Source organism: Bos mutus, chromosome 28 (genome assembly GCF_027580195.1).
Source record: "Bos mutus isolate GX-2022 chromosome 28, NWIPB_WYAK_1.1, whole genome shotgun sequence".
Classification (NCBI taxonomy): domain Eukaryota; kingdom Metazoa; phylum Chordata; class Mammalia; order Artiodactyla; family Bovidae; genus Bos; species Bos mutus.
The window spans coordinates 38,207,625-38,351,803 of NC_091644.1; the positions used below are offsets into that span (position 1 = coordinate 38,207,625).

The following is a 144,179-nucleotide window of genomic DNA, read 5'->3' on the forward strand; positions in this document are numbered from 1 at the left end:
TTCACTTTGTCATAAATTTTCCAGGAATGAAACTGGATAAAAAGCAGAGACTTGCTGCATATGACAATAATTAAATCTATACTCAACAAGTATAAAAGAATGACTGTAGGCATAGATGATTTAGAAGGAAAAAAAAAACAGACTTAAACATGTCTAGAAATCATACTAAAGTTTGATAGCCTTGATCCATTGAGATACGGGATTATGTTATACACTTGAGAAAGAAAAAAACAAAATCCAGTAAGTACCCAAATTATGAAATGAATTGTATTTTCAAAATACAGGCTGGAAGTCCAAGGTCAAGGTGTCAGCAGGTTGGGTTGCTCCCAGAGCCTGTCTCCTTGGCTTGCAGATGACTGCCTTCTTGATGGGTCTTCACCTAGCTCTTCCTCCAGGGCATGGGTACTGCTGCTGCCCCTCTCTCCTTCCTTTAAGGATGACCTATAGGATTAGGGCCTCACTCTTATGATCTTATTTGACATTCAGTCAGTTCAGCTGCTCAGTCATGTCCCACTCTTTGCAAACCCATGGACTGCAGCATTCCAGACTTCCCTGTCCATCACCAACACTTGGAGACTGCTCAAACTCATGTCCATTGAGTCAGTGATGCCATCCAACCATCTCATCATCTGTCGTCCCCTTCTCCTCCTGCCTTCAATCTTTCCCAGCATCAGGGTCTTTTCCAGTGAGTCAGTTCCTTGCATCAGGTGGCCAAAGTTTTGGAGCTTCAGCTTCAGCGTCAGTCCTTCCAAAGAATAGTCAGGACTGACTTCCTTTAGGATTGACTGGTTTGATCTCCTTGCAGTCTAAGGGACTCTCAAGAGTCTTCTCCAACACCATAGTTCCAAAGCATCAATTCTTCGGCTCAGTTTTCTTTATGGTCCAACTCTCACATCCATACATGACTACTGGGAAAACTATAGCTTTGACTAGACGGACCTTTGTTGGCAAAGTAATGTCTCTGCTTTTTAATCATCTCCTTAAAGTTCCATTTCCAAACAAAGTACTGGGTTTTAGAACGTCAATATATAAATGAGGAGGTGTGCATGAACCAGCCCATAATAGATGGCCTGAAGAAGTCGGGCTGCAGTAAAATTGTCCACCCAGATGAAGATCCAGCAGTGGGGCAGGAAGGATCAGCTAGCAATATTTACATGCTGGGGCTCGGCCACAGCCCAAGCTTAGGATCAAGGGCACTCGGGAGGGAATTTCAGAGTCCGGCTCCTGCAAGTGTAAATAAGCATTCCTCTGAATCCTGGGGGCTTACTTGGAAATGTTTTTCAGTGTCTCCAGTTTGGGGAAAAGGAACTGAGAGCTCCCTCTGCCCCCGGATCCCTGTTGCCCAAAAAGCATGTGATGGAAAACCCCACCTGTGCCAGGGACAGCCTCAGGGTGAGCGAGCTCCCTTGGCTGTGATATACATTGTGGTTGATGCCTGCACTGATGGGGCTTCTCCTTGGCGATTGGTATGATCTGGAGGTTGGCACTGTTAAAGAGAGGTTTTCTTTGTGACCGGAAATTAGGGGGGAGTGAGAAATGACTGTAAATAAAGTGGTATTTGGCTGTTTTCAATTTTATTCGGCTCATGATATCATGGTCAAATGAAAACCTTGACATTTGGAGCAGGAAGCATGTGGTGAGCGGGGGTGGGTGGACTCCAAGCAGGACTGTGACACTGAGTTAAAGACCTCCAGGGTCTCACAGGAGAGAGGCACACAGAGGGGTCTTCAGAAATCAATCTGGTGACTTCCTCTTCCCCATAGAGTTCCCTCCTCCATAAATATCCTCCTCTGCTAGTTAATAAAAAGACAGGAACAGAGGCTCAGGGAGTGTGGAATGGACTCTATGGAGACAAATACCAGTGGCTGGGGCAGGCTTCTTATAGAGCAAAGCGATCTGTCCTTGTTCTGGAGCCCTGGGTTGTGATGTCAGATGGACCCAAGGCCTTGTCGTCTCTGAGGCCAGGCTGACCTGCTCAGGCAATGCTCTGAGCAATTCCGATGCTTTAGGAAAAGGCAAGGAACTTCCCCAAGTTGTTCCATATCTGGCCCGAAAAAGCAGTCACCCACAACTTGGATGCAGAAAATTTAGAATTTTTGGTACTTAATCTCCCTTCAGGCCAGCTGGCTCAGATGGTTAAGAATCTGCCTGCCGTCAAAGAGACCCAGGTTCAATCCCCAGGTCGGGAAGATGCCCTGGAGAAGGGAATGTCTACCCGCTCCAGTATTCTTTCCTGGAGAATTCCATGGACAGGAGAACCTGGCAGGCTACAAACAGTCCATGGGGTCACAAAGAGTTGGACAACGGAGTGACTAACACTTTTACTTTCACTTGGGCTTCCCCGGTGATGTTAGTGGTAAAGAACGCACCTGCCGATGCAGGAGACAGACTCAGGATCATTAAGTTAAAAGAGCTTTTAACATCACATGTATCGTGTAATAAAATCCTACTAGAATCCTGTTCTCTATTTGAAAATCTGGGGACTTCCTCTGCACTCTCAACATAAGGGGTCAGAGTTCAATTCCTGATTGGGGAGCTAGATCTCACATGCCTCAACTAAAGGTCCTACAGGCTGCAACGAAGATCAAAGGTCCCGAGTGCCATAACTAAAATTTGGCACAGCCAAATAAATATTTTAAAAAAGAAAAAAGGAAAAAAATCTGTGAAGTAAAAAGTGTGTAAGAGAGAAATTATAGAATGGTGCCGTTGCTGAGAGAATGGATTAGGGCCACCTGACCTGGGTTTAAACCCAGGCTGTGACACACTCTGGTGGCCTTGGACGAGTGAGGTAACCTGCCTGTGGGTGATGAGACCGGCTCCCTCCTGGCCATGTCGTGAGAAACACACACACAAGGGCCTGAGACAGTGACAGCCACTTGGGACAAAGAGAGCTTGTGAGTATGACTAAACAAAGGTTCTTTTGGAAACTTCACTGGGTGAGGGGAGAGGAAGAGGGAGGGGAGAGAGAGAGGGAGAGAGAGCAAGGCTGTTTACACCTACTTTGAAATGGTATCTAGCCATGGACAGGCAAACCGGTTCTGATGAAACATTGCTGTAAACACTATATGATGTTAAACATCTCTTTCCAAGTGTGGGCCTGTGGCATAGTTGACAGATAGCATGTTGTTTTCCTCTCTAAATAGAATATATTCTATTTGGTTGGCCAAAAATTCATTCAGGTTTCTCCATAAGATGCTCTGAAATACCCAAACTGAAACCTTTAGCCAACTCAAAACTTCCCTTGCTCTGAGACTCTGTTCTTGCTTAGTTGCTCAATCATATCTGACTCTTTGCAACCCTTTGGACTGTAGCCCACCAGGTTCCTCTGTCCAGGGATTCTCCAGGCAAGAATACGGGAGTGGATCGCCATTTTCCTCCTCCAGGGGACCTTTTCAACCCATGGATCAAACCCATGTCTTCTGTGTCTCCTGCATTGCAGGCAGAGTCTTCACCCGCTGAACCATAGGGGAAGACTCTACAGGTCTTGAAAAATCCAGGAAACACCTTTCCATGCCTCGGTTGTCTTGCCTTCCTCTTCCTCTCCATCTTGATCACCGTCCCAGGCTTAGAATAAACCAGTCACAAGCCCCAGCCCCTCCCAGTAAGACTTGCTAGTACCAGAAATCTGTCTTCTGCCCAGCAGTGGCCTTGAAATGTCTTGGATGTTGGGTGTTTGTGAAATTCTCTGGTGTGCATCTTACAAGGATACTTTGCAGAGTCGAAAAAGATGTACCCTTCTGTCTTAGGACACACAGGCTTGAGATGAAGGTAGGTGGGAGGGAGGGAGAAAGTATTGGCCAAAAAGTCAAGATTTTCTGTCACATCCTATGGAGAATCCAAACAAATTTTTTGGCCAACTCAATATAAGGAAGCAAGGGAAGGAAGGAAAAAAGTTGGGGAGAGAGAGGGAAAGAGAGGTGGAAAGAGAAGATACATTTTCAAAGTTTGCTGCTAGGGAAGAAGAAAAAGCAAGCAAGTGAGACTTTTCACGAAACAGATGTAAAAATACGAACATTCATAAGAACCAGGATAATTTTAATAGCAGACAAAGAGACATACAAGGATACTCAACACAGTAGGACAGCACATTGCAAACCTGGATTACAACAATGGGAAAACCAAATGAAAACTGAGGCAGGAAAAAAATGACGCAACAGAAATTATTTCCTGAGAGTCAGCAGAAGTCATCTTTGGGAGGTTGGGGGGAATTCCATTCTTTTTAGAGAACATAAAGAATTAACAGACTGATCTCAAAGAGATAACTGGTTCCACAATTGCCTTCCACCTGGAAGATCCATGCCCTGTGCTCAGGATGAAGTTCCACCATCCAAGAGCTGGGATGTGCCTAGAAGGCTCTCCTTTGCAGTTCCGGCTTCTATCGCCTTTCACCAAGCCATGTCCAAGAGCTTCCGGTGGATGCTTTGACCTCCAAGCATCTCCTACCCTGTCCTTCCCCAGTGCCGCTGGCCTCATCCGCCTCAATTAATGAGCTCTTCCCGGCCTCCGCCCTCACCTGTTCATCTACTGCCTCCATTTCTCACGTCCTGCCTGCCCCTCCCTTGGCGCAGGTTGATCTCTCCCATGCCTCCCTCCACTGCCCTCGGGACAAAGTTCAAACTCCTACTGCCACCCACAAGTCCATCCGTGGCTTCCCTACCTGCAGACCACCAGGTGTCCAGCCTCATCCTTAAGTTCCAAAAGCAACCCAGTTATATTTCTACCGCCGCACTCATCACATTTCACAGGAAGTATCTGTTCCTTATTCATCTCTCTCCCAAACTAGAAAATCTCTAGGAGTAACAACCATGTCTTATTCATGACTCAACCTCTGGGATCTATCACAGTCCACGGAAAAGGGTCAGTTCTCCGTCAATACTGCCTCATTGAACCATTCCTTCCTTACAACACTTTGTTGTGGGTCCCTCCGAATCAGTCCAACCCCCTTGCCTGAGTTTCAAGAACCTACAAAGGCTGATTAGAACCTGCCTTGGTCACTTTGTTTCTCCCTGCCCTGTGCCCGGGCCCAGGCCTGCTGTGCTGAGTACTTAAGCGTACTTGACACATGGTTTACCCACTCCTTTTCTGGCCATGCCCAAGGTACCCTCCCATATCCAGTGTCCTAATATAATTCTGATTCTCTTTCAAGTCCCAGCTCCAGCCCCAGTTGCTTTCAAAGCCTGTCCACCACCACACTCAGTCAGGGCCACAATCTTTCAATGTTTCTGGAACTTCTCCTGTGCACTTGTCTTAATTCTCTAGTTCAACTTAAACACCAGCCCCAAGCCGTGGATCGCAGGCCCTCAGCCCCCTCCCAGTGTCTTATACACAGATAGACCCTCTTGGTGAAAGCTGCTGAATGAAGGATGCTGGGTGGGGTGAGGTGAGTATGTTGGGTGTCCCCATTTGGGGTACTGAGCTGTGGATCCAGTTCTCTCACAGGCTGTTTTGAAGGAGTCCCTTGGACCTACAAGGGAGAGGTTAGGTCACCCGAGGCCTCTCCCAGATCCCCTGTCCTGCGTCCTTACTTCCTGCCATAGGACACAGAAGAGGGGATGGCCAGAGGTCCTGCCACAGCTCAACCAGGAGCAAAGCCCCCACATCCTTCATCCAGCATCCTGCTCCTCAGAACCACTCACCACACATGTCGAGAAACTCCAGCATCTGCTTAAACTGTAGGCAAACTCTTAACATCCACCAGAAAGTGTCCGAAATGAGAAGATTGTGTTTGGTTTCCTTTTTGCTGCAAACTTCCAGGCCACTCCACTTGGAATACCATCCAAGGCACTTGCAACCTTTACTATGTTTTTATCCAAATCTGCCTCTCATTAATCAGATACCATCCAAAGCCAGCCTGTACCTTTCACTCATTTAGAAAGCAATGGGAAATTCCTCACTAAATGCACAAATAAAGTAATTTATCCACTTGTGATGCTTGTACATTTCATCTTATGTGTTCTATGGATTTACTAGTCAGTGAGGAGCTGGGCACCCCAGAGCGACTTTACCACATCCTGGTTGGTGTCCCTGGGGGCGGGGGAGGGGCTGGCTTGAGCCAGTACCAAGGAATGCAGAGAGCTTGGCAAGAGAACAAACCTCCTTGGCCTCCAGACACACGGTGACATCACTGACCGACCCCTTCTTGGTGTTTCTCCTCCCTCAGTGGAGGTGATGTCAACAGCAGCCCTTCCCAGCCTGGAAGACAGGACTGGTTGTGTGGAAGGGTAAGGTAAGGTAAACTGAGGACAGGTAAATAAGACTTCTTGGCGTGAATTGAGGAAAGCTGGGTTTGCATAGCTTAGAGGAGAAGGAAGCAGGGTGGGCTTGTGGGGCGAGGACCCCAGGGCCTCGGGGCTACTTGGAAGGCAGTGGGCTCTCAGTTCTCGAACCTGGGCCTGAAATCATCCCCATTGTATACAGATCAGGGAGTGCTCCTCACCCTCCACCTTTGGGTGTTACAAAACTGGGGCATGGCCTTTGCTTAACCAGACAGAGGCCTGGGCTGTGACTCATTCTAACTCATCTGAGAAGCTGCAGCTCTTTCGCTCCAGCCCAGGCTGCCTGTCTCCCAGGTGCTGGCCTTCCTGTATCTATTGGGACAGCCTTAAAGCCAAGGGAGCTAAGAGAGCAAACTTGAGATTTTAAAACTCAGCAGTGAGGACTTTCCTGATCGTCCCATAGCTAAGACTCCAAGAGCCCAGCTCAGGGGGGCCTGGGTTCAATCCCTGATCAGGGAACTAGATCCCACGTGCCACAACTAAGACCCTGCACAGCCAAATAGATAAACAAGGTAATAAATATTAAAAAAAACAACAACAACTGGACCTCCTCAGAACGGGCTCTTCCTCCCCCACTGACCTCTCACACCCACAATCACCAACTGTAATCTTCCTGAAATGTCCAAGCTATTTGTCATCCCCTGGGAAAACCTTGTCCACAGAGCTCCTGGACTAGGGGCTAAATGATAGGAAATCAGAGAGATTAAAAGGGCCATATTCCTAATCTTACTTCCCTGCACAGAGACACAATGTCTACATATGTGTATGAATGGGATGCACAGACTCAGTTATTTATCATCATAATTGATAAGAGCAGAATCACTCCTGGAGGAAATGCCCCAGCTGGGATATCTTTCATCAGAAACACCTAATCTGGGGCCAGCTCTCTCTGCCCTGACCTTCAGCCCACTCTCTCCTCCACATCCCCCAAGATCTGTATTGTGTTTGGGTTCCCAGAGAAGGAAGAAATGCTTGCAACTGAATCTATGTGGTATCCTTCCAGAATTCTGCTGCCCTGGAGGAGGAAATGGCAACCCACTCCAGTGTTCTTGCCTGGGAGATCCCATGGACAGAGGAGCCTCATAGGCTACAGTCCATGGGGTTGCAATGCAAGAGTCAGATATGACTTAGCAACTAAACCACCACCACCATTTGAATGAGCAGGAAGCTCCAATGAATGCCATGAGGCCCTGGGTGCCACCCAGATACTCCTGTGAAGGTGACCACAGTGACGATGAAAAAGCGAAGTCACTCAGTCACGTTTGACTCTTTGCCACCCCGTGGACTGTAGCCTACCAGGCTGCTCTGTCCATGGGATTCCCCAGCAAGAATACTGGGATGGGTTGACATTTCCTTCTCCAGGGGATCTTCCCGACCCAGGGATTGAACCTGGGTCTCCCGCATTGCAGGCAGATGCTTTACTCTCTGAGCCACCAGGGAAGCCCCACAGTGATGGTGCTGTCACCCATTTGTCTAGCACCAACAGCCTGCAGGGCAGATTGGAGACTGGATGTATCGCCCACCCAAAGGCCTTACAGTCGAAACAGCCTTAGGTGTCCCTAGGGACATTTCCAACTCAGTTTACATCATAAGGGAAAATACATATCCCCAGACAACTGTCTTCTGTTCTTCTCTTCCTTTCTCCCTCTTTGATAATGGAAGATGTCGGTGGGGCTACTTGGGGACAAAGGCCACAGACCCCAAGTCTATCCCATGGGGCTGGGCTTGTCCATGAAACTGTGTCAGCTGGAGATCCCATTACAGACAGACCTCTCTTCACTTCCAGGCAAGGCATGCAATGGGCTCCAGCTTCTTCCTGGGTCCTTGGTGCTTCCATCTCCATCAGATCCAGGCTGAAGACAAGTTGAGTTTTTCCCTAAACAGCTTTGGGGAAACCCGTCCTTTCCCACTGGGAAACAGAAGCTGCATAGACCTGCCTGTCCACTAGGATCCTGCCCAGTGTCTGGCCTCCTGCAGGTTAAGCTAGACCCCTCCCAGCCTGGCCTAAGCCTGGGTGAGCTGGCCTTGGCTGACCAGCCTGGCCTCAGCCAGCCTCCTGGTTGGGCTTGGCCTCTGTCGAGGAGGCAGGGAGCCTGAGGAACCAGAAGGTTAAGCAACAGCTTCCCAAGGGCAAATTCCTGTCCAGTGTCTGGTATCTGGGTTCTGAGCCAAACATGGGCGGCTCTGTTTCTGCTGATCTCTGAGGGTGACTGCACGCTGCTTACTGCTTCTCTTGGCTTACCTGCATATGGCTTCCCAGAAGAGGAAGGGCAGTCAAGGGGCATGAGAGTTACCAGCCCAGACGTAGGTCTCATATGCAAATACTCCAACTCTCAGAAGATAGTAAGGCCTTTTAGAGCCAAGCCAGAGTCCTGTTAGCATTTCCTCTGGACCCAGCTTAGTCGTCTCGGCCAAGGCTTGTTTAATACCTCAAATGGGCAAGTGCTGGAATCAAGATTGCTGGGAGAAATATCAACAACATCAGATATGCAAATGATGGCATGCTAACCTCTTGATGTAGATGAAAGAAGAGAGTGAAAAAGCTGGCTTGAAATTCAACATTGAAAAAAACTAAGATCATGGCATCCAGTCCCATGACATGACATGACTTCATGTCAAATAGAAGGGGCAAACGTGGAAGCAGTGACAGATTTTATTTTCATGAGCTCCCAAATTGCTGTGGATGGTGACTTCAGCCATGAAATTAAAAGATGTTTGCTCCTTGGAAGCAAAGCTATAATAAACCTAGACAGTGTATTATAGACCAGAGATGTCACTTTGCTGACAAAGGTCCATATAGTCAAAGCTATGGTTTTTCCAGTAGTTATGTACAGATGTGAGAGTTGGACCATAAATAAAGCTGAGTGCCAAAGAACTGATACTTTCAAATTGTGGTGCTGGAGAAGACTCTTGAGAGTCCCTTGGACAGGAAGATCAAACCAGTCAATCCTAAAGGAAATCAATCCTGAATATTCATTGGAAAGACTGATGCTGAAGCTTAAGTGCCAATACTTTGGCCACCTGATGCAAAGAGATGACATTGGAAAAGACTCAGATGTTGGAAAGACTGAAGGGAAAAGGAGAAGAGAGCAGCAGAGGATGAGATGGTTAGATAGAATCACCGACTCAATGGACGTGAATTTGAGCAAACTCCGGGAGATAGTAAAGGATGAATAGGGAAGCCTGGCGTGCTGCATGAGGTCGCTAAGAGTCGGACACGACTTAGCGACTGAACAACAAAAATGGCCAGTGCTTGGCATCAGGATAGTCTAAGTGTCAGTGGGCCAAGGCATGGCTTAAGGTTTGAGGCCAGAACCTCTCATGAGCAGACAAGAGCCTTCTTTGTCATGGTGACAGCTTTGCTTAGTTTCACCCCTCATTTCTCAGATCACTCCCTGAGAGTTGGACCTAATTACTTTTGCACATGAGTTAGAAATGTATGAAAGAGAGTCTGAATTTCTCACCCCCTTCTCTAAGCAAAATCAATGGCAGAGGCTGCAGCGAGCTGCTGCGGTTCTCTCGTGGGCTAGGAAGTGAGAAGCTAAGGAAAACCTGTGCTAGCCCCAGGATTTACCTGGGATTCTAGAATCAGCCAGGGACAAACCCACCACAATGAGCAGCACATTAGGTTCCTTCTAGCCACGTTGTTTGAGGATGTGCACAGAGCCTGGCAAGATTGCAGACGTGGGGGATGAGGAAGGGAAGTGGCTTGTCTACGCTCTCGTGGTGACTCAGTAGCAGGACAATTTAAGAGAATCCAGGAGCTTTGACTAACCGGCTACTCAGCCATGACCCTGCCCTGTTGAAGGAAGTAGAAAGGACGGGAATTGGTCAGTCAACAGCACTCAGGTGCCAAGTCGTGAACACACTGTGGGGAGGAGACCGGCAACAGAAAATGACTGGAAGACACAAGGAATCCCTAAAAGTATGTGGGTTGAGAAGAGAGTGCCCGCATGCCCACGCATGTGAAGTAACCTCAGAAGACTTACAGAGGGGAGGCTGCAGAATAATATTGTCTGATGCTGAAGGCCACATGGAGCTGGGTACCCGTGGTTGATGGCGATGATGGGTTATGAGCACCCACGAGGAAGAGGGGAGGGAAAAGGAGTGATCGCAGGACAAGCTGGGTGACTTGGGGAGTCACTGGGCCGCCTCCAGCCCTAGCCCGGGGTGACTTAGCGAGAAAGTGCTGAGCTAGGTTCTGGAAGGGGAAGTCTGTCCAGGAGAAAGGCGGGACTTGGCCTGGCTGGGGCCCAGCGTGAATGAGGGGTGTGTGGGGACAGCGGGCAGACAGGCAGGCCTGGGGCACAGAGGTTGGGGTAGGGGTTACCAACAGACGTGGAAGAAAAGAAACAAAGAATGTCTGGCCAGCATCCTCATTATTTTTTGGTTTTATGGGAAACATGGTGAAACTCTTTCTTAAAAGTGGCCATTATAGAGGGTGGGGGTAGGAGAGAAACCACAGTGATTTCTTTCTTTCTTTTTTTTTTTTTCAGGATCGAAAAAATGTTCTCCGCAATCTAAACAAAGTTAGATTGGGAAATGCAGCATGGTACCATGGGGGCCTGGTTCGGCCATGACCCGCCTGCCCGCAGGCGCCGGCCTCAGATGCTCAGAGCGGCCTGGGGAGAGAGGGGACGCTTTGACTTTTCAAGATCTAAGAGTTATGGTTCCCTTTTGGCAAAATGCTTTTTGTCCTGTCATAACTTGAGTCCTTTGTGGTAGCACCGATTGTGGCCTCGGAAGCCCAGGTGAGTGCCTTACCTGCCTACCTGCCCCGGGATGGACTCCTCCGGAGATCCAGGGACGGCACTGATGCCCTTGCATTCAGTGCCCTTGGGGTGGGGGCTGCTGTGTGGCCTGAAAGGTGACTTCCCTGGGATGACAGGGCTTCTTGGGTGACACTAGTAGTAAAGAATTTGCCTGCAATGCAAGAGACATAAGAGACACAGGTTCAATCCCTGGGTTGGGAAGATCCGCTGGAGAAGGAAATGGCAACCCACTCCAGTACTCTTGCCTGAGAATCCCATGGACAGAGGAGCCTGGGGTCACAAAGAGTCGGACACAAGTGAAGTGACTTAGGAGGCACGCACTGGGGATACAGAGCTGTACATCATTAAAGAAACATAGGGATCCCAGAACGACGAGACTGAACTCTGCCTTCAAAACAGAACAGGAGGAAAATGGCTGCTAGGGACCTAGATGGCCTTGCTGAGTTGAATTCTTGGGTGATTTGATTCAATGAAGCCATTCATTTCAAAGCTGCCTCTTTTTTTTTTTTTTTTTTAAACAAAAAGGTAGGAGTCATTCAACCTTTTCCAGCAGATTGAAGTGATTTTTAAGTGAATACAGAAAGCAGCCCTACCCACACCATCCTCTGTCAGGAATGAAGCATCTGTGATGGAAAATACCTGCAGCCTGGGGAAAAAATTTACTGCAACAGCTCCATTGCATGTTGTGGGGTCATATTTTTATTGATGTGAAATTCTTGCTCTCTACTGTCCGATTTTTGTTAACTACTGAATCTAAATCTTGTTGGGTCTTGTGCTTGCAAACCCCTGTAATTAGCATGATATCCTAGATTGTTTTTAAATTGAAGTGGCCTGGTTTCTGTGTCTAACCTGTGCAATTAGAGGCCCCGGGGCTGAGATTGTATCTGGGGCTCTCCCTGGACCCCTCTCTTCCACGCCCTGGCTGGAGACTGAGCATCAAAATCTCCCATGGAAACCTGGATCCAGAGTTCAGGAACTGGGAGGCTGGCACAGGCAAGGGGGTGCGGGTGATGTCAAGCACCCTTCTCTGGGACTTGCAAGTTGCCACAGGGTGGGTAGCACATCTCCCTCACCCCACCCCCCCTCTGCTGGCTGTGCATGGTAGGGATGGGTTCCATTCTCAGTGGGAGGGCTTCGCTGTCTCACACAAGGCTGCCTACAGGGCTTGAACACTTCAAGTGTGGGGAGGAGATGCCCAGATTTGGATCCTGGCTTGGCCAGTCCTGGCGCGGATGTCCAGCCTCTCTGCTGGGTGAAGGCTGAATCCCGGCACCCGCCACCGCAGCTTTTTCCTCGAAGCCTAGATGAGACAATTAGGAAAACCAGAGCCTGGAGAATTCCAGGGACGGGAAGCCTGGTGGGCTGCCGTCTCTGGGTCGCACAGAGTCGGACACGACTGAAGCGACTTAGCAGCAGCAGCAGCAGCAGAGAGAGAAAGAGAACTTCCGCTGAATCCTAGCTTCTGTCTTCTCAATAGAGGAGAGCGTGGCAACGCACTCCAATATTCTTGCCTGGAGAATCTATAGACAGAGGAGCCCTACAGTTCACGGGGTCAAAGAGTCAGAGGTGACTAAAGCGTGACCATCTCACCAGAGGATCCCTCCCACCTACCCTACACCACCAAGCCAAATGGACCAATGACATGGGGCAGCTTCTTTTAAATCTCACCCCCAGGGCCTCTGACTGCACAGGTAAGACACAGAAACCAGGCCACTCCAATTTAAACAAGCCTTGCAGCTTCTTAAAGACCAGGGTCAAGTCCATATGAAGTCCTTCCGTTACTTACCTTCACATTGGTCTCAGTGGTTTATTTCAAATTCTAACCTATTCATTGATAGCTTTTCCTGAATGGTCTCCAAAAGCTCTCTGCAAAAGCGATTTACAGAGTGGCTGGCCAGTGTGCTGATCTGCACACTGAAGGAAGGATCATGTAGCTAAGGACTGCCAAACAGACAGAAGAGACATGTTATCACCGAGGCAAGAAGTGCGCAGTTAGCAGGGTTAAGGACCAGGATTTGGGGGCCACATAGCTGCTTGTAGCGAGAAGGTTCTTGCATGAAGAATCTTCTCAACTATCTTCCCTTGCCCACAGCTAAATAGTAGCTTCTACTTTAAATCCAGGTCACAGTCATTAGCTACCAGCATGGTCGGCACTACTCAACGAGTATGGATCAGTTTAAGATTTGCTTGAAAGTGAAAAGAGGAATTATTCAACAAATGGTGTTGGAACCATTGGCTAGCCATTTGGGAAAAAAAGTTTAGAACTTCCCTGCTGGTCCAGTGGTTAAGAGTCTGACCTCCCAATGCAGGGAGTACAGGTTTCACCCCTGGTCGAGGAACTAAGATCCTACATGCCACTCGTGTTGCCGAGAAATAAAGTAAATAAATAAATATAAACTTAAACTGATTCTTACCTTACTTGTCACTCCCAGTAAAGCATATGTGGATAAAAACTTCAAAGTTAAAATTTGAAACCACAATTTAAAAACTGTGGGTGCATTTATTGCTCATCCCTGTTTGGAGAAGTCCTTTTTAGCAAGGAAGCCATAGATTAAAAAATCATAAATTTCATACCATAAAAGAAAACATAATTTTGTGTGACAAAAAGTACCTTAAAAATGACAAAACAGAAAATATTTGCAACATTTGTATATGAGAAACATAATTTAATTTATTTAAATTACAAAGAGCTCACACAAATCAATAAAGAAAAAGCAGAATAACACAATAGAAAATAAGGCCAAGGATATGAATGGACAGTTAAAAAGTGATGCAAATGTCTGATAAAAAATTTCACTGGAAACTATAAGATACCATCTTTCACCTAAATGTCAGAAATTGTAAAGTTTTATTATAATTAGTGCCTGGGAAGAAGATATGTGGACAAGTAGGCATTTGCAAATATAAATTTAAGAACTGTCAACTGGTATTCATTTGCCCAATATTAAGATCCTTCTAAGAGCAATTGAGTAATATCAATCATGATTTTAATGTCTATAACCTTTGATCCAAGAACTTCACTGCCTGAATTTAGCCTACAGTTACATTGGCAAAATTATGCCATGGGGAAACTGTAGAAACAGTGTCAGATTTTATTTTGGGGGGCTCCAAAATAACTGCATATGGTGACTGCAGCCATGAAATTAAAAGATGCTTACTCCTTGGAAGAAAAGTTATGACCAACCTAGATAGCATATTGAAAAGCAGAAACATTACTTTGCCAACAAAGGTCCGTCTAGTCAAGGCTATGGTTTTTCCAGTGGTCATGTATGGATGTGAGAGTTGGACTGTGAAGAAGGCTGAGCACCGAAGAATTGATGCTTTTGAACTATGGTGTTGGAGAAGACTCTTGAGAGTCCCTTGGACTGCAAGGAGATCCAACCAGTCCATTCTGAAGGAGATCAGCTCTGGGATTTCTTCGGAAGGAATGATGCTAAAGCTGAAACTCCAGTACTTTGGCCACCTCATGTGAAGAGTTGACTCATTGGAAAAAACTCTGATGCTGGGAGGGATTGGGGGCAGGAGGAGAAGGGGACGACAGAGGATGAGATGGCTGGATGGCATCACTGACTCGATGGACGTGAGTCTGAGTGAACTCCGGGAGTTGGTGATGGACAAGGAGGCCTAGCGTGCTGCGATTCATGGGGTCGCAAAGAGTCAGACATGACTGAGCGACGGAACTGAATTGAACTGAACTGATACAGGACAAGGATGCCCATGACAGCGTGGTTTGGAACAGCAGAAAGCTGGAATCCATTTAAGGGTCTATCAATGAGACCGGCTAGAAAATGGAACTCTAAGAAACAGTTTTTGTGTCTTAAAAAAAAAAAATATTAACAGGGTCTTCAGGTCATGAGACCAAGGATATGTGAGTTTATTTTTTATTTTTGTCTGCACAGCATGTGGGATCTTAGTTCCCCAACCAAGGATCAAACCCATGCCCCCCGAATTAGTAGTGCAGAGTCTGAACTACTAGACCACCAGAGAAGTCCAAGAAGCAGTTTTTAAAAAGTTTGAAAGGCTATTGGTAGAGCTAGATACAGAGGACCTTTGATTTTTTAATAAGTAGGAAGGGAAAGCAAGGCTCTGGGCAAGGTATTTAGGAATATCTGTTTTCAAATTGTGTACCTTACTAGCCAAACCTTTTGAACGCATTCACTAACGTATTTGTTGATTGATTTATACATATGTGAACCGATCCAAAAATAGCATAAAAAAGTGAATTGAAGCAAAGCATAAGATTTAAAATTTTTTCGGCTACGCTGAATTGTTTTAAGGACCTTTCCACCTTACATGTATGCACTTATGCCACGTGAGTGACGTCAGTTCGTCACCTGTCAATTTTAAAATATATCTGCAAATTCTTTGACACACCTTCCATTGGTTTGCGTGATCTATGCCCTGTTCCCTTCAAATGGGGCAGACCTTTGCCCTTGTTTTGGCCACCAGGGTATGACAGAAATGACAATATTGGATTCTGAGTCTAGATGAGAAAACACTGGTGCCTGGTTTGTTTTTAGTTTTCTGGGATGCAAAACCAAGAAAAGGGAAAGGACTGGCCAACACTGATGTTGATGCTTATGCGGAGGTTTAGACTTTGTTTAGACAGCACTTCCGTGCTATGAATAGTAGCTGCAGAAGTGATGAACACAGCGCAGACAGACATGCTGTACTTGGAGAATTAGAATTAGAACCAGGAAAGGCTGGATAATATTTGCTCTTGCACAAGGAGTAAAATCATAGTCTTCCGTGTGATTAATCATTGTATGGACTTACATCATTGTCAGTATCCATTTATGCCATTTGTCAGACATAACTGGGACCTGATTTCTTTCCCCAGCTCTCCTCCCTTCTTCCCTCCCTTTCCATCTTCCCTCCCTTCTTTCTATCTCTTCTTCCTACCTTCTCTTAATATTTTTAACCCCCTGCTACGTGCCAGACTTTAAGATGAGTACCTCACATTTGATGTACACACCTATTATTTCCACATCTCTCTGATTTTTTACTGTAACCAGGGGTTTACTTAAAAGATGGCTTACCTTAGATTTCTTGCCATATATCTCTTTCTCTTTATAAGACTTCATATGTTCTACAGTAAGCGTAAATTCACGTTTTATTATGAGAAAGCTAAAATGAAGTCTTTCTAAATACCTGCCCAAAATATAGTTAACCAACAAGATGACTATTCACTCTTCAATCTCTGGTCCATTGAGATGATAGACAGGTGGCTGGCTAGCTGGCTGGCTGGATTGATGGATGGATGAAAGGATGATGGGTGGATGGATAGATAAGTGACAGATGAGTAGTTCCCCCACACTCACACTCGATGTAAGAGGAGGAAGGGAAGTAGTCAGGATAAAATAGTGGTTTCAGCACTATGTCTGATTGTCATAGTATTCACTTCAAACTGGACAGACTTGTCAAACCAATCTTCCAGAAGAAAACAAAAACTATCTCAACCTTGTCATTCAAATAAATGTCCATTTTGAGTATTGTCTGTTTTTAAAGAGCATGGAGCTCATTTGGACATTTTGCATAATGGCTAGCATACTATGGCTATCTAGGAGATATTATAGGCTAAATTGTGTCCCCCAACCCCTTCTCAAATTTATAAAGTCGTAACCTTGGAATGTGACTGTATTTGGAGATGATGTTTTAAAAGAGGTAATTTAGAATTCATCTGGGTGGGCCCTAATTCAATATAACTAGAAGAAGAAATTAAGACCCAGACCTATACAGAGGAAACCATGTGGACACAGAGTGGAGATGGCTGTCTACAAAGCAGGAAGAGAAGCTTCAGGAGGAACCAACTCTACTGACACCTTGATCTTAAACTTCTAGCCTCTAGAGCTGTGAGTAAATTTCTTCTGTTTAAGCTGCTTAGTCTGTGGTATTTTTTTTAATGACAGCCCTAACAAGCTAATACAGTAGATATTTCTTTTAAATCAACTTTGGTTCAGTTTGTCTAAAAACAAGGACAGAATCAGCAATATTTACATTCACATAGGTAGGTAACATGGTGTGGTATTTTACGCTTACCTGGTCTAGGCCTGGGTTCAATTTGTCCATCATTTACAACCAATGTGGCCTTGGACAAATGACCTAATCTTTGTGCACCTCTGTTCACATACATGTAAGCTAAGTTAATATAATAACAATTTAATAAGTTATATACAGAGTACATCATGCAAAGTGCCAGGCTGGGTGAATCACAAACTGGACTCAAGATTGCTGGGAGAAATATCAACAACCTCAGATATGCAGATAATACCACTCTAATGACAGAAAACGAAGAGGAACTAAAGAGCCTCTTAATGAGGATGAAAGAAGAGAGTGGAAAAGCTGGCTTAAAACTCAACATTAAAAAAACTAATCTCATGGTATGCGGTCCCATCACTTCATGACAAATAGACGGGGAAAAAGTGCAAACAGTGGCAGATTTTATTTTCTTGGGCTCCAAAATCACTGTAGACAGTGACTGCAGCCACGAAATTAAAAGATGCTTGCTCCTTGGAAGAAAACCTATGACAAACCTAGGCAGCATATTAAAAAGCAGAGACATCACTTTGCTGACAAAGATCCGTATAGTCAAAGCTGTGTCTTTTCCAGTAGTCATGTACAGATGTGAGATTTAGACCATAGAAAAGGCTGAGTGCCAAAGAATTGACGCTTTCAAATTGTGGTGCTGGAGAAGACTCTTGAGAGTCCCTTGGACAGCAAGATCAAATCAGTCAACTCTAAAGGAAATCAACCCTGAATATTCATTGGAAGGACTGATGCTGAAAGCTCCAATACTTTGGCTACCTGAAGCGAAGAGCTGACTCATAGGAAAAGACCCTGATGCTGGGAAAGATTAAGAGCAGGAGGAGAAGGTGATGACAGAAGATGAGACGGTTGGATGGCATCACCAACTCAATGGACATGAATTTGAGCAAACTCAGGGAGACAGTGAAGGACAGGGAATCCTGGCATGCTGCAGTCCACGGAGTCCCAAAGAGTCGGACGTGACTTAGCGACTAAACAACAACAACGTCACAAAATTGCTATGAAAATTAAATGAACTTGTGTTTTAAGCACTTTGAAGAGCACTTAACACATTGCATCTGATACATAATATGAAATAAAGAGGTTGGAGAGCATGATGAAATCAAGTTTATTAAATCCTTTTAAATTATAACATATTTTTAAAAATTCTAACTATAGAGGATTTTTAAAAACTGTATTTCTTTATTTGTTTTGGCTGTACCTGGTCTTAGTTACAGCATATGCGATCTAGTTCCCCGACCAGTGGTCAAACCTGGGCCCCCTGCATTGGGAGCACAGAGTCTTAGCAACTGGACCACCCGGGACGTTCCTACAGAAGCTTCTTGATACAGGGAGGAAATAGTTGTTAGCAGCATTCTGGGTTTTCAACTGCATGCTGAGTTTGGGTTTATGTTAGGATGAGCATCTAACATCAATGAACGTGCTCTGAGGCTAACAAGAGCAACTCCCAGTCATCTTAACAGCAGTGGTTGTGAATCATTTCCGGTATTTTAACATTTGCCAAAGATTGGAAAATGTCTGGTTTTCCCACCAACATTCATTGCAACGGGAACTATGAAAGAGAGAGTCGAACATGTGTGCTGAAAATGTTCGCAGGTGCTATTTGCACATTACTTGCTACAAAACTGCTGTAAACACGACTTCATTTCTATTGGTAAAACTTTAACTCAAGATAAACTTGCTGACTGCAAAGGGTATCACGAGACTGTGCTGTGCGTGATAGCTAATATAAACAGTGGGGGCAGCGGAGGCCTTCCAGGGTCCAGGGACCAGTGTGGATCTTTCTGGAAAGCCAGTCATTCACCATCTGCTCCAAGTCCCAAATTGCACTGGAGGAAAGAGGCCAAAGTGGAAAATCAGAAGCATCTCACAGTTGAATGTGACAGTGTTTGGTGACCAACTGCTCCCAACCCACTTTTGGGATGTATCATACTCATTCCAGCTTCTTCCAGGAAATCTTGAAGGACTGGCAATTGTCTTGATTACACTTTTGAACCAATAGAACATAAACAGAAACAGCTGGTCATGGACACACATCTCATTAACCAACTGAGAAAAAAAGAAAGTGTTTCCAGTCAGGCAATAGCGCCTGAGACAGATTTTTGATGATATTAATTATCTGTGATCAAACACCACCTTTGATATATTGGGTTTTACGAGCATAAAGATCACTGAAGGAATCTTGAAATATTTTCCTCTCGTGTCAGTTGCATCCACAGAGCTATTAAAATATTCACAATTTCAGTGCATTGAAGAAATATATTATCTGAATAGAAGCATTTGAATAACTAACCAGTCTCATACAGGGCTTCCCTGATAGCTCAGTCGGTAAAGAATCCACCTGCAATGCAGGAGACCCTCATTGGATTCCTGGGTCGGAAAGATCAGCTGGAGAAGGGATAGGCTACCCACTCTAGTATTCTTAGGCTTCCCTGGTGGCTCAGCTGGTAAAGAATCTGCCTGCAATGGGGGAGACCTGGGTTTGATCCCTGGGTTGGGAAGATCCTCTGGAGAAGGGAAAGGCTACCCGTTGCAGTATTCTGGCCTGAAGAATTCCATGGACTGTACAGACAGTAGCAGAGAGTTGGACACGACTGAGCAACTTTCACTTCACTTCAGCCTCATATAACTGACAGGGGTGGAATTTTACGTAGAACTGAGTCATTGCATCACCTCAATTATGCAGAAAATAGTTTAGAAACAAGGAATTTTTTTTTAATTAGAACAAAACTTGAAAAATATTTTTCTTATACATATATTTGCTCTTAGGAGAAATAATTCTTAGGCTCAGACTCAAAAAGTAAAGTTTATTGTACACACAGCCGTAATTGTGATCTTCTCACTTTCATGCCCAGCGCACTTTAGAAATAGAAAATTAGAAGTAGGGAGAGGCCTTGCTATAGACATACATGCTAATGAGAAGAAACTGCTCACACCCTAAAGGGGAAAGTAGAAAAGTAAAAAAGCAGACTGAAGAATTAAAAAAGGCCCAGGAATATGGAGACTTGTTGTGTGCCCACAAATATTCCTGTGTCTCTCAATTGCCTAAGCACATGATTTTATTATACAATAACATTAGAATTGGTTCTTATTATGATGACGTCAAGGGGTTTCCCAGGTGACTCAGTGGGTGAAGAATCCGTCTGCAATGCGGGAAACACAGGAGATGTGGGTTCAATCCCTGGGTGGGGAAGGTCCCCCGGAGGAGGGTATGGCAAACCACTCCAGTATTCTTGCCTGGAGAATCCCATGGGCAGAGGAGCCTGGTGGGCTACAGTCTGTGGGGTCGCAAAGAGTCAGACATGACAGCAACTGAGCACGCACACGTGCGTGATGACATCAAGACCATGGAAAGAACAAAAAGATGTTAAACAGTCTCCCAGACTTTTTCAGAAAACAAGAGAGGTTGAATTACAGTTTAGGAACTTTCTTACCCAAAATGTCTTTTCTTCTTTCCTTCCTCCCTCCCTTTCTTTTTTCTTCTCTTTTTCTTTCTTTTTTTTTTTTTTAGTGCTTCAGAGTACAAATTTTCAATGGCCTAGAACTCCATTCTCCAGAATGGCTACTTTCTCAAAGAAAGCCCAGATTTTATTACATATTATGTGATTAGTATTAGTTCATATCCTTTAAGAGTTATAGTTTTTTCCATTTCTGGACAGTTGAAATACTGTTAAAGATACTGCTACTCAAAAGAAGAAGAAACAAACCCAAGCAACAAAAAATACAGATAGTGGGCATACAGCAGAATGAATATTACGTTGCCAGGGCAGTAGGAGGAGAAAAGAGGGTTAAATAAACCAAACTTCACTGTTCCATTGATTTTTACTTTTAACCCCACTCAGACCATGAAATGTTTTCTTTCAACTGATGAAAGACTGAAAGAAAAACCCAAGTCTCCTTCTCATATGATATATAAGAACTGTTGACACGTTCATATTTTCCTGGGGGGAGAAAGTTCAACTATAGCTACTCCGACAGCAAGCCTTATCGATTGCACCCTCCTTTCTTCCACATACATTATAGATATGTTCACCAAAGCACACACCTTGTATGAGGAAAGGTGTCGTCTATGGAATGTGTAAAAACTGTAAGGGCTGTCCTCTACTTGAGAGCATTCTATAAGCAGAGCAATGGGTCAAAGGGCAACACTTTGCTATTGCTTGTCCACACCCCTATGAGGAAAGTGAGGCTTGAGGAATTTAAGCAAACTTTCTGAAAAGCAAGAAACTTGTAAACAACAGACTTGGGATTTGAACCAAGGGTGCTTAATAACCACTGGGCTGTGCTATCTCCCAGTGAGGTTTAAATGGTTATCTTGATCAATGACTCAAGACCTGGGATGTGCAGTAGAATCCCAGGGCACACTGTTGCTGTTTGCTGACTGGTACCCATTTTCCCTGAGTGACTCGGTGAAATCCACACATCAGGGCCTGGGAAAGGTTGTGGGAAGAATATACATCCCCAGAGGCTTCTGCATCAGAAAACCACCTGCTTAGATGCTTCTCTGTTCACCAAGAGGCTTTCTACAGCAGGGAGTAAAAGGTTTATAGTCGGGGGATTTCCCTGGCAATCCAGTGGTTAAGACTCTATGCTCCCGAGGAAGGGGGCATACTTTCAATCCTTGGTCAGGGAGCTAAGATCCCACCTGCAATGTGGACCAACCAAAAATTAAAAAAAAAAAAGTTTAGGCAGGCCCACCCTTTGCAGTGGGGGCACTCTGTAAACAAACTATACGTGCCCTTGTCAGTGGGTCTCAACCACAGGTCACCCTTCACGCAGCAGCAAGCCCCGGCTCCATCCAATGTAAGGAGCGAGGAAGCCCCTAGGGGTCAACTGTGCAGGGATTGGACTGAGGGAGCCCAGAGGCCCTGCTTCCTCTTTTTTGAGGTACTTAGAATATGCAACTGGAAAATAGAAATGTGTAAATTGGAGAGAGATGAGGAGAGAGAAAGGGAAAGGAGAGGGGATCGACTTTGGAAATTATCAGCCTGTCAAGCTAACATAAGGAGAAATACAGCAACCACTGATCAACTTATCAAGCAGTCAGTGCTGAAACAGGATGCTAAGAAATTCCTGAGCTCTACAACCATATAACAAGCCAAGCTTCACGGACCAACAGAACTTCCTTCTGAGACAGAACATCGGAAGACAAGATACCGTGAGATCAGGATGGGAACCTGTAGAGACTTTGCCTCCATGCTTTGTGGAGACTGAGCTGAGAAGCTGAGCCTGGGTCTTAGATGCTTGGGCAAGGCTTAGTTAGCTTGGGTAAATTTGCCCAAACTTTAGGAACATCTTGTTCTTCCCTAGTGGCTCCTATGGTAAAGAATCTGCCTGCAAGGCAGGAGACCTGGGCTCGATCCCTGGGTTGGGAAGATCCCCTGGAGGAGGGTTCGAAGGCTACCCACTCCAGTGTTCTTGCCTGGAGAATCCCATGGACAGAGGAGCCTGTCAGACTATGGTCCACAGGGTCACACAGAGTCGGACACAACTGAACCAACTTAGTACCACACATCCTGGGCTTGAAATAAAGACGCGATTGTATTCTATACAGAATTGTACAGAAAGTACGCACAAGCACAACCCCTTGTAGAGGTGTATGCATGTGACAATGTACGCCAGAAATTTGAACTAACTTATGTGTTTGGATATAACAACTCATGTTCCCATCTTTGAAAATTCCCAACTTGGAAGCTGGTACTTAGGGGACTTACTGTAAATATCTGTTCATTGACTGAGTCATTTATGTGTGAAAATAGAGTGTTTAGTCATAACTCTGCAACTCACTACTTAAAAGCCAAACATGGTGTCCACATTTTTGATTTGGCAGGAGGACATTTGTCATTTTAAAGGAAAGTACATGAATAACAGAACCTTAAAATTAATATTTCTGACATTAAAAGCAATACAGATTTGTTGCAGAAAATTCTTAAAATACTGCCAAATATAAATAACTGGAAAAAATCACCTGTAATCTTATAATCCTGCTGCTTAGATACAGTGAGTTAACACTTTGGTGTAGTTCTTTCTGATTTTTTTTTCTGTATAGGCATATATGTGTGTGTGTGTGTGTGTGTGTAGAGAGAGAGAGAGACATAATATATATTTAAAATTATAACTATGTGAAATATTTGATTGTGAATCTGCCTATCTCACTCAACAGATTGGGCATTTTCCTTTCTCAACAACCATTTCTAAACATGTGACTTTTAAACATTCCATGCCATCATATGAATGGACTATGACTTATTTAACCATTTTCTCATTTTTGTACACTGAGTTTGTTTCCCACTTTTCCTATAAGTAAAGCTTCAGTAAACAGGCTTATTCATCCATCACTTCGGATTACACAGTTATGATTATTGAGATAAATATTGAGAAGCAGAATTACTAGTACAAGAGATATAAGCACTTTTACAGCTCTTGTTACATATTTCTTAAAATATTTTTAAAAACTCTTTTTGAAACATAGGACTAAGACCTAAAGGAAGTTATGGAAAGAAATGACAGGTTTTTGGTTTTTAGTTTGTTTTTGCCTATTGCCTCATTTCCTTTAGCTCAGACCACCCTATTTGTCATCTTTAGAAAGGTAGGAAAGTAAGAAATAAGGAAGTATAATGAGAAGGACTTGACAAAATACAACCATCAAAATAATTAAATCTCAAATTACCTAAAAAGGAGAAAAGCATATTTATCTTTTAGAGACGGATTCTAACATCCATCCTGCTCATCGTATTTCCCCTGTGTCTCAGGAGCCCTCACCTGACAGACTCTTCTATTATCTAGGGTCTGTGTTGCTTGGCCCACGTTTGAGGAAGAGTGACCTATGGTTCAAGGGCACTCTGATCCACCCTACGTAGAACCAGGAATTTCTCTATGGAGAGGGGATTTCAAGGCTTGACACACACTAAAATCAAAAGCCTATTGTCTCAAAAAAGCAAATAAATATATGCAAGAAACATTGATTACATTAGATTAAAAATTGTAGATTACTTCGTGACTCTGTATTTCTACCGACTCACCCCGCCTTCTAGCAGTGTTCAGGAATAACAAAGGACATTTTAGTTACAGAAAAAGTTGTTGATTCCAAGAAACACAATAATGCTATGCTATGCTATGCCAAGGCACTTCAGTTGTGTCCGACTCTGTGCAACCCCATAGACGGCAGCCCACCAGGCTCCCCCGTCCCTGGGATTCTCCAGGCAAGAACACTGGAGTGGGTTGCCATTTCCTTCTCCAATGCATGAAAGTGAAAAGTGAAGGTGAAGTTGTTCAGTCGTGTCCGACTCTTAGCGACCCCATGGATTGCAGCCTAACAGGCTCCTCTGTCCATGGGATTTTCCAAGCAAGAGTACTGGAGTGGGGTACTGGAGTGGGGTACCATTGCCTTCTCGAAACACAATAATGGTCCTCTTTTAATATGGTGTTTGTTTGTGCAATTGTAACTTGAAGTTAGGGTTATTTCAGCTTTTTCTTTTATGCAGTGAAAAATTGTTTGGCTGTTTCCATTTAAAAGGCATGTAGGATTTCTAATTGTATCTAAAGGCAGCTTTTGCTTTTCTTTTTTCCTAAAAATTATCTTCGCCATAGCATGAAATATACCCATGTTAATCATGAATACGCTCTTTTCCTTTTTAGGTAAGTTGAGATTTAATGATTATAATGGATATATTTTCTTAAGTCCTTCTCATTGTATTTCATTATTTCCTACTTTTCTACTTTTTTCAAAAACCTTGTCAAACTTCCCTGGTAATCCAGTGGTTAATACTAGGCACTTCCACTGCGGGGGGCACAAATTCAACCCTTGGTCAGGGAACTAAGATCCCACATGCTGTGGGGCGTGGTAGGAAAAAAAATTATAAAAATAATAAATAAGATACATTCAAAAAATAAAAACTTTGTCTTCTACATTATACAAAATCTATTCTGAAAAAGTATGCAAAACAATTTAATATTATACACCAATCAAGTCACCAAATATATTCCCACATATTTCAGGAACTTAGGCATATACACATCCCTACTGATAAATCATAAAATCAAAGGGAACAATGAATTTAGCTGGGGCCTTGGGATAGTAACAATAAATCCGTCATTTGGATAAAGAAATTGCAGTCCAAAGAAGTAAAAAGTTGGTTACTAAGTCTTTGGGTTTGTTATCCAATCAAAGATATGGAATAGGAAAAATAGTAAGCATAATAACTAACTTCTTTATAGCCCTATACAGTTTATAAAATACTTTCACACTCAGCACTACAAGATGCCTCAGTTCCAGGGTTTCAGCAAATGAAAACTCCCACAGGTTCTATTTCCCGCCAAGAGACCCATGTGGCTGATTTTACATCTGGTATTATTTCACTGAGTGGTTGTTGCTGGTGAGGGCACCCTTTACCTACAGCCTCAGGAGGTATTTAAGATGAACTCATGCACAAAAGAGTTATCATTTTAAGTGGGCTGATTTTAAATGGAGAATAACACACTTTGCCCTGAAAGTTTAAAAACTGTAGCTACATCTGAGTAGCAGAATAACAACATCAGGGGGATTTTCAGATTGAAAGAAAGATGTGACTAACATTTGCCCCTGAGGGGCTCCAAGGACCAAGTTAGAAACCCAAGGTCATGTCTTACAGAGTCCGAGAGTAGATTCCCCCAATGAAGGTACTGGACCTGATTTCTTTGCCAGTTACATATTTTTTTTTAAAGATTTTTTTTTAATGTGGACAGTTTTTAAGACTTTATTGAATTTGTTACTATACTATATCTATTTTATGTTTTGGTTTTTTGACCCTGAGCATGCGGGATCTCAGCTCCCCAACCAAGGATTGAACCTACACCCCCTGAATTAGCAGGAAAGTCTTAACCACTGGGGAAGTCCTGCGAGTTTGTTGTTAACACCAGGGAAGTCCTGCGAGTTTGCTGTTGTTGTTCAGTTGTTCAGTCACGTCCAACTCTTTGAGACCCCATGGACGGTAGCACACCAGTCTTCCCTGTCCTTCATTATCTCCTGGAGTTTGCTCAAACTCGTGTCCATTGAGTGATGCCATCCAACCATCTCATCCTCTGTCATCCCTTTCTCCTCCTGCTTTCAATCTTTCCTAGCATCAGGGTCTTTTCTAATGAGTCCGCTCTTTGCATCAGGTGACCAAAGTATTGGAGCTTCAGTCCTGCCAGTTACCTATCAATTAATGAAGTCAGTCAGTGTTAGTCACTCAGTCATGGCTCTTTGCGACCTCATGGTGGAGCCCAGCAGGCTCCTCTGTCCATGGAATCGTCCAGGCAAGAATGCTGGAGTGGGTGGCCATTTGCTTCTAGATGGGAATCTTCCCAACCTAGGGATCAGATCCGGGGCTCCTGCAAGGCAGCGGATTCTTTACCATCCGAGTCAACAGGGAAGCCCACGTACTAGTGGAAGATGATGACACTAAGTGACCGTGTGAAATAACGTGAGCCACTCATCTGACACACATTCTCCCGTTGGTTGGGTCATATTTTCGACATGTATCAAGCACTGCTGGTTTCAGGCACAGAATGAAGGATGCAAAAGAGAACAGACATGGTTCCTGCCCTAAAGCACCCCCAGTCGCAGGGGTGGGGCCTCACACGTGCAGCCACATCTAGGGAGCCTCTCAAGTTCTTAGGGAGCTGCACCTCCTTTGGGGAAAGTGGCATCTTTCATTATGACTACTTGGGACAGATCTATGGTGACCTTTTCCTGCACTTACTCTTTAGTCGGGTGTCTTAGTTTCCTTGGCCACCTCATGCGAAGAGTTGACTCATTGGAAAAGACTCTGATGCTGGGAGGGATTGGGGGCAAAAGGAGAAGGGGACGACAGAGGATGAGATGGCTGGATGGTATCACTGACTCGACGGACATGAGTCTGAGTGAACTCCGGGAGTTGGTGATGGACAGGGAGGCCTGGCGTGCTGCGATTCATGGGGTCGCAAAGAGTCGAACACGACTGAGCGACTGATCTGATCTGATTAGGTTCCTAGGGCTGCCATTACCAGATTGCCAACAGAGTGGCTCAAAGCAGCAGAAATTTATTCTCACGGTTCTGGATTCTAGAAGTCCTAAATCAAGGTGTCAGCAGGGCTATGCTCTCTCTGAAGTTCCAGGGGAGAACCTGCCCCATGCATTTACTCTCAGCTTCTGGTGTTGCTGGCAACATTTGATGTTTTTCTACCTTGTGGACACATCACCCCAATCCCTGTTTTCGACATCACATGGTGCTCTCCTCATGTCTCCTCCCTTCTCGTGCAGACACCAGCCACACCGGATCAGGCCCATCCAGTTTCCATCTCATCTCACCTTCAGCTGATTATGTCTCCAGGAACCTGGGACTTTGACAGGTCCTGGGATTAGGGACTTGAACATATCTTTTTTAAAGGATTTTATTTATTTATTTTTAAAATATTTATTTATTTGTTTGGCTGTCCCAGGTCTTAGTCATGGAATGCAGGAATTAGTGCCCTGGCCAGGGATGGAACCCAAATCCCTTGTATGGGAGCACAGGGAAGTCCCCAACATACCTTTGAAAAGGCACCATTCTACCCAGAACACAGGAGTTTGCTACATCCATATCTTTTCTCAGCAGAGGCAGTAATAAGACACTTGTTATTTCCTTTTGAATGACAGGCTGCAGCTTCCTATGCCTGGGGTTGACAAGAAACCAGAAAAGTCTAGGTGTCTCGAGCTCTGGAGTGGACCACAGATGGTTAAAACACTGTGAAATGTGTTTTCAGGGGTAAGAGGACAGAAAAGCCTAAAGCAGACCTTCAAGTAAGTGACATTTCATGCACCCCTCTCTCTTTCATCTTTATGTGTCCACAGCGCATTAGCCTTCATCCTAATGTCTTTTTCTCCTTGTTCCAGTGAAGCGGCAAAAAGCGTAAAAGGGCTGAGCTCCTGCTGTAAATTAGGTGTCACTTGACGCCCCCCCCATCCATTTGGACCACTCACCGCTCATTCTCGGCGATGGGGGTTGTGGCCATGGCCCTGATGCATCCTGTTTTGCTTCTCTTAATTGAGTCTGAATGGCCTACCTGTGAAAGCTTTTATTTAGGCAGCAGAGTGCACATCTAGGTTCCATTTCAATCACTGGCATAGGAAGTGTTTCCCCCTAATGAACACACGCTCATAAAGAATCCAGCTTGGCCTGTAGTGCTGTGCCCCCTGGCATCTGTAGGCAGGCTGGCAAATCCTAGTCCCAGCTGGCAGAACCCTATATGGCCAGCCCTCAGTACCTCGCATCTGCGCTACAGTGCTTCTGCAGAGGCAATAACACACACAGGAGCTCCTTCACTCCAGCATGGCTCTTTCTTACACAGGGGTTTTTCTGTTGATATTATGTGATGTTCTGCTGGATTCATCATAAATGGGAAATTGTGGTGGACTCAAGTTGGAGACAGAGTAGGCAATGGCACCCCACTCTAGTACTCTTGCCTGGAAAATCCCATGGACGGAGGAGCCTGGTAGGCTGCAGTCCATGGGGTCACGGAGAGTTGGACACTTACTGAGTGACTTCACTTTCACTTTTCACTTTCATGCATTGGAGAAGGAAATGGCAACCCACTCGTGTTCTTGCCTGGAGAATCCCAGGGATGGCAGAGCCTGATGGGCTGCCATCTATGGGGTCGCACAGAGTCGGACAAGACTGAAATGACTTAGCAGCAGCAGCAGCAAGTTGGAGAATCCTATGGGCAGAGATGCCTGGCGGGCTACGGTCCATAGGGTCACAGAGTCAGACAACATCTGAAGCGACTTAGCATGTATGCACAAAACCACTTCAGAGAGGATAAGAAAAGAAAAGCACTCTCTTCCCCCAGGCAAAAGGTATTGGTCCCAAAAGGAGCTAGTGGAAAAGGAAAAACAGGCTTTCCTGGTTACCCCGAGGGGAGAGACAGGAAGGTTTCTCCACAAGACTGTAGAAAGAATGGCTGTCTTTTCTTGCCTTTGGAAGTTGTGTCTAAGTTTCTTACAGCAAGTGACACTTTGCTGGGTGTTATAAAAACATGTTCATCACAGTCCCTACTACTTAATATGAGTTGCAAGGACAAGGGTGTAAGAACTTTCTGGCAACTCAAGAAGTAAATTTAATTTTTTTTTACTATTTATTTTTATTTATTTATTTGGCTACACTGGGTCTTAGTTAAGCCACTGCAAGATCTCTAATTGCAGCATGAGAACTTTAGCTGTGGCATGTGAATCTAGTTCCCCCAACCAGGGATCAAACCGTCTGCATTGCAAGCTTGGAGTCAGCCACCAGACCAGCAGGGAAGTCCCAAGAAGTACATTTAAAATTTTTTAGGTTGTATACAGGTGAAAGCAAACAAATACAGGTCATAAGAGAGCCTTTGGGGAGGAATAGCCATCTTCCTACCAACTAGAAAAAGTTTCATGAAGGAATTTTTAAAAATCTCTATATACTGGGAGTTTCCTTGAGGGCCAGTGGTTAGGATTAGGTGTTTTCACTGCCATGGCCCTGGTTCAACCCCCGGTCAGAAACCTGGGATCTCACAACTGTGTGGCCAAAAACAAGACAAAAACTCTATATCCCAGTAATTTAGTAAATTCAGTCTACAGTCAAGACTGTCAGTCGCAAGTGACTGGAATACAACTCAAATAAAGGGCAGAGTTCATGTCCACAGAAAAATGCAGGAGTAGACTTTCAGGTGTAACTAGTCCTAGACCTTCACATAAAGTCTTCAGGAATATGTCTCGGGGCTTCAACTTTGCCTTCCTCTCTCTGCTTTCATTCACATTCCCATCTTTCTCACCAGAAGCTCTAGGCTAAACTTATCTTGATTTAACTACCCAAGAAGAGAGTTTCTCTTTCCCAACCCTTCTAGTACAGCTCCAGGGGCCAGCAGGCTTGGCTTCCATAGGCTTAGCTTACAACACACCCTCATTCCTGAAGCAAACCCTGGTTAACATTCTCATCAGACTTGGAGCACACACCCATCTTGTGGCTGAAGGGGAATAAGCCCCACCAAGGACTGAGAGTCAGGGAGGTTGTTTCCGAAAAGAATACTTGGGTTCTCCTATCGCAGGAAGAAATGGATGTCGAGCAGGCAAAAGCAACAGATACCCATGACACTAAATGAAAATAATGTAAACTGCTGTGAAATTCTGACTAAAGAACTACAAAATTAACCTCTGCTTTTAAAGTAACTTTAAGAGTTCACCTTGCAGTTTCTTTTGTAGAATTTCTGAGTGCTTTGCCACTAGTAACCAACTTAGCAATAAATGAAACAAAGTTGTCCAGGAACAGTTCCTATAACTCCTGAATCCTTCTTTCAGGGATAAAGGTGAGAAACAGGTGTAGATTAAAAATAAACAAAACAAGAAGTTTTATAGTGAAAGTTTTCTATTTTCACATCATAGTTTCAGCAGAAAAAGTCTATTTGGCTGAGTTATTTTTGAATAGAGAGCAGATCGAAAAGGAAGAGATCAAACTGTTATTTGAAGTTGATATGAATGTTGATGTAGAAAATCCCAAGAAATATTCAATAAAACTCCTAGAACTAATAAGTGAATTTCATAAACTTGCAGGATACAAAAATCAATCACATTTCTACATATTAACAATAAACACTTGGAAATTAAAATTAGAATATAACACATCTTTACAATAATTCCAAAAAAAATTAAATACTTAGGTATAAATTTAACAAAATATGTACAGAACCTGTATGCTGAAGATTACAAAAAGGGATGAGTAAGTCAAGGAAGACTTAGACATATTGTGCTCATGGTTTGAAAGACTCAACATAGTAATGACCTCAATTCTCCCTAAATTGATCTATAGGGTTAATTCAGTTTCTATCAAAATTGCAGTAAGGTTTTTTGTAGACATGCACAAGTTTATTCTTAAATTTTTACAGAAAGGCACAGGACCATGAATACCTAAAACAATCTTGAAAAAGAAGAATAAATGGTGAAACATCACTTTACCTGATGTCTACTTTATCAGTGCGGAATTAATGGAGAGAGAGACACTTAGGTCTGTAAACCAGCAGAGAGGACCCACACACATATGTCCAAATGATTTTCAACAAGGTGTAAAACAATTCAATGAAGGGACAATAGACTTTAAAACAAATTGTCCTGGAGCAACTGAGAAAAAAAAATTGTTCCAAAAAAGAAATGAACCTCAACCTTAACCTCAACACCTTAGACAAAAATGGACTCAAAAAGGATCATGAACAAATATATAACATAAATCTTAAAACTTATAGAAAAATATTTTGAGGACTAAAGTTAGGCAAAGATTTGACACCAAAAACACGGTCCATTTAAAAAAAAAAAAAAAAATACATTGGGCCTCAAATAAAAGAGTAGTTTAAACAAGAAAGAGATTTCTCTAACATGAAAGTGTTGTGAGAGGGGTTGGGGTCCGCAACTGGCTGAGCAGCTCCAATTCCATCAGGAATCTAATCGCTCTGCTCCATTTTCTTGGTGAATGATTTCTGTCTGCAAGGTGATAAGATGGCCAATGGAATTCCTGCCGTTATGTCTGAGTTCTAGACAGCAACAGAAGGAAAACAAAGGAAGATAAAATGTTCCCCTTCCCATTAAAATCAGCTTCCTTTAAGTGCCTCCTGCAAAGTCACACAAAAGTCATTCAGCTTACATCTCATTGGTCAGAACTTAGTTACCTGGCTATACTCAGCATGTGGAGCTGGGAAATAGGGTCTCCTGCTTCTGAAGTCTGTTTCAGTAAGGTACTTGTAGATTACTATTGCAACCCCAGAATGATGAAAGGCTCAAACATTCAGAAAGAAGAAAGTCCAAAGATACTCTTGTTAGCAAGTGGTTCTCCTCCAGGCAGTGATTGAGGGACCCAAGTTCCTTCTGGCTTGTGCCTCTGCCATCTTCAACACTTACCTTCCAAGTTCTTCTTACTTGTTTTCATCAAGCTCTAGAAGCAGGGAGGAGCATGGAGAACTGGCAAGGGAAGCTTATGAAGGTCAGAACCATAAGTGACACATACCATTTCTACTCCCAATGACCAGAACTTGAGCATATGGCTTTATAAATAACTGGCAGGGAGACTGGAACATGGTGCCCAAGAAGAAGGTATGGGTTGGTGATCAGTGACTAAGGCAAGGAGCCCAGCTGAAAATGAGGCCTCTCTTACCAAGAAAGAAAGGAGGATGGTCACTGGGGAGCAGGGAACAGTTTCTGTCATTGCACGCAAGAGTAGGGCCCAGGACACCAGTTGCATTGAAGGGTTAGTAAGCAAATACCAATCATCTTCCAGCAATGAGATGCATACTCTAGAACTCCAAGCTGACACAGTCGTACCACAGATTTCATTTCAGGATGCCTCACCACAAACATCTCAAGAAGTTTTCAGCTCCCAAAATGTTCTTCAAGTAAACCTACTATTTGGGGGACTTCTCTGGTGGTCCGGTGGCTAAGATTCTGTGCTCCCAATGCAGGGGGCCCAGGTTCAATCCCTGGTCAGGGAACTATATCCCACATACTGCAACTAAGACCCAGCACAGCCAAATAAAAAATAAATATTAATAAATAAATAAACTTACTATTTTGGAATTAAGCATTTTAATTTTATCACTTTATCTTCTTAATATTATAGAAGGCTTTTTAATGATCTACACATGCTCCATAATCTGATGTCAAGGCTTTTCAGAAACTCAACCAGGTTGGGGTGTATAGACAACAACAGAGAAATATATTATCAATGACTAAATATTACTGCAAACCCAACTGAAGAATTCCTGGTTGGGAACATACAACGTGTTCATTTTGAGATCCTAGTTTTGTGTTCCAAATTTTTGTTTTCATTATACATTTATTGATTTCTTTGTCTTTAATATTGAGTTTTATTCCATTTATAGAATATACTGCTTTGCAAGAGAGAAAAAGATGAGTAAATCCACACGTGAGCTCAACGCTTATACGTATTATATATACGTCACCAAATAACCAATCCCTGGTGGACATTTACAGTGAGATTCTAGAAGGGTTTAGTGGTTCTGACGCAGATGTAGAGAGCTGAAAGGATCTTTACAAATGTAAAGGGAGAAAGAAAAATGTAATTTACGCTAGGAAAAGAATGAGTAGATTTTGATCTTTACAGATCAACCAAAAGTAGTGTTAATGTAACCTTATGTTCATGACACTTTTAGGGACCCATGAAAACATTTTAATCTTGATTTCTTTTTTTAATTTTAAGTCAGAGACTAGTTGATTTACAGTATTGTGTTAGTTTCACGTGTACAGCAAAGTGATTCAGTTTTACATATACATATATCCATTCTTTTTCAGATTCTTTCCCCACGTAGGTTATTACAGAATATTGAACAGAGTTCCCTGTGCTATAATCTTAGTTTCTTTTAAAATCAGAAGAGAAAAAAAAATAAAATCAGAAGAGAGAAAAAAATAATGCAACAGTAGCTATAAAATAATTCAATCTAGATTATATTTGTCTTTATACCATTACAGTTGCAGGATTTAATTTTTTTTTTTTTTTTTAATTGGAGGAAGGAGACCACAAAGGCAAAAATGCCCACAGCACTTCTGGAGCCATGAAAGTCAAATGCAGCCCTGGATATGACAACTGATTTTGTTTAGGTTCATGTATTCATAATAGGTATTCCTGGAGTATTTTCATATTTTAAGTTTATACATTACCCAAGACAGTCTTTACTTTTCTAGTTTTTTCTATTTGCACTGATCCCTCACAGGCCTCATCCATTTCATTGCTTTTGTTCACTGAAATGACTTCAGAACCTTTGACTGTCCAAATGCTCACTGGGCCTTTCTGCTTGTGGGTATCATCACTGACTGGAAACTAACCAACACATTTTCCCCTGAGCTCATCCTCCCTGCTCATCAGCTCGCTCTCTCTCTGTTTTCCTGTGTAGTAGAGTTACTACCAGTTTGCAGACATTTAGGAGCCAGCCTTGGGATCGTCTCTTCTTTCACACCATTCTCCAAAGATCTTGTGGAGCCATAAGTCCCATGCCCACTGCTGTCTCTGCTTGAGCCTGGCTGCCCACGCCTCCAACCCAGCTTTCCTGGCCTCTCATCAGAGTTCCTGGCACAGACACTTGGCCAACTTCTCTGCAGCCCAGCTTCCTCCTACTAAATGATTCCTAACCTACCTGAATTGATCTTACCACTGTTTTCACTGTCTTCTCCCCTGCTCTGTAACCTACCACCTCAGCCCAAACTCCTTCCCTAGCTTTTAAGCTCCTGCTCAGGGGGACTTCTCCATTCTGACATCAACACCCATCAAAGGCAAAAATGGAAGGCTCCTCTCACCCTCCCACAAACTGGTTTGTGGTCCTTCATTTTGGTTGTTGTTGTTTCTGTTGTTTGGTTGTTTGGTTGATTTGGCATCACAGCATGTGAACTCTTAGTTCCCTGACCAGGGATTGAACCCGCACCCCTGCATTGGAAGCACAGAGTCTTAACCACTGGATCTTCAGGGATGTCCCAGGTTTGCAGTCTTTGCCTTTTGTTCACACACTTCCATTCATTCAGTAGTTTGGGGGCTGGGGGGACGACAACCCTGTCCCAGCCCCGGCCACCTTAGATGTCCCTCACCTCCTGTCCCAGCCCTATACAGCTCTCAAAGCTCAGGCCAGGTTCCTATCCACTTTGCCCCAGGTCCACACATGATCACTGGTCTCTTTCCTCTGAACCCCCAGGGAGCTTGTAGACAAGTCCCATAATTTAGCTCTTAGTTATGTGTGTGGCAGGGGATTTCCTGATTAAGTTGTGTGTGCTATTTGTCTTGAGTTTTGTGAAAGCAAAACTCAACCTACACCTGACATCAAATGCAAGGCTGGGCTTGGGTGCTGACCCACTAATTATTAATTCCTGTGCTGTGCTAAGTCCCCTCAGTCTAGTCTGACTCTCTGCAACCCCATGGACTGTAGCCTGCCAGGCTCCTCTGTCCATGGGATTCTCCAGGCAAGAATACTGGATTGGGTTGCCATGCCCTCCTCCAGGGTAATCACTATATTTCAGTGCTTTCTGTTCTCTGACCCAGACACTTACTGTGCTAAGTAGGCACTTTGTACACACTTACCTCTGTGAGGTTGATATTATTGTCCTTTTTTTACTGGTGGGGAAACTGAAACTCAGAGAAATTGAGTGACTTGGTGAAATTTCCATAGTTGCTAAGCAGCTAAACTTGAATTTAAGTCTAGGTATAATATTATAAAAATGGTATGTTCACAACCATACCTAATGGTGTGGATAATCCAAAGTAATGGGTAATTCTTTAAAAAAAAATCATGCACAGTTAACTTCAGAAAATGTGTGGATGTGTATTTAACGGGAAATTGACCTCTCTTTTTAAGTTATCAGCTATTATTTCAACTAACCTTGATTCTCCTAGGTGCGGGTTTCCCAGGTAGCGCTAGTGGTAAAGAACCCACCTGCCAATGCAGGAGACATAAGAGACTCGGGTTAGATGCCTGAGTTGGGAAGATCCCCTGGAGGACGGTATGGCAACCCACTCCGGTATTCTTGCCAGGAGAATCCCATGGATAGAGGAGCTTGGCAGGCTATAGTCCATAGGGTCACAAAGAGTCAGACACGACTGGTGACTTAGCACACGCCCACTCCTAGGTATAAGGCATTTTTTTTGTTGTTTTAATCCCCACGCTGAGGTAGCCCTGCACAGCTGTGGGGACTCAGGGTGAGGTTGAACCAATAGTTATTATACTTTGCTGTGTTTGAGACAGAAACTTTATTTTTTAAATACATCTTCTGGGGTTCTACCTCTCAGATAATATGATTCCCTTGTGAAAAGGCATCTTACACATCCCAAGAGCAATTGTTTTCAGATAAATCGTGTGTGGTTTTGATACTTGGGGGACTTAATTTTTAAGTCTATTTTCCAAATAAAGTGAAATTCAGACTTTAAAAATGCCACACACACACACACAAGTTGGAAACCTGAAACAGGTTCTATTTATTTATTTATTTGGGAGATTCAGTTTAACTATTGTTATTGTTCAGTCACTCAGTTGTATCTGATTCTTTGTGACCCAATGAACTGCAGCACACCAAGCTTTCCTGTCCTTCACTATCTTCCGGAGTTTGCTCAAACTCATGTCTGTTGAGTCAATGATGTCATCCAATCATTTCATCCTCTGTTACCCACTTCTCCTCCTGCCTTCAATCTTGCCCAGCATCAGGGTCTTTTTCAATGAGTCTGCTCTTCGCATCAGGTGGCCAGTGTACTGGAGCTTCAGCTTCAACATCAATCCTTCCAATGAATATTCAGGGTTGATTTCCTTTAGGACTGACTGGTTTGATCTTGCTGTCCCAGGGACTCTCAAGAGTCTTCTCCAGCACCACAGTTCGAATTTCAAGTCTCAAATGAAGAAAAGGATGGATGATAAGTCAGGCAATCTTAAAGAGTTTATGTCCCTGTAGCAGAGATTCCATGGACGGAGGAGCTTGGGTGGCTGCAGTCCATGGGGTCGCACAGAGTCAGACACGACTGAAGCGAGTTAGCAGCAGCAGCAGCAGCAGCAGAGATTCCAGGAAGAGCAGCAACAGCTCCCATATCTGGAAAACAACATGAAAGGACAGCGATGAGGAAGTCCTTGAACGTCACAGTTCAAGGCAGTTTTATGTTTGCTGAGCACCTTCTGTGTGCTGAGTACTAAAACCTCCAGCCTGGAGAAAAGTGTGGTGTGAGCAGAGAACAGATAAGACACATGCATAGGGACTTCTTAAGTTCTTTAAGTTCAGCAGGTCCAGGATATTACTTTATGAGCCAAAGTGAGAAAAAAAAAATTCAAGGAGTGATAGTGGTGGATGAGTCAGAAAGGATTCAAGATAAGAGTCTCACAGAGATGGTCAGAATGAGGTCATTGGCAGCTTGAGTGATAACTACTTCCTGGAGTGGTGGGTGTGGAGGGGTGCTGAGTAGCAGGGGTGGTTCCTCAAGTAAGATCTTGAAGTCTGGCTACAGGAGGTACAAGAACTGGTTGGTTTTAGAACAAGCACCTGCTTCAGCCTAGTCTGGAAATACCTCAGATGACAAAAGCCAGTGTTAATGGGGACAGGCTGTATGTTTTACACTTTTCATGTCACTGACTCCCTCTATCAACCTCTGCAGTAAGTACTGTTTTTTATACCCATTTCACAGGTAAGGAAATTGAGGCACAGAACGTTTAAGTGACTCGCCTATCACACAGCTGGTAAAGTGCAGAACAGGAATGAGAGCTCTGGTTCTCTTCCTCCAGGTCCTGTACTCTTAAGTGCTGGGTGATATGTACCCATACTGATATGTCTCTGGACATATCAGTAAATCTCAATTCATTTGTCACTTGGTCTTGCTGTTGTTTTCATGTCAACTTACAGAAGCAAGTGAAGTACAGGAGAGCAATTTGCCTGTGTTCACACAGAAAGATGGCAGGAGAGGCACCCATCAGAGAATGAGTTACTCTCACAGGACTTAAAGTGGCTGGACACAGGGATTTCGAGCTTTTAGCACTGTGTGAAACACAGCTAGACAGCCAAGATGATCCAGGGACTGTGCATCCATTAGAAAGAGCAAACTTTTATGGACTTCCCTGGTGATCTAGTGGTTAAGACTCTGCTTCTACTGCAGGGTGTGAGGGTTTGATCTCTGGTTGAGGAACTAAGATCCCACATGCCATGCAGCACAGTTAAAAAAAAAAAAAAAAAAAACCAACAACAATCATTTAGTGAGTCTCCAGCCCATTCCCACCTCTGCATTCCTGATGACCCCCAAAAAGGAAGGCAATATTTGAGAAGAAATGACTTTGTTTTCACTCTTTGGATATTTAGAAAATGCTGGGGCTTCAAAGCCTTTCCCCAGACCCAGATGGATGGAAAGTTCATTTGAAACTAGTAACATACTACCTAACATTATCTTTAATATATATTTTAATAATATACTAATAATATATAATAATTATATATAATATTGGAAGAAGGCAATGGCACCACCCAGTACTCTTGCCTGGAAAATCCCATGGACGGAGGAGCCTGGTAGGCTGCAGTCCATGGGGTCGCTAAAGTCAGACACGACTGAGCGACTTCACTTTCACTTTCCACTTTCATGCATTGGAGAAGGAAATGGCAGCCCACTCCAGTGTTCTTGCCTGGAGAATCCCATGGATGGAGAAGCCTGGTAGGCTGCAGTCCGTGGGGTCGCACAGAGTCGGACACGACTGAAGCGACGCAGCAAAGCAAATAATATATAATAATTATATATAATAATACAGTATTATACTAATAATGTATGCATGTATATTACATATATACATACACAGATATATACATACACCCACGCAAATGCATTGGTCATCTTGGGTTTAGCTTTGAGTTCTTAAAAGGAAAAACACAGCCTAAGCATAAAGGGCTGTAATTTGCTTCTTTTTATCCTAAGTTAATGACATTGCTTTATCATCTTAGAGTGTGTGTGACTGACCTATTGGCCTTTCTCTGTCCAGTAATGAAAATATGTGCTTTGAAAATGTGTGTACATGAGCAAAGAGAAAACTGGAAGGATAATTGTCATAATGATGGGGTAATAAAATCAGGCCCTGATTTTTGTGACTATGGTCACTGCTGCTTCTACAACTGTCACATCATAAGGAAAATGGTGGTGAAACACCCACTGAGAAGTTGAGAGGAGACCTTATCGTCTGTTGAAGAAAAATTGTGGTATCAGCTTTGGCTACGCTAGGAAGGCCACAGTTGAGGATAAAAGGGGTATACTTGTCTACCTTCCCAGTGGCATCTGTGTTGTGCATCTTTAAAAGGGATGTGTTGGGAGTCATGTTGTGGTCCAGTGGTTAAGACTCATGCTTCCACTGCAGGGGGCTAGGTTCAATCCCTGGTTGGGAAACAGGTCCCACTGATACTGTGTGGTGTGGCAAAAAAATTAAAATATGTACTGGTTAAATTGTTGAAGACCTAATACTATGTAAGTATTCTAGAGGAACTTACTTTTTTTTTTTTTTGGCTTCCCTGGTGGTTCAGATGGTAGAGAATCTGTCTGCAATCAATCCCTGGGTTGGGAAGATTCCCCTGGAGAAGGGAATGGCAACCCACTCCAGTATTCTTGCCTGGAGAATTCCATAGACAGAAGAGCCTGGTGGGCTACAGTCCATGGGGTTGAAGAGTCAAATTTCAAACTTCAGACAGTTTTTTTTCTAAATAATTTGAATGATCGCCTCCTAATTTATCTTTTGTAAGGGATATAGCATTCCATACAAAACGTTTTTAAAGCTCAGTAACAGGCATGAATGGTTATTAGCAATAAAAGATAATTACTGTGGAGAATCAACATGGAGAATCACATATTGCCTCCCGCTGTTTTGGAAATCATATTGGGCAGGGAGGCACTGCTATTAAACCTCAAGGCTGTGCCTTTACCTGTAAAAGTCAGCTCCTCGTGGTGTCCTGGTCTGGAACCCAGACTGCCTGGTTTTTCTCCTTCAGTTCATTCTGTGTCACTGTGCAGCTCAAAAATGTGCTGAGGTCATGTGTGGTTAAGACGAGAATTTACCATAGTCATTTTCCCTCCTGACCTACCTATTATAAGACAGTCTACAGTGATTTGCAAACTTTGTTTTCTTTCAGAAGGCACAATGGGCCGCCATCTCCTGGCCCCAGTGAGGGTAGGGGAGTGGGAGAGTGGGAGGCGGCGGGTAGTGGGCGTGGAATCCTGACCTCAGAGCGGGGCTGTGAGGTGGTGCCGTCCTGCACGCACAATCCCTAGGGGCGCCTGAGGATGCAGCACTGGCTTCGGTCCAGGTACATTGGAGGCAGTCCTAGAAATAAGAACATCCATCATGCTTAGTAAGATCTTAGGTTGTAACGGCTGCCTTGAGCCTGCAGACGTTTTTTATACCACTCACAATCCTGAAGAAGCGCTCTTTCTGCCTCTGCGGCCATATGTTTTTCCAGCTGGACCTCCACCAGTCTTCCGCTCTCCAGAAAGTTCTCATTCATTCAACCCAAGGGTAGCTCAATGGCTTTTCTGAGGACGACTGGAAGTGTCAGCAGGAGTCCTGGCCACAGGGAAAAATCAAGCTACCTGAGCTTGGAGACAAAGCTCTCAACTCGGCAGTCTGTGTCTTCAGATGCTGTGCTTTCCTTACTCAATTTAAACTTGGAGAAAAGTAAATAAACACATCAAAATATGTGAAAAACATTCTTATTAGCATGCTTTTTTTTTCCTTCCGTGATTGAGACTTCCTCATCAAACCCAACAGTGGGAAAATGAAAGAACAGCTTTTGTCCACCCACTTATTTACCCTGATTAGCCAGTGACCTCTGGACCCTGTTTTCCATTGTTCGTCTTCTATTTACCTGGGGAACTGGGGTTGTTTTTGCTTTTCCAGATGCTGTTTTTCAGATTGGTTGATACGATGGTTGGAGTTAAACTCTCTGATACCCTTTGGAGTTCTGGCCAAAAGGCCAAGATTCACTTTTCCTAATTCTAACCAAGTCACTGGGTCTTTGCTATTCAGACTTGGTTGCTGCCCTCTTGATTATTTTTCCTTGGAGTGAATTTAGGATTCAGTTCCTCATCCTCAAAAGCCCTAACTGGAAAGAAAATCAATCCCACATTCCCTGTGGAAAACTGCTTGAAAAAACCCACAGGGAATTGAGCTGTTATGTATAAAGCTCTTACTTTTATTGACATATTTATATTTAATTTACAATAGAAACTAAGCCCACTTCTTTACTTTAATAGTGTCCTCATTGCTTGCTGGTTAGTCTCTGACTACACTTCCCACTGCCTCCCCACCATCCATTGCCCCTCCTCTACACAGCTGTTTTTTTCCAAGCCATCCCCTTGTTGGCACGTGTGTGGGTTTGAATCTTTTCGCATCACCTTCACACTACAAAATGTGCAGGAGCAAAAATGATGTCTCGGATAACATAAAGAGGTCTTAGAACACCGCCCACTAGCAGTATAAAACCCAAAATCCTGATAGTGTTAGTTTGGGGAGACCAATTAAATTGAGGGATGGCTATGAAATTGTGCAATCTGAATCAGTATTTTTCAGAGCAGGCAAGAGAGAGCAATATTATGAGGAAATCACACTGATTTTCACTTTCTTTCTGGTTTTTTGGTTTCACAAAATGCTTAAATAAGAATATAATTACAATATTTCTAAATGGATTGTGCGACTGCTCTGAAGCTTGACAATACACCTCCCAACACTCGCAATAATACAAGTGGCATATATCTGGTAGGTTACCCATTAAACGACTGTGGCAGATCGTATTTCTGGTTAATTGTTAGTTCCTTATGACCTTAGACTTTGCCTGTGTATTTAATAACACCATCTGCTGCCTAGGGTAGCAATGCCACCTTTTAACATGAGGATTACTGTTCTTACTTCAGTAAACAACCATGCTCTATCAGAGGTGTTGAAATTCTACCATAGAATTATTTAAATTATACTACCTATGGAAAGCTCAAAAAAAGAAACTTGACTTTCTTGCTTCTGCTAGCTTTATGGGCTTCTCCTAAAATGTCATAATTTATATACCATAATAAAAGCATAAAAAAGATTTACAAGTTGTATTCTTGGTCTCCAAAATGAAGTATTTTAAAAAGAACTCTGTTGTGCCTGTCTTGTCTGTCTGCTTCCAGGCTAGTTTCTCAGTGCATTATCTCTGGGAAATTTCCCAATAAAACAGATGATTAAAGAATAATTCCCACAGAATGAAATGAGATGACATCTTTTTTTAAAAATCATCACCCAAGACCATGCGTCTCTGTTCTGGGGCATGTTAAGAATCCTGCTGGTGTTCAAGAAATATGAAAACTTCTGTTACCACATGGCCTATGATAGGGTAAATGTGGACAGGGTTTTCAGTGGTCCCCTTTGTTTGGGACCCACAGATGCCCCTGGGAAATGAACTCTTGGTGGTCAGAGTGAGGGGTGGAGGGGGTCAGAGTGTCTACTTTAACTTAACCAGGCCCATGCTGTACAGTACACTAATTTAGTGCAATTCTCCAATTCATGAATCAGAACTGCCTAAAAATAGAGGCTCTCTGGAATGGGGGAACTGCCTTGCATCTAACCTGTTTCTCCTGCTGGCAGGAGAAACTGCATCTTTCTGAGGCAGAAGAAAGAAACACCATAGACTTATTCATTCATTTATTTGTCCTTTAATCCACTGCTAGCCTTGGTTCCAAAAGGAGCTGAGGGGAATGAAAATTATTGCTTAATTTTACTAGGGAAATGAAAAAAGGTGAAAACTTTTCCCCAGTCGCTATAATTTTTCATTCCTTAACATGGTGACACTTTTAAACAGCAGGAGTAAGCTTTAGAGAATAAAGCATTCTAGGTAGTGTGTCAGAGAAGGCAATGGCACCCCACTCCAGTACTCTTGCCTGGAAAATCCCATGGACGGAGGAGCCTGGTGGGCTGCAGTCCATGGGGTCGCTAAGAGTCCGACACGACTGAAGTGACTTAGCAGCCACAGCAGCAGGTAGTGTGTGTATGATTTTTAACTGATGCTGGGAAAGACTGAAGGCAAGAGAAGGGGATGACAGAGGATGAGATGGTTGGATAGTATCACCGATTCGATGGACACGAGTTTGAGCAAACTCGGGGAGATACTGAAAGACAGGGAAGCCTGGGGTGCTGTAGTCCATGGGTTTGCAAAGAGCTGGACACAACTTACTGACTGAACAAATGACAAAGCTCATAGAATTGATCACTATAAGCCCAGCACTCACACAACCCACAACTTACAAAGCTCATAGAATTGATCACTATAAGCCCAGCACTCACACAACCCACAACTTTATGCTAAAGTGTAGATACTTCACAGAGTATGAGTTTGTTGCTGTCTTTTAATTACTTGGAATGGGAGAGGTTGGCCTGAACACTCATCACATGAGAATAATCAAGAGGTTGTCTGCCAACAGAAAACAATTTCAAAAGTACAGAATGTAGAATTCAGAGCCTAAACCACTTGGTAGCATCCCAAGAAGGCATGTCCTAACATGTTTTCAGTGTAAGAGAGCTTCAGCATTCCAGGCTTTTAAAAGACTGTCTCCTGTTACAGCTAAAGGGAGCTGCGTGTCCTTTTCCACACTCTGAATTCATGGAATCTGGAAGTCTGATTCTGGAACACTCATTTTCAAATAAATTGAGTCATCTTTATATGAAAACTAGAGAACTTGGCTTTTCTCGCCCCCGTTTTTGAAGAATAGTTGAAATGAAACAACAACCACATGTAAATGCTTCCCGCCATCACATTAAAAAAAAATCTTTTTTGTTGTTGTTGCACTGGGTCTTCGTTGCTTTCTCCAGCTTCCTCTAGTTGCAGTGCACAGGCTTCTCATGGAGGTGGCTTCTCTTTTGTGGAGCACAGGCTCTAGGTGTGCAGGGCTCAGTAGTTGGGACATGGGCTTAGTCGCTCCGTGGCGTGTGGGATCTTCCCAGATCAGGAATCAAGCCCTTGGTCTCTGCATTGGCAGGTGAATTCCTATCCACTATACCACCAGGGAAGTCCCCACCACGATTTCTGAAATACACAGAACTGATGAAGCTTCATTAAGTTTTTTCATAACCAGAACCAAATAAATGAAAGTTGTATAGAAAGCCACAAATGTAACGTTTCACTGTGGTTAACAAAAGCACAACAAATTTCAAAATATCAGAATTCCTAGAACTTACTCTCACAACATCCTTCATAAATTCAGTATATAGCCAGCAAAGAACCACACAGCTATTAAGCAGTGGGATCCTGGGTGAGAATACTAAATAACCTCAAAACAAGTTTCCACATCCTGCTGACCTATTCAGCCAAATGCTGCAGTGTATGGAATTGTTGTCAGGTTTTGTTTTGTTTTTTCCTTCTCTTTTTCTTCAACTGTGGCCCTCTTGAGTAATCTGAAAGGCCTGTGGTTAGTATACTGAGTTTTGCCCACCACATATATACATATATATCAGTCTCCTGTGGAAAGAAATATTTTCTATAAGCTTTGAGACACTTTAGTCGGGCATATTAATGCTGATACAGATGCTTTTCCACTGGCTAACTTAAACTAAGTATAGACTGTGGTTTAGACACTCCTAGCCTGGGATCTGAGCCCAAACCAAGCAGACATATTCTCAGATGATATGATGATTTGGTAGCCATTTAACCTCACAATTTTATCCGATGGCACAAAGCCCCCAGATAGTGGACAGGCACTTACAGCTATTTTTCTGCATTGCTTTGTGATTCCATATGAGTCAGAAGAATGTTGGGCTTGGGTTTGCCACATTCTCCTTGTTTCCATTATTCTCACCCACCATATGAAGGGTCAGAGCAGAAATGGTGTCAAGTTCAAAATTCCCTCTTCCAATCAAGAAAAACACAGACCCAGAGTGTTCCAGTGATCTGTCTCAGATTCCAGGCCAGCTGCGTGAAGAGAACCGATGGTCCCAAAGACATCTCCTATGCAGATATGTACATGTATGTAAAAAAGAACCTGTGAAAGAAATAGAAATAGGAGGCAGCCCACCAGTGGGCTAAAGAAAGAACTGCAGTTTGGGAAACCTGAATTCTAGCTGTTGTTCGACTGTATATTCCTTCATCTCAAGGCAAGTTCCTTACTGTGCTGGTACCTCAGTTCACCAAATCAGTAAACAGAAGCTGATGTCTTAGTCATCATTAAGGATAACGAATTGGTCTGCTAAGGCAAACATAGATAGGTAGGTAAGTAGATAGATAAATGGAAAGAAAGAATAAAAGCAGTCTGAAAAACGTTCACAATCTAGCTACTTCTTAAATCCTAAAAGATAAGAGCCCCTAGGAAGTTCATAAGTGCTAGCTCCCAGGTATGTTTCAGAACAAACTTTATCACTCAGGAATTTGCTTAAAGGGCTGAGGAGGCTTGCCAACTAGCCCATCAAAGTTCATTTGTATTTGCATTTTAGCTGTCTGTGGCCAGCTTTTTAGTAAACATGTTATATTTAGTCAGTTGCTTTAAGGAAATCTATTTCTCTCTTTCTGTCCACCAGTGGTCTTTTGCTAGGGCTCAAACTCAGGCTATCTGCTCCCATGGCTCCCTTGGCGATTTTTAGGACTTTCCTGGTGGCTCAGACTGTAAAGCGTCTACCTACAATGTGGGAGACCTGGGTTCAATCCCTGGGTCAGGAAGATCCCCTGGAGAAGGAAATGGCAACCCACTCCAGTACTCTTGCCTGGAGAATCCCACGGTCGGAAGAGCCTGTAGGCTATATTCTGCTGCTGCTAAGTCGCTTCAGTAGTGTCCAACTCTGTGTGACCCCATAGATGGCAGCCCACCAGGCTCCCCCGTCTCTGGGATTCTCCAGGCAAGAACACTGGAGTGGGTTGCCATTTCCTTCTCCAATGAATGAAAGTGAAAAGTGAAAGTGAAGTCACTCAGTAAGTGTCCAACTCTTCGTGACCCCATGGACTGCAGCCTACCAGGCTCCTCCATCCATGGGATTTTCCAGGCAAAAGTACTGGAGTGGGGTGCCATTGCCTTCTCCAGGCTACAGTCTACAGGGTCCCAAAGAGTCAGACACGACTGAGCGACTTCACTTTCACTTTCCTGGTATGAACTTCAGTTCTGAGTGTGAATCTGAATTCTCTCCATGGTTTTGCACTCCCCTTGCCAAAGAGGTATCACCACCATGTGGGCCCAGGAATAGATGTGGTGTCAACGCAGATTGGCATTCACTCCAATTAACAAATTACAGCCCACAATTAGGCTTTTAAACTTTCTTTTCTCCTTCTACATGGAGTCAGTTCTCTGTCTCCTTTATGCCCAAAATTGACCAAAAAAAAAAAGTTAAAGTTTTCAAACGCTTACGGTTAATATTTGCATCTCTGGATATCATTGGGCTATCACCTACATATATAATTGCTTTAAATAAAATTACTTTGTGTGTGTTTGCTAAACACATTAGACCAGGGCAAGTCAGTCACCAGAACAGATTATAGAAACCCCCATTGGTAGAGGCCAAATTGTCCTGTTGATTGGCATTCTTTTGTGAAATATATTTGCATCTTCTCAAGAGAAAGTTAATCTAGCTCATACTGGCTCCCTTCCATTTCATAAGAAATACAAGCAATAAAAATGAAACTTTATTTGATGAAATTCCATGAAACATCTGACTTCATGGTTTTTTCTCTTCAGTGCCTTGTAGCCCTATTGTATTTACCTGTCTGCATGCAGAGTAGCCAGAATTGGTGTCCTATACGAGGAATTAAATGATTTCATGAGACTTCCCTTTTTGTTTTTAGGGAAATAGGTCATAGAGAGTTAGAGGTGCAGTATTCCAATTTGGTGAGTAACCAAACCATTTCCTCGCTCAACTAAATCCTAGAAATGAATTTTGTATCCAAACACCAACATCAATTTTTATCTATAGTTTATAAATTCTAAGTTTCACCAGTATAAAACGGTCTACCATTTAAGGAGTTCCATACTGGGCATGGCATGGTGGCAAACTGACTCACCTCTACCATATATCTCTATCTGTTGTGACTGTTGACTTTTCTTTGGATCGCCTGTCCTATGAACTATACTAGAATCTTGTTTCCTATAAATACGGGTATAGATAGGCAAATTTTAACAGTCTTTTTGCTAACACTCACAAATGTTAACATTCTTCTTCTAGGCCTCTAAACTGTGCATACATTTTATTTTAAATGCAAAACGTATATAGTATGTTCTAAACTATGAGAGTGTGTATTAGTCACTCAGTCATACCTGACTCTTTGTGACCCCATGGACTGTAGCCTGCCAGGCTCCTTGGTCCATGGAATTCTCCAGGCAAGAATACTGGAGTAGGTAGCCATCTTCCCAACCCAGGGATTGAACCCAGATTTCCTGCAGTGCAGGCAGATTCTTTACCGTCTGAGTCACCCATTCTAGACTATATGGTTAGGCAAAAATACTCATACCTGTATTTCAATTCTGGCACTCATCTTTAATGTTACTGCAAGAAAATCACTTAATTTTTCACTATCTTAGGTTTTCAGCTTCTGAAAAAGGACATGAATAAAATTTATACTCAAAATAATTTTTCTGAATGCCCATATGAAAGCAATAATAAACATAAAGCTATCACATCATGCTTAACCTTTCAGAATTGTAACATCTTCTGTTTTTTTCCGTCCCCTTATTCCTTAATGTGTATGTAGGAAAGTTACCTTTTAAGTAGGCAAGCTAAATGAGAGAAAGTGTATTATTATTTTCAAACATTATCTTTGAGGTTGATTTGCTCTTTTGTCAGTGTCTTCCCCCTGGTATCTTTTAAAGGATTTCAGTGAGTGTCTTAAATAGAGGTTAAACCCGCATCCAGATATTATTCCAGAAAAGTGCATTTCATCATGCTCTTTCCAAAAAGTCAATAGGAGGGTTCTGGCATCAAATGGCTGTTGAATGCCTTCCAGTTCTCCTCCAAATTTCCTTGCAGACTGAGCGAGTGTGTGACCTCAATCTCTCCTTTATCTGTATTTTTCACTTGGCTCTTTAAATTCTGACATAGTCAGTAGTTAATTTACATCAAGTCTCCAAATTTTACTGTATGTGGGGACTGTACCTGTTTACACACAGGCTAGTGACTAACAGCTTCTGTGTGTATATGTGGATGATTGAGAGCTTCGGTGATTTCCTAGACCTTCCACAGAGAGTTTATCTCCTCCACATGCAGAAGTCTCTTTAGTATCTGAATGTTTTCTGCACACAGGGGAGGTAGGCTATAGGGAGAGGTCAAACAGAGGGAAAGTATTTCTAAAATAGCATATTTGCAATTCGAAAACCAGTAGGATTGTCTCATAAAATGCTACTGCTTAGAAGGAAGGTGCTCATATCTATTACAGAAGGCTCTTTTATGTCATGACTCTCCATAGTATGTATGGATGTGTCATATAAACAAATATGCTCAAATACGTATTTATAACTTTTTCAAAGTGGAAAGCCTTGAATATCACACATGCTCTTCCAGTCTTAGGATACTTCTGGCCAAGTACAAGGAGCCTAGGATGATAGCCACAAATATTCAGATGCCATATGGCTGCATTTTTTTTTTAACCTTCAAATATGCCAGGGTCAGAGTTTAAGAAGCTTTAGTATGGTTGAAACATCATGTTATTAATAGAAGCTGCACTCTAAAGAATGAAGGCTGTGATTCCATGCGTGGATATAGGGTGACATGAAGGAACTCAGCAATCCCTAGAAATACCACCTCCTGGACAGCACCCACACATTGCTGGAGGCAGGGGGTCATCGCTCTCCCACAGCTATGTGTCCTCCAGGCAGAGTTCCATCAGGGTCATCTGGTGAGAATCATTTCTTTACAATGCCCTGTCACCTGCCAGTACAGGGAGCATCTCAACTGGAGTGAGCTCCCAGGTTCAGATTCAGATTTTAGATGTTTAATGCTCACACAGGGGCTGGATTTGTTCTACCCACTGAGCTACTGCTTAGAACTGCTCTGTCTGGTTTACCTTTCAATCACTTTCCTTATGCCATTTTTGGAGAGTAGCATACTGAATGGCTATCCTTTTGTTTCTAAACTGCAATTTTTTCTTTTTTTTTAATGTTAGAAATTAGAGCTGGAAGACTGTTGCTCCATCTTGTCTCAGTAGAAGTGTTCCCCATAGAATATTCCTTTAGTTCTTAATACAAATTGCAGCATTTCAGCATTCTGCTAAAAAGCCAGCTTCAACCCACTGCCCCACCAACACTTCACCCGGCATCAGCCTGTCTGGCCACACAGGAATGTGTAGGACACCACAGCCAACCTGGTAACCTTGACTTGGAGTGGCAGAGATGATCAGAGTTCTCTTTTGAGAAGATCTGGAGCCTTTTAAGCAAGAGGGCAGAGTCTACGTGACTAAAACATACCAACTTCCTCTTTCATAAGTCATCACATGATGAACTACAATTACAATTCCTGCCTTGTCTCTGCGAATTGCAGACGCATTGCCTCACCCTAGAAACCCTGCTCCTGTGTGTGGAGGAGGCGGCTCTAACTGCTGCAGCAGCCGCTTTGGAAGGGTTCCAACTCCAGTCTGTGCCGGGAGGGAGGGCGGTCGGTGGAAGACGAAAACAAAGCTCTGTTTACTTAGCATACATCGATAAAGCTGCTTCGGAGAGACATGAAAGGCCAGGCAGCATGAAAGACTTTTGATACAATATAAGGAATTGCTGCTCTGGACCCACGGCCAGCCTTAACCCCCTTGATTCCAGATCCTTTTATGGCAAGAGAAACCAGAACTAAAACAAACCTTTCCATCTTCCACTGGGCATTTCGTTAGGGAAGTTACAACAACTTGAAGTTTCAACACTAAACTGGTAGTGTAAAATAAAAAGGAAATGCTCTTCATTTGGAGAAGAAAAGCTCTGTTCCATAAAAACCCGGACTTAGTACCCCTCAAGGCAGAATTTGGAGCTCAGTGTTTCTATTTTGGGATAGAGCGACAGGCTGTCCCACGAGGATATTACAGTGCCTGCCTGCTCGCAGGTAAATGAGTAAAATTAGGCCGTGGCTGTAACCCCGAGTTGTTTTAATATTTCCATCCCAGCTTACTGAGGCCACTTCTTGGGGGTACTGAGATGGCTCATCTCTCTACAGCACAGAGCCTGGGTCTCATTCCCTTTGGTTAGTGGCCTAGTGGCTTAAGTTACATGCTAGGAGAGGCTCTGGGTCTCCTAGGAGAATGACAGGTCCTGAAAGCGGTGCATGATAGCAGGGACCAGGTGTGGCCAAACCCACTGGCACCAGTTGCTGGGGATCCGGGTCCTATTCTCCCAGCTAAGAAAGGGTGAGCAGGATTGTATTTGCAGGGCAAGATCCGGGAGCAGATGGGGAGACCTTTAGGGAGGCGCGCCTTCTCTGGAAATCCCCACAAGACATTTCAGGCTTTGCCTGCACAAAACATTTAGGTCTGGCATTACATTTTTTGTGCCATTTTTGAACAGGTTTTCTCATGTGCTTTAAGCAGCTCCCTCCACTGTTTCTCTAAGGGTGTTTTTCCTCTTCCCTGTGGTTAATCCTTTGAGGCAACCTGGCATTTTCAATAGCAACAACTAGAGAGAAACGTCAGCAGGGTTTTTTTCTCTCTCTCCACCTACCAATCCAGTTGTAGGGAAGATAATATAATTAGTACCCTGTTCTTCCCACACTTAACCAGCTCATTCCAGTCTCAGGGAGAGAGGTGGGCCTGTTTTCCAACAAAGGAAGCACGGGAGGCCGCCCTTCCAGAGCTGAAGTGTAAAGGTCCCAACTGAGAGTGACTAAGCCCGCGTCTATTAGTCAGAAAGACTAACGACCAGCCAAAAGTGATTTACCATAACACACGCCAGCTCCTCCTCCCGATAAAAGTGTGAAACTCAAGTGCTCAATTCAGTCTGGGCACAGCCTGTGGCTGCCAACGGTGGCAGAACGCGGCGAGACTGGCTGGCTCTGCACCCACATGTCGCCTTCGCGCCAGGCGGGTTTGCACCCACTTAAGCCCAGCCTGGGCCGTGTGGTGGGCTCGAGGTCGCCCCTGCCCGCACCGCGGGGCCGGGAATAGCCGAGATCTGCCGGGTCCATGCGACCCGCGAGCCAGCCAGCCGCTCACCCCCAAGCGCGCGCGGACCCCGCCGCCGCTCATGCCCGTGCTCCGCGCCACCTGGAGCCCAAGTTTGGCCCCGTGGACAGGGCTTGGAGGCCTAGAGTCGCCGGCGGGGGGGGGCGGAGCCTGCGCGGTGACGCGGCCTCTCTGGCCGCTGACCCCGGATCCCTGGAATGTGCATTCGTTCAATGGAGCCGCCAGTGCCAGCGGCGCCGAGTCACGTCTGCGCGGAGCGTGCGCACTCGGCGGCGGCGGCGCACGCGGCCCGCGGCCCCGCGCCCACGTCACGCGGCTGCCGCGCGAACCTGCGCCAGGCGGCCGGGACCCCCGCGCGGTAGCGCGGGCCGGCCGGGAGGCAGAGCGGCGTGCATCGCGCGGCGCTGCTGCTCCCTCTCGGAAGGGGTCCGGGAAGCGGCGGGTGGACTCGATCCTAGGCCTAAGAGCACGCCCTTTTTAGTAAAACTTCAGGGGACCGGCGGCGCCTGTGTCCTCCCCAAAACACATGCGAGTGTAAAAGCACTTGCCGAAGAGTTCAAATAAAGCTCCTTAAAAGATGTTTAAAACGGACAGAACCAAGTTACAAAGTAGCCTTGCTTTTCAAAACACGAGTTTTACACGGTTTGGTCTAAACGGACCTGAAGGGGAGGAAACTCGGCCCGAGTGGTCGAGGTAGCGGAGCGGGTGGAGGGAAACAAGCTGCGCCAGCCACGCGTTCACGTCGGGGACACAGGCCGCGGCGCGGACGGGAGGGCGGGAGCAGAGGAGCCGGCTCTCCCAGCAGCGCCCGTTCTGCGGAGGGGGAGGGAGGGCGCGGGGGAGGGCGGGCGCGCGCGCAAGGGGAGGGGGCCCGCGCAGGCGCCTTGCGAGGCTGTCGAAGAATCAAGTCTGTAGAAGTGGAGCGGCCGCGGCGGCAGCAGCAGCAGCGACGGCGGCGGCGGAGCTGAGGCGGGCTGGGCGCTGACGCGGGCGCTGGAGAGCGGCGACGCCAGGAGCTGTGAGAGAGCAGCGGAGCGACCCGGGGTCCGCGCCGCGTCCGAGCTCCGCGCCGCCCGGCCGCCGCCGCCGCCGCCCCGGCGCGGCATGCCCCGCCGCTCGGGCTGAGCCTGCCCCGGCGGCCGCCCCCCGCCCCCCGCCCCCCCAACCTCCCCGCCCCCTGCCCCGCACTCCGCGCCAGCTGCCGCCGCGACCTGCTGCGCTCCTCCGCGTCCGCGCGGCCCGTCTTCGCCCCGGTCTGGAGGCCAGCCGCGGCTCCAGCCGAGACCCCGCCGCCGCCGCCGCGCCCGCCGCGCCGCGCCGCCCCGCCGTCCGCCCGAGCCCGCGCCGGCCGGGGGGACGTGCTGCCGCGGCTGCAGCCCCTCGCCCCGCGCCCGCCGCCCCTCGTGCACCGGGGGCGCTGCGCGGGCGCCGAGCCTTCGCGGACTTTGCCGCCGCCGCCGCCGCCTCTGCGGCCGCCGCCGCCGCTGGTGGGGGAGACGCGGGGTTGGGGGGGGAGGAGGGCGCGCGTGGTGCCGGCGGGTAGCGGCGGCGCCCCCTCCTCCTCCGCCTCCTCCTCCTCCTCCGGCGCCGCGGGCTCCTCGGACATGGCCGCGGCTGTGGCGGTGGCCGCCGCGTCCAGGCGGCAGTCATGCTACCTGTGTGACCTGCCCCGCATGCCCTGGGCCATGATCTGGGACTTCACCGAGCCCGTGTGCCGCGGCTGCGTCAACTACGAGGGCGCCGACCGCGTCGAGTTCGTCATCGAGACGGCGCGGCAGCTCAAGCGGGCGCACGGCTGCTTCCCGGAGGGCCGCTCCCCGCCCGGCGCCGCGGCCCCGGCCGCCGCTAAGCCGCCGCCGCTCTCGGCCAAGGACCTTCTCCTGCAGCAGCAGCAGCAGCTCGGCCACGGCGGCCCCGAGGCCGCCCCGCGCGCTCCTCAGGCCTTGGAGCGCTACCCTCTGGCGGCCGCCGCAGCCGAGCGGCCCCCGCGCCTGGGCTCCGACTTCGGCGGCAGCCGCCCGGCCGCCGCCCTGGCCCAGCCGCCGACACCGCAGCCGCCGCCTGTGAACGGCATCCTGGTGCCCAACGGTTTCTCCAAGCTGGAGGAGCCGCCGGAGCTGAACCGCCAGAGCCCGAACCCGCGGCGCGGCCACGCCGTGCCGCCCACCCTGGTGCCGCTCATGAACGGCTCGGCCACACCGCTGCCCGCCGCGCTCGGCCTGGGCGGCCGTGCGGCCGCCTCGCTGGCCGCCGTGTCCGGGGCCGCGGCCGCTGGCCTGGGCTCGGCGCAGCCCGCCGAGATGGGCGCCCACAAGCGGCCGGCGTCCGTGTCGAGTAGCGCGGCCGCGGAGCACGAGCAGCGCGAGGCGGCGGCCAAGGAGAAGCAGCCGCCGGCGGCCTCGCATCGCGGCCCGGCCGACAGCTTGTCCACCGCGGCCGGGGCGGCCGAGCTGGGCAGCGAGGGCGCAGGCAAAGGCCGCGGGCCGGGCGAGCAGGACTGGGTCAACCGGCCCAAGACCGTGCGAGACACGCTGCTGGCGCTGCACCAGCACGGCCACTCGGCGCCCTTCGAGAGCAAGTTTAAGAAGGAGCCGGCCCTGACTGCAGGCAGGTTGTTGGGTTTCGAGGCCAACGGGGCCAACGGGTCTAAAGCAGGTAGGGGCGGCTGTGGAGTGAGGGGGTCTAGGGGCGAAGCGGGGCCTGAGAGCCGAGGAGGGGGTGCTCTTCCTATTGGCCGTTCTCCCCCGGCCCAGAAATAGCAAACATCCAACTTCCTGATCTGCTCTAGGCGGAACCAGTGCTTAGTGGCAACGTGTTCCTCTGCTGAAGCAGCATAACAGAGATGAGTCAGATGGACCGATAGGCAGCGACACAGGGCTTTCCTTTCCCAGCACATTCCTGGATGCGAGCATGAGGGCACCAATCACCTTTTAACCTGAGGGGGGGGGGGGCGTTAACTCATGTGCACAGGGCAGCCTGGGTACTTGCAGGCGTGTGGAAAAACAGGCAGTGCTGTCCGTGCCTTTTTCCGTGCGTTTTTTTTTTTTTTAAACTGCTAGACTGCCTCAGAGCCTTCTCAGTCTTAAGTGGTTTAAGTTGCACGTGCTCTTGAAACTTGGTTTTTCTGTACGAGCTTTTGGAGAATAGAAATTCTTCAGAGGGTTGTGTTGTGTGTTAGTGAAAGAAAGATCCTTTTTAGTGCACGTTCATTTATTTCTTTTTTTCCCCTTTTCTGTCTTTGTTCTTCCAGTTGCAAGAACAGCAAGGAAAAGGAAGCCTTCTCCTGAGCCAGAAGGTGAAGTTGGGCCTCCTAAGATCAATGGAGAGGCCCAGCCGTGGCTGTCTACATCCACAGAAGGGCTCAAGATCCCCATTACTCCTACATCCTCTTTTGTGTCGCCACCACCACCCACTGCCTCACCTCATTCCAACCGGACCACACCGCCTGAAGCGGCCCAGAACGGCCAGTCCCCCATGGCAGCCCTGATTTTAGTAGCAGACAATGCAGGGGGCAGTCATGCCTCGAAAGATGCCAACCAGGTGCACTCCACCACCAGACGGAACAGCAGCAGTCCACCCTCTCCGTCCTCTATGAACCAAAGAAGGCTGGGCCCCCGAGAGGTGGGGGGCCAGGGGGCAGGCAGTGCCGGAGGACTGGAGCCAGTGCACCCCGCCAGCCTCCCGGACTCCTCTCTGGCCGCCAGCGCCCCACTGTGCTGCACCCTCTGCCATGAGCGGCTGGAGGACACCCACTTTGTGCAGTGCCCTTCTGTTCCTTCGCACAAGTTCTGCTTCCCCTGCTCCAGACAAAGCATCAAACAGCAGGGAGCTAGTGGAGAGGTCTATTGTCCCAGTGGGGAAAAATGCCCTCTTGTGGGCTCCAATGTCCCCTGGGCCTTCATGCAAGGGGAGATTGCAACCATCCTTGCTGGAGATGTGAAAGTGAAAAAAGAGAGAGACTCGTGACTTTCCGGTTTCAGAAAAACCCAATGATTAATCTTAACTAAAACTGCTTGAATTGTATATATATCTCCACATATATATATATCCAAGACAAGGGAAATGTAGACTTCATAAACATGGCTGTATAATTTTGATTTTTTTGAATACATGTGTTTCTATTTTTTTTTTTGACGACAAAAGGTATGTACTTATAAAAGCATTTTCTTCTTTTGTTAACGTTATTAGCATATCTTTGTGCTTTATTCTGGTGACAGTTACCGTTCAATGTAGGCTGTGACTTGAGCTGCTTTTTTAGAGCACTTGGCAAAGCAGAAACGCTTCTAGCTGTATTTGTATGCACTTATTTTAAAAAGAAAAAAAAAAGCCAAATACATTTTCTGACATTGTAAGATTGCCTTACTGTCTGTTATTCTTTACTGCTGGCCCCTTTCTCAGGCTGAAGGCCAACTGGTGGAGAAGGAAAGGAAATGAGGAAAGGGGCAGTGTTGTGAAGTGGGCATGCCACTGAGAAATGTCACCAAGTTCCCCCCAAACATTGCCCTTTTAGAGTAACAGGAAATCGATTGTGAATCTTTCTCGATTTTGTTCTTAAAGTTCAGTTGTTAGGTTATTGATGACTGCCTGAGAGTTGCTGCTGAGAGATTTTCAGGACTGTGTGGGGGGTTTACTTTGGGGGGGGGTGATTTTTTTTTTTAAGGCAGAGTTGACCACTGTTCACTGCCCATGTGATCAGTTGTAAGATGACAATGCTGCATGCTAGTTGGTTACATAATACACAATCCAGTGACTCAAGACAGTGATAACGGTTGTTGGTGGGGACAAGATGGCACTGCCATCTTTGCATGGAGCCTGGCTCTGCAGCGCCACTTGATCTTTTGAAACCCCCTGGAGCTCTGTCTGTCGTTGCTGTGGTCGTTTCCTTTGAAAAGAATTGAAAAGAAGTTACAGTCCAGGTGAACTGGAGATTGTGGGATTGGTCTCGTTTCCGTTTGGTGTTTTGTTGTTTTATCGTTTACCCGTAGCGCTGTTGCTGTTGATGTGATCACCTACACCCTGTCCCTAGTGAGTGCTAAATACAGGATGGCACAATGACAGTAACAGCGGAGGTGCTGCCAGGACCGCCCGTGGGCACATCGGTGACAGCCCAGATGTGGTGGAGGAAACCTGTCATTTCTTTCTCACGTGCGTTTGAAATACCAAGTGAATAATACTGTTCTTCTGGACAAAAATGATAAACTAGCGAAAATTAAAGAAACAGTTTTACATGATAGACAGGCCCCACCTCTCAAACTATTTTTAGAAGCCTTTTGTAAACTAATTTCTTTTGATCACTATTTTGCATCAGTAAAATGATTTTTTTAAACCAATAAATCATCAGTTATTAGAAATAGTTGTCTCACAGTGATACTGGTTTTTCTTTTGTGCTGTTATGATTTAACATTGACAGGAACACTACACTACTTTAAATCCTTTTATGTTCAGGTGTTTGTAACTTGGCCCTATAATTAGGCTGAATCATGGCTTCGAGGTCTACAACTTGTGTGTATGGTTCACAACCGAGCTTTTACTTTGAAAATACAGATTGTTACCCACTTTGGATTAACTTTTTCAGTTGTGTTTTTGTCTTTCTTTTTTAAATTGCTCAAATATTTTTTAATGGTCGAGTTATTAACACTTGAAAATCAGATACTGCACCAAATACAGTATTTTTTTCATGGTGTTTTTAATGAGTGCACCTATTATTAATGCTGTGCAAATTCATGTTACCGGTCATTGTTATATTACAAACAGACTTGCATGATTAACCAGTTTGTTGTTACACTTTTTTTTAAAAATTGGAATATCTATGACTCAGATCAGACTGGTTTCTCTTATGTAAATGCACACATGCAGAAACACAGTCGATTTTACATGCCCATAAAGACATTTGTAAAGAATTCAATTTATTATGGTCTGTTGTATAAATGTGTATCTAGGCACTTTACTATAAACTGGAGTTTGACCTCATAGACGTTACAAGTTGATCAGTCATTTGACCTAATTTGTGGTAGCTATCTGTATGTTTTGCAATCTTTATACAGATAAGCTTTCCAAAAGATTAATAAAGAACCATCCTGCTGTTTTGAATAAGTCTCTCCAGCTGTGGAAAAGACAACCTATGGTTTCTCTGTGCTGGTGTTCAAGAGGAGAATTTAAACAGCTTTAAAGGGCTGCATGTTGAGTTTACTCCTATTAAAAAATAAGAGTCCGACTGGCCCTTGGGTGGCCTTATAGAAGGCTTGCAGCTGGCAAAGTGTTGGTCTGGGTTATTTCTCTGGCATTTTCTGAAGTTAAAAAGTTAGCACTGGGACATGGGTTTGATTCTTTGTTGTACTGAGGACAGTGCAGAGATTCTCCACAGCTGGATAAAGATGTCAGAAAGCTACTTACTGTACATGGGCAGTATCAGATTTCAAATCCTAATATTTCAGCTGTGCTTTTAATACTCAGAATATTAGGGGATGGGGTGTTGAAGCTTTCCCCTTTTTTGCTTTAACAATTTATAGAATTTAACAGATGTACTGTCTTTCATGTGGCCTCACATTAAAAGTTATAAGAACGTACACATGGTTTACAACTTTATTACTAGATACCTTTCCTTGGCCACCAAGTATTTTAAAAGTGTGCCACCTTTTAACCTTTACTTTTTTTTTAAGTTGAAGGTGATACTTTTTCTATATATGATGAAACTCATGTCAACTAAAGTGAGTGTAATCTCAGATATCAACATTATTTTAAAATCACGCTATGGAAATATCACCTGCATTCTGTCATTTGTCAGATTTACAGTACTTTTTTTTTTCTTTAACTTTTAGCATTAAATAAAAATAAAATTGGGAGCACTGAACATTTTCTGAGGCCTTTTTTAATTGTTTAAGCTTAGAGTGGCTCTTGTTTTAATCACCAGTGGCAATGTGACCAGAGGATGTGTGGGTTTGGGGCTGGGGTTTGACTGAACCAGCAGGAGAAAGGGAGGAGATAAAAGACATGGAACAAAAAGGCAACTGATGGAAGGCGGAAGAAAGTGCTAGGGACTGGGGAAAGGGCAACTGGATAGGGAAGCAGATAAAGAGAAGAGCTGAACAAAGTACAGCCAGAAGAGCACTTATTTACTTTTCAACTTGCAGTTCAGCCTGCCATTCTGCAATAGTAGATTGGAAAGAGAAGATAGTGATGACATTGGAAAGACTGTCAAGACACGGAGTTGCTCACTGGAAAGCAGTGGAAGAAAACAGCGATGCTGGGCCAGAGAAAATTCACTGCAGACGAAAGAGAAAGGAAAGCTTTAGAATAAAGTCACGAGCCAAAGCCACGTGTGATGCTCTGAAACTTAAATTTATAAATGGAGATAAAAGGTGGAAAGCACCGAGATAAAGATATTTTTAACAAACTCCTGTCTACTATCACATAGTAAGAAATTTCCTAGATGTTTGCAGCTTTTACTCGTATTGATTAATGGCTTGGCAGACTTCTCTACAAAAGGAACTTGTGAAACTTACTACAGTGTTTAAGATCAGGTACACATAGACTTACTATATGTTTTAAATTAAACAGCAACAGTTAATGCATAGTTAGAGGTGGCCCAGTAACTTCAGGAGTCCATGCATTTTAATGAATTTTTAATTAGCCTATTTAAGGGCATTTTTAAGAAACAGTATCCTTAATAAGTTATTTCTAGATTATAATACACACTGTGATGTTCCATTTAATAAGCTTAAAAGAACTGCTAAACTATTAGTCTTCTTAAAGGTGCTAAATTTTATTTTCAGTGAAACTGAAAATAGTGCAGCTTGCAGAAGTCATTTTTATAATTTGAAAAGCGCCTCCCAAAGTAAACTGTGATGATTGCATTGTTTCCAGTTTTTTTAAAAAAAACACCAATCTGACCCCTTGATGTGGCAGATGTCTTTGTTTATTCCCCAAAGCTGGGAAAAAATTGAAGGGAAAACATGGAGCTCCTTTTAATTCCTAGACTTTTTAAGTCCCCCCGTTACTCAAACTTGTTTTACGTATGATTTATAGATGGTTTTATTTGGTTAGTGAAGACTAGAATGTTTCTCTTCCTGATTCCAAAGTGTATACGTGGAATCATTCAGAAAAATGTTCAGTCGTGTGTAGGCCACTGGAAGTACTGAGTCACCCTTATTTGCTTGCCTTTTCTTCATAGGGAACAGTGAGGACACGCCTTTCCTCTGTCACAGACCAAGGGCAGAGGCACAATGAATGGAATACAGATTTGCCTACTTCATCATCTGGGGTTCTAGAAATGGGGGTGGGGGGTGGTGAGGTGGGAGTGGGGACGTTGTTTAACTCCTTCAGTGCCACTGCTTAGGCCTCTGACAGCAATAGTACTGATTACAACTGGTTACAATTCAATAAAAACGGGTGTAACTTCTCAGATTGTCAACTGTCTAGATCTTTTGCTGCAGTTTCTGTTAATAGCCTGCATTTTCCTCAAATGTTAGGAACCCCACACAGGCATTTAAAAGGCACAAAAATACACAAAAAATCAATTGGTAAATTACTTAAGAAGTTGGAAGATAGACAATGACTGGATTTATGGATTATCTGTGGATTTCTCTTATTAATCCTCAGATAAGACCATAATTAGGGATAGCCACACTATCCCAATTTACCATTAACAGAATCATTTATACTCAATTTAATGGTGAAGTTTGTTTTAACTCATCAGTGTTACTTGTTCCTTCCCCATGTCAATACAACTTACAGTGCTTGATTTAATTTGAGGTATAACTTATTTTTTTAATTACAGAATATGAAATATACAGATGTAGATTTCACTGGTCTTTGTCACAGGATATTGTGCACTTCTCTGTGGGGCTGAGCCTCACCAATCCGTGCAAGTTACAAAAAAGGTACTTCAGGGCAAAAGTATACTGTAGGCAGATCATCTGGACATTGGGTCTAAAAGCTGTTCTTTTAATCTGAAAAACAATGGAAGTAAAGTCTCCTTAATAGAACAATCCTATTAGAATGGTATGAACAGTTTCTACTATAATAAAAACTTAAAACACTGCTTTAAAAAGAAAATGCAGAATAGCCCTTTAAAACTCAAAACCATAGGATAGGAACTCTTCAGTGCACGTAAAATTTATCACGAAAGTCATCCTTGAAAATCCTTTTAGGAGATGATTTTTCTCCTAGGTCAGACAAGGTCTGCAGACTAGACTACAGGATTCCTAGTTTCAATTGCAATGTACTGGTTGATCTCATCCTTTGAATAGACTTTAGAAGCTAGATCGCATAATCTAAAGAGCCTTCTCCAGCAATTCGACAGAAGGCCTTGATACTGAGATAATATATCCTGTATAGAGTAATATGTCACATTTCAGTGTTTCTAAATATAGTTTATATTTGGGGGGAAATGAACTGTGTTGTATAATCTGTAGATCTCATTACTTACCACTTTTACTTAGCAACTGCTATTTCATTCTTTGTATCATTACTATCCGGTGAAGTTCAGATGCCCTTGAGGGGACTGCAGCATCTTGAGCAACACAAGTCATGTTTTGCTGTGTACTCAGGTAGCAACGTTGGGAGACAAATATTTGGGTCGTGTATTTCTCTGCCATTTAGAAAACAGTTTTCCTGTGACAGTGCAAGCAGAATATTTTGCACTGTAGATGTGGCTATCTCGCCAAGAAAAACAAAAATCCTGAAACATTTCCCCGGAGCGAAGGGCCTAAATTTATTTTAATGTATGGAAAGAGTTTTTGTAACTCAAATTACTCTTATTATTTTTAACTCAAATTATTTTTAAGCTCAAAATCACTGAGCTTTATTTTCCTTTATCGTAGGATTTTAAAATATTAAACCGTACCAGTGAGAGTTGTGCAGAGAAGTGAAACGTAGGAGTAAGGATTGTCTACGACTTGAATAAATCAGCATTTCTTTACACACAGCTTTGGCCTTGGGCCCTTCATGTTCTCTACAGCATGAGAGAGCTGCAAAGTAGAAAGAGGCTGCTGCATGCCTTAACCCACGTTGTTACTCCAGCCTCCAAACAGCAATTTGATTAGCTTTTTTTCGGTGATAAAAGATAAAGATTTATTGTAACCCACATACAATTGAAATCAGAATTTCACAGGAGGGTCACAGTCATTAGGGAAGTTTTGGAATACTATTGTCTTAACAAGCACCATATGGGCTGCCGCTGTTATTATTTAACACCTATTAAGGAGGCACATCATTCTAGGCTTTGAACAGCTGAGAGGCCATAGCCCCCACCGTCCTTGGAGCTTTGAGTCGATACCGCAGGTAGGGTGCGTGTTTTCTGGATGAAGGGCACGTACCGTCAAGATTTAACGGTGAGTTGGTTTCTTTCCAGGAGTTGGAAAGTATAGTCAGAGCTAAATTCTTCTATAGAGAACCGACTTTTCCGGAGCTTACATCCGGAACTTTGGTGGAATTATGACATAGGAACACAAGCCTATATTCAAAGCGCTTTAATTAGGTCCAGCAGGCAACCATCACGCACGAAAGGGGCCACGGGACACCATTTTCTTCATACAAATCAAGAGGCCGGTTGAGAATATGGGAGCTGGGTCGTAACTGTCAAACTGTAGATCTTTTTTCACTTTTTATGGTTGCTCAGAATGGCGTTTTTTAAAAGGAAGAAAACAACCGCCGGTTCAGCCAAGCCCTGTTTACTCGAGGGGAAGGAAAGGGGCGGAGGCTCCCGGACTCTCCAGCCGCCTGCGTAAAGGCCTTCGCCCACGAGGAGACCTTGCTGTGGTTTCCAGTGCTGCACCCTGACTCACGCCGCACCCGTATTTATTTATTCTAGAATTTTTCCCGGGCAGCACAAACGGGAACACCGCCTGCTCCCCGCGCCGCTATCTGCGCACGTGGATCCGCGCGACCCCGCGGCGGGACCCAGCGGCGGGCGGGGCCGGGGGCGGGGCCGGGGGCGGGGCGGGGCCACGGCGGGGCGGGGCCGGGCTCGGGCCCGGAAGCAGTGGCGGCGCACCCGCCTCGTAAGGCCGCCGTGGCCCATCCCGCACTGAGCTCCAGGCCCATGGGCGAGCCAGCTGCGGCGGCTATAATTAGAGGGGAGCCGCGGCCCTGCCGAGCCTGATACCTCGCGCCCCCCGCCGGCGTTCCTGGGAGGAATGTGCGGGCGCGAGGCCGTGCGTCGCCGCCAGCGCGCTCCCTGGACGGTCACCGCGTGGTGGACCAAATAAAGTAAAAGGTCTGGCTCCTGCTGAGCGAGGCCGAGCAAGCGACCCGGGAGCCAGCCCAGGGGTGTGGCGAGCCCTCGGCTGCCCAGAAAAGATCAAACGCGCGTCGGCAACAGCCGTGCCTGCCGCCTGCGAGGGTCCTTGCGCGGGCCAAGCAGTACAGGGTGGATTTGTCTTAAGTTGGAGATGGCGCATGACAAGAGCGGCCCCAAATGTCACACTCCCTTTTTGGAAATCATGATGCTGCCTTTTTTTTTTTAAGACTGTGGCTATAATAAGGCATATGTTCCATGCTGGTGGAGTAAGCACTCATGTTTAAGGGGCAACTGTATTAGCAAAAAACACTGATGCACGGTACATGTTAATACAAATGTATTTATTAAGTAGATCTCGGTGTGGGTACTACACCTGTGGGTACTACCAAGTCAGATAAAAGTCTGTAACAACTGACTGCTGAAAGGGAGTTGTCTTTTTATAGAAAAACTTATACCTTAGAAAAAATTTTTTCTACTAGTGGACCCTTGAGGTGCCACCAATTAATTAACTTCTGATTTTTGTTAATTATTGAATTTAATACTCTGTAGCAGTATCTTCCAAAATAATAATAATAAGCATGAGCCCATCCTTTTAACAAAATGACTGTTGATTACTAGCCTTGGAGCAGGGGCGTAGGAACTTCACTGTAATCTAAGAGTTGTATAACATTTTCGGTCATTGTTTAAAAAAGGATTGCAGAAGATGGACAGGAATCTAAAAAAAAAGAATAAATCCTTGCTCCAGGCTTATGAATACCTAGACACAACCCTACTAAAAGACTTCCTTCATCACCTTATTTTTCTTTCTAGATAACAGGCACGAAAACCAGTTTAGAAGCTTGAGATGGAAATCATACAAAACAGTCCGCTCCTTATATATTTTATCGAGGAACCTGGAAGCCTTTTCGGTGGAAATTTGATTCCTGGGAAGTTATTCTGGCTGGAGCCTGTTTGTCTTGACACAGCAGCCCTGTACTCGCAGCCTGCTCTGCTCCTTCACAAAGCTCTTTGAGGGGAAACTATGTTGAGAGATACAAATTCAAGTTTTTGTGAAAGCACACCTCAGAATTGTCCAGTTCTATTCCAGATACACAAAAACAGTGAATAAAGGTCAGGGAGTCTCCAGATACCTTGGGCTTCGTGTGGTCATTTCAGGTAATTCAGTTAATGTAGTGTTTCTATTTTGCAATTTTTAAAATGACCATGTACTTACCTGAAAAGGGATTAAGGAATTAAACTGGACAATCCCTATGATAGCATTTTTCATGTCAGCCAGCTATGAGAAAGCACTGGGCATGTGTGGTAGGCGTTAGGTACTTGGGTGCAGTGAGTGTGTGCCACTAAAAATGAAACTCCCCTGGTGTCCAGTAGTTAAGATTTTCTTTTCCAAAGCAAGGGGTGCAAGTTTGATCCCCGGTCGGGGAGCTAAGATTCCACATGCCCCAAAGCCAAAAAACCAAAACATGAAACAGAAAAAATATGATAACGAATTCAATAGACTTTAAAAATGGTTCACACACAAAAAATTTTTTTTTAAATGTTGACTTCTGGTTATATCATGAAAGGGGGTCACAGCAAACAGTTTTGAAACACTGGTAAGAAGAGGCTCCCCCTGCTGTCACACAGAAGATACATCTTCTCTCCTAGGCCAGAATCCCAAGAGTCCTGTACTTGGGACTGCCACTGGGTGTAGAGCTTAGCATCAGGTGGTTTGTGAAGTTATCAACACCTTGGGGGATATATCATTCTATTGAAAATAAAATGAAATAAAATTATAGACCACAAATAAAGGGAATTAATGTTTTCCTTAAAAGGTTCTCTGCTCAGATTTATTTACTGAAGGGTCAGCCTACCTAAAACCCACCAGAACGGTCTCCCTCCGTCTATGTATGGCTTTAAAAGCAAAGATGATATTTGTATGGCTGGTGGCAGGTGAGTGAGGGGAGACCTGAGGGAGTGAGAATGTGATGGAACCTATTGTATTCTTTTAAGATAATCAGTAAAAATGATGTATGATGAAAAATAAAAGAACACCTACATTGAACTTTGACTTCAGTAAAATTGTTGGATTTATTTTAAAAAATCATTTTGTGTCCATGTATTAGGAATTACACTTTTCTGCACATGGACCTTTAGGCCCATAAGTAAGCCTTCAGTAATCATGAACTTTTTGTAGTCCTGGAAGGAGCTCATTCAGGGTCTCTGGGACCAACATTGCCTGAGTTGAGTGTCAGCTGGTACCAGACTGCACTGATCGTCAGTCTGCATGTTTACTGAGGGTTTGAAGACTTCAGTGGAATTAGATGGACAACTTGAATTGTAAGCAGTAAAGGAAAAGAGACTGTGTGTACAAGAATGAGAGCTTGGAGAGGAAGAATCACAGGAGAAGAATCAGCATCAGTCAGAATCATTCATTTATTCACTCAGTTCACTTATTCTTTCTCTCCATAAATCTATTTCATGGTAAAGTATGTGGGCTCTGGAATCAGACTGCTTACGCAAAAATTCCAGCTCCAACTGTTTTTAACCTTTAGGATTTAACCCTCCAATCTCCATTTAATTATCTGTGAAATGGGTTAAGGATATTACTTCCCTCGTGGAGGTGTTGAGGGGACGAATTGACAGGAGTATATAAGGTGCATACTATGATGTCTGGCATGTAATAAGTGTGTCATAATGACGAGTGGCATATTGAACTCTCAGTAAATAGTTGTTGAAGGAATCCATTTAGTCTCTAATCTTAATGAGGAAAGTGTGGTGAAAAATAAGAACCATAAAAATGTGTTTATAAGATACAGTGAAAACAGGGTTAGCCTACATGAGGAGAAATTACCCAGGAAGGTTGTACCGAGGAGGAAGCTGAGGGGAGCCAGTCACAGAGCAGGGCCCGCCAGCAGGGACTGGGTCAAAGGGCAAGCACAGGGATCCTACAGACACTGTTGAGCCCAGTTAGGACTCTGCGCTTCCAATACAGAGGCCACAGGTTTGATCCCTGGTCTGGGAGCTAAGGTCCCATGTGCTGTGGAGCGAGGCCAAAAGATTAAAAAAAGGCAAAAGTGGGGGCTGGCTGCACTCACTCCAGCTTTCCATCTCCTCTTGGCAGGGCAAGAGAGAGGAAGACAGTCTGACTCACCTAACAGCCCAGGTGGTCTTAGAAGCTGGTTAGCGGCAGTTGCAACAGCAATACTTTTGCTGAGAAGTGGTTAATGGGTCGAAGTGGTTAAAGACATAACTGTCTTCATTCCAAACCTGGCTCCACCCCAGCTTGGCTATGTCCTCAGACATAGCCAAGTTTCAGATGTCACTAAACCTTAGCCTCCTCATCTGTAGAATGGCAAGAAAAAGAGTACCCATTTCATAAGTCTCTTGTGAGGGCTAAGTGATTTATAAAGTTTCCTTGGGATAGTCACATAATAAACATAGTGTCTAATTATTCTAAAACAGAGAGGATCAGAGGGTGGGGAGAGTGATCACTTCATCCCCTCATCCTTCGGCCAACACCTGAGACCTCACCACTCAGGTCTTTCCCATGGGTCCTCTATGTCTGGAATCCCTCTGGTTGTCCTTTATTCTGGCTGTGCTGGGTTTTTGTTGCTGAGCGCAGGCTTTTCGTTGCAGAGTGCGGGGTCTACTCTCTAGTTGCGGTGTGCAGGCTTCTCTTGTGGTGGCGCGTGGGCTCCAGGCGCCGGGCTTCAGTAGTTGTAGCTTGGAGGCTCAGTAGTTGAGGCTCACGGGCCCTAGAGCGTGCAGGCTTCAGTAGTCATGCCACACTGGCTTAGTTGCTTCTCGGCATGTGGAATCTTCCCTGACCGGGGCTGGAACGCAGGTTCCCTGCTTTGGCAGGTGACTTTTTATCCACTGGGCCACCAGGGAAGTCCCTGATAGTCCTTCTTTAAATGGCTATTGAAACCTTTCCAAACTCCAGAGTTTTCTATCCAAGCCCCCACTCCATGGACCCCTCCCCTGTCACTCTCGATGGGAATATGGATTTCCAACATTTTGTCCATTCTTGTGCCTGCAAACTCTGCCCATCAGGCTTCTGATGCAAGTCTTCAGGGCCCTCCTCTGCCTGACTTCTACTGGTCCCATCCATCCTTGGCCCTGAGGGAGAAAAGAAAGGAAGGCTACTGTATTCTAGGGGCCCGAGAGAGGGTGGCTTGGAGACATCTATAGATGCTTCAGTTCTGATTCTGCTTCTCTGTAGCAGCAAGGGTTAAGGCCAGTTTTATCCTAAATTAACTAATGTAGACGGAGAAGGCAATGGCACCCCACTCCAGTACTCTCGCCTGGAAAATCCCATGGATGGAGGAGCCTGGTGGGCTGCAGTCCATGGGGTCACTAAGTCGGACACAGCTAAGCGACTTCACTTTCACTTTTCACTTTCATGCATTGGAGAAGGAAATGGCAACCTACTCCAGTGTTCTTGCCTGGAGAATCCCAGGGACGGGGGAGCCTGGTGGGCTGCTGTCTATGGGGTCGCACAGAGTCGGACATGACTGAAGCGACTTAGCAGTAGCAGCAGCAACTAATGTAGAATTATGTACACAAACATGTGCTGTAAGCTCTAAAGTAGCATAAAAATGCTGACTTTTACCTAACTTAGGATCCCTCTACCCACAGAAGATTTACCTGAGTCATGAATTCAGGGACTTACTTCCCCTTATGTTTAATTTATAAAAATATCAAGACTGAGACTAGTTTCTGGACAACATCACTGATTAACTTTTCTCTGTCTATGAAGTGTTTATCCAAGACTTTCCCCTAAATCTCAAGCTCATCCTCAGGATGTAGCCTTGTCTAGAAACAGGTTCTCCTGGCTTTGGTGCAGTTACAAGTCACTGGGTCACATTTCTACCCTTCCTTGAAGAACTGCCATGGTCAGGTGTGTGCCTTGGGGTCCATGATCAGGGCCAAGAAGTCAAAGGTCCCAGGAGAAATGCAGAGTCCTTCCTGCAAGGCTGATAGGAGAGGGGAGTCTGTGGGTGAGCCTCCCTTCCCTCTGGTTCCCACTGGAAGGCCACAAGAGATAAAGAAGTCAGAGTTTATATGCCTAAGGAGGCTGACTACTTTGGGCAGATCTCACAAGACTGGAAGTACCCTTGGTATTACAACATGGAAGGGCAGTGAAGGAGGCCTGTACACTGTCTTATTTCAGTGTGGGCTAAAAGTTCCATGTAGGATGATTCATATGGGAACTGCTGCCTGGCTGCTTTTTCTTGAACTATAATAAATGTATTTACAAGTCACCATGGTGGCTGAGCTCTGCAGGCTGAAACTCAGGTGGAGTATCTTTGTTGTTGTCTTGAGAATTCCTCCTCAGGAAACCCCAGTCTTGGCTTTTAAGCCCTTCCCCTGATTGGACGAGGCCCACCCACATTATGGAGAGCAATCTGCTTTACCCATGGTCTACTGATTTCACTGCTAATCATATCCAGAAAGTACCTTCACAGCAACATCAGGACTGGGTGAGCCTGTGGATGAACTACCCTTCACTCGACCAAACAACTGGGTGCCGTGGTCTAGTCAAGTTGACACGTAAAATAATCATTATGGCCACTTTCCGAGTTTTCTTCCCCTCCTCTGGCTGCCCCAGGTTGTGATGCTTCTATCAGAGATGATGCTTTCAAATGCAAAGTCACAAAAACAATCTATTCAAACAGGATTCAACTCTAAGGGGAACTTATTGGCTCTTGTAACTGAAGAATCCACAGCAGACCAGCTTGAGGTCTGACTCACTTCAGGTTCATACCTCATCTCTCCCTGGTTCTCTTGGCTCCACCTTCCCTGTGTTGATTTTATCTTCAGGCAGGCTTCCCCCAAGATTATAAGATGGTTGACATGCTTTCTTATTCACACCCAAGAGGAAAGAGCAGTCGCATCCTTCCCAGAACAGAGCAGAAAGAGCACCAAGCTTGTCTCTGCTTGGCTTGTTCCTGACATCATGTGGCCAAGGGAATAGCCTGCTCTGATTGGCTTAGGTCTGCCCACACCCTGACTGATCCCAGAGCAAGGGTATGAGATTTCCCTGACTGGCGTCTAGTTTGGGGTCTTCCCTGGAGCCAGGGGTAGGATCAATCCCAGCCAAACAAGCAGCTACTGCACAGTGGCCAAGGGGTGGTCTGGATGTGCACGATAACCTTAGATCTCTGCGTCAGTCTCTGAAGCTTGAAGCTGCTGCTGCTGCTGCTAAGTCTCTAAAGCTTGCAGCTGCAGTGCCCAAGTCTAGGGCACAGGTAGTGCTGCAGCCTACGGGACTTGTGCCCACTGGGGCTGAGTGGTCTCAGCCTGTGGGGTCATAGGCAGCAGAGAGGACAGCTGCCCAGAAAGAGAGGTGTGTTCCCTTGTATGTCAGGGCAGAGTGAGTCCAGCATGGAGGGGTTGGTGGTGGCCAACAGGCTGGCAGCTGTGTGCTCACTTCAGACTTCCTTGTTTCTAAACTGCCTCCCTGCCGCTAAGGGAGTGATCTCAGGACTGAACTAGCAGCCAACTTTACCACTGTCAGCGTTCGAGTAGGGCTGTGATGCCGCCAAGAGGAGTGAGTCACGCTGTTCTGGTTGGGATGGTTTGGTGGGGACAAAGAATGCAGGAGGAAGGTGACTGGGAAGCTTGTGGGGGCAGTCCCTGGGGAGGGGGTTGTCTCTGAGATTCCCATCTGGAATTTGTTATTATTAAAAAAAAATTTGGCAAAAAGAGGAAAAATAATAAAAATTCTGCAGGAATATATTTATGTGTGTGTGTGTATATATATATATATATATATATATATATATATAATATATGTATGTATGCTAATTCACTTCAGTCATGTCTGACTCTTTGCAGCCCCATGGACTGTAGACCACTAGGCTTCTCCGTCCATGGGATTCTCCAGGCAAGAATACTGGAGTGGGTTGCCATGCCCTCCTCCAGGGGATCTTCCTGACCCAGGGATCGAACTCAAGTCTCCTGCATTGCAGGTGGATTCTTTACAGACTGAGCCACCAGGACCTTCAAGTTGCAAAAATCCAAAGATGCTAATGTGAGAGCCAGCCTCTGTACACCAGCTGCTGTACTGTGCTACTACACTTTTCCAGGTACTGTGCTTTCAGATTAAAAATGTTTTCTTTACTTTTTGTGTTGGTTTTTTTATATATTATTTGTGTGAAAAGTATTATAAACCTATTACAGTACAGTACTATACTAATTGTGTTAGTTGGGTACCTAGGCTAACTTTGTTGACTTGCAAACAAAGTGGATTTATGAACACACTCTTGGAATGGAATTCATTCATATGCAGGGGACTTATTGTATATAGTAAATAAGAGAAGCCTCTACTTAAATTTAGATCTGCTAACTCTAAATCCCCACCCCTTTTCCCCCAATATTTAAGAGTAACACTTTGGCGGTTGGAGGGGGGCTATCAATATAGCAAATATTAGGTAAGGTGTGTGCCGCAGAATGGATTATACTAGACTCACTATCCCCCTTTCACTCACTGGTTTCTTCTCATGCTTCATGGCTTAGCTTGCTAATGCAGGAGTCACATGTTCCTGTTGTCTTTATTCTCCTGGTTTAATCAGGAAAACGAGCCAGAAGAACTGCAACGATTAGCCTGGGATCATTAGAAGAGGAAAGAATTTATATTCACAGTGACTGTATTTCTAGTCCATTGATTAGGCAATTTTGCTTTTATGAATCAATTGGGGTGATTGCTATGCTAAATAAAATGTAGAATTGCTATCACAAGGAAAACATGAATTATTAGCTTTAAACACAGACTGTCTATGCCTGCAGTTAGGTTTCCTATGGAATATTTCCTATTTTCTCATCCTGATTCCTGTCTTGGTTTTCTCAAGAGGTACCCTTAGAGGTTCCTTAACTCTGTTGTGGATGTAGCAGTGTAATCCAACAACATGGGGTATCCTGATGTGCGTGTATGCCTGCGTGTATGCTCAGTCACTTCAGTCGTGCCCGACTCTGTGACCCTATGGACTGTAGCCCACCAGGCTTCTCTGTCCATGGGATTCTCCAAGCAAGAGTACTGGAGTGGATTGCCATGCCTTCCTTCAGGGGATCTTCCTCACCCAGGGATCGTACCCACGCCTCCTGCATCTTCTGCATTGCAAGCAGATTCTTTATGGCTGAGCCACTGGGGAAGTGCTAGGTATCCTGATATGTGACATTATTACTCAAGGTCCTTTGACAGCTCCCTGGTGGATGCAGAGTGGGGTTCAAAGTCAACACAAGGGACTTTAAGACAATACCACTGCCACGCATACCTTCATTCTGCAGCTCCAATCCAGAAGGCATGATGATTTTTTTTTTTTTGGAAAATATACACAATCACTTTTGGAGGTTCTAGTAATAACTACACCAACAACCTCATCTCTTATAAATGAGTTACATTTTTTTCTTAGGGTATACAGAGGTCATTTCATAAATTGCACATTTCACACTGATTAATCTCAGTGGATTGCCTCTTGCTACAGCAAATATGATAATGTCCAACAATTGTAATGAATAATCATGGAACTTTATGCCATAAGAGGATGCTTTAAAAGCTAAATAATCATTTTTAAGAGGACACTAGAAGATTGAGGAGGGCAGAATGGAGATGGAAGAAAGAGGAGAAAACAGAAAAACAGCAATGAAGGAAGTGCTCAGGGGACTAAAACGTTGAAAAGCCAGAGTTTAGGCTTTCAGAACAAAGAAGGAGGCATTTGGCTTCAATAAGATGGGGATCTGATGGATTCTAGAGACCAGAGGTTTTATTAATTAATTTATTCAACAAACATTCATTGTATGCATCCTATATGGTAAGGCCGTGAGCATTTTAGATTGTTATCGTGTTTTTAAGATCTGGCAGCCTTATAGCCTACAGAAAAAGGACTGAAGCATAACAGACATTTAATGAATAAAAAGAGAAAGGAGAAAAAAAAGGAGGAAAAAGCAGAAATGGGGACTTTCCTGGTAGTCCAGTGGTTTAAGACTCTGGGCTTCCAGTGCAGGTGGTGTGGGTTGTATCCCTGGTCAGGGAACTAAGATCCCACATGCCACCTGGTATGGCCAAGTGGCCAAATGATATGGCCAAAAACTTAAAAAAAATTTTTTTTAATAAATAAAAAAAAAGCAGAAATGGAAGAAAGTAGCAACAGCAGTCAATGCAAACAAAACCCCCATTGCAAGCCCTGATTTTTCCCAGAAAAAATAGATACAATGTTCTGTAAACGCTTTCCAGTTTTCCTCAGCAAAGTCAGGCAGTCCTCAGTTCAGTTCAGTTCAGTCGCTCAGTCGTGTCCAACTCTTTGCGACCCCATGAATCCCAGCACGCTGGGCCTCCCTGTCCATCACCAACTCCCGGAGTCCACCCAAACCTATGTCTATTGAGTCGGTGATGGCATCCAACCATCTCATCCTCTGTCGTCCCATTCTCCTCCTGCCTTCAATCTTTCCCAGCATCAGGGTCTTTACAAATGAGTCAGCTCTTCGCATCAGGTGGCCAAAGTATTGGAGTTTCAGCTTCAACATTAGTCCTTCCAATGAACACCCAGGACTGATCTCCTTTAGGATGGACTGGTTGGATCTCCTTGCAGTCCAAGGGACTCTCAAGAGTCTTCTCCAACACCAGAGTTCAAAACCATCAATTCTTCGGCGCTCAGCTTTCTTCACAGTCCAACTCTCACATCCATGCATGACCACTGGAAAAATCATAGCCTTGACCAGATGGACCTTTGTTGGCAAAGTAATGTCTCTACTTTTTAATACGCGGTCTAGGTTGGTCATAACTTTTCTTCCAAGGAGTAAGCGTCTTTTAATTTCATGGCTGCAATCACCATCTGCAGAGATTTTGGAGCCCCAGAAAATAAAGTCTCTCACTGTTTCCACTGTTTCCCCATCTATTTCCCATGAAGTGATGGGACCGGATGCCATGATCTTCGTTTTCTGCATGTTGAGCTTCAAGCCAACTTTTTCACTCTCCTCTTTCACTTTCATCAAGAGGCTTTTTTAGTTTCTCTTCACTTTCTGCCATAAGGGTGGTGTCATCTGCTTATCTGAGGTGATTGATATTTCTCCCGGCAATCTTGATTCCAGCTTGTGCTTCTTCCAGCCCAGTGTTTCTCATGATGTACTCTGCATATAAGTTAAATAAGCAGGGTGACAATATGCAGCCTTGACGTACTCCTTTTCCTATTTGGAATCAGTCTGTTGTTCCATGTCCAGTTCTAACTGTTGCTTCCTGACCTGCATATAGGTTTTTCAAGAGGCAGGTCAGATAGTTTGGTATGCCCATCTCTTTCAGAATTTTCCACAGTTTATTGTGATCCACACAGTCAAAGGCTTTGGCATAGTCAATAGAGCAGAAATAGATGTTTTTCTGGAACTCTCTTGCTTTTTCCATGATCCAGCGGATGTTGGCAATTTGATCTCTGGTTCCTCTGCCTTTTCTAAAACCTAGGCAGTCCTAGGCACAAGCATATGACACAATTTTTGTAAGTCCTTCCCTCCAGCAGATACTGATTATGAAGAACAAGACTCAGATCCTATTCTCAAAGAACTTAGAATCTACTTGAAAATTTTGAACTAATATACATTAAATTATGGATCCCACTAAAATGATATTCAAGCAGGTCAAGGGAGGCCTGATGCATACTTTGGCTGCAAGATTCAAAGAAGGGAGCAAGTCTAGCTGGTGACAGAAGGGAAAGAAAGATTCATGGAAAGGATGGGTTCCAGGAGGTACCCTGGAGGTGGGGGGACCACTACATCAGACGGAGCAAAAATAAGCGTCACATATTTGGGGACCAAGCAGAATCTGTGACTCCTAACTGAAAGATAATTACTGGGGAGTGATGGAACATGAAGTCTGACTATAGCATCAGGTGGAATTTCCAAAGGCCCTGAAACTCATGTATGAGAAGACATCAGGGGTCCAAGGGTGTCTGTCATGCAGCAGTGCCGTGGGAAGTCACCGGGGCAGAGGTTTTCATGAACGATGGAACTGCGGCTCAGGTATGTGGACTTAGGGCCGCTGACAGGCCACCAGATTCTGAGGAACTGGACCAGTGTGGCAGCACAGAGGAGCTAGTAGATGAGCCATTTCAACAAAGAAGTAGATCAGACTTGGAGACCAGTCTGATTTAGGGCATGGATGGGAAGAGGGCGTGGAAGATGCAAATATTGTCCATTTGTGTGAAGGGGAGCAAGATTCACCTTGGGAGAAATGCCCAGGTATGTGAGTAAAAATGAATTGATGTTAAGCTGGGCACACTTCAGAACAAAAAGAAGAACACGCCCTCCCTCCCCAGCCCCCAGGGTTAGGCAAGGATGGTAATAGGTGATGCAAAGCACATCCAGCAGGAAATGGGCCAGGCTTCCCGGCAAGGTGCGAGGTGTGGTGGAACAGAATTGAACCAGGACGTTCTGGGCACTCAGGAGGTGTTCTCCGTCCTCTACCCTGAGAATTGTAGGTTGTACGTATGCTGCATAAGCATCACGTGTTCAGTCCTGCCTCCACTGACCTGCTCATTCCGTGTGTGCTCTGTATGTATACAAGGCTCCTCACTGGGCGCCACGGCAGAAACGGGTAAGATAGGGTTGGGGGATCTTCAGGAAGCTCTCAGTCTATTGGGAAGACACAGATAAACATGTGTGTGTGTGTGTGCTAAGTCGCTTCAGTCGTGTCTGACTCTTTGTGATCCCATGGACTGTAGCCCACCAGGCTCCTCTGTCCATGGGATTCTCCAGGCAAGAATACTGGAGTGGGTTGCCATGCCTTTGTCTAGGGGATCTTCCCAACTCAGGGAATGAACCTCCCTCTCTTATGTCCCCTGCATTGGCAAGTGGGTTCTTTACCACTAACGTCGCCTGGGAAGCTCACAGATAAACACAGAAGGGAGCAGTAAGCCTGAGGAAAGCATTTGAAGTAGCCATTACAGGGAACTCATGGATGCTGTGTTGAATTAGGATTAAAGAGGGTAAAATTTCAGAGTTCCTTCGAAGACTTCAGGATTTTTTTTTTTTTTTTTGCAGGAGCAGAGAGCGGCATGAGTCAGGATTAGAAGTTTGTGTCTCAGGAATTCACTGGTGTCCAGTGGTTAGGGCTCTGAGCTTTCACTCCCAAAGACATGGGTATGCTGTCAGCCCCTTGGTGTGTCCAAAATTTTTTTAAAAAAGAAAGAAACAAAAAAATTTGTGTCTCAAAGCTCAACATGTAAGAGGCAAGGGCTGTAGTCCTTCCAGAGACCTAGAGAAGTTAAGCAGTGTAGCTCCCGGGAGGCTAAGACACAGAGAACATGCTTTTTTCACATCAGAGGACCAAACTGAGCCAAAGAACACAGGCTCTTTTTTTTTTTAATCTTTACCGATTAGGATACTTTTAAATGCTATTTTCTGGGTGCATACAAAGTCGTGAAGTACGGATTTTCTTTTCATCAGTGTACGGCATCAGTAGGAAGTAAACTCAGATCTTCCCTCCAAAGTCACAGCTCTGGGCCAGGCAGCATTCTTCTGTGCCTTGTGCGTGGAGGAGAGACAGGCTGTGGTGGACACTTGGGCTCAAATCTGCCATTCAGATGTTCCTGATTTAGGTCCAGTGGGGCTGCCAGACACTCTAGTCGGGAGCCTGGAGCCCTGGCCTCTGGGGCCAGTTCTCAGTCTGTAACACTGCGACCTTTCATCCCTGAACATCTCAGACATTCCCACCCCCACCCCTGCCTGGTTCTGGGAGAGCCCTGATGCATTTGCACTAGGCTTAGGGTGTGTGTGTGCGTGTGTGTGTGTGTTAGTCATGTTGGACTCTTAGCAACCCCATGGACTGTAGTCTGCCAGGCTCCTCTGGGCATGGGATTCTCCAGGCAAGAGTACTGGAGTGGGTTGCCGTTCCCTTCTCAAGGGGATCTTTCTGATCCAGGGATTGAACCTGGGTCTACAGCTATGCAAAAAGGAAGTTTAGCTAAGTCAGTAACCCCCTAGGTTTGGACATCCAATAGTCTGGGTTCAAATTCAGCCTCACTATGAAGTCAGAGAAGGCAATGGCACCCCACTCCAGTACTCTTGCCTGGAAAATCCCATGGATGGAGGAGCCTGGTAGGCTGCAGTCCATGGGGTTGCGAAGAGTTGGACACGACTGAACAACTTCACTTTCACTTTTCACTTTCATGCATTGGAGAAGGAAATGGTAACCCACTCCAGTGTTCTTGCCTTGAGAATCCCATGCCCAGATCTATGGGGTCGCACAGAGTCGGACACGACTTAAGCGACTTAGCAACAGCAGCAGCATGAAGTCTGGACAAGTTATTTTCTAGGGCTCTGTTTTCTTATGCAGACCGGGCATAAGGAAAGCACTGGTCTCATAGCACGTTTGTGGATATTGAATGAAACGATCTATTTAAAATGCTTCCTGCTGTAGCTGTACCTGGTACGTGCTCAACGTGTGATCCTTGGTATCTGAATATGCCTGTACCCGGGTTCCAGGCCAATGCTAGGGGTAAACAAGGCTGCCTGTACCCTTCTTTGCTTCTCTCTCCTAGCAACCCAACTCAAACATCAGCTGCTGAAACTCTAAACCTCATTAACAGGCAGCTTCATCTCCGAGATACTTTCACCGTGTGGTATGGAGCCCATTTTGACCCCCTACTGTTTTGTTTTCCTGCTAATTTTCTGGTTAATCCAAGGACTTGAACAACAGTGTTACCCCTGCCCCCCCACCCCCACCCCCAACCACCATCCCCACGGGAAGATGGACAGCAGGCAACTGGGGAACTGGGGTCATGGCAGCCCAGAGGTAAATCCTGCCCAAGAAGCCCTGTAGGAGAGCCCACAAAAGAAAGAGACTCTTTGCCAAAGGAGATTTTATTTTGCAGTTTCCAAAAGGTAAGGGAATGCTTCCAACAAGTTTTTTTTTTTTTTTTTGCTTACAGACTCAGAATTTAAACACAGGACACTGAATGGGCAGAACCTTGGCCCACCCCTGAGTGCCTGGGGCGCGTTGCCAGCACCAAGAGTTCGAGTTTCTGCCCAGTAGGCTTGTAACCTGAACTTTCTATTTCTAAAATCCCAGTTCTTAGTAGCCAGCACACATTTTGAGCCACAAAATTCTGAGAATTATTGCACTTGTCAGCTGCTAAGTCACATGCCCTTCAGCCTGGTCCCTTTCATTGGTATAATCATACTTCTGTTAGAGACTATGAATTTCACTGTCACATAAAAATTGGCATCTCTTTTAATACCACCCAGGGCTTGCCATAATCAGCCAGAAATATACCGTTGGGCTTGTCATAATTCATCAATTTTCAGGATCCCTCAGGAACTCCAAATACAATGACTGATAGCAAATTAATGGATCTTCCCATTTAACTTCATTAAAGGACTGACCCCATGATGAAAATTTAGTTTAATTAGGATAATATCTCATATTTAAAGTGCCTCAAAGCCAGGAAGCCCACAGATCTTCTCTCTTAATTTTTAGAACAACACTATGTGTCACTTAGAGCAAAGCTATGTTTGTTCCCATTTCATGGATGAGAAGAAGTTGCCTCATGTTAACAAGTAAAATAACAATTACAGAGTTAGGAGCCATGGATGCGAGCCCAGACTCAGGATTTGCAGTTAAGATTGACTTTATTGGCTTCATGTATGTCTGTGAACTATTCAGCAGAACAAAAATACATACAGAATCTTTTTTTTTTTTAATCCATGTTTAATGAATAGGGAATCCTGTGTACATGGCCAGGCTGTAAATAGATGGCAGTAGTGGAATGCAGGCATGGACAAATATAGAATGAAGCTTGTGCTCAGCAATGCTGCCCCCCTCCCTCGCCCCCAGTCCCCAGGCTGGTATGTTAACTGGTCTGTTTGGAAGCTTTTTTTCTTCGTCTTCTTCTTTTTTTTTTTAAGGTTCAGTTGCATGATAGTACAAAGAGCCTTGTGTTACGATCTCAACACTGCTATTTATACCCTGTGACCCATTAAGCACTGATTCCTTGGTTGGGGTTCTCCCAACATCTTGAGAAGAAGAAAAAAAAAAAGAGGAAAAAAATAGCCTGACTGGAAAAAAAAAAATAGGAGTTCTCATTTAACAATTCTCGAGTCAAGAATTTGGAAACATGACCCCAGCCAAAGCTTTCAGAGGCCTGGTATCAAATGTTGTTATTTTTGGTGGCTGGAAAATCAGGCTGCTTGAGGAAAGGACAAGGTGCCCAGTGGCTGCGGCAGGAAGCAGAGCAGGGTTGGGGCGGGGGCGGGGAAGGCGGTGGGGGGGCAAGGCTGACCTCACAGGAGGAATCTGCAGGCAACTTGGCCAGAAGAGAACCTCACCGTCCTTTGGTCCACCTCCCCCCACATCAGAGGGAGGCGCAACGTCCACGTTTCCCTTTCCGGGTTTCCCAACGACAGCTCGGCACTCTTCCTCCCCGATACCCTGGGAACCAAACCTCAGTCGTGGCTAAACCCCACCTCAGCCCCGCCAGGAGACTTATTTTTCCTTAAATGCAGTATTTCCCGTGAAAGTGAAGGGCCTCCCCCTTTTGGGAAAGCTACCCGCTGGAGATATTTTTATGCTCTGTCTGCAGTGGGTGAAAGGGAATCCTGGCTTAAGATAGAGCCAGTAATGCCCTCCAACCCAGTAGGGCTGGGCCAACGTCAGAGCTGAGACACCACCCATGTTTGGAAATACAACTCACTCTGTCTGTTCTCCAGGTCTCTCTTCCAGCTCAGTCTGTCCCAGCACATGGATGCACACAGGCATGAGAACATGTGCAAGCATACATTCGGTCATATGTGCACACACACACATGCGTGTGCATGCACACAAGCACATGCAGGCACACAAGCGCACACGTGCACACATGTGACCACACATATACACATGCCAGCATGCATGCACATACAGACAAACATGTACAACCAGCCTAGGTGCCTGCTGGTTATCGCTGTGTCATGGACGTTCAGTTCAATTCAAAAATTATTCTGAGAGAGTGTTAGGGAACCATGTGTCATACTCCTCTGTGAAAACAGCTGAGAAAGACATCAGACAAACTTTCCTGAGCTTACACTGGAGTGAGGTGGAAAGGAGATCAAACCAGTCAATCCTAAAGGAAATCAGTCCTGAGTATTTATTGGAAGGACTGATGCTGAAGCTGAAATTCCAATACGTTGGCCACCTGATGCGAAGAACTGACTCATTGGAAAGACCCTGATGCTGGGAAAGATTGAAGGTGGGAGGAGAAGGGGATGACAGAGGATGAGATGGTTGGATGGCATCACCGACTTGATGGACATGAGTTTGAGCAAGCTCCAGGAGTTGGTGATGGATAAGGAAGCCTGGTGTGCTGCAGTCCATGGGGTTGCAGAGTCGGACGCAACTGAGAGACTCAACTAAACTGAGATGGAAAGTCTAAATCCTATTCTTAGCATTATTCACACGCCCTCAAAGCTACCTTCCATGAAAAGGTCTTTAAAATACTTAGACTTGATTCTTCTTTATAAGAAAATGAATGTTTAACTGCCTGTGTGTGTGCTAAGTCACTTCAGTCGTGTCCAACTCTTTGTGACCCCGTGGACCGTATCCTGCCAGGCCCTTCTGTCCATGGGATTTTCCAGGCAAGAATACTGGAGTGGGTTGCCATGCCCTCCTCCAGGGGATCTTCCCAACCCAGCGATTGAACTCTTCTGTCTCCTGCATTGGCAGATGGGTTCTTTACCACTAGTGCCACACAGGAAGCCCAGAGATTGATTGATACCTTATAAATTGTTTCTTCATATATTATAGGGAAAAAACTTAACTATTTTTAACACCCATCTAGAATAAATGTACTTGAACGCTTTCTGCACACGCCAAAACCAAATATAAAGCATATTAGATGCTCCACCCTCCATGTCTGTGGGTTCCTCATCCGAGGACTCAACCAGAAGCAGATGGTGAGCAATAACTGGTTGAACCTTCGCCTATGGAGGACTGGCTACGGGACTGGAACATTCGCAGAAGCCGGAATCTGCCTCAGATGCTGGAACCAGTCTCCCGGGGATAGCAAGGTATGGCTGTGACCTACAAAATAGGCTGCCGGTACTTGTGATTTCCGCCGAAGGGAAGAAGTAAATCTTCATCCAAGCCTCTCCCACCTGATGATGTCGAATGCTGAGAGACGGTTTCCAGCCAATGCAACAGAAAGTCAGAGGGCTCAAAGGTAGGAAAGATTACAGGCACCCTCTATAACACCTGTGTGATGAGATATCTCAGGGCTGTGCCTTGGAGATACTAGAGACTCAAGTGACACTATATACCTTAATCTCTAACTCCCAGGTTAGATACTCCTGCTACTTCTTGATGCCGGTAGGATGTGGAGCCACACTCAACAAGCATATAGCCTTGGTCAGAAATCCCAAATCCTTTTTATTCCTGAAGTGTCCTTTCTGAAACAGATATATTGCCTCAAATTTACTTTGGTAGAGAGAAGGCCAATCCAAGCAAAAACAAAACTTCCCTCTCAAAACACAGCAACAACGATCATAATAACCCACCTCCCTGCAATCTCCAAGAATCCTTCCTTACAGGGAGTGGTGGAGGTCCTGGATTTCCAGTTCCTGGAGCCCCCTGGCTTATTCCTGCACTCTTGAATGCCTTCCTCTGCTGAGTGGCTGTGTGAGATACTTGCAGATTCAGGAGACAAAACACAGGAAGCGATTTGGTTTTCTGAGCCTGTGTGTGTGTGTGTGTGTGTGTGTGTGCGTGTGCACTCAGTCATGTCCCACTCTGTGACTCCATGGACTATAGCCCACCAGGCTCGTCTGTCCCTGGGATTCTCCGGGCAAGAATACTGGAGTGGGTTGCCACTTTCTCCTCCAGGGGATTTTCCCAACCTAGGGATCCAAACTCTAGTCTCCTGGATTGGCAGGTGGATTCTTTACCACTAAGCCACCCGGGAAGCCCCTTTTCTGAGCCTGAGTAGAGGGTATATCCCATTCAGATGCTGCCTCCAGGAAGGCAGCCCTTCCAAACTTGTTTGCTTAGTCCTGGGATGTCCACTGTTACAGGGGACATTCCCACACCCCTCATCTCCTGACTGCTCCTTGGCAGAAGCCCACATCCACTTCCTCCCTTGTCCTCTCTCCTTCCCTTCTGCCCACTCCACAAAGCCTCCCAGAGGGGACTTTCCACTCCCACGGGCCATCACTGTCTCATGACAGACGCTCCTGCCAGTCATATATACTTCCAGTGGATACTGGTAAAATAAGCTAAAATAGTTTGTGAAAGCTAAATAACAACACTCAATCCTCAGTCCTTTATATATATATATACACACACATACATGTATGTATATATATATATTCTTTATCAGATTCTTTTCCCTTATCAGTTCAGTTCAGTCGCTCAGTCTCTTTGCGACCCCATGAATCGCAGCACGCCAGGCCTCCCTGTCCATCACCAACTCCCGGAGTTCACTCAGGCTCAGTCCATCGAGTCAGTGATGCCATCCAGCCATCTCATCCTCTGTCGTCCCCTTCTCCTCCTGCCCCCAACCCCTCCCAGCATCAGAGTCTTTTCCTTTATAGGTTACTGCAAAATATTGAGTAGAATTCTCTGTGCTATACAGTAGGTCCTTGTTGGTTCCCTATTTTATATATAGTAGTGCATATGTGTTAATCCCCAAATCCTGATTTATCCCTCTCCTACCTTTTTATCCCCTTTGATAACCATGAGTTTCTTTTTAGAATATGTCTTTGGGTCTGTTTCTATTTTTTAAATAAGCTCATTTTAACTTTTTTTTTTTAGTAGATTCCACATATAAGTGATATCATATGATATCTGCCTTTCTCTGGCTTACTTCACTTATTATGATAATCTCTATGTTCACCCATACTGCTGCAAATGGCATTATTTCATTCCTTGTTATGACTGAGTAATATTCCATTGTGTATATATGTACCACATCTGCTTTATCCACTCATCTGTTGATGGACATTTAGGTTGCTTCCATGTCTTGGCTATTGTACATAGTGCTGCTATGAACACTGGGATGCATATATCTTTTCAAATTATAGTTTTCTCTGGATATATGCCCAGAAGAAGAATTGCAGGAGCGTATAGGAATTATATTTTTAGCTTTTTCAGGAACCTCCATACTATTCTCCATAGTGAGTGTAACTCCTTAATCTTATTAAAACAACACTCCTAAGAAACAGGGCTTACCCTCCTAGAGGTTGCCTTCTCAACCTTCGGTGCCTGCGAATCACCCCGGGAACCTGCCAAAATCAACATTCTGAGTCAGTGGGTTTTCCTCGGGACCCGAGAGTCTGAGTTTCAAACAAGACTCTAGGCAGTCCAACGGCCACCCTTTCAGTGGGAAGGGGTAGACCTCGGGCTCCTTGAAGGCCCATTCCTGTCTGATGTGACTGTGTCCCCACTGTGTAGCAACACAGCTGGCACATGGTGGGTCTTCAGTTGGAAAAGAAGAAGAGGGGTGAGAAGAGAGGCAGGAGGTTAGGAGTTTCCCGCTGGGCAAGTCTTTCCTGTTTTTGACAACACTGGGTGAGTCTTTCGTGTCCTTGATATTAAACCAAGACAGACTCAGGTGAGGCAGATATGAGCAAAGGCTCATGAATCTTCCATTCTTTTCTTTTTAAAAAAATTAATATACTTTTAGTTGGAGGCTAATTACCTTACAATGTTGTGTTAGTTTCTGTTGCGCAATATGAATCAGCTATCAGATCAGATCAGTCGCTCAGTCGTGTCCGACTCTTTGCGACCCCATGAATCGCAGCACGCCAGGCCTCCCTGTCCATCACCAGCTCCCGGAGTTCACTCAGACTCACGTCCATCGAGTCAGTGATGCCATCCAGCCATCTCATCCTCTGTGGTCCCCTTCTCCTCCTGCCCCCAATCCCTCCCAGCATCAGAGTCTTTTCCAATGAGTCAACTCTTCACATCAGGTGGCCAAAGTATTGGAGTTTCAGCCTCACCATCAGTCCTTCCAAAGAAATCCCAGGTCTGATCTCCTTCAGAATGGACTGGTTGGATCTCCTTGCAGTCCAAGGGACTCTCAAGAGTCTTCTCCAACACCACAGTTCAAAAGCATCAATTCTTCGGTGCTCAGCCTTCTTCACAGTCCAACTCTCACATCCATACATGACCACAGGAAAAACCATAGCCTTGGTTAGACGGACCTTAGTTGGCAAAGTAATGTCTCTGCTTTTGAATATGCTATCTAGGTTGGTCATAACTTTCCTTCCAAGGAGTAAACGTCTTTTAATTTCATGGCTGCAGTCACCATCTGCAGTGATTTTGGAGCCCAGAAAAATAAAGTCTGACATCGTTTCCACTGTTTCCCCATCTATTTCCCATGAAGTGATGGGACCGGATGCCATGATCTTCGTTTTCTGAATGTTGAGCTTTAAGCCAACTTTTTCACTCTCCTCTTTCACCTTCATCAAGAGGCTTTTTAGTTTCTCTTCACTTTCTGCCATAAGGGTGGTGTCATCTGCATATCTGAGGTTATTGATATTTCTCCCGGCAATCTTGATTCCAGCTTGTGCTTTTTCCAGCCCAGCGTTTCTCGTGATGTACTCTGCATATAAGTTAAATAAACAGGGTGACAATATACAGCCTTGACATACTCCTTTTCCTATTTGGAACCAGTCTGTTGTTCCATGTCCAGTTCTAACTGTTGCTTCCTGACCTGCATACAAATTTCTCAAGAGGCAGATCAGGTGGTCTGGTATTCCCATCTCTTTCAGAATTTTCCACAGTTTATTGTGATCCACACAGTCAAAGGCTTTGGCATAGTCAATAAAGCAGAAATAGATGTTTTTCTGGAACTCTCTTGCTTTTTCCATGATCCAGCGGATGTTGGCAATTTGATCTCTGGTTCTTCTGCCTTTTCTAAAACCAGCTTGAACACCAGGAAGTTCACGGTTCACATATTGCTGAAGCCTGGCTTGGAGAATTTTGAGCATTACTTTACTAGCGTGTGAGATGAGTGCAATTGTGCGGTAGTTTGAGCATTCTTTGGCATTGCCTTTCTTTGGGATTGGAATGAAAACTGACCTTTTCCAGTCCTGTGGCCACTGCTGAGTTTTCCAAATTTGCTGGCATATTGAGTGCAGCACTTTCACAGCATCATCTTTCAGGATTTGGAATAGCTCAACTGGAATTCTATCACCTCCACTAGCTTTGTTCGTAATGATGCTTTCTAAGGCCCACTTGACTTCACATTCCAGGATGTCTATGTATACATATATCCCCTCCCTCCTCCCCGCCCCGCCACCACCATTCTATCCCTCTAGGTCTTCACAGAGCACTGAGCTGAGCTCCCCGTGCTATAAAGCAGCTTCCTGCTAGCTGTCTATTTCACACATGATCATGTGTATGTGTCAACTCTCCAATTAATCTCAGATCTCATCCCATCTTCTCCCGAGAGTTCCTATCTGGCTATTCACAGATGGTCTCAAGGTCCTCAGGGCTCCCCGCCAGTTTGCCACATTACCAAGAGAATGCCGGCGTCCCCTCAAAGGCTGGGGAGCTGGGATGTTATGATGCCATGAGGTGCGGTCAGTGCAGAGAGGAAGCGTTCTCATCATATGTGGCTTATATCTCGACTTTGCCGACCAAGTTGTGGGGCTCCATGACCCTGGGGAGCATTTGATGGACAGCATTTCCCTTAGAAAGGGATAGAACTTTTCTGTTTGCAGTTTGTATCAAAGCCTCAAAGTCCGTGATTTATTTCATCTCTTCTCCTCCTCATGACAAAGCCTAAAGTGCTTGATCTCTAAAATGCATCTTGCCAACAGCAAGCAGACTCACGGAGAGCCTCTGCAGCTGTGGCAGCTTTCATCTTAAAGAGGGTACAGTGCCAGGGAGACAGGCATGCCCTGCTGGTAACGAGGTGGTGGCCTTGTTCACCAACTCATTATTGTTTTTAGACAAAATGCATTCTAAGTCAGCATTTTAAAATATGAAATTAACCTAATCCTTCAATAAGTGGGAGGTTGGAGTTAGCAGATGTAAACATATACATAGAATGGATAAAAAACAAGGTCCTACTGTATAAGGGAACTATATTCAATATCCTATGATAAACCATAATGGAAAAGAATACTAAAGAAATGTATATATACATATATATTATATATTGTTATACTTATAATATTATAATTATATATATTATATATACATATAATTATATATGTATATAACTGAATCACTTTGCTGTACAGCAAAAATTAACACAACATTGTAATTCAACTATACTTCAATAAAAATAAAGTTAAAAATATAAAAATCAAACAAAACATAGAAAAAAAGAAAAAGAAAAAATCACTCTAATACGTTAATATTATGTATTATATCAATAACCTCAGATATGCAGATGACATCACCCTTATGGCAGAGTGAAGAAAAGCTAAAGAGTCTATTGATGAAAGTGAAAGAGGAGAGTGAAAGAATTGGCTTAAAGCTCAACATTCAGAAAACTAAGATCATGGCATCCAGTCCCATCACTCCATGGCAAATAGATGGGGAAACAGTGGAAACAGTGACAGATTTTATTTTTGGGGGGTCCAAAATCACTGCAGATGGTGACTGCAGCCATGAAATTAAAAGACGCTTACTCCTTGGAAGAAAAGTTATGACCAACCTAGACTGCGTATTAAAAAGCAGAGACATTACTTTGCCAACAAATGTCCATCTAGTCAAGGCCATGGTTTTTCCTGTGGTCATGTATGGGTGTGAGAGTTGGACTGTGAAGAAATCTGAGTGCCGAAGAATTGATGCTTTTGAACTGTGGTGTTGGAGAAGATTCTTGAGAGTCCCTTGGACTGCAAGGAGATCCAACCAGTCCATTCTAAAGGAGATCAGTTCTGGGTGTTCATTGGAAGCACTGATGGTGAGGCTGAAACTCCAATACTTTGGCCACCTGATGCGAAGAGCTGACTCATTTGAAAAGACTCTGATGCTGGGAAAGATTGAAGGCGGGAGGAGAAGGGGACAGCAGAGAATGAGATGGTTGGATGGAATTACCAACTCAATGGACATAAGTTTGGGTAAACTCCAGGAGTTGGTGATGGACAGGAGGGCCTGGAGTGCTGCAGTCCATGGGGTCGCAAAGAGTCAGACATGACTGAGCAACTGAACTGAACTGAACTGAGTACATTAATGTTATCTAATACTAATAATATCTAATACTCTAATAAATTAATATTCACTATGTTAAACATAACTATTATTAGCATTTAGTTGTGTTTTCTATTTTTTTTCCTGTGAATGTGTCTGTTTTCATAACTATGGTAATTTTTATATTATTCTGACACAAAGAAAGGCAATGCCAAAGAATGCTCAAACTACTGCACAATTGCACTCATCTCACACGCTAGTAAAGTAATGCTCAAAATTCTCCAAGCCAGGCTTCAGCAATATGTGAACTGTGAACTTCCAGATGTTCAAGCTGGTTTTAGAAAAGGCAGAAGAACCAGAGATCAAGTTGCCAACATCCGCTGGATCATGGGAAAAGCAAGAGAGTTCCAGAAAAACATCTATTTCTGCTCTATTGACTATGCCAAAGCCTTTGACTGTGTGGATCACAATAAACTGTGGAAAATTCTGAAAGAGATGGGAATACCAGACCACCTGATCTGCCTCTTGAGAAATTTGTATGCAGGTCAGGAAGCAACAGTTAGAACTGGACATGGAACAACAGACTGGTTCCAAATAGGAAAAGGAGTATGTCAAGGCTGTATATTGTCACCCTGTTTATTTAACTTATATGCAGAGTACCTCATGAGAAACGCTGGGCTGGAAGAAGCACAAGCTGGAATCAAGATTGCTGGGAGAAATATCAATAACCTCAGATATGCAGATGACATCACCCTTATGGCAGAAGGTGAAGAGGAACTAAAAAGCCTCTTGATGAAGGTGAAAGAGGAGAGTGAAAAAGTTGGCTTAAAGCTCAACATTCAGAAAACGAAGATCATGGCATCCGGTCCCATCACTTCATGGGAAATAGATGGAGAAACAGTGGAAACAGTGTCAGACTTTATTTTTTGGGGTTCCAAAATCACTGCAGATGGTGACTGCAGCCATGAAGTTAAAAGACGCTTACTCCTTGGAAGAAAAGTTATGACCAACCTAGACAGCATATTGAAAAGCAGAGACGTTACTTTGCCAACAAAGGTCTGTCTAGTCAAGGCTATGGTTTTTCCTGCGGTCATGTATGGATGTGAGAGTTGGACTGTGAAGAAAGCTGAGTGCCGAAGAATTGATGCTTTTGAACTGTGGTGTTGGAGAAGACTCTTGAGAGTCCCTTGGACTGCAAGGAGATCCAACCAGTCCATTCTGAAGGAGATCAGTCCTGGGATTTCTTTGGAAGGAATGATGCTAAAGCTGAAACTCCAGTACTTTGGCCACCTCATGCGAAGAATTGACTCATTGGAAAAGACTCTGATGCTGGGAGGGATTGGGGGCAGGAGGAGAAGGGGATGACAGAGGATGAGATGGCCGGATGGCATCACCGACTTGATGGACGTGAGTTTGGGTAAACTCCGGGAGTTGGTGATGGACAGGGAGGCCTGGCGTGCTGCGACTCATGGGGTCACAAAGAGTCAGACAGGACTGAGCAACTGAACTGAACTGAACTGAACACGTTAATGTTATCTAATACTAATAATATCTAATACTCTAATAAATTAATATTCACTGTGTTAAACATAACTATTATTAGCATTTAGTTGTGTTTTCTATTTTTTTTCCTGTGAATGTGTCCATTTTCATAACTATGGTAATTTTTATATTATTCTGACATATATGTAATTTTATATGGAACTTTTAAAATGTAACATTATATCTAAATATTTTCCATGTTATTGTAGCTTTCATCACCACCTGCATGACATTTCCTTGAATAGCTATAACTGATGATATATATACTCTTCATATGCTTATGCGCACTCGGTCGTGTCTGACTTTTTTCGACCCCATGCACTGTAACCCACTAGGCTTCTCTGTCCATGGAATTTTCCAGGCAAGAATACTGGAGTGTGTTGCCATTTCCTTCTCCAGAGGATTTTCCCAACTCAGGGATCAAATCTGTGTCTCTTGTCTCCTGCATTGTTAGGCAGATTCTTTACCAGTCAGTCAGTCGGTTATTAGTGCAATTAAATGTACTAGGCATTTCCGTTGTTTTGAAAGTTTTAGAAATATAATAGGACTGAAAACACATGAATAGTTTAGCAAATGTCTATTGGCACCTGGCATATATTGTATCTAGATTATCTAGTGAGCTTGAAATCCTTTATAGATGTATCGATCCAGGATTTTTAAAGAGGTATATAATGGGAGTGGAGGGGTGCGACCACAAAAAAATCATCCAACGAAGAGTCTCTAGGAAGCAAACAAGGAACAGGCTTGGCCTGTCAGCCTCTGCCGTGGAAGAGCTTCTGGGGGAAGCAACGGGGCTGGTCACAGAGGGAGTTGGAGCTCTGGAGGCCAGGATGGGAGACCACTCCCCTGGTCATGGTCCTTTGACCACCAGCGAGTGCCTTGCATCCCTGCCTCCTCATCTAAATCTGGGAATGCTGGGTTTTCCCTGGTGGGCTAGTGGTTAAAAATCTGCCTTGTGATGCAGGGGACTCAGGTTTGATACCTGGTCAAGAAACTAAAATCCCACACCTACTGAGCCCATGCGCCACACCTACTGAGCCCATGCGCCACAGCTACTGAGCCCGCGCACCACACCTACGGAGCCCATATGCCACAACTAGAGAGCCGTTGTGCCACAACTAAGACCAAAATAGCCAAATAAATAAATAAATATTAAAAAAAAAATAAATCTGAAATTATGCCTATCTTGGAAAACTATGGTGAGGGATGAATGAAATACACAAAAGCACTTAGTAGGGTGCTTGTCTCAGTGTGAGCATGCAATAAAATTTAGAAAAGACTATGGTATCAGCAATCTAAGAGGTTGGGGAGCTGCCCACTCCTATCACTTGCTAGGCCTGGGGCTCATTTGCCATGTGTCTAAGTATTTGAAGCTATGAATCAAGTTAACAGATTGTCAAAGAAAAGTTTTGTCCTTACATCTTAATAACCTTCACTCACAAAAAATAGAGAACTATATGGTATTTCTATGACTAAAAGTGAGTAAAGTATTTAAGAGAGGGGAGGGACTTCCCTAGTGGTTTAGTGGTTAAGAATCTACCTTTCAATACCCAAGACAAGAGTTCCATCCCTGGTTGGGAAACTAAAATCCCACATGCCTCAGAGCTACTAAGTCTGCACGCTTCAGTGAAGACCCAGCGAAGCCAAAATATTTTAAAAATAAAATAAAAGGGAACCTGATCATGTGTAAGGCTGTCTGGGATGTTATTTGGATGAGTATTAAGAATAAAAACATATAAATTCATAAACTATGATATATTTATTTAATAGCACTCATTTTCTTGCCTTTATTTCAGCACAATCATTAATTATATTTTCATAATCAAGATTTTCCAAAGTCTGTGTTTCATTAATAGCAGTAATCTAACAGATTAAAAATAAATGTAATTGTATTAAAATAGACAAAATCTGAATATATTTTAATCAATATGTAAATTAATGTTAATATAGGAAGATACCAATTTAATTATTTTAGATGTTTCCAGAAAAGTTATTTTTCTTCCAAAATATTCAAAATTACCCATTTTAACCAAAATGCAAACATATATTTTAATTAGTAAATATCAAAATTTAAAATTATTTAAATAATTCTGGAGATGTTTACAATTTTTAAAGATTTAATTACCTTTTATGCATTTTTGTATAAAAATAAAACTACATGCAACTCTAGAAAAATCCATTTTTATTTTATATGTCACATATGTTCTATCTAGAACTATGCTATTGTTGTTCAGCTTCTAGGTCATGTCCAACTTTTTGTGACCCCACGGACTGCAGCATGTCAGGCCTCCCTGTCCCTCACTGTCTCCTGGCATTTGCCCGAGTTCTAGAATTAGAACTATATTTATATACAAAAGTAAGGAAAATAGAAGTTATGTAATATTGCAAAATGTTGGCCAATATATATGCACAACTGTTACACACATTGTATGTACTTGTTTTAGCACCACCCAGAACCCTGAGTTGGAATGGGAAAGGAAACAAGAAAATGGACTCCTGGCACTATTGGGAAATAATTCTTCATTATGCAAGAATTTATTACATCCTTGCTCTACGAGAGGAAGAACTTAACAAGGTAATGAATTTGTCTTTTCTCTTATCTCAGCACTTCTGCCGCTCGAATCCTGTCTACACTCCTAATAATGGTCATTTTTGAAGTCAGCAGTGGTGCATACACATCTTTTGGGTACTCAGATTCAGGGCCTTTTATTTACCAGAGATATAAAACTGTAGATTTGAGCAGTGCTGGTCACCAGAGTGGATGTTTAGGATTACAGGTTGTTCTGCCTGCCCTGAGCACTGGACTTCAAGGGATTGGCTACCATGTGTATTTCAGTGTGTGTGTGTGTGTGTGTGTGTGTGTGTCTATATCTGAGGAGCCCTTGAAACTGTGGGGCTGGGTCAGAGCCTCTCTTGACCATCTATAAAGGCAAACCAGCAATAAAAATAAAAAATAAAAGCAATGTTACAGCCAAACATTTACTGGGATAAATTTTCTGCAGTATGCAAATCCTTCTTGCAAATACCATTATCCACATCACTTCCCTTGTTGCCGTTGAATCTATTCTAGAGAATCTCTCAATGCCTTACCCACCCTGGATGGCTTGACTTTCAAAGACTGGACTGTGTCTGTTTGGACATCAGCTTGTTAGAGAAAGCAGATGAGAGAAGGCCCCTTGTTTCCCACCATCAGGACCAATTCCAGAATTGGACAACCTGCCCTGAAACATAGCTGCCCATCTGGAGAGAAGGCCCCAGGACACAAAGAGGGTCCAAAGCTGATCCAAATGCCACTCAGAGTCACTGCTGTGTGCATTAAGAATCTCTTTGAATCTTATGCCTTTTTCCATTATCTCTGAAACTCAGTTGAGCTTTACTTCCTACCAGAAGCTTCCAGCCATTTGTTGGGGGAACATGACTTTAAGGAAATAAGACAGAAGTGTGTTTGAATGTGAAGCAGTTATTTTTGTAGCTCAGCTGTGATATGATAATATCACTGTTTGCAGAGCTGGGACTCTGGGCTCTCAGGCGGGTATAGTATATAGTATAGAAAGCTGAACTGGCCGGCAAAGGTGGGCAAAACCACAGAGCCAGGCCCTGAGCCCAACCCACCCCCAGGAAAAGGGGCCAGCTGTACACTTGTCTAGGAAAGAGCAAAAGCTAACATGCTCGGCTTTAAAATCTTTCTGTAAAATATTCACCTTTTTCTTTAGAAGTAGTTTATACACTTATCACCTGCTTACCTTTGATTTCTAATTAGCCTACACTAGAGTTTTAGAAGGCCCCTCTCTACCCTGGGTTTAGTCCATTGTTTAAATATAATATCATTTCAGGCACTTCCCTGGTTGTCCAGTGGTTAAGAATCTGCCTGCTAATATAGGAGACACGGGTTCGATCCCTGGTCTGGGAAGATTCCACACGCCGCAGGGCAGCAAAGCCCGTGCGCCACAACTGCTGAGCCCGTGCACTCTAGAGCCCATGCTCTGCAACAAGAGAAGCCACCACAATAAGAAGCCCTCGCACCACAGCTAGAGAGCAGCCCCTGCTTGCACAGCTAGAGAAAAGCCCATAAACCGTGTGCAGCCCCCAAAAACATCATTTCAAGATTTTAACTCTTCTTGTTAAATTAAAGCAGTGACCTTATTTTCCCTCCATTCTACCTTAGGTTTTAAATCATCCTTCTTCTGAGATGTGTTTAGGGTAGTGTTTATATTTATATTTATTTCAGGAATATTGGGGGTGGGTCAAGGAGAAGTGGAGGAGAATAAATCTATGGTCATGCTGGGAGACAGCAAATCACTTCCACAAATCTCTCCTGAGAGGCCATCAAGTGTCTCATACTGCTCTGGTGGCCCATAGTCTCCTGAGTTGGTTGTCATCTAGGAAGAAAGAGGAACCCAGTATATGAATGACTGTAAATCACGGGAGCCCCAGGTTAAGTTCTAAGAGAAGAACAGGATAAACTGTCTTCAGTTCTTCATATGGATCAGTTCTTCATATGGATCACTCTTTCTGAGTGTTTTAAAACAAAAGAAAGAATGGCTTCACCAAGGCCTGTAGAGGCTGGCTGCTTGGGACAGGATGAATGGGGCACTCTGATCTCAGCCTTGTTGGGTGGTTTGGATGAGACACATGGGCATCAGGGAACACGAGGGTTTTAAGTGGGGAGGGTCCACTGATTAAGATTCTCATTTAGCTTGATTTTGTTTTGAGTTTTGTTTTGGCAATGCCACGCAGCATGTGGGACCCTAGTTCCCCAACCAGCGATCAGACCCATGCCCCCTGCATTGGAAGCACAGAGTCTTAACCACTAGACCGCCAGGGAAGTCATGAGAGCTTCATTTAGGAAGTAAATCAGACAACAGAGTGTCCAGCAGACTAAAGTTGAAAAGGTAGGAGATAAAGAAGCCTGTCTGAATTATGATGGCATCTTGGCTTGGAAGGAGCAAGGATCTGAGCTTAGAGAAATAGTAGAACACTAGCCAAGGATTTCTGGGTCTACTTGTAGGTATCTGCACTGCCTTCAAGACCCAAGGATCCCTCTACTCCTGCCCACGTGTTTATTTTGCGTTCGATGCACATAAATTGCAAGCACATCTATCACCCAAAGGTGTGGACGTGATCAGCAGAACGAACTTGGGTCCCAGGTTGGGACATGCAACATCATCAAGGGTTAGAGAGGTCGCAGAAAGAGCACAGCTCTGATTTGGCTGGAGGCATAGGTGGGACTCATAAACAAAGGAATGAACACCAGAAAATTCTAGTGGACTGAAGAACAAGAGAAGAAAAGTCAATATGCACATGGCAGGGCCAAAGACTGGGCAACAGGACAACAGAAATACCAGACAGGTTTGAGAGCTCAGCTTGCATGAGACTGCTCTGGCACTTGGGGGCTGAGGCCCTGGGCAGAGATGTTTGGTCAGTTTGTTGCGTTTCCTGGGCACCCAAGTCTGAGGCTGCAGTGTGTGCGCATGCAGGACGATTACTGAAGAATGCTCTTGGGCAAAAAAGAAGGAAATAGCAACTCACTTCAGTATTCTTGCCTGGGAAATCCCATGGACAGAGGAGCCTAGCAGGCTACAGTCCTTGCGGTTGCAAAGAGCTGGACGTGACTTAGCGACTAAATACACACCGCACACTACTTGGGAACATCTTCTGTTGGGGAGTAAAGGAAGCAGAACTGGGGAAAGGAGTTGAACTGGGAAGCAGGTGCAGCAGAGCCTCATCCAACCCCATGGGAGCTCTGGAGCTGGGATGGCCCTTTGGACTTGGCCCCAGTGAGTCTAGACGCCTGGGTCTTCGTGTCCCACGTCAACACTCACTGGATGTGGGTGGGGGTGCTGGTTGTTCAGTGACTCCCATAAGGCAGGGCAGTTCCTTGGGAGTCGCAGCCAGCCCTTCCTTCAGCTAGGGGAATGAGGATGGGGTGCCATGGCATCTATTCCTGGGGATTAACCTTGTCTATTTGGAGACTCCTGGGGGAGACGCTGGCAGAGGGAATGCTATCGCTTAGAGCTGCGAGCTCATCAAAGCTGAGAGGTGGTGCAAAGCCAGCAGCTGAGGGGCCACCAGATGACAAGGTCACTGAACCCAAGAGAGACAGTGGTCCAGCCTGACTACTGTGAAGTAGTTGAAGGCAGTGGTAAGAGTGAGGGGTCTGGAGTCAGACAGCTTGGTCTTTCATCTGCCACTTACCAGCAGTTTGACCTTGGATACATTACTTCATCTCTTTGCCCCTCAGTGTGTTCGTCAAATAGGGACCAAAATAGTACTTACCTCATTGAGTTGTTGGGAGGCTAAATGAGATAATGCATGCAGAGCACTTGGTGCTGGCCCATAATAAGCAGGACTCTTTAGCGGGTGACTGCTTATGTCATTATTGATGTTAACAATTTCACCAAACTCAGAGAAAGGCCTTAGACAAATATTGCTTGCCAGAGTCCCAGTGCAAGAGGTCAAAGAGTGAAGAAAATCGGATCAAACATGTAAGTGAGAAGGATGCATTCGTGAAGGATGGAAAGTCTCAACAAATACCCAAGAGAGGGTATTGTCCCTTGCCTTTTTGTGAGGAGAGATTGGTGTTAGTGATTTTATTTATTTATTAATTAACTTTTTGGAATATAGTTACTTTACAATATTGTGTCCGTTTCTGCTGCCCAGCAAAGTGAATCAGCTATATGTATACATATATCCCCTCTTTTCTGGACTTCCTTCCCATGTAGGTCACCACAGAGCACTGAGTAGAGTTCCCTGTGCTACACGGTAGGTTCTCATTAGTCGGCTATTTTGTACATAGTATATATGTCAATCCCAATCTCCCAGTTCATACCATCCCCCCAATTCATCCCACCTCACCTTTCTCTCCTTGGCATCCATGCATTTGCTCTCGATGTCTGCATCTTTATTCCTGCCCTGCAAATAGGTTTATCTGTATCATTTTTCTGTATTTCACATATATGCCTTAATACGTGATATTTGTTTTTCTCTTTCTGACTTGCTTCACTCTGTATGACGGCCCCTTGTCTATATGTGTTCTCAACTATAAGATGTATGGCCAAGCCAAGAGTAAAATTAAACACATTTCTGGGGAGAAAGTTGATACCATCTTCATTTCACACTATTCCTTTAGTTACATTTAATTGCAAACCAAGGCTTCCCACTGTGTTCCCTTTACCTGGAATTTCAAGTCCTGGCTTTGCCACCTCCTGCCTGTGTAGCCTTGCAAAAGTCACACAACCTCTCTAACCTTCAGTTTCTTCATCTACGATATAAGATGAATAGTATCTGATTTTACTTGTTGTTGTGAGATTCAGGTGAGATATTATATTTGGTGTCGTTTGCAAACTGTAAAACACAGAATGCCCGTGTGCATGCTAAGTCGCTTCAATCGTGTCCAACTGTTTGTGACCCTATGGACTGTAGCCCGCCAGGCTCCTCTGTCCATGGGATTCTCCAGGCAAGAATATCAGTGGGTTGCCATGCCCTTCTCCAAGGAATCTTCCCAATCCAGGGATCAAACCCACGTCTCTTACATCTCCTGCATTGGCAGGTAGATTCCACTCGTGCCACTCGGGAAGCCCAAAACAAAATATTGTTGTCACTACTGGGGAATTTATTTGTTCTGCGGACAACCTTTTTTTGTTGTTGTTTTGGGGGTTTATTTGTGTGTGGATTTTTTTGTTTGTTTGTTTGTTTATGTTAGTTATAGGCAATAGAGGCTGGAGAGGACAGCCCCTGGTTGATGAATATGAAAGAGTGAGGAATCTCTGGTGAAAATAGTGATCTAAGTAATAGCTTTTGGGATTGGGGGCAGGAGGAGAAGGGGATGACAGAGGATGAGATGGCTGGATGGCATCACTGACTCGATGGACGTGAGTCTGAGTGAACTCCAGGAGTTGGTGATGGACAGGGAGGCCTGGCGTGCTGCGATTCATGGGGTCGCAAAGAATCGGACACGACTGAGCGACTGATCTGATCTGATCTGATCTGAGTGAGGATGATACTGTCTTCCACACCTCCATGTATTAAGAGCCTTTGTGTTTGTGCCAGTGTCCAGGGTCTTTCGATCTAGGAAGATATAAGATCTGCTGCATTCCTTCAAGGTCTTCATGACATCTGTTTGGTCATGTGTATTACATTCTTTTTCCATTGGTAACAAAGGATTTGCACACTCCTCCCACACTCCATCCTCCAGTCCCTAAATCATCTAGATAAAGCTCTCACGGGAACATGAAGATCCTGCCAGGCGGATGTCTTCCTGAATTACTGTCGTGTTGGGTGTGGCAGCAAACTTTGGCTGAACATCTCATTTCTGGGGTGGTGATACCCAAGTGTGACACACACCAACATATGTTTAACATCTTAATTCAAACAGAGTTGGGGAATAGGGTCTTCTGATAAACAGGAATTTGAACGTTTAATGAATTAATTTATCAGTCTAGTTTCTAGTATACAGCAAAATGATTCAGTTATACATATGCATTTTCTGTATCATTGTCTTTTCTAATGTCGTTTATTATAGGAGATTGAATGTAGTCCCAGTGCTATACACTAGGACCTTGTTGCTTATCTATTTTATATATAATAGTGCATATCTGCTAATCCCAAATTCCTAATTTAGCCCTTCCCCACGCCCTTTCCTTCTTGTTTTCTGTGTTTCTGAGTCTGTTTCTGTTTTGTAGAAAAGTGAATATTGTGTTTGTATCATAGTTAATATTCCACATGTAAGTGATATTGTATAGTATATGTCTTTCTTTTTCTGACATGTATCAGTTAGTGTGATAATCTCTAGATCCATCCATGTTGCTGCAAATGGCATTATTTAATGCTTCTTATGGCTGAGGACTATTCCATTGTATGTATGTACTAACGCAATGGCACCCCACTCCAGTACTCTTGCCTGGAAAATCCCATGGATGGAGGAGCCTGGTGGGCTTGTGGTGCATGAGGTCGCTAGGAGTCGGACATGACTGAGCGACTTCACTTTCACTTTTCACTTTCATGCACTGGAGAAGGAAATGGCAACCCACTCCAGTGTTCTTGCCTGGAGGATCCCAGGGACGGGGGAGCCTGGTGGGCTGCCGTCTCTGGGGTCGCACAGAGTCAGACACGATTGAGGTGACGTAGCAGCAGCAACTACATCTTCCTTATCCATTCATCTGTCAGTAGACACTTGTATGTTCCTTCCATGTCTTGGCTGTTGTGAGTAGTGCTGCTATGAAGACTGAGGTGTATGTATCTTTTCAACTTAGAGTTTTCTGGTCTAATTTTTAAAAATCTTTCCCTGCGCTATGGTCAGAAATTTTGAAGTTTTCTTTTGACATTAAATCTGAAATGTAACTAGAGTTCATTTCTATGCATTGTGTGGCTTAAGGATCGAATGTCTTTTATCTTCATATACCTACTTTTTTCCCTAAAGCAGAGGACATTTTCAAGATAATGGGAAATGTGAATGTTAAGAAAAAGGAAAAAAACAAGCAAACAGGACTGGATTCCAGGAGGTTAAGAAACAACTAGTCCTCAGAGTTTATTAAGATGAAGCCCTGCAGTCCAAGTGGTAATCATGGGCATTTACTCTGCTCCCCTGTCCCTTTGAAATGTATCCTTTTTGGTTTAATTCAGCCTCTATACTTGAGACAGGCTTGGGACCTGGGACCCTTTGCTGTCCTGCTGCAAAGCTCGCAACTAGACACACCTCTCCTGGAGCAACAAAATACAAAGAAACTATATAGGACTAAAAATAACTGCGGGGGCAAATTTTGGACCCAAAAGATACAAAGAGACTAAAAACCCAACTGCCACTTTTGAGAAGCCTGGAGCAAAAACAGGGTGTTGGGAGCAAAAGCAGGGTACTGCACATGCCCCCTGCACACACCACTACCTAAGGCGTAGGCAAACCACCTAAGCCTTCCCTCCTGCCTGGCCACTGGACACACCCCCAGCTTCACCCCATATAAGGAACAAGTGTGTCCCTCCTTGGGGAGTCAGCAAGCAAGGGATTCTGTTGCTTGTTCTCGCTCCCCTCTGCTGCAGCAGGGACCCCAATACAGCCTTGCCTGAATTTCTAGTCTAGCCTGCAGTCAATTTCTATTGATTGGGGAAGGCCAAGAACCCTGGTGGGTAACATACTGACCGACTGAGTCCCTGAGCTCAGTTGGGTCATGGTGATAAGGAAGAGCACTTACATAAAAGCTATACTATTAATTTGTTCACTTACCTTAAAAATACCTAAAAATACCTTAAAAATACCTATTGATATACAAAAATGAAGAAGTGATATTTCCCATCCTCAAGGAGCTCATCTGGATGAAAACGCAGTGCGATCTTCAGTATGGTTTCATGAATGGACGTGAATGCCTAACATTCATTAAACCATAACAGTTAACAAAGTACAGTCGTCCTTTGGTATCCATGAAAGAGTGGCTTCAGGACCTCTTGTGGGTACCCAAATCAAGGGGGCTCAAGTTCCATTGTGGGTCCACCTGTAAGGACAGATCTCACATCTGCAGATACAGAGAATCAGCTGTACTCTATACATACAGGTAGTAGTCCATGAGTATTTATGACTCCCTTTTATACATGTAATTGAGATTCACAGAGGCTCAGGCACTTGGAGAGAATACAGCTAGTTAGCCCAGGGCCTGAAGTAGAATCTAAAATTTTCTGTTAATCTGGTGTATTTCATCTATCCATCTCTTAACCTCAATTTTCTAATGCCACTTATTACACATCTGCCAATCTGCTGATGATCTGGATAGGTAGAGTGGATGATAGGAAGAGTATTGGGGAAGATCTGAGGCTACCTGCCTTCAGCCAGTTCCCAAGCTCTTTTCCAGCCAATTGCCTAACATCAAGCAAGTTACTTCACCTCTTTGCAATGCAGTTTCTGTATCTATAAAATGAGGGGTTTGGACTAAATGCTTTTTCAAGTGTGTCTTGATTCTAATATGATATCCTACTAACTTGATTTTCAAAGTATAGTCTCATTTAATAGTCTTATTCACTAAGAGGTAATTGACTTCACATGTGTGCAAGTTCTATTGGCACAAATTCCTCACTAAACCTCAACCTTTCCTGAGACCTAAGTGGTCCAAGAAAGGGGAATAATAAAACTAATTTTGCAGGACTGTTGTGATAATTAAATGGGCTACATGTGGACATCAGTGAGGAAATGTTGAAATTTTTTATTAAAGTATAGCTGATATAGAATGTTGTGTTAATTTCTGCTCTATAGCAAACTGGTTCAGTTTTACATATATACACACATATACATTCTTTTTCATTATGATTTATTGTAAGATATTGAATAACACAGTTCCCTGTGCTGTACAGTAGGACCTTGTTGTTTATCCATCCTGTATATAATAGTTTACATCTGTTAAGCCCAAACCCCAAATCCATCCCTCCCCCCACCCCCAATCCCCATGGCAACCGCAAGTCTGTCCTCTGTGTCTATTAAGTCTCCAGACATATGCCCAGGAGTTGTTACAAAGCAAAAGTGAGCATACATCTGCTGGAAACTTTTTCATTCTCATTTGTACAATCCAGGAATCTCAAAATACTTTGGGAGTGTTAGGTCATCGGCAGGCCTGTTTCACTTTGTTACTCACTCACAGTTCGTCTGCATTCGCTCTGAGTCTTTGCAGGGTGTCTCACCCATACCTGCAGTCCAACAGTGAGTGACTCAGCCTGTTGAATAACCCCCTTTCCCCCAGTATGACATGTCAACTTTATTTCATTGCTGTGGCATGTCTCTTGCCCTGTGGCTGATAAACAAGGCAACCCAGTCAGGAAACCAAAGCAAATTCCCTCCTTCTGAGTCAAGACTGGAGGTCTGCCAATCTAGACCTAGGGGACAAGCTCTTACACCTTGCTTATTGTCTAAAGACATTGTTCAAATAAATAAATAAATAAAGGCGTTGTTCTTCTCTTTCTCAAGCTCGCTCTACACCCCTTACCCCTAGCCATCCCCCCAAAAGAGGCCATAACCTGGGAGCTATTTTTACCTAAAAAATAAATCCAGGGGCAGGATCTTTCGTGTTGCATTTATCAAAAAAGAGGGGGTTTATGTTATTGACTAATTTAAAATCAAGTATTGGTTTCTGCAAGGGTTTGATGCATTTGATATTTGTAAAACTGGGTTACACTTTAGGATTCTCAGACTGCAGCACAGCTGGATTGTCTGTGCAGATATGGAAGTCTGTGGTCACGAAGACACCACAATACAATGAATGGGAAAGGCAGCGGTTTGACGTTTCTGGGCCCCATTTTCTTTATCTGGAAATAAGGATTAAAAATAACTCTTTTGTGAGAATTAAGTGAGAATATACATAAAGTGTTAGTTGTTCTGTTGTGTCCAACTCTTTACGATCCCATGAACTGTAGCCCGCCAGGCTCCTCTGTCCATGGAATTCTCCAGGCAAGAACACTGGAGTGGGTAGCCGTTCCCTTCTCCAGGGAATCTTCCCCACCCAGGGATCAAACCCAGGTCTCCTGCATTGCAGGCGGATTCTTTCATGTCTGAGCCACCAGGGAAGCCCAAGCATAAAGCGCATCCAAAAATATACCCTTGATCTAGATGAAGGTGATTCTGCCCACGGACTTTCTGTGTAGCCCTCACAACAATACTGGTTTCTGCCTTAATTGTCCCAAATGACAACACAGAGATTATTATGTTTACCATAAACTCATGTTCTCAAAAGCTTGAATTAGTAAAATATAAATTAGTACCACTATTCCAGAGGCAACTTCTATCAAATTCCAGAGCATTTCTATCAAAAATAAAAATTACAAACAACTTACTAGTCCCACAAAGTACATTGGGTAGGTAAATTATTATAAATCTATAAAGAGGAACACCATCTAGGCAGCCATTAAACATCACGTTGTAGAAAAACATTTATTCTTATGGGAACTATTCATTCTGTGTCACTCTGTGAAATATGAGAACAGTAAAAGAGGATACACTGTTTGATATTTTTTAATAAATAAGAAAGGCACATACACACATGGAAAAAATACTGGAAGGTACCCAGCAAAACATTAATCATAGTTGTCTTCGGTTGGAATCCAAGTGATTTTTGTTGTCTTCCTTTGTGATTTTTCTCTGTTCTACAAGTTGTCTTTTCTGATGATGCTTTATTTCTTTGATTAGAAAAAAATACGGCTATGAAACTAATCTGGTTTTCAAATGAGTGTTATAATTTAATCCATGATCTCCACCTTTAGAATGTTTTAAAATGACTTAGAAAAGAATTTATAAATGTGTGCACAGGAAGAAAACTGAGAAGAAACACATCGAAACATGAACAATATTATCTCTGTGTGATGGTTTATGAGTGATTTTGTTTTTCATCCTGCATTTTTCTGTATTCTCAAAATATCTACAGTCTGTATGTATTACTTTCAGAAGTAGGAAAAATGCTATTAAAATATCTGTTGAATCATTATTATTTATTAAAAGTAATGTTTTCTTGCTGCCTCCTGTGAGAGCAGTGTGGTTGATGTAAGCTTTTTTCGTAGCTGAATTTTCTTGCTGTAAATAAACTGGCTCAAAGGAAGCTAGTGATTCTCAGTTTCAGGATGTCTATTTGAACAAAATATTTTTTCTTTTAAAAATCTTTCATTCATAGTTCGGTGTGATTTTAATTTGTATATATCAAGTTATTCAAAGCTCAAGTTATAAGACACCAGAGGGAAGACGGCTGAATAGGAGGAAAGCCTGAAAATCTTACGGGCAACTCTGGCCTCACAGGATTGTCAGCCTGATTCCAGATCAAAGGGGGCTTGGATAAATGCATTAACTTTAGATTTCTTTTTCCCGAGCCTCAGATCCACTGGACGCTTGCCCATCTGGGCTGAGCCCTGTAGGCAGCTGCTTTCGGAGCAAGGGTGTCTTGAGGTCACATCTAAGCAGCTCTCCATGTCTGGTCAAACAACCAGAGTGTGTTTAAACATGAGTGATATTTTCAAGGTCAGTGCTGGGTTTCTAGCAAAAGAAAAAAAATAACTGATATTCAGGATAGAAAACAGGGGTTGGGGGGGAACAAATGAAATTCTAGGTCTGTTATTGAAGCTCTCTGTCCAGCAAATAATTTTAGGGATGTCTAGAAGTGGGTGAATTTGGGACCAGATTACAGTTTCTTCATCTGTGTTTTTCTCTTAAAGGATGAGTTATTTGTATGTTGGAAAACAGCTCTTATTGACAAAGGTGAACAATGTTGACTTCTTAGCATAAATACCATTGCAGAGGAGAAAATGAACAAGGAAGCAAACAGCAGTGCATTTCTTTCTGTTAGTGACATCCCAAGCAGGAGGAGAAGGGGGTGTCAGAGGATGTAATGGTTGGACACCATCACTGACTCAATGGACATGAGTTTGAACAAACTCAGGGAGATGGTGAAGGATAGGGAAGCCTGGCATGCTGCAGTCCATGGGGTCACAAAGAGTCTGGCATGACTGAGTGACTGAACAAAACCAAGTCATTCAGTGGCTCAACTAGAAATCTGGGAATTATCCTCTGGGAATTATTTTCTCTCTTGTACCCGCTTCTCCAATTCCAAACCCCCACCTATTGTTTCACCCAACCACCCCTTCTCCAGCTGCCACTGGCATCCTGGCCCTGTCCTGGTGGCCTTCTTGAGGCCCTTGGACCTGTGGGTAGACTCACCCAGGTCCCAGAGTGGTCATCACGGCATGCAAACCTAACTACTTCATTCCCTCTTAAAATTTGCTCCTTCTGGGTCAAAATCCAAGCTCTTCGACCTGGCATTTGGGGGCCTTCTCTCTTTAGCCACCTCTACCCCTCCCAGTTCAAACCTGGGCTTCCTGCCATTTCCCGACCCCCGCAGGGCAAGAGTCCTTCCTTCAAACCACAAACTCAAAGATGAAATTGAGGATTTTAGGACTTCCCTGGTCTCGTCCAGTGGTTAAGAATCTGCCTGCCAATGCAGGTCTGGGACAATCCCATATGCCACAGAGCAACTAAGCCCGTGCAGCGCAACTCCCCGTGCCTGTGTGCCTAGAGCCCATGTGCACAAGAGAAGCCTCCGCAACGAGAAAACCACACACTGCAACCAGAGAGTGGCCCCCGCTCACCGCAGCTAGAGAAAAGCCTGTGCACAGCAACTAAGACCCAGCGCAGCCAAAAATAAATACAGAAATAAGCCATTTTTTAAAACCGAGGATTTTTAAAATGCTGTCAGCAGAGCCTTAAACTCCAAGCACAGGGCCTGTGTGACTACAGTAAATCATCTACGAACCTTGAAGTTGTGAACTTTCAAAGATGCGAACAAGTGTTTGCACGTCCAATCGCATACGTTAGTTCACGTGTCTGACTTACATTGCCATGGGAGTGCAGCCTTTACAAGCGGTCATGCTTCTGTGTACTTCACTGTACAGTACTGTGTAGGGTAGACTGGTACAGTGTCTTCGTGTGAAAAGTACTATAAATCTATTACAATATTGTGCTATAGTACATATACAGTATACTATATACAGCCGATTATGTTAGCTGGGTACCTAGGCTAATGTTGTTGGACTTACGAACATACTGTACTTACAAACGTGTTCTCAGAAAAAAAAACTCCTTTGAGTGTCGGGGACTTACTATGTTCGGGTCACCTGCCCATGAGGCAAGCCCTGCCCCATGGGGTGTTTACACCACAGTTCCCTCGCTCCTGTGGCACTTAGCCTGGAACATCCTGCCCGTTCTCCACTTCCATCACCCTCTCCTCCTCCTCGTTCTTTAGGATTCACTTGGCTTGGGTACCACACCAAGAAATCCCTCCAGACTTTCTTCCTACAACCCAGGACTCCCAAGTCGTGGTGTGTCCTCATCCTCTGAGCTCATTTTAGTCAGTGATTCCCCAAAGATGGGCCTCAACCATCTATGTATGAGCTCCTAGGGTGGTTTTGACAATGAATCTGAACCACAGGGGCAAGGCTTGGGTACCTGCAAAGCTCATAAGCAGTTCAATGTACCCCATACTGAGGTTTGAGGATGAATGCTCCTGGTCTGGTCTCCTTTTCGGGGTCTCTGCTTCCTTAATATCTGGCACAGTGCCTGGCACCCCCATGTGTGCCCTGGCCTCCAGAGGAGCTCCAGAAGTGGGGGAAGTCCTGTTTTCTCTGGTTGGGGGCCCTCCTGGGAGTTGCCAGGCAGGTTGCAGGCCAAGGAGCGTGCAAGGCCCCCACCTGCCAGCATTTCCTCCCGGGTCTCCTTGTTCTTGAATCGAAAGGTGACATCCATCCAGAAACAAGCTAAAAACCCAGGACCCTGCCACTGGCTTGCATCTGGCCCAGAGCAAAAGGCAGCAGTGAACTTGACCATGGCTGAATTTACCCCAGATCTGGTACCGGCATGGGGTATATCGATCACAGAAGCCCAGGGACCTGCACCCAAGGCCTGACAGCCCCCTTCCCGCACTCCCAGCCCTGGGCTCGCAGAGCAGCACCCAGGATGCTATAAAGATGTGGGTGGTGGACCCACTCCAGCCGCAGGCCCCAAACACGGCATTTCTTTGCAGGGAGGGGAAGATGCTACCTTGGGTGGTAGGTGTACAGAAGAAGGGCTGTGCTGTGCTAAATCGCTTCAGTTGTGTCCGACTCTTTGGGACCATATGGACTGTAGCCTGCCAGGCTACTCTGTCCATGGGATTCTCCAGGCAAGAGTACTGGAGTGGGTTGTCATTTCTTTCTCCAGGGGATCTTCCCAACCCAGGGATCAAACTGCATTGGCAGGTGGGTTCTTTACCACTAGGGCTACCTGGGAAGCCCCAGAGGAAGGCAACCAGCCTGAAATCTTCTACTGCTGTTCACTCCTGTCTTCTCTGCAAGATGGAGGAGCTGCAGGTACAGCCCAGGGGGCACCTGTATCCTCCATGCTGGGCACACCTTTGGCTCAGCTGGCCACATTCCCAAGACCAGCCCAGGGCCCACCCAGATCAACAAGCCCCCCTCAACAAGCAGACCATCTCCACTCTCAGGGTCTCCCCATTACCCTCACTCATGGAGTCTGGGACACCCCAAGCCCTAGGCTCCCATGGTCCTATTTCAGGCGTATCTACTCCAAGCAGGAAGACTGCCTCACAAAAACTTGGCCCTCTCTCTCCTGTTTTGATTAGATACAGACTGTTTTTGCTTTGTTTAAAAAAATATTTTTGGTTTCTTTTATGGCTGTTGTTTTAAACAGTAGCTCTTTCTAATTAGGAGCATCATCAAATTTGGGTCCATTGCCAGCTAAACTAGGCAAAATTTCGAGGTCTTGAGGAGGCTGTTACAGAAAGGGGAGCCCTGCAGTGGCCACTGCAGAAAGAGGCAAGGTCCCCCGACGGACCACTTAGTAATTGTCTATGATCCAGTTATCCGGTGGCCTGCCTGTGGTTGCCTGAGTAAGCAGAGGTCTCGTGAATCACAAGGTAACTGGGGCCACTTCTCTGTCAAGTGCTTCAGCCACATACAATTTCTCACTATTCCTCTGAAATTTTCCTTTATCATCAACATCATCACCCAGTATCAACAGCTTAAATTCGCCAAATGATTCATATGTGTGAGGCACGGTGTGAATGTTGTCCTTACAGAGTCTCATTATGTCCCGTATCAACCCTGAATATTGCCATTATTGGCCTCATTTATGGATGGGATGATGGAGGCTCACAGGTGCAGGTCACCTGTTCAAGGTCATGCAGATATTAGGATTCAAATGTACATTGCACTGCGGCCATAGTGAACCTTTGCATATATAGTTCCCTCTTGGATCACTTCCTTTATATGGCCTCCCTGGTCAGCAGGAGGGATGCTCAGGATCATCTTTCCTTAGCCCTTCAGAGCAACCACCACGTGCATTCACATTTCTACCTGTTGTTTTTCAGTCGCTCAGTCGTGTCTGACTCTTTGCAACCCCACAGACTGCAGCACACCAGGCTTCCTTGTACTTCACCATCTTCCGGAGCTTGCTCAAACTCAAGTTCATTGAGTCGGTGATGCCATCCAACTATCTCATCCTCTGCCATCCCCTTCTCCTCCCGCCTTCAAGCTTTCCCAGCATCAGGGTCTTTGCCAGTGAGTCAGTTCTTTGAATCAGGTGGCCAAAGTATTGGGGCTTCAGCTTTAGCAATAGTCCTTCCAATGAATTTAGGGTTGATTTCTTGTCTACCTGTGGTATGATTAAAAAAACACATAGATATATTTGGCCTTTGTCCTCATTTCCTGGCACAGAGTTCTTAAAACCTTTGGAATTTCCTCGTGATAGGAGTGTTATTCATAACACTTTGACCACACCTGAGTTTATGCTGATGAGATGGCTCATGGGGGTTCCCAGGGAAACCAAACATGTAGTGAGAGGGTTGGAAATTTCAGCCCCACCCCACCTCAGCATCACCTCCATGGAGGTGAGAGGGGTTGGGGATTGAGTTCAGTCTCCAATGGCCAATGATTTCATCAATCATGCCTACTTAATGAAACCTCCACAAAAATCCCTAAAATCCAGGAGCTTCTGATCTGGAAACCACATTCACGTGCTGGGAGAGTGGTGCATCTCAACCCAACACAGAGGCTCCTGTGCTGGGGACCCTTCCAGACTTTGTCCAGTGTAAATACTTCTTCATTTGACTGTTCATTTCTCTCCTTTACAATAAACAGTAATCATAAGTCTTGACTTCAGTGAGTCCTTGTAGTATATTATAGAACCTGAAGGCAGGTCATGGGAACCACTGAATTTATAGCCAGTTACCCAGAAGAGCAAGTGGGCTGGGGACCCCATTTGCAGCTGTTGCCTGAAGTGGCAGCAGTCTCATGGCACTGAGCCCTTGACCTGGGGTGGAGGTGTGTGTGGGGGTCCTGCGCTAACTCCAGGCAGTTAGTATCAGAACTGGATTGAACTGTAGGACACCCTGTTGGTATCAGAGACTTGAAGAACTGGTTGATTGGTGTTGGACAAACCACAGAACCACTGTGTTGACCCATGAGCTTCTAGACCTGGGGAAGGCCTAGACAGCACAGAGCCTGGCATGTCACAGGTACTCACCACATTTCACCCCTTCATCTGCAACTTCAGGCTCTAAAACCTCCAGATGTAGCTCCCGAAACCTCTCTTTATCTTCAGTTAGTGAAACTGGTGTTCATTGGGTTGGGCTCAGTGAGCTTGGCCTTCAGATGAGAGGTGTTAGTTAAGTGTGAGGACTCAATGACTAAGGTCACATTGACGCTCAGTGACAGAGCAAGGACGGGCATATCAGCCCTCTTGAGTCAGACATCAACACTTGACCTCACTGTCTTTCAACTTCCCGAAGTTTGCTTCCTTATTCGCCGCCACAACAATTCTGTAGGACCAATGCAAAAATCAAGTCACCATGAAGCTTTAGTACACAATGAAAATGGTTTCCACTCTCTAAACTGGACTTTTCTCCATCAGGCAGGATAGCTGAAGGCAGCATCTCAGCTTTTCCCCACCCATCGAATAGGCCTTTCTGTCTGGAAGCCCCACTCCCTCTGAAGAGGAGAGAGCGGAGGGCAGTTGGGGAAGGAGATGACTCCAGAAAGGCTCCGCTGCTGTCAGCAGCTTCCAATGCAGATGATTCACGGGGCCGGCCCATTCTGCATCACGGAGGCCAACTGGGCATCTGTCATCGGCTTTCTCCTCTCTCTCGGAAACGGCTTCTTCAAAAGGGTCTGCGGCCGCCAGTGGCGAGGCCTGCTTGGAGCCGCTGGGGTGGTTGGAAGGTGGAGAGAGGCGGGGCGGGCCGGGGGGAGGAGGCCTGGAGAGCTGCCGCCCAGTGAGGCCGGTGACAGGAAGAATCCATCAATCTTAAGTGCAGCGCCAAATATGGCGCTGGGGCTCGAGAGGTAATAAACAACATGGTCACACTGCGGGCTCCCAAGGAGAGACATGACAGAGGAGAGCGAGGGGCCGGCCTGACGTCAGCGTGTGCGGTCCGGCTGAGCTGCCCGGCTCACCCCAGGGAGCAGGAATCCCATATTTGTCCTTGCGGAGGCCCCGTGGGCTTTGTTCTTGATGGATGCGCCCGAAGCCAGAAGGGGGAAACTAAGGCCGTGGATCATGTGGAAATGTGTTCTTGGCACTGCCCCTTGGGCCGGTAGGCTTTCCGAAAGTGTGGTGTGGATTGAGCCCCTCTGTCACAGTCTCTGCTTGCTTTTGGCAACTCCATCCACTCACAGCTGGGCTCTTAGTGAGGAGGGAGCAGATGTCATTGTTGGAAATAGCCAGAACTGTTCCGCATGAATGGTGTGAGCACATATTATACAAATTTGAATTTTATTTTATTTTTTACTGTAAACACCTGTTGCTGGGGCTTCCCAGGTGGCGCTAGTGGTAAAGAACCCCCCTTCCATTGTAGGTAGACGTAAGAGATGTGGATTCGATCCCTAGGTTGGGAAGATTCTCTGGAGGAGGAAATGGCAACGCACTCCAGTATTCTTGCCTGGAGAATCACATGGACAGAGGAGCCTGGTGGGCTACAGCCCATAGGGTCACAAAGAGTCGGACACGACTGAATCGACTTAGCAGTAGCAAGCAACAGGTGCTAAGTCGCTTCAGTCGTGTCCGACCCTGTGCGACCCCATAGACGGCAGCCCATCAGGCTCCCCCATCCCTGGGATTCTCCAGGCAAGAATACTGGAGTGGGGTGCCATTGCCTTCTCCGACTTGTTGCTTAGCTATTTTATTTTATCTTGTTATTTTTTGCCCTTGGGGATGTGGGATCTTAGTTTTCCAACCAGGGATCGAAACTGTGCCCTCTGCATTGAAAGAGCAATCTTAACTACTAGACTACCAGGGAAGTCCCAAATTTTGAGTTTTAGAGATTTTAGGACAGCTGTTTCTAGGGGGTTGGAGAACCCACAGACACCTAAGGCTGGTCCTGCTGACTAATTCCCCCACATAAAAATCTGAGAGCAGAGCACGGTGTTTCCCCTCCAGGGCCGGATGGTTGGTATGTCTCTAAGGGCTGTGGGGCCGGGGCCACTTCCAGTGGTGTCTTCAAGAATACCTGGCTCCTGCACTGGCTTCATGAAAAAGGGAGACCTCACCCTTTTGCTACGCCTGTGTGTGTTTGGCTTTTGTTTTTAATTTTTATTTTATATTGGAGTATAGCTGACTTACAAGGTTGCGTTAGTTTCCAGTGTACAGCAAAATGAGGCAGTTATATGTATATTTGGGTTTTCTTAACAATGAGATTTATCAGGGGCTTGTGTCTTATATGACTGCCTAGAGGAATAGCTGATGAGGGAGGTAAGATCACATCATGGTAAGAAGTACCCAGGATTTTGAGCCAGAAAGACCTGGTTTTGAATCCCAGCTGTGCCCATCAGCACCTGTGAATCCTTTGAGCATCCAACAAACACACCAAGTTTCCAGGTGTCCATAAAATGGAGTGATCACTCCCTCTTCACAGTTTTCACGAGAAATAGCCTTCCAGAAGGTAGTTCAGTTCAGTCGCTCAGTCGTGTCCGACTCTTTGCTACCCCATGAACCGCAGCACACCAGGCCTCCCTGTCCACCAACTCCAGGAGTTTACTCAAACTCATGTCCATTGACTCGGTGATGCCATCCAACCATCTCATCCTCTGTCGTCTCCTTCTCCTCCTGCCCTCAATCTTTCCCAGCATCAGGGTCTTTTCAAATTCTCAGTAAATTGTAGTTTCTATTGAAATGCATATGGGTTCTTGTAAATTACCTATAGATTGTTCATGGCTAGAAACTCTCCTTCTTCCTGTACATTTTTGTGGTTCAGAGCTCTTTCCAACAAGCTGTGGCTTTAAAAATGCAGATGCCTTCTGCAGAAGAGAAAAAGCTTTCAGAGGAAAGCCAAAGGGCAAACTGTTCTGATTAGCACAACTCTGTCTGCACTCTAATGCCTGCTCTTGCCTGTCACAGAATGCTGAGCAGGAGTCTGGATCAGAACTGTGCAGAAATGTGACTGCGATCCTGCCTGACCATGAGACTGGGGTGCACCACCGTCGTCCTCAGTCTTTCCGCCGGTCATCCTCAGTGAAAATGCACTGAAGGTTTCAGAAGCAGCAGCCTGAGGAGTGGGAGCCAGAGGTGGGGGATGGAGAAGATGCAGCTCCTGAGCTGCCCCGGAGGTGGCAAGCTTTCCATGCTGCTGATGGCAATGTGGCCAGCATACTGGATGCACTAAGGGACGGTTACCATATGCCTTTCGTGCCCTCATGTTGATTGGACCCATTCCTGTTGGCTCTCCAAGATCACTGTCTAAATGGAGAAAATTAGGAGATCCACCAGAGAAGGCAATGGCAACCCACTCCAGCACTCTTGCCTGGAAAATCCCATGGATGGAGGAGCCTGGTAGGCTGCAGTCCATGGGGTCGTGAAGAGTCAGACACGACTGAACGATTTCACTTTCACTTTTCACTTTCATGCATCGGAGAAGGAAATTGAACCCACTCCAGTGTTCTTGCCTTGAGAATCCCAGGGACGGGGGAGCCTGGTGGGCTGCCGTCTATGGGGTCACACAGGGTTGGACAGGACTGAAGCGACTTAGCAGCAGCAGCAGCAGGAGATCCACAGGCATTTGCTTCATATTGTCCAGGATGGAAAATTCTTATCCTTTGTCCCAGAAGAAAAATATCTCAGAGGCCATCAGATATTAAGTCTTAAACGTCATGGAGAGATAATGTCCCAGAGCCATATGAGCTCTGATGGACCAAAACAGGGAGGTAAATGAACTAAAAATGGGACATGAATGAGGACGTCTCAACAGACAGGCAAGCCATTATTAACACAAGAATAGGATTAAACCTAAAGCACGACTTACTAGTTTTAGCTGTGAGTCTGCAATTCATATTTCTCCCACAGTGAAGCTACATTAAGAATAGTAGATTAAATAAATAAAGAATAATGAAAGAGGGTGACGATTGTCATTTATCACCCATAAAGATCCATATTTCCACTCTGTGGCAACAAAATCAGGGATCTAAATATTAACAAGTAGAATACATTATAAACAGTTATATATTATTATTGCTGTAAAGTCATTACAGCAGAAATAAAAACTGTTTTTTATTTTAACTATTAATATTCATCAAATGTTAATGAAAATACCTAACAAATAATTATGAAAAACACATTGCTTAAGTAATAAAGATGAAAGAGATGATCATCGTGGTGAATATATAATCTGCAAAATAAAGAACATGCCATTAATAAGACTTAATTATGTCATTAAATATTTAATTTTACTTTCACTACTAAATTTTGTTTGCATTGCGCATATTTTAAATGTAAAAACTCCTTAATAAGATTTGTCATTTAGTGCAATGTCAAATGCCAGAGCACTGAAGTTTGACTTACTATCTTCATCAAATTGGTCAAACATCATTTTATTTATCATTAAATGAAATGAACGACCTTCTTTGAAATTTACTACATGTTATGCCTTATCCAAAAGGGGTTTAATAATTGATTCTAAGTTATACTAATGGTGGCAAAAAAAATCATTGCTTTCCTTTCACAGTTTTTTTTAAGTGAGTATCTCACAATGCCCCCCATTTCCCACTGTTTGTATAAGATAAGGTAGATCTGATTCTGCCTTAGCTTGCTATAGGATAGGTCTGATACCATTCATAATGAGATCATTCATTTCCTGAGAGTTGATCCCTTCACTTATAATTCCCGCCTCTAGATAAATCCTATTTCACAGGTTTAAGGTCACAGCAAGTTAGTTGGTTTCCGGGTATTGGTGAATATCACTCAAAACTCTTGGGCTCCAAATATCTTGTAGTATTGCTTATACATGGAATCTAAACAAAAAGGGTACACGTGAACTTATTTACAAAATAGAAGTAGAATCACAGGTGTAGAGAACAAACTTATGCTTACCATGGGGGGAGGATGGGGGAGGGATAAATTGGGAGACTGACATATACACACTGCTGCTGCTGCTGCTAAGTCACCTCAGTCGTGTCCGAGTCTGTGCGACCCCACAGACGGCAGCCCACCAGGCTCCCCCGTCCCTGGGACTCTCCAGGCAAGAACACTGGAGTGGGTTGCCATTTCCTTCTCCAATGCATGAAAGTGAAAAGTGAAAGTGAAGTCGCTCAGTCGTGTCCAACTCTTCGAGACCCCATGGACTGCAGCCTACCAGGCTCCTCCGTCCATGGGATTTTCCAGGCAAGAGTACTGGAGTGGGGTGCCATTACTACATATAAAATAGGTAACTTACAAGGGCCTACTGTTTAGCACAGGGAACTCTACTCAATACCCTGTAATAACCTATAGAGGAAGAGAATCTAAAGAGTGGATATAGATAAATGTAAAACTGACTCACTTTGCTATATACTTGAAACTAATGCAACACTGTAAATCAACTATATGCCAATAAAAAACTTTTTAATAAAAATAAACACATACATAAATAAAAGCATTAAAAAAAGAAAAAAAAAAGCAAAAAACTCTCAGCCTCACCTTCGCCCACAGTGAGAACCTCCTCCGTCTCAAGCGCCCTGAGCAAGGCTTGACTAGATCACTCAGTGGACACAGCCAGAGAGGTGCACACAGCACAGAGACTCGGGGACACGGTGTCCATGGCTCAGCAGAGCCAGGAGTGTGCGTCTGTTCCCATTCACATCGGTAGCTGGAAATCAGCTACGAACCGTCCATACCAAACACACAAATGAAACAAATCAGGGCTCTGCCTGCCACCCCCACCCCCGGCCCCAGAGAGCCCACTGTTAAACACTGAGCAGCACACCCCTGTGTATATACACAGGGATCAGGACATGACACCCCACTTCTCTCCCACTGCCCCTTCACTACCTGACCCATAGCCCAGCAGGAGGAGCAAAGATGCTCTGCGGTTGCCAGCGGGTCAGGGTACCAAGTGCCCGCCTGGGCTTCAAACATCTCTGTGCAGTAGGACAAATGTTGCTTTCTCCCCCTAGCGTCTGTATCTCCTGACCAGCTCCTACTCCCGGTCCCGCAGCTGAGGCAACAGGGTAGAGGCCCACACCCAGTTTTTCCTTTGCTGCCAGAAGATAAAGAGCTCTCTGTGGGGAGAGAGGAAGGCACCCTCTTGTGCACGTCTCCTGATGGAGTCACTGCCTAGAGAATCTCTCTACCTGGACTCCAGGGCTGAGAAGGAAGCTGGATGGGGGGGCAAGTGACCAACTGTCCCAGTTAGGACAGGATGAAAGCTTTCTGGGGTGGACGGACATTCAAAGCTAAAACCCAAGATGGTCCCAGGCAGCCCTGGATGGTGGGTCCCCATGGGGCATCTTCTAGCCTTATTCTCTTACCCCATCTCCCCGGGGGTCCAGAAAGGCAGATCCACTAGAAGACAGATATCTGTTTGGAAAGGCCTATTCCTTCTCTGACAGTGACTGGGAAGAATAGGAACAGAGAAGAAACCAGAAGTCCCCAGGAGAATCCACTGTTTCCGTCTTCGGACATAAATGAGGGGTCTGGAGCTCCATCTCTGATCCATTTAGGAGCTCAATTACCTAACCTCCGGAGCTTTGGGGAGGCCTGAGCCTCCAGCCCCTGGGAGAGGCCTATGGAAATATGGACACGGCCCCCTCCCTCCTGACTGCCAGGCCTGGCTCATCGTTATTCATGCCTATCAGGGCTCTCCACATTTCCCAGTCACCAGAAACTCACTCTTCTGGGTTTTCCTTTCCTACTTGGCTGGAAGTGCCTGACTTGCATACGGATGGGGCAGGAGGTGGGGCTGGGGGGCAGCCGGCTGGTGTTTCAGCTTGTGGATGCCAGACGAACAGGCCCATCCTTACCCCCTCGGCCACTCTGGTCTTAACTTCCTTCCCCAGGATGTCCTGACTTTTTTTTAGATGAGAGGTCAGGATAGATGGTCAATTTGCCACTTTCGCAGAAGAAACAATGACCAGAATAGTAATGGGGCGAATCTCCCTGCCTCCTGCTGTAACACGTGTCCTAGAATGGAGCCCCTTTTCTAGCCTCTGCAGGGAGGTAGGGAGTCAGACAGCCTGGGGATTGCTGGTTTAACAGTGGTGCCAGGGGTGCTGCTCACTTCCAAGGGGTTCTGCCCATGAAGAGAGGGCCCAGAATCTGTTTTTTGTCAGATTCTTTTCCATGATAGATTATTATAAGAAACTGTCATTCCCTGTGCTATGCAACATCTATTGTTTATTTTATACATAGTCATGAGTACCTGTCCGTCTCAAACTCCTAATTTATCCCCACCTTGCTTTCCCCTTTGGTAATCATAAGCTTTTTTTTCTATGGACCATCGAAAAAGCAAGAGAGTTCCAGAAAAACATCTATTTCTGCTTTATTGACTGTGTCAAAGCCTTTGACTGTGTGGATCACAATAAACTGTGGAAAATTCTGAAAGAGATAAGAATACCAGACCACCTGACCTGCCTCTTGAGAAATTTGTATGCAGGTCAGGAAGCAACAGTTAGAACTGGACATGGAACAACAGACTTGTTCCAAATAGGAAAAGGAATACGTCAAGGCTGCATATTGTCACCCTGCTTATACGCAGAGTACATCATGAGAAACGCTGGGCTGGAAGAAGCACAAGCTGGAATCAAGATTTCCGGGAGAAATATCAATAACCACAGATATGCAGATGACACCATCCTTATGGCAGAAAGTGAAGAAAAACTAAAGAGCCTCTTGGTGAAAGTGAAAGAGGAGAGTGAAAAAGTTGGCTTAAACCTCAATATTCAGAAAACTGAGATCATGGCATCCGGTCCCATCACTTCATGGCGGGGAAACAGTGGAAACTGGTCAGCCACTGGAAACACTGGAAACAGTGTCAGACTTTATTTTTTGGGCTCCAAAGTCACTGCAGATGGTGACTGCAGCCATGAAATTAAAAGACGCTTACTCCTTGGAAGGAAAGTTATGACCAACCTTGACAGCATATTAAAAAGCAATGACATTACTTTGTCAACAAAGGTCTGTCTAGTCAAAGCTATGGTTTTTCCAGTGGTCATGCACGGATGTGAGAGCTGGACTATAAATAAAGCTGAGTGCTGAAAAATTGATGCTTTTGAACTGTGGTGTTGGAGAAGACTCTTGAGAGTCCCTTGGACTGCAAGGAGATCCAACCAGTCCATCCTAAAGGAGATCAGTCCTGGGTTTTCATTGGAAGGACTGATGTTGAAGCTGAAACTCCAATACTTTGACTCATTTGAAAAGACTCTGATGCTGGGAAAGATTGAGGGCAGAAGGGACGACAGAGGATGAGATGGTTGGATGGCATCACTGACTCAATAGACACGAGTCTGGGTGAACTCCAGGAGTTGGTGATGGACAGGAAGGCCTGGCGTGCTGCGGTTCATAGGGTCGCAAAGAGTCGGACACAACTGAGCGACTGAACTGAACTGCATGAGCCTGTTTCCGTCTTGTAGATGAGTCCATGCGTATCATATTTTAGATTCCACATGTAAGTGGCCATGTGATGCTTGTCTTTCTCTGTCTGGTCTACTTCACTTAGCATGATAATCTCTAGGTCCATCCATGTTGCTGCAATGGGCATTATTTCATTCTTTTTTGTAGCTGAATAACATTCCATTGTGTACATGTAGCACATCTTTATCCATTCATCCGTCCATGTACATTTAGGTCGCTTCCATGTCTTGGCTATTGTGACAAAGGACACATTTAAATTACCTTTTCTAAATACCTCACTATGTTGTCCACGACCATCAAAAGAAGGGCTCTTCCTCATTCACTAAGTCTAAGTACTTTTCTGTGCTGGGAAAACACCCAGCTATTAGGTTGAATTGTATCAGTGAAAGAAGGCAGATCCTTGCCGTTAAAGTCCTGCTTCTACTCCAGTGTTTTCCCACCACATGAAGAAAGGCACGATTCTAGTTTCTTCATTCACACGGGCCTTGAGAAGATGAGATACTCAAGGACAGACCAATAGACCAGAGCTGGGCAAGGAACAGGAAGTGAGATACCCCCATGGATGTCTGTTCTATGCTAAACCTGCTGCTGGCTTTACTTTATTTAAGCCTAAAAGCAATTGTGTGACCTAGTGACTGTAGTCAGTAAGTCCCTTCCATACTGATCTTCAAGTTGCAAAATTTCACAGATTCGACCGTGTGTTCCATTCAGGTCGGATGGGTGTGAAACTGCAGCTTGCCCTGCACCTCCTACTGCTGACCGTCTTTCACCTGTGCCACCTCCCACCCTGCTCCCTCGTCCAGGCAGTTGCTCTCTTGCCTGTTCTCTCGATGCCAGTCCCTAGTCCCCGAATGCCAGGTCTTGTACTGTGCTACTGTGCTCTTCAAGATACTATCCTGTAACATTTAAAATGTTCTCTATATTTTTCGTTTGTTTGTTTTTTATGTATTATTTGTGAAGGGTATTAGAAATCTATTACAGTCCTATATAGCTGATTGTGTGCGTGCATTGGGTATCTAGGCTAACTTGGTTGGGCTTACGAACACACAGGACTTGCAAGCTTGCACTCGGAATGGAACTCATTCACGTGTAGGGGACTTACTGTACTAGCGTTCCCATTTCACAGCTGAGGCAAACTCAGAAAGGTGAAGAAACTGTCTCAGAAAGGGACACTCAGGAAGGAATCTAGAGACAGGTCTTGAACTGGGTTTGTCTGATTTCACGGGCACAGAGGCTGAGGATGTTAGATGGAAATTCTCCTTCATCTTAACACAGGAGGGCCACTATTCAACAACAGAAAGAAGTGTCTGAGATTGACTCTCTAGTCTCTGTGTGTGTGTGTGTGCAATTATTGCTCCCCCAGTAAGACAAGGCCAGTGGTTAGAATCAGTGCGAGTCAAACAGACCTATTTTACATTCTTCTTTGTGTTCTTTCTTTGTTTTCCTCCTATTTTTAATGGAAAATTCTAGAGCCTCTCTGTATAATACAGTAGCCATCAGCCCCTTGTATCTCAAGCCCCTTGAGACACCAGATTTCCAAGACTTAATATGAAAAAAGGAATACAAAATGTCTCATTAATAATTTCTAGATTGATTTTATTGAAATGATCATAGTTTGGATATACTCAGGATAAATAAATTGGATGAACATTTATGTCATCTGTTTCTTTTTGCTTTTTTCATGGGGCTAGTAGAAAATGTAACGTTACATTATGTGGCTTGTGTCTTATCTCTACTGGAGAGCACCAATCTTCAGCACTGCATTTGTAAGTCCTGATAAAAGACGGATGGCTTGTTAAAATTCTCCTTGGCCAGAGAAAATGCTTTACCCCATTAATACTCACACTGAAACAAAATGAGGCTGATTGGGGATGAACACAGCTTGGGCCCCTGCCTCCCTGGCCCTCTGGGATATGCTCAGAGTACTGGCTGGGGCAGCCCATGCCTTGTTCCCTGAATCCACAGCTCTCAACATTCTGGAATGTTTCTATCCTTTCTTCCCTGAGCAAAGTGCTTCGTCATTCCTCTTCGGGAGGAAGGTAGATGATGAAACCATGACCCAGAAAAATGATCTGATCTCACCAAGGTCATTACTGAAGGTCATGACCAAGCCAAAAAGAGCACGCGGTCCGCTTTGGAGTTTGCCTCCCTGAGCAGCCTGCAGAGGCTTTTCTGGTTGATGGTCTTAGTTGCAGGAAGGCAGGTTCAATACCCAGGTGGTGGGAACAGGGATTACAGAGTCTGTGAGCCCTGACCCCTCCCCTGCTCCTGGCATTCAGCAGCCTCCGGGCTCAATGACTATTTTTCTCCTCTCAGAGATGGAAAGTGCTGTAGTATTCCCCTTTGATGATTTAAAAGTGTTATGTGCCTTTTCCTCTTTCCTCTTTATATCCAGCTCTCTCCTTTCTCTGGGCTGCTTTTACACTCGTTTCCATAGTAACCACCTCTATTGTATCCCTGACTGTGAAGAGAAATCTTGCAGATGTTAGTAGGGATCCAACACCTTCCAGGAGATATTTTGACGCACTGTCTCCTTATCTTCCCGCACTAATTTTCTTGCCTTTCTTCTTCTGACAGCTGCCCCTTCCTCCAAGTACCTACAAGCCCTTGGGGATGGCTCTCCTCCTCCATGTGAGCCTGGGGTAAGCAGGGAGAAGGGTGATGCTGGAAGACAAGGCAGAAATCTCTGGGTCTTATTATAAATCTTAATTCTTCCCATGGCTTTGACACAACATGCCAAACCTAAACGCCCTTGGGGGTGGAATCAAAAGCGCCGAGGCCTGAGAACAGTGGGGTTAGGTGCTCCAGCGGCTGTTGGACAAGCATCCTTACTTAGAGGTTGGCAGAATACACAGAGGCTGTCTTGGCCATCTTGAATATAAACCTCACCCAGCCGTCTCTCCGGTTCCCACCACCTCCACCCCAGCCTCATGAAAATCTCATGACCGTCTCTGTGCACTTGAATGTCTTCATTCTGTGCATTTCCCTTGGGTCTCCAAGCCTTCTTTCCTTATTAGTTTGGAAAGGAGGGCAGACGTGCAAATACAACACACACACACACACATATGAATCAGGGCTTTGAAAACCCCCAACAACATCATCACCCACCTCCCTCCCAGAGCCAGGCTCAGCTGGCCATCAGGGAAGGGAAGGAGCGTGGGTCTCCATCACTGACCTCCCGAAATTGTTTGAAGATCCTTTGCCCACCATTCCTCCTTGGAACTGGACATTATTCTTTTGATTACACAAGCCTGACAGCCTGATCATAATAAACATGTAACTGAAGAGAACCTATTCCTTTCCAGCGGCATTATTTATTCACCTAAAGCAAAGGCTGTGCTATATTTAGCATCTGATGTCAGTGGGTTGTTTGATTTCTTGGAAATTGGCAGGAAGCCACCTCTCACATGATATATGAAATCACTGATAAATGCTTCTTTTCACCAAAAGAAAAACAGCTTAATAGATGCAGCCCTTTTCTGCTCCCCTCCCCTCCTCCCTCCGTCTCCTCCACCGTCCTCCCCCCTGCCTTTCCTTTCCTCGTCTGGGATTCGTCTTTCTGTGGCACAGCTCAGCAGAGCCTGTGAAGTGGAAATGAGTTGTTCAGTATCACAGGGCAAAATGAGGCTGTTGGGATGCTCAGGATGGTTTTTTTTCCTCTCCTAGATCCTGGAAGTCTGCCAGAGTGCCAGTGAATCAGACGCACACGCACAAAAAGGCAAATCTATACAGCCGTGGCTTTATGGGGCCCAGTATTTATGGCGGAGCACTAGCTCCGGGTTGCTGTTTTGCAGGCGAAGATGGGAAATAGATAGTGATTCAGGATTGCCATTAAGTGAGAAAACAGCCCCAGTACAGATTGTGTGTAATAAACCAAATGCAGGGAGAAGCTGGAAGAAGCTGTGGATTTGCCACATGAGATCAGCCTTGGGCCCCATCAAGTTCAAGCTCCTGATTTGTGTGGTGGTTAATACCTGGTGCTCGGAACAAATCTTTCTGCTTTCACTCTGTCTTCTCTGCCATACACTGGGTCTATGACATAAAGCTAGTGGAGGGGTTGGGCAGGGCTGTGCACGTGAAATTAAATTAATTCTCGCCCTCCTGCAGAGATCCATTTATATGGCCTGAAGTACAAGATTTAATTACCCTTATCTTAGCTCCTGTAAGAACCAACATCACTATTGTTCATGAATTCACCCAGCCCCTTTCCACAATCAGCTGTGAGGTTTAACTCAGGACTCCCAGCGGAAGCCGGGTGGATAGTCTAACTGGCCACGGGAAGTGAGGAAACAGCAGCTTCAGTGGAGATTTATTTACATTTCTTTGTCCTGAGCTCCATTCAGTGACACCCTATTGGAAAGTATTCTGAAGACAAGAGAAGGGCTTGTTTTCAGCCCTTCAGCATCTTGGTTCCCCTTCATTAAGTTCCCCTCTATAGTATGTTCTGTTAAGCAATCCTGGCTGGGTGATATCGACCATGGGCGTGTGAGGGACTTGGAGAGTTTCAAAAACTCCAGAGCGACACCAGTAGTGACTGGTCTTTCTCCCACCCCCACACATGTGCATGACGCTCATCTTCATCCTAGGTGAGAGAAAAGAACAAGGAAAGAGGAGGAAGTGAGAGCAGCGAAATCTGTGCTCTTTGTGTAGCTGCCTGAAGGTCTTACTAGGCAGAGGAATTGTTGAATGGAGGGACAATAGACAGATAAACAGATGGGCAGATGAACGAGGGACCTGCATCAATTCCTCCATCAGTAAGAAAGCCCACAAACACTGGCTATAGGTCGAAGTTGTTTTCCATTCAGTCCTCAAATTTAGCATTCACTGAGGGCTCCATCCTAGGAACCACAGTAAGTGACAGCCTTTGTTTTAATTGGGATTATTTTTTGATTCTCAAAATGAGGGGTGTGGGACCAGAGGACCTGTTAGCTCCTTTCCAGGCTCTGAAATGTTAAGGTTCTGTAATTGTGTGATTCTGTGATATTATGAGTCACCCAGGTGAATTAATACTTTTCTGAGAGGTAGCCAGCCTCGTCTCCCCCAAGGGGAGGTGAATGAGCTCTGTCTCAGACACAGATACTTCTGGGACACACCCTACCACAGTGACTGCCACTTCTCTGGGCCCTGAAGGAACCAATAAAAAGCCTTAGTCTGGGTGAACATCTGCTCACTGAGAACACTGCTCACTTGGGCTCTTCACAGGGTCACAGTATGTTTATAACAATGATGATGATTTCTGCTTTATGCAACGAATTTTTCTTTTGGTTCGAGCTGCTTGAGAAGCTGGCTATGGTTTCTATCAGCCCCAGATCTCACATAGAATAGTACCATGGCCTCCAGCAGAATGACACGCAATAGCTGCAATAACCCCCTCACCCAGCTCTGGAGACTGGGAAGGGTTTTCTTAGCACTGGGCTGCTGCCACGGTCTGTTTTATCATAGTACCTTAGATAGGGATCAGTAAAATAGATGCACATCAAGACTGAGAAAGTTTAAAGGTTTGATTATCCTACAGTCCTTGGGGACAGCACAAATCACCTTGCAGGGCCATATGGGGAAGCACCAGGATCAGTCAAGAGGCCGAGGGAGCTAGGGGGACCTGTAGGTAAGAGTCTTTATGTTTTTCCTGGGGAGGAATGGATGAGGTGGGACAGCCAAGTTTAGATTTGGCCAGCTATGTGTAAAAGTAGGAACCTGTGAAATTCATGTTCACAGTGATTGGGAAGTATATAGTTTAAAGCTGCCTGAGGAGTCCTAATATTGATGGGTGTATTAGTCAGTGTGCTCCAGAGAAAGAGAACCAGTAGAGGGTGTGTATGTGTGTGTGGACAGAGAGAGAAAGGAGGAGAGAGAGCAACTGATTTTTAAGGTATTGGTTCATGCAACTTTGGAGCCTGACAAGTCCAAATTCTGCACGCTAGGCCAGCAGGCTGGAGACCCAGGGAAGAGCCAATGCTGCAGTTCAGGTCTGCAGGCAGTCTGCTGGCAGCTTCATTTCTTCATTGGGGACCATCAGTCTTTTGTTCTATTTAGGCCTTTGACTGATTGGGAAAGGCCCGCCAACATTACAGAGGGCGATCTGCTTTACTCAAAGTCCATTGATTTAAACGTTCATCTCATCCATATACACCCTCCCTGAAACATCCAGAATAATGTCTGGCCGAATATCTGGAAACTGTGGTCCAGGCAAGCTGACACACAGAACTGGCTACCACAATGAGGTCACAGTTTGCTCAGGGGTACCTGATAGACCCTTGGGTGGCTATTAAAGCATCACTTTACAGAAATGTGAAGTATTTAAAGTTAATTCACGGTCACTGACTCCACAGAGACAGGACATCTGAGGTGTCCTCACCTCCCTAAACTTTCACCCAGGTAACTACACAAGCACCTTAGCTTACAAAACACGTTCATCCCATCCTCTCCCTGATTCTAACAACAGCTGACGAGGTCATCATTTCTTCTCCATATGAGAGACCAGAGAATGTGAGTGGAGAAGTGAGGTGACCTGACCCACCCAGGTCAGACAACTCACAAGTGAAGAAAGCCAGGCTGGGCTCCAGCTTCTGGTTCAAGGTGACAGGATCTGGCTTAGTCTAGTGTAGTCTAGCGACTACCATATGCCAGGCCCTACTCTGGATGCTTCCATGTATTGCTTAATATTCAGAACAGCTCAGTGAGAGAGCCATCACTATCGGCCCAGGCAGGGAGGCTGAGGCCCACTCACCACCTCACACGGGTGGCGGGCTGGGGTCTGAAGCCAGACTGCTGTTGATGATCCTCCTCATCCCCTCCTTCTCTCCCCCACCACTCAGAGCTGGCGGTACTCTGGCAGTACACTCAGCACACTGCTGCACTCGCCACCCCCAGTCTACCCCTGGAGATGATTAATAACGATCAATGATCTTGTCAGGCAGAGTAACTGAAACCTGTAAGTTAAGGTTGCACAAAGGTTGGAAAGGAAAATACCGAGAAACCCCTAAAGTGAAAAAAGATATCAGAATGATCACTTCACAAGCATCACTTTTCAAAACATCATATCCGGGATTGGTCCTGGGTGCCCCAGCACATCAAAAGGGGCCCCAAGGCCTGGTTTCTCCCTGCAGCTTTCATCCTGTCCCACAGTGGGGTCCCCTTAGCCTTGTTTCCGCATTACTTATTGGACCCTGGTCCCACCTTCCCCATGATTTGCCAAATGAGGGCAACACACCCCTTTGATAAATCTGTACTAGGTGCCAGACACTGTGGTGAGGACCAAGAGCTGAGGGGTGAGGAGGAACGTGGGTCTGCCCTCAAGGTCCTCAGAGCCCAGTGGAAGAGGCAGAGCTGCCCAGCAGGCAGCATCAACTCGGTGGCAGTGCCGTCGGCCCAGACACTGCCTCAGGCCAAGCACCCTGGACCCCCAGAAGGAGGTGACACCAGCTCTGCCCATCAGATGCTGGCAGCTGTCGGGAGGGGAGGGTTGGCCTGGAACTGAACGGACGAGTCCGCGGGTGGAAGAAGAAGGCAAGGACAGCCAGGTGGAGGGGACGGTGTGTGAAAAGGCCCAGAAGCCTGAGCGCTCAGCTCTGCTCAGCTGACGCGGAGAGCACGTGGGGCCACAGCCAGGAAGGCACAGGAGGAAGGCGGGAGAGAGTGTCCGCAGCCTGGTGGCCCGCCTAGAACGAGCGGGGGTTTGTTTCCCTCTGAACAGCCTGCCTGGGGACCTCCCTGGTGGTCCGGGGTTAAGAATCTGCCTTCCAGTGCAGGGGATGAGAGTTCAATCCTTGACTGGGGAACTGAGATCCATGTGCTGTAACCAGAGAAGCCTGAGCACCACAACCAAGACCCAGTGCAGCCGGAAAAAGAAGAAGAAGAAGAAATAGCCTGCTTGGCTCTCATGCAGTCCCACTGGTGCTTCTGAAGCTTCCTAAGCCAAGTGGGAAGGGTTCTGACACACTCCAGGGACTTACTGAGTCGTGGTTTGTGCTCAGCCCTGGGAAGGATCCTCAGGGCATGTGAGAAGGTTAGATACTGGCTCCTGACCCCAAGGCATATATAGGCCAGATGAAGAGCAAGAAACGAGAAACATTATGGACCATCAGCAGGAAGAATAATTAAACACCAGGCAGGGTGACCTCCATCGTGAGCGTGATGAGAGATGGTGAAGGAACAAGAGAGATGCTTCCACAGGAGGGTTTTAAATGAGGAAAAGCCCTCCTTTCCTGCTGCTAAGCTGGGTACAACCCTGTCCACTGACCTTTCCACAGGCCTCTGTCCTTTTCCTTAGAGGGTTCTCCAAACACAGCCTCACCAACTCTCATCAGCATGAGGACTTCTTTCCATCTGGGGCCTGTACCTGTCAGTTTACCCTTGTCTAAGCTGAATTTTATATCCTCAGCTAGACCTCATCGGGCCCTCACTGTGTTTAGATCTGGGTTTCAGATCTCCTCCTACTTTGCAGCTTCGCCTAAAACCACCCAGCTCCTCCACTTAATACAGCCCAGAGCATAAAGATATTCCAATATATGCTTGACTAGTGGAGATTTGCACGTGAGGCTTCAGTTACAAGCAACCCTATTTCCGCACGAGCTGATCGTCTATTATGGAGTCCTTTGAATGCACTTGTTTGTAGCTGGTAGAGAGTTCCTTGGCCTACTATTTCTGGGGTTGTTGCTCCAGAGCAAAGCAGTGCCTTTGTGTGTATCTATTACAAAGACACTGGGCTTCCCAGGCAGCACTAGTGGTAAAGAACCCACCTGCCAATGCAGGCGACTTAAGAGACTCAGGTTTGATCCCTGGGTTGGGAAGATCCCCTGGAGGAGGGCATGGCAACCCACTCCAGTATTCTTGCCTGGAGAATCCCATGGACAGAGGAGCCTGGTGGGCTACAGTCCATAGGGTCACAAAGAGTCAGACATGACCGAGGCGACTCAGCACACCCACACGCATTACAAAGACATTAACCACACACATGGCCCATCTTCTCCCTTACATGGCGGCGCAGCCAGGGGTGATTGGAAAACGACATTTTAAACCCCAAAGCAAATTACAGCAAGGAATCGGTGTGAAATTACTATCCTCTCCTCGGAGTTCCTTTTTAAAAGTCAGGCAGCGGAGCCCAGGATAAAAGTTGGCCTGTCAGACAAGCCCATTCAAGCTTGCAATTCCGCTGTCATTTGCCCGATGGGCTTGTGATAAAGAGCAAGGATAAAAAATCTGCCAAAAATAGTGCCACCGAGAAACCAACACCCAGGCCAACTCAGGAGCCAGCGCTGTGCCAGCTCTGCCCTCCCCAGGAAGACAGTGGCTCTGAGGATCTGTTCTGACAGAGATGTCGTGTGACCTCCAATTTCAGCACCAAGGAGAGGAAGGGCCGAAAAGAGCTCCAGCTGTGAATCCCTGAAGAAAGGGGAGGGGGAACAAAGTTTACATTGAAAATCTTGGCTTTCCAAACAGCATGTTGAGACAGCCCCACAGCAGACAGGTTTGCTGCAGGCCTGGAACTTGCCTGGGGTGGCCGCAGCCTGGAGATTCACCTAGAAAGATTGTAACACTGAGCTTCCTTCTCTTTGTACTTTTGCTGGGCCTTCGATCCCTGGAGTGGTACCCTAGGGGCCTGAGAGAAAGAGATACCCCTCTTAGTAGCCTCGAGCAATGGGAGCCCAGGCAAATGGACCAATGGGTGAACTTTGGAAAAGCCCACAGCCGCGTGGCAGCAGGCGCTCTGGATATCCCAGGCCGAACAGAACCTGCTCAGCCCAGGCTCTGTCACCAGATTTTGGTGGGGAGGTGGCAGGCTGATTTCAGGCTATTTGCCCCTGCTATGAGGGGGTAAGACAGAAGGACACCCACGCCTGCCAAATGACTAACGCTCATAGAGGTAAGAGGTCACACCCATGGACAGAATCAGATGTTACTGTTTCAGCTCATGTTTATTGTGCCTCTGGGAGTGAGGTGCCTCCTTGGAACTCCCCAAGTGCCCTGACAGGCAGGTCTCAGTCCCAGTTTACAGGTGGGTCCACTGCATCTCAGAAAAGCTCACTAACACGCCCCAGTTCATTCACACTGTTGTGAAATGGGTAAGCCAGGAGTCAGATGCCAGTCTTTGGGACCCAGGTCCAGTGGTTTCCATCAGAGGCATCCACCAAGCCTGCTTCAGAGGAGGCAGCTCCCACAGAAGTGGGGACCATTGTGGGGTCTGTCTTCACCTGCAGGGTGTAGCATCTCCAAACCCTTTGTCTGCATCTTCTTGTCTTCATGTCCTGTCACCCACTTGCCATATGGAACCACCGACCAGATTTTAAAGTAGCCACAAATATCTGGCAACATATAACCTGACTTGTGTTTGGTTGATAAAGACCCTCAAAGGAAATAAACACAGGAACTGCGAGGAGTCCAGGGTGGTAATCTTTTCCCAGAAAGGACCCCTCCAGGGGCCAGGGTGTCAGGGCAATGTATTGTCTAATAGGCCCCAAAGAACAACAATCATCATGGCGGTTATCATAGAAATCACCCTAGGTACTACTAGGCTTCACATCTGGAGGGTGGTCCTGATGGATGGCTCGTTAGAGAGTTCACGGGGGCCCAGCTGTACTCACTCCTGCTGTCTCTCTTTCGTGTCACTCACAAGTGCCTCCTGCAAACATAACATTCCCTGGGGAGCTTTCCCTGGGGACCCTGATCTCTGGCATCCTTAAACAGCTGTCACACTGTCCCAGTTGTTTTTCAAGAAGGAGGTCCCCAGGGCTTCATCGAGGCAGACTTGAACTCAACCCTGCAGTGTTGGTCTGTTCCCTTTCATGTCCCCCTGGGAGAGGGGTGCCACAACCTGGGTGCCCATGGGTAGATCCTGGCAGCCTCTCAGCTTCTGCAGCTCATCACCTGTTGTTCTCTACCCAGAATATGCGTTTGGACATGTCAAGATTTCAGCGGCTCCTACAAAGGCAAACTCCTCTGGAGGAACCTGAGATTTCTTCTGCACAGACCAGCCTCACACCCTGTGGGGCAGTCTGTCAGCAAAGCGTTTACACTGGGCACGGAAGTAACACATTAGATAGGGTAGGTGAGGGAAGCCTTCATTCAGCACTTGATCTTGAACTTTGTATTTGCCAAGGGCTTTTAAGTCATTTCCGTTAGCTGTTACTCTTGAACGTCCTTAGGAGGTGGATAGAAACTGGTGTCCTCCTTTTGAGAAAAAGGACATGAGGAGGGACGTGTCCCCAGGGACACATCCATGGAGTGAAAAGGGTCAGAGACCTTGCTGGGGAGGCGTTCCGCTCCACCTCCATCCACTCTCAGCCCCCTCTGCATACAGTAAGCCAACAGGGAGGATGTTTCTGGAGCCTGGCTTTCATCCAGGAATCGTCCTGCATGTTAGCCTGCTAGAAGCCACGTTGAGGTCTTTGTCACAGTCATGTGGCAGGTGAGGGGGAGCCTCAGAGGGGTATGTGCTGTGCAGTAAATCACAGAAGGATGAACAACTGCTGGGCGCACAGAAAGCTGGCGCTCACTCCCCAGCCACTCCTGAGCCAGCTTTGAAGCAAGATGTATTTTTAAACACAAGCCACGTACAGAAAATGTTCCCTTGCATGTCCCCATAGCCTACTAATGGGGCAACGGTTGGCAACCAACACCACCAGCCCGTGCTCAGGGCTGTGTTCTCAATTTTTCTTTCTATTCTTGTCCCCTGGCATACGATAGGGGTTGCTGTCCCGGGAGACTACAGGCGACTGACGAAAAAGGTTGCAGTCGACTCTTGCCTGCTCTCAATTTTAAGACTCTGATTTCGTTCAGACACTGGGCCTGTGAGTCTGTGTCTGTTTACCAAGTGGGAACTATTATTTTTTTTATTCTTCCAGCAGATTCCATGAAACTGCCCGATGTTTCCCAGAAGGCTGTTGTCCCCCTGCATCACCCTGGGCTGAGAAGGGACTACGTTAGAAAGCCAGCTACCCCTCTGGGGCTCGAGAAAGCAGCCTCTGTGATCCTGATAAATTTCACAGCAGGATCAAGGGCCTCATGTCCTTTTTTAGAAAATGAAAATAGCCATTTGGGGTCAACTTTGTGTCTTCCCATTACTCTGATTAGAATTCATTTCCTTGTGCTTGTACGTGCTAAGTCGCTTCAGTCGCGTCCGACTCTTTGTGACCCCACAGACTGTAGCATGCCAGGCTCCTCTGTCCATGGGATTGTCCAGGCAAGAACACTGGAATGGCTTGCCATTCCCTCCTCCAGGGGATCTTCCCGACTCAGGGATTGAACCCCCATCTCATGTCTTCTGCATTAGCAGGTGGGTTCTTTACCATTAGCGCCACCTAGGATCCTCTTTTATTTCCTTAGCAAGAGAAAAGAAAGTCACCTTACAAGTCCAAATTATAACTAGAATGATTCCTCTACTTAATTTATTTAGGCTATCCTCCTGAATTGTCCTGGTGTGTCCCTGAGTACTATTATTATCTGTTATTGCTGTTGTTGTTTTAAAGGAGCCATTTTAACCAGGGGCTGGAGGCAACCAGGGCTGTCCTCTGGGCCCCGGGTCCTAGCCCTCACCAAGGGAACCATTCCTGCACTGCTGTGTTGTTTCGAGTTATGCAATATAAACAGCTTCAAGGAGACAAGCTCCTCCAGTTTTGTTTTTAAACCCTGACTTCACTTGCCCTCTGCAGAGCTTGGCATTTGGGTGGTTTCCTCCTGCCTTCTCTGTTTTCCTTGCTAGAAAACAAAACACCCTTCCCTTGACCCTCCCCTAGGACCAGCCCTTTCCTCCCCAGACTCAGCAATGGAATGAGCCACTGCTGATGGAAGGAAATTCACCAGGAATTGGTGAAGAAGCTACTGAGGAAGTCTAACACACCCCTGCTTCGTCTCTGCTCAGTTTGGACACCTCTTTCCCCCCTGGTGCAGGCTCATCAGCTTGGATGCAGAGTGGGCGTCCAAACTGAGCAGAGACGAAGCAGTCCCAGGTGTTAGATTTTCTCTGTAACTTCTTTGCCCATTCCTGGTTCCCCCAAGTCAGGAGTGTCCCCAGAACATCTGAAGCATAATTCTGCTTAGCATATGGATTCACACCTGACTTTTCAGGAACACAGCTGATGTGTAAAACATGTGTGACTGGAGTTAGGAGAAAAGTTCAAAAGGTATTGCAAACATCAGCTCCACATTATTTTGCTATTTGCATCCCCTTAAAACAAATATTTGCAAAGCGTTTCATCGCTCATTAGACCAGACTCATGGTTTATCCTCCTAATGACTCCACGCAGTGGAGAAACCCTGCAGTCTTCTCGCTGAGTTTGGCTTGGCAAAACGGCATGCAAGGCACAGTTGGATTATAATACAATTTTAGTCACAGGTTTCCTAAAACAACCATCCTAGGCTGAGTCACTGATTCCTTTATTTACACAGTTGTCTTAATGTAGACACGGAGAAGGCAATGGCACCCCACTCCAGTACTCCTGCCTGGAAAATCCCCTGGACGGAGGAGCCTGGAAGGCTGCAGTCCATGGGGTCGCTGAGGGTCAGACACGACTGAGCGACTTCACTTTCACTTTCCACTTTCATGCATTGGAGAAGGAAATGGCAGACCACTCCAGTGTTCTTGCCTGGAGAATCCCAGGGACAGGGGAGTCTGGTGGGCTGCTGTCTATGGGGTCACACAGAGTCGGACACGACTGAAGTGACTTAGCAGCAGCAGCTTAATGCAGACAACCAATATTTTCAGAATAGTTATTAACTATCAAATTTCTTATGGTGGTGATCCTACTTCCATCCATAAAATTTTATTTTGCAATATTCCATCTTTCTCTCTAATCACCTCTAATGACTCAGGCTTGCCATCTATCTGGTGGGGGTCAGCACCTAACCCTAACCCTAACCCTTTTCATCCTTCCAGAAGTGTGAGGTTGGGTGGAAGGCATAGAGGTTTGGAAAATCGAGTGCCCAGGGCATGGAAGTTGTGAAGAGGGAGCGCAGTGGTAGGAATGGCCCGGGATAGAGCGAGAGGAGCCCAGTGCTTGGCCCTTCCCACTGGATTCCAGAAAAGGACAAGAAAGAAAGAAAGAAAAAGGAGAGAAAGGAGGGATGAAGGAAGGGAGGGAAGAAGGGAGGGAGGGATGGAGAGAGAAGGAAAGAAAAGAAAGAAGGAAAGACAAAGAAAAGGAGAAGAAAGGAAGACAAAAGAGAAAGAAAGAGAGATGGGAGAAAGAAGGAAGGAAAGAGAAAGAAAAGAAGAGAAATTATAGCTGTGGTTGGGGGGGAGGGGTATGAGGAGGGGGGATGTTGGATAGGCCTGGATATTTTTGCATCAAGAAATGCTTCCAGTTCTACCAATTGAAGCTCAGCCAGGGCCTCCGACAAAGCCACACAGCATCCTCTTGTCTCTTCAAGCCTTTCAGAATTTCTCTGCATTTTTCCAGCAGTAGGAGCAGCCGCTGCCAACCCTGGCCCAGCCTCTCATTTGCCAGCTCGCAACCCTACCCACTCGTCTCCTTCTGTTTCTCTCCTTCAAGGTCGAATCCCAGTGCACCTCAACTTTTCAGGGAGAGCCTCAGCCCTGAGTGTCCCGGGGGCGGGGGCGGGGGTGAGGGGGCGGGGCTGTGAGCAGCACGGGGAGGGAGGGGATCTGCTGGGGCCTTGACTTTCTCACCCATGTTTCAGATGTGCTGGGGTGTAATGGTAAACAGCGTCTCCCTTGCTGCCAGAACGGCCTCTCCACCCCAGTCCTGTTCCCGTCACCCTAGGGGTTCCAGTAATAGGGCGTAAAACAAACAAAGAAAAACAGTAATCTGGTGTTCCAATTGCATTTTTTGTTTTTAGAAAATGTTAATGATAGGTTATTTGATTACCCTAGGTTTGGCTCTGCCTGCTCGGCATTAAGCACATCTGGTATTTAGTAACAATATAAGTAGCAGGAGTTTTTTTGGCACTTGAAAATAAGCTCATCCAATGTTGCCATGCAGTTTGGAAACTCGTCAGAGAGGCCAGCCAAACTTGCGGAGATACAAGACTTTTTCTGTAGGCCGGGCGGCTGGCCAGGACAGCTAAAAAATGTGAATTGGCTAAGAACTGCTGCCACGCAAACACTTCTGGAAATTTCTGTGCTTGGGCCTGCCAAATCCATTATGCACAACATGAATTACAAGACTTTCTATCTCTCCAAGCAGTTGCTTTTTGAGCTTAATTCTCCTATGCACTTTATGAAACATACACACACAACCAAAATGAGAAAAACACCCTCCCCCAAATCCACTATCATTATAAAAAAAAAAATCTCTTTCCATTGGGGCTGCCAAGCTCACAACTTTTCCTGAATTAGGAGAAATAGCCTCAAACTTCGGGTTGAATTACATTAAATCTAACACGTGGGAGACAACTGGGCTTCCTGGAAATTCTAGAAAGGAAAGATGTCTCGCATCGTGGAGACAGCCTAATGTCTAGGTGGGAAACACAGAGTAACAGAAGAACTTGGAAGGAGAAAAACATATACACCCTTTTCTCAGCCTGTCCCGTCACCAGGGCTTGGACTTTAATTGGGATTTGAATCAGACCAGGGAGCAAACCTTTTAAGCAGAATGTATTTCTTCGGCATGGAGGCTGCGGCCCTGCCTGGAGATGTCTGGGTCCGCCTTGAGGTCTGGCAGGCCTATCAATCATCCGGGCAGGATTTGAAGCAGAGGGTGGGCCCCGGAGGACAAGCCACAGCTGGCCAGGGGGAAGGCAAGCAGGAGAGGTACAGCCAACACTTCTAGTCAGATCCTGGGTCTGCCCGGGCTTCCCTCCCTCCCAAGGCTTAAAAAGCTTTGCATCATTTCTTTTCTGCTTCCAAATTGAGACTTGCCTCTTGCTTGTGATTCAGAGGTACTAGATTACTCAGACTCTGCCCGGGATTGTTGTCAAGGGCCTGGAGCTCCACTCCTATTCTCCAGAAGCGCTGGGATGACATTTTTCATAGGACACACATAATAGCTACTATGAGATAATCATATTAGCCCATAATGAGACAGAGAGTACAGCTAAATCCTTCCGACTCCCACTGGGGCTGACGCTTTCTCCATACACAGCCCTTTTCGTGAGAACTGTAAGGTCGCTGCAGGTCTTTTTGTCTGTCTTAGACAATGGTGTCAATTTCACTAAGTCCCAACTCTATGGCCTTCAAAAAGCCCATGGTCCCCACGATGTCATTGACCCAGTGAATGAATAATTAGCTACTCTAGCGTGCCTCAGTTTCCCTCTCTGTGTGCTGTGGGTTCTCCCAGGGCAGGGGAAAAGTCATGTGATTGGACATCGGTCTCTGCCTCATATTTTTGTCACTCTGTGACCTCCTTTGAGCCGCAATCTCTTAAGTCTCAGCGTGGCATCCTCTTTTCTAAAATGGGGCCAGTACCAGCTTTCTCTTAGCGCCACAGTGAGGGACCAAGTGTGGTCATAATTACACAACTTCTTTGTAAACTGTAGCGCAGTATACAAATGTGAGTTGTTCATAGTATCTTTCAAGTCCTAATTGTAGAAATTTGATCACTTAAGTTACTGGGGAAGTGACATAGAGACTTGTAGTGGGGTGAGGGTGGAGGATGGGGTCCGAGCAGTCCATGCACATGAGCAATGGAACCCGGGTCTTTATCGGGCTGTCAGTGAGAAGAGATGCTCGCTTTCTGCAGCCGTTACAGGACGACCTCTCTCGGTATAACTCTTCGTTAAAGTGTGTCCCCTCCTTCCTCTCCCTCTCCCTCCTGTCCTCTCTCTTTTCTTTTTCTTTTTTTTTCAGGAATCAATTGGTAGCAATCACTCTTAATGTCCCATTGGACTAGATTGACCTGAGATTGAAGGTGAGGCTGCCAGTTGCTAATTAGATTTCCTTTCCCATCGTGAACTGTATCCCAGAACCATCGCTCACACGAAGCAGTTAAACAGGTTTGGGCATTTGAAAAAAAAAGAAAGAGCCAGGGCCCCAAGAAAGCAGTCTTGGCCTCATTTCTATTTGGCTCACATTGTCTGTCCTGTTCTTGCTTAAATTTGGATTACAGGACACATTTTTCTCAGTTTCCTTTTCTCATGTTCCTGGATCTTTGTTGTAGAATTGTAGGAAACACAGAGTCAGGGGAGTCAGCCAGAAAGGATCTCTTTCTTCCCGGGAAGGTCTGGGGCCCCATCTCAGACACCACGTGTGCGCGGCGCCTGTCTCCTCTTGGCCCCGGCCTCCTCTCCCCCGTGATGGTTGTTGTTTTCTTCTCGATGGCCATCATTCAGGGCTTTTAAATTCTGATTAGTTCAAGGGCTTTTTCCTTTCTCAGTCTGAAGACAGTCCCCCAGTCACCACCACCACCACACACACACACACACACACGCACACACACAGCTCCCCTGGAAACCAGGCCTGCCTGGTCCCTGTACGCTGGGGCTGCCCAGCAAAGATCCAGAGCTTGTGAATCAGTCTGAGTTCAGTCAAAGCGGAAGTGTGGACAGAAAGGAGCACAGAAGGCCACTGTTCAGCCGCTGCAGAGGGAGAGGATGGAGGCTGGGGCTGGGGGAGGGGGCGGGGAGGAAGGCACAGCCATGCCAGCCGCTCCACCCTGGGCAAGGACAGTGACACCATGCAGGCGCACGTCTCATTATAGCACCAAGATGGCTTTGCCCGCCCAGCACTCAAGAGGCCAGGTACCATCTCCCCGTTCTAACCAGTGGGCACCAGTGTTGGTACGGTCACCAGGATGAGCATGGAGTTTTCTGAAACCAGAGTCAAACTGTGAAGCATTCCCCTGACATTGTAACACCCAGCCAGTCACTCCTGTCGTTTACCTTTGAGGTTCACCTCTGTGAATCATAATCATAAATATTCATGGAGCATCCCTCCTCTCTTGGCCCGTCAATGTGAAGTAGCTTCATTCTCGTGGGAGCCCTATCACCACTCTGCAATGAGGTAGGCAACATAATTATCCCTCACTTTCAAATGAGGGGGCAGAAGCTTGGGTGGGTGAAGTGGCCTGGCCAAGCTCACAAGCTGTAGTCGGTTGTGGGGGTGCTGTGTGGGGCAGCCTGGAAAGTCACTGTGTTACCAGTGCCTGGGGCTTGGCGCTGTTCACGTCTCACCCCTGTCCTGTTTCATTAATACTGCTTTTGCCCTGGATGTCAGAATGGTCTCCCCACAGGGATACACGCAGAGATGCATATCCTTCGTTCCTCCTACACGTGAGGTCAGCTGAGCGCTGTGTCATGTCACCAGCCTCGTCTCCCAGTTGCATGGTGACTTCTCAGAGTGGGTCTGAGACACCTTCCACCTGGCCAGGCTTCGTCTCCCTCCCTCCCTCATTCCACTCACTAGGCATCATCACCACCATGAGAAAAGTCTGCTCTTCTCCTAATCAGGTTAACAGGAGAAAGGATCACTAAAATGTCACCTTTCGGGTCAGATCCATGGGTCAGTGTTGAATACATAAACCATTCCATCTGACTTGTTTTTTCATTTATTTTTTTCTTGAGGTAACAGTTGACCTACGGTGTTGTGTTAATTTCTGCTGTACAGCAAAGTGACTCAGTTATACACATGTATACAATTCTTTTTCATATTCTTTTCCAAATTATGGTTTATCACAGGATATTAACTACTGTTCCCTGTGCTACAAGCAGGACCTTGTTGCTTATTCATTCTATAGGTAAAAGTTTGCATCTGCTAATCCCAGACTCCAGTCTATCCCTCTCCCACCCCTCTCCCCCTTGGCAAGCACAAGTCAGCTCTCTATGCCATCTGACATTTTTAAAGTGAAGACTGTTTTCCAGAGCTGATGCCATTTTCAAGTATTCAATATTCGCTGGGTACCTACTGTGTGCTTACTATGTTCGTAATAGTCCAGACACTGTTTCAGGCACTGCCTTGAAGTGTCCACAATGCTTAGAATAGGATTAGATACCCCTTGAAATCCCAGCGTTTCAGAGAAATCTTTTCCTGTGACTTGGCACAGAATCCAACTTTTCCTCTCCAAGGTGATGGCTCTAACCCTGAGAGAAATTACAAATGCCTTCTTGGAATGGTTATCCGATGTTTCTAAATGTGATTGCTAATGGCATTAATCAGTCCTTCCTATAAGCAACTGGTTGAGCTACTGTGTGTATGAGAAAAGGACAGACAGAGGGAGACGATACAGCTGTCACTACTGTTTCTAAATGACAAGACTGATTTTATATTATCATGGTGTAATTATTGGCATTACATATCACCTCTACATCTTATTTACATCTTGTTGTTCAGCCACTCGGTTGTGTCTGATTCTTTTCGACCCTGTGGACTGCAGCACGCCAGGCTTCCCTGTCCTTCACTAGCTCTCAGAGTTTGCTCAAATTCATGTCCATTGAGTTGATGATACCATCCAATCATCTCATCTTCTGTTGCCCTCTTTTCCTCCTGCCCTCAATCTTTCACAGCATCAGGATCTTTTCCAATGAGTTGGCTCTTTTACTTATACCTTGGGTTTGTGAGACATTACAGAAAAACCCAAACTTTTTGACCTACCCAATAATACTCAAGAAGTTAATTTTTTTTTTTTTTTTTTACAAACCTTAGGTTTGACAGATACTGAATTCTGTTTCCCAGTAACTCCTTCCTAGATCATGAGTGTATTTGTTTTTTATTGCCCTGTAACAAATTACTACAAATCTAGCAGCTTAAAGACACACACATTTATGATCTCACAGCTGCCACAAGTGCGCTGTGTCCTCTGCCCAAGGTCTCAGGAGCCTGCCATCAGCCTGTCACCTGGAGCTGGGGTCTCAGCCAGGCTCAGGGTCCTCAGCCAAGTTCACAGTGGTGGTGGTTTAGTTGCTAAGTCGTGTCGATTCTTTGCAAGCCTATGGACTGTAACCCGGCAGGCTCCTCTGTCCATGGGTTTCCCAGGCAAGGATACTGGAGTGGGTTGCCATTTCCTTCTCCAGGGGATCCTCCTGACCCAGGGATCAAACTGCATCTCCTCCTTTGCAGGCGGATTCTTTACCACTGAGCCACCAGGGAAGCTCACCCAAGTTCACAGGGCAGAATTCATTCCATGAAGCTGTAACTCTCCTGGCAGTTTACATCTTCAAAGCCAGCCAGGGAGATAGAGAATATGCTGCTTAGAGTCTCTGACCTCTAGACCTTCTTTTAAACGGCTTGTCTGATTAGGTCAGACCCACCCACCATAATCTGTCTTTCGATTAACTTACAGTAACTGATTAGAGATCTTAATTACATCTGCAAAAATCCGTTCACCTTTGCCACATAACATAATGAAATCACAGCAATGATATCCTATCACCTTTGCCAGATCCTATTGGCTAGAAGCAAATTAAGGTCCTTCTCACTCTCAAGAGGGAGAGATTATACAAGAGCAAGGGGTCTTAGAGGTCATCTTCGAATCTGCCTCCAACAATAAGCTACTGGAGTATAGGAAGATTGTGATACGTTTTTTGATGTGGCGTTACATTTAGCAGAGTGATAGGCACACAGTAATTCATGGACACTGAAAACTTAGCGACTGACAATAAATTCATATAGTAAATATATTATATGAATACAATAAATTCATAGTCTTAAAACTGGGGTATGGTTGCTTTACAATGTTGTGTTAGTTTCTGCTGTACAATGAAATGAATCAGCTATATATATACATATATCCCCTCCCTCCTGGACCTCCCTTCCAACACCCCCATCATCCCACCTCTCTAGGTCATCAGAGAGCACCAGGCTGAGCTCTCTGTGCTACACAGAGCTTCCTACTAGCTGTCTATTTTACACATGGTGTATATTTGTTGTTATTCAGTTGCTAAGTCGTGTCCGACTCTGCAACACCATGGACTGTGCAGCACACCAGGCTTCCCTGCCCTTCACTATCTCCTGGAGTTTGCTGAAACTCATGTCCATTGATTTGGCGATGTCATCCAACCATCTCATCCTCTGTCATCCCCTTCTCCTCCTGTCCTCAGTCTTTCTCAGTATCAAGGTCTTTTCCTGTGAGTCAACTCTTCACTTGAGGTGGCCAGATTATTGGAGCTTCAGCTTCAGCGTCAGTCCTTCCAATGTATATTCGGGGTTGATTTCCTTTAGGATCGACAGGTTTGATCTCCTCGCTGTCCACGGGACTCTCAAAAGTCTTCTCCAGCACCACAGTTTGTCAGTCCTGATCCCCCAGTTTACCCACCCCCAACCCCTTCCCCATGTCTCCAAGTACCTACAACTGTGTCTCTATTCCTGCCCTGAAAATAGGCTCATATTCTTAAGACACGAAGTTTCTTCCAGAGCACACTCTGGAAAAGGTCCTTTTTTCTCTCCATAGGTCTTCATGGGTTGGGATGGAGGGAAGTGTGACTAGTTACCGATCCAAAGCGTCTGTAGTTGAAAGGAAGGAAAAATGAGCTGGGAAAGTGAGGCTTCATTCCAGCTCCTCCTCTGAAAGCTGTGAGTGCTTCCTCAGCCTGGAAAGTGGAGGAAATAGTACCCGCCTTCCCTGGCAGGGTTGCTGAACAGGCAAAATGACGCTGGGCAGAGAGGGCTTTGAAAAAACAAGCTGTGGGTACAAAGGTTTTATTGTCCTGACGCAGATTGCTATGGAACTGGTGATTAATAATACACTGTTATCTCAAAAGGTGGATGTGTGATCACATAACCAAGATGGTTTTTTTTTTTTCTTTGTTTTTAATGATAAGCAGGGAGGCACTCTCAAGAGACAGCCCAAGTGTCTCCCAGAAACTGGGGGATCCCCTCTCTGAGCACACGTTAGAACCCCTTCTGAACTTCCTTCAAAGTTTTACCCCAAAGCTGCTATATAACACAGGGAGCTCTGTGATGACCTAGAGGGATGGGATCAGGGGGCAGAGGGAGGCTGAAGAAGGAAGGGATAAATGTATGCATATAGCTGATTCCCTTTGATGTACAGCAGAAACTAACACAACATTGTAAATCAATTATACTCCAAGTAAAAAAAACAAATAAGAAAAAGTTTTACCTCAAAGTTGAGCTCTAAATCAATAACCTCTTCTGCCTGGATGGACCTAGAGATGATCATACTAAGTGAAGTAAGTCAGACAGAGAAAGACAAATATCATATGATGTCACTTATACTGCTGCTGCTGCTGCTAAGTCACTCAGTTGTGTCCGACTCTGTGCGACCCCAGAGATGGCAGCCCACCAGGCTCCCCCGTCCCTGGGATTCTCCAGGCAAGAACACTGGAGTGGGCTGCCATTTCCTTCTCCAATGCATGAAAGTGAAAAGTGAAAGGGAAGTTGCTCGGTCATGTCCGACTCTTAGCGACCCCATGGACTGCAGCCCACCAGACTTCTCCATCCATGGAATTTTTCCAGGGAAGAGTACTGGAGTGGGGTGCCATTGCCTTCTCCGGATGTCACTTATAAGTGGAATCTAAAAAATAAGATGCAGATGAACTTATCTATAAAACAGAAACAAAACTACAGACTTGGAAAACAAACTGATGGTTACCAAAGGGAGAGTAGGGGAGGAGGGATAAATTAGGAGCTTGGGATTAACATAGACACATTACTATGTATAAAATAGACAATCAACAAGAGCCTACTGAATAGCACAGGTAACTCTACTCAATATTTTATAATAATAATAATAATAACCTATATGGGGAAAGAATATGAAAAAGAATGGATATATGTATAACTGAATCACATTATTGGACACCTGAAACTAATAGAACATTGTAAATCAACTATACTCCAATATAAAATAAAAATTAAATTTAAAAACTCTCTTCCACAGCATCCGCAGCAGATTGCACGGTCCCCTGGTCCTCTGTGCATCTGGACCTGGCACACTAATGAAGGGAGATAGACACTGGGGAGTCGGAGGCCAGCCCGAGTGGTACAGCTGCACAGAACCAATGCACATACAGTCCTGTCTGGGAAGACAGCTTTGCAGAGCAAGGGCCTGCTGAGCAGGCTTCCCTCCTCCAAGGAAAGAGTCGGCTACTAATGTGTTAAGATTCGATTAATGCAGGAAATAAACATATAATAAATAATAACAGTGTAATAAGCATGGTTGTCATTGCAATGGTTCTGTCAGTTGAAAATATGAGATCTGGAGGATAGGTTTCTTAGGCTTATCTTGCTCTTATTTAAAAGAAACTGACATATGTAATTTATAAAACGGAAGGAAATTTTAAAAGAGTTGAATACTGACTCATTTTTCCCAGTTTAACCACTGCCTTGTTCTTTTGACTGAAAAAGGATGTTTATTTTTGTTTTTTAAGAACTGATATTTAGAGTCCAGGGCTTCCCAGGTGGCTCAGTGGTAAAGAATCCACGTGCCAATACAGAAGACATGGGCTCAAAATCTAGGTTGAGAAGATTCCCTGGAGGAGGAAGTGGCAATCCACTCCAGTATTCTTGCCTGGGAAATCCCATGGACAGAGGAGTCTGGTGGGCTACAGTCCATGGGGTTGCAAAGAGGTGGACATGACTGAGCACGCACGCATGTGCACACACACACACACACACACACATTTAGAGTATTTTTCATGTCTTCCATCCCTAAGTTCCCCCAAGTCAACATTGCTGCTGCTACTGCTGCTAAGTCACTTCAGTAGTGTCCGACTCTGTGCGACCCCAGAGACGGCAGCCCACCAGGCTCCCCCGTCCCTGGGATTCTCCAGGCAAGAAAACTGGAGTGGGTTGCCATTTCCTTCTCCAATGCAACCCAAGTGAAGTTGCTCAGTCGTGTCTGACCCTCAGCGACCCCATGGACTGCAGCCTACCAGGCTCCTCTGTCCATGGGATTTTCCAGGCGAGAGTACTGGAGTGGGAAGTCCACATTACAGACACACAAAGCCATGCCTGGGTCCTAAACTCTCTGGGAAGTGACATGACTTAACCTCCATCCAGGGCTGTGGTCAAGCCAAACAAAACAAGCATGGAAAAGCAAAGAAGCATTTTTAATGATCTGGAAGCCAGCTCAGTTTATGATTTGCACACCTCTGAGCATTCAGTTCATGGAACCGTCCTAACAGCTTTATCTCAGTGTGATGTTGCTGACTCCTCAGAAAGAAAGTGCGAGAACCCAGATTATTACTCCTTGTGTACTTGTAGCAAGTTAAACAGCATTCTAGGACACGAAGCAATTTGAGTAACTTTCCTCACTTCAGATATTTTTGTATCTGAGATGCTTAAAACAGAATTTCTACATGACACAGGGCCATATCTGAACATGGCAAAGTAAGAAACAGGAAGCTAAACTTCTTGAAATAACTGCCTGGTCTGGACTCTGGACTCTCTTAGAATTTTCAAATGAGGAGATCTTGTCGTCTTAAGCCATGTTGACAAACTGATACCGTATTTTTAGCGTGCCTTGAATGGAAAACATGAAAGATATGTGAACAATATATTTCCAAATATGTCACATATTTATAAAACATAGTAAATGCATGACAGATTGAGTAGGATATGTGGAAAAAATAACAGCTGTGGCACACCCAATTTCTTAGCAAATTCATACACAACAAATGACATTCATATCCCATGTTTTGTAAAAATCTATTTTTTAAGCATTTTAGAAAAGGATGTAGGGAATGAAAACAAAAGTTTGCAGGAGAAAAATCACAAGATGGATGTAAATTTAAATGACATGTCACGTAATGATCATGTATAAAACTAGCTTGGAGTAGGTTACCCACTTTCCTCAGCATGCCATCTTTTGATGGAAATGATATTCAATAAAGCATTAAAAGTGATCTGCATTTTAAGGTGGCCTAAAATGTGAGACATGAGGGAAAGCCTATGGAAAGTTTCAGGATATAAAACAATTTGTGGGTCAATGTTGTTAAGATTTCCTTGGATGGAGTAAAATTGGCATCAGAAGGCATAGTTGGTTGGCACCAAGGACAAGATTGGCTTCTGAATTAAGAAAAGTCTGACCAGACACATCCTGGTAAGTTCTAAAGCAGAGAATTAGCATGAGAAGCAGTAATTTTTAATATTTATTTATTTGGCTGCACCAGGTCTTAGTCACCACAAGCAGGATATTTCGTTGTAGCATGTGGGATCCGGTTCCCCGACCAGGGATTGAACCCTGGCCCCCTGCATTGAGAGCATGGAGTGTTAGCCCTTGACCACCGGTGAAGTCCCGAGAAGCAGTGTTTTTAAGGGAATAGTTTTAGCAGTTTTGAGTATAATCGTGACAAAGCAACCTCTAAGGGTAATAGTATGAATTCCTTCTATTGCTAATACAGATATTTGTGCTTTCAAATGAGTTTTCTCATTTTCAAATCCATAATCTTATTTGAGCTGTGTAGCAAGTCTGGGAGGCCTGCAAGAAAGGTTTTATCATCTGCATTTTTCCTCTCAAAGAAACCAAGAGTTTGTGACTTCAAGGTCATGGTTAGAAAGAGGAGAAGCTAGTCCTAACAATGAGGATGTTTATTCTTTTAGGATCATACCTGGGAGAGATGGGGTTAGATATTTTTTTCCTTCCTCTTCTCTTTACTTTTGTTTTTCCCAAATTTCCTACAATGAACAAATATGATTTTAGAATGGTAAAATGACATTAAATGTTACACTTTTAAATATTTATATTAAAATCCCTACTCTCATGCTTTCCAGTCCACTTTCTTTTCTTGCGTTCCTACTTAAGGACTTTCTGTGCCATCCATGGCTGACCCTCCCCACAGGCAGGAAGAATTCGATTCAAAATGCAGGTCTTGATTGCTAGGCTGAGCTGGTGTTAGTCAATGTAGAACAGACCAGCCTGTGAGTATGGAGAACTAAATTTGCATCCTATTTTCTACAATGCTGGGAAGTTCCCTCCTATCTGTGTGCCCTAGTTTCCTGTTCTGTATCCTTTCTGCCAGATAGGAAGTGTTTCAAGATTCCAAAGCAAACATCGCTTTATCAAAGAAAGGTGATGCTAAAATTACATTCTTATGTGAGACTGTTAAAATGTTGAAATTCTGCAGTTGAGTCTTCTGCTTAGCCTTGGCCTCACTGAAAGGAGATTTTGGGTAGCAGGAGGGGGGCCCGAGAGGGCAGAGTGGGCGGGCATGGGAAAGGATGGGGGGGAGGGGCAGTGTCAGTTGAGTTGAAATTGACCTCATCAGCAGGCATCCCAAGCTTCCTCTGGTCCTTCCCTTGTAAGCAGTGCTCTAAAGGAACATTCCTGACTAATGGACATGCCACAGAAACTCATACAAGGGGACCATCTGATCTTAGTGTCACTGATAATAATAGACCAGGCCACTTCATGACCTTGGGCAATCAACTTAGCCTCTCAATTTCCCACTTTCTTTACCTGTAAATAAATGATCTCCCTGGGAGCTAAAGGATAATTGAGATCAAATTCCTGAAGGATGTTTAACTCCTTAGAATTCATCAGTTTTCACACTGGAGGAGCTTTTGGACTTTTCTGAAAATCTAATGAAAGGTGGGAGACTTCCAGAAAAATACGTATATAGCCATAAACTTTTCATATAAATTCATGAGGCTTATTGACTCCCCAGAGCTTAAATTTCCTTTGGGTTGGAAAAAAAAAAAAAGCTTCACTATCTTAGAAGGAAAGTGTTTTAAATATGTCAAAGGTGAATCGTGTGTCATTGCTATCACGTCACTGCCATCCGAGTGGACTTGATTCCTGAGTCTAATGTTTTGTATCATCATCATTATATTCATCTCATTATTATTAAAAAACAACTCTATCCCCATTGGTGCTCATCCTTCCCTCTCACCCCACCCCCATTTTTATTATTATTTAGACTCTGAAAGTCTTGGAATGAGGGAAGCTTTTGCTGTTGGTCTTCTGTGTAAGATTTCACATCAGTTCCTTCCATCTAAGTATGACCTAGAAAATAAAGAAGAATGTGCATAATTGAACTGAGCTTTTAAAATGGGTTCTTCTTTATCACTCTTGGACAGTTAAAATTGCCGTGCCTGAGAAAGAGAAAATGCAAAAGTGGCCCCTTAGCCCATTATAGAGGACACTTGACATAAGCATTCAATCCAAGGCTGATTAAAATTTGCATAATTCATCTTATTATTTATTCTAAAATAATTGAAAAGCAGTGGTCTTGAAGATAGAATTTTTCAAAAGCAGTATTTTACGCAGAGGTTTTAAAAGGAATCAGCCCATTTATTCGATAATGAAAAAAATCATTATTTTCACATTCCCACCTAATGTCTTCTGTTTTCTTCCATCTTCATTTAGCTCAGCTGGGAATTAGGCATATTCCTTAGTTACGCTTTAAAAAAACTAATAGTATGAAATAATAGTATCTTTTGTCGGCAACTGGCCTTATTCTATGGAAAGACACCTGAATGCATTTTTAGGTGCTGCTTAGCTTTGTGTTGGTCTTTCCTTCCTTTGCCTCCCTCGTTTTTGACACACTGTATAGGTTTTCAGCACACCAGAATCTGGGGTTCTGTCTCACTCTCTGTATACATATTTTTTCCTTTACTATCTTCTATAAAAGGAGCTTGCTATTGATTGCAGCTGACTGAGCCGCTTGAGTTGATATCCAAGCAACGCTAACCCAGAGAGGGATTAGCATTACATCAGCCGCCCGGCGAGGGAGCCTGGCAGCCGGCCCGCCTGTAAAAACGGAACGCGTTTGCGTCACTGATCCCTTGGTAATGCTTCTTGGAGCCTTGTCAGCTGTCCCCTGAGGTTGTTTCCTTAATATGTCAACAGACATTCCTGAATCTTTCATGCCGAATGGTTCTTTTCCTTTTCCAAAAACACTTAGATGACCCAGCAGCTGGTGCCTCCTGTTGCTGGAATCTTTCAAAATGTAATTTTTTTTTTCATGAAATAGGTGTTTTTGTTCCGTTCCAATCATTCGAGGGGGATTTAGGAAGGTTTCGATTTCTGCTTCTCCACGTTAGAGAACCTATTTTTGAAGAAACAGGGCAGCCAGTTTAGGGCAGAGAGCTGTTTCTCTGCTTTTATCATCCCTGGGAAAAGCCTTTATTCCCTCACCAGCTTATCCAAACCCTCCAATTACCCTGTGACCTTGTGACCTTTCATAGAGCAAAATGGCTGGTTGAAAGACCCAGCTGAAATTTGCCTCCATTTGTGATTTGCTCTCTGATCTTGCTTTAAGAAAGTCAGCCAGACCTTGTGGGCAGTGACCTTGAGCAGCCCCTGCATGCTGAGAGCCACAGATAAGAAAGATGTGTCAACCACTGCCCACGTGATACCTATTTCCTCATTTTCCCCACGTCATTATTTGCTGATCTGGTAACTTGATCTCCACTTTCATCCTGGAATATTTTACTTTGAAGAATACCATAGCCAAGACCCTGGTGCTGGAAAAGATTGAAGGCAAGAGGAAAAGGGGGCAACAGAGGGTGAGATAGTTGGATGTCATTACCGACTCAATGAACATGAGTTTGAGCAAGCTCCAGGAGCTAATGAAGGACAGGGAAGCCTGGCACGTTGCAGTCCATGGGTTTGCGAAGAGTCAGACACAACTGAGCGACTGAACAACAACAACAAATAGCCAAGTGGATAAGAGAGCCTCCAGCTAACACCCCTGCCTTCTCTCTTTCTGAAAAGTGAGCAGAGCTCCTTGAAGTTCAAGGAGCTTCCCCTGCACAATAGCCCTCCAGATTGTTATGCAGTGGCTATAGCAGTTAATCACGGTCAATAGTTGGAACATCGTAAATTTGGAGAGAAGTCATTTGGTTGGTGGGGAGGGGCATTAAGTTCACTTAATCATGAGTGACGATGTTGGAGGATTTGGGGGAAAAGCCACTTCCGCTTGTGTGAGCATCAGTCTCCACCGTGGAGGGGCGCCTTTCATCACCAGCTCCCGGGGAGGTCGTAGGTCTGGTCCTCTGGAAATGCACTGAGAGCCCTGAGAGTTTTGTGGCTCTGAAATCTGCCTCTGAGCAGGGCTGTGGAGGATGCCACTTCCTCCTGCCAGTGGATGGAACAATCCCCCTTCTGTTCTATAATCCCTGTGCCCTTGGTGCACAGCCTCCTGGGAACTCGGCCATCATCCCACTGAAGAAGGTCCCCTGGTTCACAGGAAAAGAATGGAAATGAGGCTGCCCAAGAGGGGAGACATTTAGAATCACTGGGTCTTAGCATTGAAAGGAATTTTTAGAGACTGAGTGAAACCCAAGCTCCTCATTCATTTTGAGAATGAGAAATACGAAATCCAGAGAAGTTGAATGACTTTGCTGGTACAGCCAAGTTGGTGTCAGGGCTAAGAACTGGTCTCACTGCCCAGGTCTGTGTCTTTCTCAGCATGACTGCCTGCTCTCCTCGGGGTCAGTCCAGGGGTTAGACCATGGTCCTCTTTGCCAAGTGCAGTGCCCTGTCCAGTGGAATGTGAAGCCCAAGGACCATTGAGGCTATGGGCAGTGTGGATGTGAGCAGTAAGGATGAAATTCAACTCCGGGTGGGGTCGGGGCGGGGGTCATCTGCACCCACATCTCTCTCCTCCTTGCTTCACTGGGTACCCACAGAAGAGCTCTCTGGTCTGCACTCCACTTGGATCAGCAGGAGCCCATGGTCCCCAGACTGCACTTGTCCCCTGGTAGGACTGGAGAGGCAGCAAGGGAGCCCAGCAGTCACCACAGGGCCAGAGACAGAGAACCTGGGTGGTGCTGAGACCGCCTTGAACTAGACTCTCACTCTCTTTCCCTTGAGAGCCAAGCGGGAAAATAGCATAACTGTGTATAAGGCAGTGGAAAAAAGATGTGTTAACCCTCACCCAGAGCTTGTACATCCAGAATCAGTTTTCTCATCCTTTTCTTCCCTTTTGCCAAACTCCATACATCCCCCATGGGCTGAGATGTTGTGAAGCTGGCCAAGCCTGGTGGCTACGATTCAGAGCAAAGATTTTGAGGTCCAACCTCCTGAGTATCCACCTAGCCTCTGCCACTTGAGCGCTGTGTGATTTCGAGCAGGATTTTATTTTCTGGAAGCCTCAGTTTCCTCATCTGGAAAATGGACACCATGCCAGTTAGTTTAAGAAATACCCTAAGGCTTAAATAAGAGGAAGTTTGCAGTGGATTTGGCTAAGTGCCTGGCATGAAAGTGATGGGTACACCTCAACTGATGTTGCTGTTAGCACATAGAGAACTTCACCAGACAGAATTCATAAGAGAATTTACTTTATTGTTTTTTAAAGAGTTCTCTTCGATGTGGACCATTTGTAAAGTCTTTATTGAATTTGTTGCAATGTTGTTTCTGTTTTTATGTTTTGTTTTCTTGGCTAAGAGGCATGTGGGATCTCAGCTGCGTGACTAGGAATTGAACCTGCCCCCACTGCAATGGGAGGTGAAATCTTAACCACTGAATCACCAGGGAAGTCCCAGGAGACAAT

At 45.2% G+C, this 144,179-nt stretch overlaps 1 protein-coding gene and 2 long non-coding RNA genes across 4 annotated transcripts; all 3 read left to right on the forward strand.

The window, feature by feature from the left end:
• The first annotated feature begins 10,069 nt into the window (after positions 1–10,069).
• Positions 10,070–11,826, forward strand: LOC138986083 (uncharacterized). The gene is made up of 3 exons (XR_011462977.1): positions 10,070–10,200; positions 10,772–11,026; positions 11,573–11,826. It is a non-coding gene; the product is annotated as an uncharacterized lncRNA (long non-coding RNA).
• A 40,438-nt stretch (positions 11,827–52,264) lies between these two features.
• On the forward strand, positions 52,265–57,510 carry IRF2BP2 (interferon regulatory factor 2 binding protein 2). 2 transcript variants are annotated; one of them, XM_005901790.3, is made up of 2 exons: positions 52,265–53,315; positions 53,911–57,510. In XM_005901790.3, exons 1-2 carry the CDS (start codon positions 52,265–52,267, stop codon positions 54,624–54,626), a joined length of 1,767 nt encoding a protein of 588 aa, XP_005901852.3. In that variant the 3' UTR covers positions 54,627–57,510. The 2 variants fall into 2 exon arrangements, with proteins under 2 accessions (XP_005901852.3, XP_014335622.2); XM_014480136.2 differs by having other exon boundaries at positions 52,265–53,267.
• A 4,154-nt stretch (positions 57,511–61,664) lies between these two features.
• On the forward strand, positions 61,665–110,381 carry LOC138986123 (uncharacterized). Its single transcript, XR_011463019.1, has 4 exons — positions 61,665–63,054; positions 68,722–68,972; positions 88,969–89,099; positions 108,417–110,381. It is a non-coding gene; the product is annotated as an uncharacterized lncRNA (long non-coding RNA).
• The last annotated feature ends 33,798 nt before the right edge of the window (positions 110,382–144,179 follow it).

Excerpts from the sequence above, each read along its gene's own strand:
- IRF2BP2 (XM_005901790.3), top strand. The coding sequence starts at position 52,265 with ATGGCCGCGGCTGTGGCGGTGGCCGCCGCGTCCAGGCGGCAGTCATGC. Across the intron at positions 53,316-53,910 it reads GGCCAACGGGTCTAAAGCAG|TTGCAAGAACAGCAAGGAAA; the intron begins GTAGGGGCGGCT and ends TTGTTCTTCCAG.